The sequence below is a fragment of the Triticum urartu genome, chromosome 3 (genome assembly GCF_003073215.2).
Source record: "Triticum urartu cultivar G1812 chromosome 3, Tu2.1, whole genome shotgun sequence".
Taxonomy (NCBI): Eukaryota; Viridiplantae; Streptophyta; class Magnoliopsida; order Poales; family Poaceae; genus Triticum; species Triticum urartu.
Window position 1 is genome coordinate 159,902,155 of NC_053024.1, and position 144,179 is coordinate 160,046,333.

The window sequence follows — 144,179 nt, forward strand, 5'->3', positions numbered from 1 at the left end:
GATTAATTCGCAACCTCATGGTGCATAAAGATGTACTGGCAAGGCTCTGAATGACCAAGTTATGCTATTTATGCATAGATGAACACTATCAAGTTAACAAGGGTGTAAACTGGTAAATGATAATATGTACTCCCTCCGTCCGCGAACAAGTGTACTTCTACCTTTTGTCTTAAGTCGAAGTTTTCAAATTTTGACCAACTTTATACAAAAGAGTACTAGCATATATAACATCAAATTGGTATATTATGAAAGTACATTTCACAACGAATCTAGTGATACTAATTTAGTGCCACAAATGCTGCTTGAGATAAGAAGCATCCTAATGTTACCGTCCTAATGATATCTTGCCACTTGATGGTATTAAAAACAAGCAGAATGCATCTAACAAACAGTTTTGACAACTCACAAATACCTCATTTGCCGGGCGACCATAGTCAACAGGATCCCTCCCTGTAATTGCCTCTAGAATAACAACTCCAAAGCTGTAAATGTCACTTTTCTCATTCAACAGTCCAGTGTTCGCATATTCTGGTGCCACATAGCTGCAATGAGTAAATGCAGCACATTATTAACTATCACTAACATAGTGTAACTGTACTCTAGCTCATTAGTTGCCCAACATACCCAAAGGTTCCCATAACCCGAGTAGTTACATGACTCTTGCCGGCACCAAGAAGCTTGGCTAAACCAAAATCTGATACTTTAGCGTCAAAATCATCATCAATCAAAATATTGCTAGATTTGATATCACGGTGCACGACTTTCGGTTCAATTGCCTCATGCAAGTAAGCAAGCCTGCAATGAATTGAATGAAAGTATTTACATGGTTAATTCGGAGGAGAAAAATATTGAATTAAATTGTTACACAAGATAGACATGGTATTAGGAATTCATTCAGCTTAAGCCTCACTTCCATCGTGAATGACAATATGTTATAGAGCAATTACTATTTAATGTAGAATTAGCTCCAGGTAGAAATATGATGCAATTTCGGGACCTTTATGATTGCATTATCCAATTGGCAAGATAAAGAATAAATGACATGGCATTAGCAGAAAGAAAGGACATTTCAGGGAGAACTCACGCTTTAGCTGTCCCTAGAAGAATCTTTATGCGGGCCTCCCATGTAAGGGAGCCCCGGTGACTCATAGCTCCATGAAGCCATTGCTCTAGGTTTCCATTGTTCACATATTCATAGACAAGTATCCTGAAAAGGTCACTTGAAGTAAGGAATGATGCAACAGAATTCCATACAATCATTGCAGTTAAACGAGTTTTATTTTTCTGCAGAGCATTGAAGGTCAAGAATAAAATGATTTGCTTGGTAATACATGTACCAAGGATATGTTTTTCTCTTGTAAATGCGATATGTGACCAATGATAATAGAGATATAACAGGAATATGACAGTGAAAGACAGTACAAAGTACCTCTGAGTACCCTCCACACAGTAACCAAGAAGACGGACTAAGTTCTTGTGGCGAACATGACCAATAGCCTCAACTTCTACTCTGAATTCCTTCTCAGCTTGCCCTCTACAAGATCAAATAACATCATTTGATAAAAATAAATTCAATATAAAGCAGGATGTTCTGTTACGGAGGAACATATATGGGCAGTGTAAACAGGCAGGCCTAATTGTGATAAGGCAATTCTTACAGGTTATTGAGAAGCTTTTTGACAGCAACAGGAGTGCCATTGACGATCTCACCACGATAAACTACACCATATCCACCCTCACCAATAATGTTATCCTTGGAAAAACGGTTAGTGGCAAGTTCCAAATCCCTCAAAGTAAACCAATGACCCCAGCCAAGGTAGGAGAACTCTGGCAAGCCAACCAAAGGTGAAGGGGCGGTTATTCCATGAGTTGAAGCTTGACGAAAAGTTCCCGACCCTCCTTCTTCAGCTGATTGAAAGCCTGCATCCTTGTCCATGTAACGGAATGACCCTGAGTGGCTCTCATCCCCACGTCTCGATTTGCTTACACCCAAATGGACCATGACCTTGTCTGATTCCCGGTCACCAGGCTTGTCTTGGATCGTTAGCAGGACTCCGTCATGCGCCCCAAAGTCAGTTGCAGGGACTTGCTCCACCCTCACTTCCTTGATTTCCTTGGAAATGGCAGGGATTTGGGTGACTGGGATATTTGCAGATGCTCGTCTGGTCCTCTTCCTACTCCGCATAGTGAGCCAGACAGTTAAAAAGAAGATGACCGCCATGAACACTCCCAAGGCAATGCATACAACCTCCCATACTTTGAGATGCAAGGGGCCAGTTGGCCGGGAGAGATGATCTTGCAGAGTAGGGGATGACGAAGGCGCCTCCATAGTGGACTACCAGTGTCCTGATCCTACATACAAGCAAAACTGTTAGGTACCCATGTTGCACAGCTCCACAGATCAGACATTGCAGCTAATTAAACGCAACTGTGAGCATCTACGTCCACGGTACAAGCCCATAAAGAATGACGGATTCCCGAATTAAATTGCGGTAATTAAGACATGATCTTGGGTTGGAAGGGAATCAAGGACAAGGTGTTACTCTGAGGCTGAACAAGGGGAATAAATTCCCACGATGGCGACCGATCGCAGCACCGACACATACACGTACAGGGATCGACAGCTAGCGCATTTAATTTCCCTCAGGCTTTGTTTGGTTGCAAGGGAAGGAAAACCCAGGGTAGCAAACCCATGTGGGGAATTTTCACGGGCACAAGGGACCCCCTTCTCCCGTGGGGATGATCTCCCCCTTTCCCTTTGGTTGTTTGGCAATAGGCAACAGGGGGTTTGCTCCAGGCACACAAACAAGTCCGAATTCAGTATGAAAACAATAATTTTGCAAATATTGCAGCTAGTAACGATCTATCACTGCAATCAAGTTGTTTTCTGGACTATTTTCATATGCCACTAGTAATATTGCAGCCAGGTATATGTACTAGAACAAGAGCAACCATTGTAAATAAGAGCATCACTGCTCAACAAGTTCTGAATTTTAGAACTGCAAGGTGAACACAAATTGGAATGAATCAATATTGTCTATCAGAAATGCTGATGCAAATGCAAGAACTGCAGGGTTGTCCTGGACCTATGTCTTAGAACAAAAAAACTAAAATATAACATCATCATGTCCGGGGTGGTGAGACTTCTGAACAGGCAAGCTGAAAGGCAATGGTCACTCCTGGCTTTTCTCCACTGCACATCGGTTGGGAACCGCAGCTCGACGTTTCCCAAATTACAAGAAACAATTAGGAAGTCAACGGCAGTTTCAGAATACAACAATTTGGTAAACTGCTTCATACTACAACAGTTTTGGAACATTGTTTTCAAGCATAAATAGGTTTGCATAAAGAGATGATGGTAAGACTAGTGAAAAGGCTCACCATTCTAGTTAGTCATGTACTCAAGCAACAAGTTGATGCTATTTGGGATAAACTGGAGCAATACAACTAAAGTAATATTACAAAAGAAAATGGTTTCTTCAAGCGTCGTTGTGATTTACAAACAAATGATTCTGTTGGGATGCATTTGGTATATGGTTTCTCATGAATTTAAACGGGAAACTCTTCATTACTTCTGATCATCAGAGTGGAATTTCATTATTGCACCATGAACTGTGCAAGTACAGATTCAACTTGTCCCTAAATCGTACCAAATTTTTTTGACCAAGATAAGCTATCAGATTGTGATTTTTCGGAGCAAGTTTACTAGCAGAAGCAAAATATATCAAATGCTATTTTCATCATGCAAGGCTGACCAGTACAAGAAAACCAAAACTCCTAGCAGATGATAAGAAACTGTAAGTACAGAACGAGCAATGAAGAACTCTCACACCTTATGAGTTTTTCACAAGCGATTAACATGCAAACGGCAAAACCCTCATGTGTGTATATGTGATTCACACTGACAAAGGAGCTTCACAAAAGCAACTACCAACCTGTTATAATTCTATCACCACCAGAACAAGTGAACAACTGACATGAGAACTTCACCGTTTTTTTGTAGAATTGGATAACCATAATCCATAATCCCAGTGAAATAGTCTGAGGAATGAACACTGATTGTCGATGGATCACTGAGCTGAATTATGACCAATTAAATGGCCAAAGTTGACCAGATACTTCTGAAAAGGTACTAGATACCCTTTTGCATAAATTACAGAAAAGTCATCCTCATTTTTTATAATAGCATTTAACAAGAGTTAGCGCATTTCCTCTTTTAAATGAGTTTATAAATTGATACTATAATGGAACATTTAGAAGTTTGCTCAAGAAAATGATGTCAGGGCTTGAAAAACAATGTGGCCTTTAACAAAAAAAGAACCTTCCTGTACACAATTCTGCACCAAGTCCAGCACAAGCTGCATCTAGACATCTAGTGCTAGCAAAATTTCAAGAACTTGCTAAAATAGAGAAGATTAAGAAAGAAGCGTCTTGGGCCATATCCAACATAACAGAGCTATGGAGCAGATTCAGGCTGAAATTTTTGGCCAGCATACTGTTGTCTTGCAAACTGAAAATGACGTTAGTGTATATGTTCCATTTGTTTCGAAGACACCATTTAGTTTAAACTAGGTTGATATCATAACAGTGGAAAATGCTTACTAGGTAAATCCCTTGTAAAGAAAATGACAAAGTGCTGACATTTTAGATTCGATCTTCCATTTATCATCTATACCAGTTTTGGTCTAGAAGTCAAAAAGTACTTGAGCAACAAAAATAGGAAAATCTATATCAGAAATGTGAACAGATACGAAGCTCATATTCTTAGCAGGCATCGAACAATAACTACCTATGCGTCTGTGTCATGAATTGTAATCAAGAAGCAACCTACAATTGCTCAACTTAATCAAATAATAGTGATTGGTACAACCTTCATGAGACATTATTTGTAAACTGAGCAGAAGAGGGGCATGCTCACTTCATCCTCGGTGATCAATGATTCGGCTAAAGCACGCGGAAGACGTCAACATCAAACAAATGGGGAATGTAGTTCACTGGCTAATTTAATTTGCAAAGAATAAACTAGTGAGTTGCTGCTGATGCCTTGCAAACTGTTGTTACAACTATAGTCTACACTCATTCAACCCAACACTAATTTTCAAATAAAATCGCTCAATAATCCTGGGCATGAATAAACCAACGAATCAATTGACTTCCCAGAAAATTCAACAAGCAATAGATCTGAATACATTGTAATATGGAGGGATGGAACCAATTACTTGGAGAGAAGCTACCGGATCTGCTCGGGAAAGGCCGGAAGAGGAGCAGATCCGGAGGGAGGTGGAGGTCGCAGGATGGAGATGACCACCCGAGGCGTCGCTACTGGTGCGAGAGAGAAGAAGATGCGAGCGTGATGAGGCTGAGCCCGCCGCTGCTCACGAGGGAGGTTGCAGGAAGGAGAGGACGTGCTCGCGCCGGAGGGAGGCGGAGGACGTGCTCCCGACGTCGGGAGGTGTGGATTTGACGCCCAGGGAAGTGAGGGGGTAGGGCTGAAAACCCCCGCCGGCGGGGACAACCAAATGCGTCGGCGGCCTGACCGGGGGCCTCAATGCTTTCAGCAGTGGAGAAAGTGTAGCTGGATCATGGCGTGCGGGCGTTTAACACGTGAAGCAACCTACACCAAACTAGCACCGAGTAGAGTACTAGTGGTAGTGGAGTAGTGGTAATCAAGCAGCTAGGCAAGGTTGGAGAAACATTCACATCCTGTCGCTATGGAGGAAAGGAGGTTGCTTTGTTTTTCAGTTCTTTTCTAGCTCGATTTCTATATTTTACAAAGAATGGTGATAGTTTATCAAGACTTCTCCCAAATAATTGTAGCATTTTTTCCGTTCTTCCGAAAACTTAACCAACTAGAAAAAGTATTTGGCCAGAAAACTCAAAAGGGCGAGAAGAGCCCTCGAGAGCAGCCTGAGATCCAAAATAAGAAACGCAAAAAAGGCGCACCAAACAGAGGCGCATTGTAGCAGCGGGCAAGCAGAGGAACAAGATGAGAGTCCACCTGAGAGATCTCCAGATTTCCTCCTCCACCTGCCTCTTGGGCAAATTAAACCACAAGGCACGAGCGAAACAGTAGGAGACGGATCGGCCACAGTAGCAGCAGCAGCAGCTACATCACCCGGCCGAGGAAGAAGCAAGGGACTGACCCTGCCCACAGATGAATCCCGACAAAGCTTAAGACTAAGAGTGGCTTTATTCCTTTAGATTTTGGGGAGGGGCGGGGAAAGAGGGAGGACTGGAGAGAAGGTTGGTAAGTGGTATGTGTGGAACATTTCGCATGCTTGCTTTGCTCTTGCGCTTTTCTTTTGTTTTGTGTATCTCCGAAGAAACTCAAATGGTGGCGAGGTGAGGTGAGTTGCCTGGCTGCAGGCCGCCGCTGGCAGGTGGTGGTAGAAGTAGTGGTTGCCCCATTGTCTTTTTCACTCGATTTGTCCCTTGTTTTACCCAAAAACAATAGCGTTTACCTCTCGAAAGTGCTCCGCTGTTAAATTAGAGGCGTTAGGGCAACTCCATGCCGACGCAAATGCACATGGAATTTGTCCTTTTTTATTCGTTTGGATTGGTTGTAGGGGACGAAGCCCTTTGTCCGTGCTTTCCTAGACAGTGCACCCAACCGGCCGACCCATTTGGAATGCCTCGCCGGTTTTTTTCAGCAAATATATTTTCATCATCAAATATAGCAAGTAGATTGCAAAATGAAGCTAGAATTCATGTCGGCATTCACGCCAACATACAAAACAATCGCATCTCGGCCAACCATAAGATAATCACTCGCCGAGCATTAACTTTTGTGCCTTCTCAAACTAAACCATTTTTCTCGTGGACATCTTGCTCAAGTCAGTCGCCATGATCTCCATTTCATTCGTGATTACCATGAGCTCCACCTCCTCGGCTCTTGACCGGGCATTGGTCTCATCGATCTCGAGCTTCTTCTTTTGAATGTCAAAGACGGGCTTCATTGCCTCCTCTTTCTCGGCGCTTCCTCTCTTCCCTCTTCTTAATTTACATCTCCTTTTGGGTCATGAACCCCTTCAGAGTTTCTTGCAAGGTGAGTGTCGAAGCATCACGCTTTTCATCCATCTTGGAATTTTGGTCTTCCCCCTCGGTCGTTTCTCAATTTCACTTGGGACGACGGCCAATGAGGCCCCTACCTTTCTTCTGGGCCGCATAGTGCTCCTTAAACTTTGGGCACTCGTTGATTTTTGTCCAACAATGGGTCAAGGTGAATGGTTTGCCCCCATATTGAACCTCGAAGGTATATGAAGCTTGAAACACCTACATATGGCGATGAAACCAATAGTATACATTCATACGCATAGGAGGACGACATATGCTCATATGAACATGGGAAGGAATTGTCACTGGTACAGCGAGGTGCTACACACCGGTTTTCTACCCCTTTCCGCGATGGTGTTTTGAACCGTCGCCAAATGAGTGACCGCGATAGGGGGGGTCCTTCCCACACGACCCAGAAATCGTCGGGGATAGGGAGCCTTGATGCATACAGTTGTCCCTATAAAACTGTTTCTGATATCTCGAGTATCCAAAACGCTTCATCCTTACAATTCGTTTGTGATCGCATTGCCATCGCAGTCGGTATTCTGTGGTACTACGTTTACGATGCGCGATCCATCACAAACAGTTCATAATTATAGAACGTGTACGATAAGCAAACAATCACACACATTTACTTTTCCTCGACTGTATGCGATTCGATGTAAGAGTGCGTACAGTTGTTCCTATAAAACTGTATGCGAAGCTTGAATACATCCAACACGATTCATCCGCCGTATCCGCATTGAATGAAGACCTATCGCACGCGTTCTTCAATGACCAAACGAATTTGCGATGCCCACAACATCATAAACAGCCCATAATTGCCAAGCATGTGTGATAAGGTGGCATTCGCAAACATTTAATAAGAAGGAACTATGTGCGATGTTGTTGTTAATTGCACATGTTTTTTCTTGGATGGTCGTGTGTGCAGTAGAGATTAATCGCACACGTAGTGGATCCGAGAAACGTGTCCGATCTTCACGTCTATCGCAGACGTTTCGCTTTCACAAACCGTGTGCAGTGTAATCCCTAATTTATCCCTAATTCAATCCCTACATTTAAAAATCACATATTTTGAATTTGTGTGACATCCGGATAATTAAGCTACAGTAAGCCTCCGTTAATGATGCCACGTCACCACGGTTACTGTTGCTAATCTAGCGTTAGTTCGAAACCGATTCAAATTCAAAATCAAGTCAAACGGTAAAAGTTTTCAAACACTAAAACTAAAATGTTTGGTTTGTGCCAAATAATGCCTAGGTATTTATGGTGGAGAAATCACACTTTTATAAAATGTTAGAATACTCTAAAATGATTAAAACAGTAGTGAAAACTATTATTTAAATACTTTTAAATAATAATTAATTACAAAACTATTTTACTTTGGGTAGCAAATTAATGTGGCAGTGGCATAATTGGTAACAACAATTTAGGTGCCACTTTGATATATTGTTAACACTAGAATAAATAGCAACTAAAAGAAACAGAAAAGAAACAAAATAAATAAAAAGAGAAAAGAAAAGTAAAACAAAAATAAAGGAAAGGAAATCCCCCTGCCCCACTGGGCCTTGGCCCATCAGAACCACCAGCCGGCCAGCCCAACTGGCCCAGCCGCCCCCACTCATTCCCTTAACCCCCTGGCGATCGAACCCTAGCCAACCATCGCCACACTTCCCCCTCCCTCTATCGCTCCCCACGTTCCCCTTCCCCTCGATCCAGATCTGGATCGGGGACAAACCACCCCCGCCGCTCGACGCCGTGCGCCGCACCACTGCCGCTCGAGGACCTCGCTAGAGGCCACCTTGCCGAACCTTCACCGCCGGAATGCCTCCCCGTCGTCGCTTGCCGTCGTCCCCGTCCACCTCCCCGCGCCCCACTACTTGTGCCCTACAATCGTCATGAGCATCGCACCGCTCCTCCCTCCTCTTCCTCGCACCGTTGCTGCATCATCGACGTTGCTCCGGTACGGCCTCCGCACTCCGCCCCGACCGCGACCGCCTCCACCGCACCGCGCTCGCCCATCCGGCCACGCCTCCCGCCGCGGCGCCCCTCACCGCAGAACCTGGCCGCGCTTGCGCGCGCCACCGCGTCGGCCTGCGCCCTCCTTGCCTCGCGTCTGCCTCGCCGCGCGACGCGCAGGCTCCGCCTACTGCTTGCCGCTGCTGCCCTCACGCCTCGCCGGGGCACGTGCCATCCCGCGCGCGCCCGTCTGCCTGCGCCCGTGGCTGCGCCGCGCCTGGCTGCGTTCGCGCGCAGATGCGCCCCTGCCGCTGCTCTGCATCGCCCCGTCACCGCGCGCGTATGCCAACCCCGCTCGCCGATGCGCCCTGGCCCTGGCCGCACGCGCCCGTCGAGCCCAGCCGCCCACCCTCACCGTCCCGCCTGTCCTCGTCGCGCCGCCCTGCTCCGGCAGCCACCGCAGCCGCCCCTTCCCTAGTCGCCTCGGGCGTGCGGGCACCCCTTCGCCCGCACTGGACGCCCGCTAACCCGCATCGCCCCCCTGGGAGAATGACAGGTGGGGCCCAGCCCCTAGAACGTTAAAAAAAAGAAAACAAAAAGAATAAAATAAATAAATAAAAGTAATAATTAATTAATTAACTTAATTAATTAGGTTTAATTAAACTAATTAAAATTTATTACCCTAATAACCTAGTTAGACTAAATTAACTAGTTAGTTAATGTAACAGTCAATGACAGGGGGCCCCACCCCTGTTGACCAGTCAAACGTTGACTGGTCAACTGGGACCCCCTGGTCCACCTGTCAGCCTCTGGTACACTTCTGTGTACGCAGAGCTGGGTGCACCTAGCATTTAGCATTTAATTTCGAATTAATTTAATAATAATAAAATTAGAAAATGATTTTAAAACTTTAAAAATTAATAGTAAATAAACCGTAGCTCGGATGGAAAAACTTTGTACATGAAAGTTGCTCAGAATGACAAGACGATTCCGGGCACGCAGCCCGTTCGTCCGCCACACATTCCTAGCATAGCAAACATGCAACTTTCCCCCTCCGGTTTGAAAGTGTGTTATATCGACTAGAGGGGGGGTGAATAGGCGATTTTTATGAAAGTTCTTCAAAACATGGAAGTTATGAAGACAAACAAGTAGAGATATGCCTATTACTATGCACGGGAAGTTAGACTACACTAGGCAAGCCATGGTCAAGTATCAACAGAGTGAAAGCACAGTGACAAATAGCTGTAGTGTAATTAGGATCAGGTAGGAAGATACTATGAAGCCAAACAGATCATACACTCACGTTGTGAAGACAAAAGATAGAACAGACACGCAATGACTTCACAATGAGTGATCAGTAAGTAAAAGGAAGTGAAGATGAAACCAGTGACTCGTTGAAGACAATGATGTGTTGGACCAGTTCCAGTTGCTGTGACAACTGTACGTCTGGTTGGAGCGGCTAGGTATTTAAACCTTAGGACACACAGTCCCGGACACCCAGTCCTGAACACGCAGCTCAGGACACCAAGTCCTCACCGTATTCTCCTTGAGCTAAGGTCACATAGTCCTCGCCCAATCACTCTGGTAAGTCTTCAAGGTAGACTCCCAAACCTTCACAGACTTCGTTCACTGGCAATCCACAATGTCTCTTGGATGCTCTGAACGCGACGCCTAACCGTCTGGGGATGCACAGTCCTCAAGTGTAATAAGTCTTCAGATCACACAGACAAGAAGACTTAAGTGATGCCCAATGTTCTCTGGCTCTGGGTGGTTAGGGCTTTATCCTCGCAAGGAATTCTCTCTCAAAGGCTTCGAGGTGGGTTGCTCTCAAACGACAAAAGCCGTACTCTCAATCTGAGCAGCCCAACCGTTTATGGTTGTAGGGGGTGGGCTATTTATAGCCACTTGGCAACCCGACCTGATTTGTCCAAAATGACCCTAGGTCACTAAGGAACTGACACGTGTCTCAATGGTCAGATTTCAAACTCTCATGGAAACTTTACTTGGGCTACAAGCAAAGCTGACTTGTCCGGCTCTGGACAAGATTCGTTCTCATTGTCTTCACTCGAAGACATAGGTTTTTGGTTTAGGCATCACTTCAGTCATTCTGACTGGTTCTCCTGGACCCCACTTAACAGTACGGTGGTTCCTATGACTCAACACAAAAGAAAAAGAACTACGAAAGATCTAAGTCTTCGAGCTCCATAGGCTTCATATCGTGTCTTCTTTTGTCATAGTCTTCAATGTGAATATCTTCATATACCACCTTTGACTTCAATGTCTTCATACATTTTTAGGGGTCATCTCTGGTAGTAAAACCGAATCAATGAGGGACTTCTACCTGTGTTATCCTGCAATTCTCACAAACACATTAGTCCCTCAACTAGGTTTGTCGTCAATACTCCAAAACCAACTAGGGGTGACACTAGATGCACTTACAATCTCCCCCTTTTTGGTGATTGATGACAAACTAGTTGAAGTTTTCAACGGGGAATATAATCTGTGAATTTGTAAAGGTTAAGGAATTGTCTTCATAAGTTGCAAGGGCTCCCCCTGAAGATGTGCATATAAGTTAGTTTGCTTTTGGAATGCAAATGCACATCGTAGGTTGTACTTGTGGAGATCCACTTCAGCTTATGATGACAATCCACTATGCATGTGAAAGTATATGAAGATAATGACATGCATAATGGAAAATGGACGTCTGCAGAATGAGATAAGTGTGGAATTTATCGTCGCACATGCGGAATTTATCTTCGCAAAACAGGGTGGCAAACAAGTAGCAGACGACCATCTAGTTTAAGTGTTACAACTCATAAGAACCAAATGTAGCAAAAACGAGAGTTGTAAGCACGAAGCAAAATATAAGGCACCCGCCCATATGAACCCGCTTGAAGACTATCAATCTCATATGCTTCTCCCCCTTTTGTCAGTAATGACCAAAAAGGTTTGAAGACATAGAGCCTCTACTCATTCCCATGAGGAGTAGATGAAGTAGCAAGGTTGTTGATATTGTTTGGCGGTGCAGAAGAGCTTGGAGGTGCTGAAGCAGATGGTGGTGAAGTAGCATCGTCTTCTTCCTCAATGATTCTGGCAGTGACTGTGGCAGCAGAGGAAGAAAACTCAGAGTCTTCAAGAGATGGAGTCCCCAGCAGCACAGCTCTTCGAGGAGGTGTGGAGTCAAATTTTAATCTCTCAGTGAAGCCATCCTCTTGAAGATCAGCTTCAGAAAGCATCATCGTTAGCCCTTTCCATGTGCGGCGACAGGTTTCATGGGCAACGAAAGCGTTCTTGGTGGCAAGATTTCGAGTGCGATTAACATCCACCAAGAGGGTTTTCATCTGACGCTTCAGCCAGTCATGATGCCTATCTTGTTTCTGATGAAGGGCCACAAGAAGCTCTCGGTCGTTGAGAACGCGAGTGCGCTTCTTGGGTCTTGAAGCAGTGGCACTGTCAGTGGCTTCAGTTGAAGCAGGGTGTGCTGCACGTGTAGTGCCAGCCAAAGGATACACCCGAGAAACTGCTTCAACGCCTTCAACATTCTGAGTGAAGCTCTGATATTCTGCATTCTGAAGACTTAGAGGTTGCTTGCCAGGCTCAGAATATATGGCTTCAGTTGACATGTCCACGTCAGGCAGGAAGATCCGATGGTTGCGGGCTGAGGGCTGATACTTGATGGCGGAGTGTAGCTTGATCAGCCGCATGACCCAAGGGGCGTAGAATTTCAAACCAAACAGATCCATGCCTGATGCAGCAAGTTGGCGTATGAAGAAGTCCTGTGCATTGAAGCATTTGCCATGAAGTATGTTGAAGACTAAAGTCTTCATTGCACCCTGAAGCTTGGCATTTGGAGAGTGCCCTTTGATAGGCCAGAGAGTCCGCCGGATGATGTGATAGATGGTTCTGGCAGGTACTCAAGGTCTTCAACGAAGAACTCTGTGGGATACGCAACATCTGGGGGCAATGGCTTCATCATGCTGAGCATTTGGCTCATATTAGGTTCTGACCTCTGAAAGATGCTCTCAATAGTTTCAGCATGCAGTTGACAGCCTTGCTCAAAAAGATCGCCTGGAGTGGGCAAGCCAGTGAGCTCAATGATGTCAAATGCATTGGCTTCATGATGGACGTTGCCAGTCATCCACTCCAGGATCCAGGTCTTTGGATCTCTGTTGTATCCTTTGATGTGAAGGGTGGCATAGAATTGTAGCAGGAGCTCTTCGTTCCAATGCTCTTCATCAGTAACAAACTGTAGCAGACCCACTTGTTTGAAGCAATCCAACGCTTCCTCTAGACAGGGCAGACCAGCAATAGCTTCAACATCAAGGCGCTTGTGCGGGAAAATGCGACCTTGGTTGTACAGTATGCAAGAGTAGTAGCTGCGCTGAGGATAGCTCCAGAACCTATCTGATGAAATCCTTTCCCTTGAATAGGGGTTCTTGGAGCTATTGAAGAAAGTATTATCTGCCCTGAAGCTATTGATGTTGAAGGAACCAGGTGCTGATGCAGGACCTGGGAACCTTGGCATTCTTGGGATTGGCTTCTGAACCTGAGGCCTGTGCTGAACATGGTAGTTGAATTGTGGACCGGCAGCAGACTCAGGAACAGAAGTGTCAGGATCAGTAGCTTCGCTGTCTTCTGAAGCTTTTGGTGGGGAGGGCTCCACATTAGCTTCAATGTTAGTTGTGACAGCCTCACGATTTCCATCCTCCGCTTGACTAGTTGGAGGGTCTGTCACAAGCACGTTCTCCTGGAGAACTGCTTCTTGGTGGAGCAGGGGAGTGGGATCTTGTGGTACTTCATCTGTGGCTGATGCAGCCGGAATGTCTTCAGCAGAGACTTGAGGCCTTGGACCTTTGCGAAGCCTGCGGAACGCAGACGACGCCTGTGGAGTTGGAGTGGGCTGGGCCTCAAAGTCTTCTTCCTCTTGTGGGCGATCCGCCCATGAAGCACCCTGTGCAATTGGCGTCAGTGGACGACCAACACTGATGAGTTCGCTGTGTTCTAACTGAGGAAGGGCTGCATCATCTTCTACATTGTCACGATGACCAATGTCTTCAGCAGCGATGGGATCCACTGCTGGAATGTCTTCAGCTTCAGGAGCCCCTGTGGAAGCAGGCTCATGAACCGTCAGTTGACGTTCTGCGTCAGGGTGAACCATAGAAATGGGTTCAACTATCAAGGGCTCTGTGGGAGCAGCCCGAGCTTCCTTGGTCTTTCACTTTTTCTGAGTGGGGGCAGAAGGAGAGGCTTCAGAGTGTTTCCTCTTCCGGGCTTCAGCCTCTGCAGTTCTCGTCTTCTTGAGCTCTGAAGCGGTTGACCGGCTCTTTGGCTTCGAGCCAGTCGTTGCAGTTGGGAAGACAAGCGGAACTGCTTCCTGCCTTGGTGCCTCTGGTTCAGCTGGAACAGTCTTCTTTTTCTTTGCGGCCATCTTGGGGTCGATGCCAGGACGCCCAAGTGCCTTGCGCTTCTCAGCCTCATTGTAGGCTTGCACACATCTGTCAGCCAGAGTCTTCATCCGCTCACGTGAACCCTAAGCTTCTGCACGCTTCTTCATAAAGTTTTCCTTTAGCTCACGCAACATGATCTTGAAGCTCTTCACTTCTTGAACGCTGAGCTTGGCCATATGCTTCTTGAACTGAGCCTTTTCATGATCAATTTTTTGCTTCAGTTCAACAATGTGCTGGGCAATAGCAAGTTCTGAAGCAATAGCGCCTTGGAAGGCGACGCTGAGGCCAACGGGCAGCTGTAGATCTTCAAAGCTGATGTTTGGTGTGGCAAACCACTCGTCAATGAAGTTGTGGATGATGGCGACATCAAAGAGAGGCAGATTGTTGAAGATTTCTGCTTCTTCTTTGCTCTTGATGAGTTGCTCAAGAGCGTCATCTCCAAGATCTTCATCACTTGACAGATCAATGGTTTCACTGCGCAGAATGGCAGCAGCTGCGAGCTCTTTGCCGGTGTGTGGCTGAGGCATCTTGGCCTTCTGGGGCTTGGAGACGCGGGATACTTCTTCAGACTGCACACTGTCTTCAGGAGGTGCAGTTGCCAATGGCTTCGCCCTTGAGATTTTTGGTGAAGGGGCCGGCTTTGAAGCTTTTGACTTCTTCGACAGCTTTGGCTTTGGTACTGCAGGCACTGCAGGCGCTTCATCAGACTCAGTATCAGCTGCAGGCTCATTCACTTCAGTCCCTTGAACCAAGATGTAGGTGATGAGGCCTTCAAGGTTTGCATACAGACCGATGACATTGGGTTCTGCTTCTCGTGTGCCATCTGCCCTTGGTGCTGAGGGACCAGGGTTGAAGTCTAACCCAAATTTCTTCTTGTTCTGCTTCGCTGAGTTTTGGGCAAACTGGAAGTTGCGCTTGAACAGATTGTCGTCACGACACCAGAGTAGTGACGACGGATGTGCATCATCAGGCTGTGGCCCACGGACCATGCATGGATAGAAGCTTTGGGCAATAGCTTCATCTCTGGACCTGGGTACAAGATTCTTGTATAAGATGTCTCCCCACGGTCTTTTTATGGCACTTTTCTCAGCATACTCTTGGGTTGTGAAGCGGTATTTGAACCATTGTTCTGCCCAATAGCGTCAAATCCATTGGATTCGGGTCTTGCGCTGACCATAATTCTCTTCAGGATCTGTTTTATACATTTCTGCCAGTTCATCAGGCAGATCTTTGGATGTTCCTCCACATCGCTGTCTGCCCCCTTCCTTGCTACTGTTTCTGAAGCCATAAACCTTAACTTGGAAGGCTTCAAGACATTCAAAGGCTTCAAAGGCTTTCTTTTGCTGGACCAACAGGAACTGGCTTCAGGAGAATTTATGTGATGCTGTAAGAATTCACACTGAGAACTGCTAGACGGAGTGGGAGATGAGGCCGAGCAGTTCACTCGTCCGTGCCCTAACTTGGCGATGGAGGAGACCTACGGCGACGGCGGAGAGGACGATGTCCGCAGTCGGCGTGAAGACGGCGTCGGAGAGGTTGCGGCAGCGAAGCGCTTCGTCGCCGGCGTCATCGAGAGCTAGCGGTGGCGCTAGGGTTCGTGCGAGGGTGGAAGAAGAGATAGTTACCGCTGTGAGTGTGTATTTATAGGCACAAGGGTGGCACTGTGCTATTAGACAGGTGCCCCTGGCGATTCGCATCTGAGGAACGCGTGGCCAGTTTGCGGAAGTTTGGTGTTTGTTCCACGTCCCACGCACGCCTGGATTGTCGGGTGGTCGTTCCTGCTTCTCCGGATTTTATGTGGAGGAATGAGCATTGAAAACGGACTTTATGGTTGTCTCTATATCTTCTGCTGACAAGGACGCAGTGAAGACATTCGACAGTTTCAATAGAATGCATATGACTTAGAGAGATAGAGTTTGAGATAGAAAGCATAGAGAAGTTTGGGGTCCGATCACATTCACTTAGTTCAAAAGATTCAACACGAAGACATAGCTATAAGTGAATGTTGTAGAGGACAGAACACTAGCATATATATATATATATATATATATATATATATATATATATATATCTATAGTCAACATAGTGAAGATAATCATGAAAATGTGTTGAGTTCGAAGCCAAACCAAATGTGAAGACATTGCAAGGTAACACCATGAGAGAAACACTTCAAAATAGAACGTTTGGTGGTGGCGTTACCCACCGTATAGGAAGTATTAGACCCAGACACGGCGCACAATTATCATGGCGCTCCGAAGTCAAATTCCACATTAATGTATTCACACTTAGAATGTATGTCTTCATTGATTGAAGATATACTTCACTTCGTGTGTTGCACATCTAAGTCATCAATGTGCATAAGGGTTAGGATGTGTGCCTGATCATAGGACATTTGAGGATTCCAGGATATTTAGCTCACACCGTAACTTGCAAAACCTCTTCTCATCCAAGGGCTTGGTGAAGATATCTGCCAATTGCTCTTCAGTGTTGACGTGTATGATATCAATGTCTTCCTTCACAACATGATCTCTGAGAAAGTGATGACAAATTTCAATGTGCTTTGTCTTCGAGTGCTGAACTGGGTTGTTGGCAATCTTGATGGCGCTTTCATTGTCGCAGTAAAGTGGCACTTGCTTCAGATGAATGCCATAGTCCTTGAGTGTTTGCTTCATCCACAGAAGCTGAGCGCAGCAAGATCCAGCAGCAATGTATTCAGATTCAGCAGCGGAGAGAGATACACAGTTCTGCTTCTTTGAAGACCAACATACAAGTGATCGTCCCAGAAAGTGACATGTGCCTGATGTAGACTTGCGATCAACTTTGTCACCAGCATAATCAGCATCCGAGAATCCAACCAAATCAAACTCTGAGCCCTTTGGATACCATAATCCTAGAGTTGGGGTGTGAGCCAAATATCGAAGAATTCGCTTCACAGCTAAGTGATGCGACTCCTTTGGTGCCGCTTGAAATCGAGCACACATGCAAACACTAAGCATAATATCTGGCCTAGATGCACATAGATAAAGTAAAGAACCAATCATGGAGCGGTATACCTTTTGATCGAACTCTTTACCATTGTCGTCAGGACCCAGATGATGTTTGGCTGGCATTGGTGTTGTGAAGCCTTTGCAGTCTTGCATACCGAACTTCTTCAGGCAATCTTTGAGATACTTCTCTTGAGATATGAAGATGCCATTGCGTTGTTGTCGTATTTGAAGACCAAGGAAGAATTTCAGCTCCCCCATCATGGACATCTGATATTGCTCTTGCATCATATATCCAAACTCTTCACTGTACTTCTGATTGGTGCAGCCGAAGATAATGTCATCCACATATATTTGGCACACAAACAGTTCACCATCATATGTCTTCGTGAAAAGAGTGGGATCTAGGGAACCAGGTATGAAGCCTTTGCTCTTCAGGAAGTATTTGAGTGTGTCATACCAGGCCCTAGGGGCTTGTTTGAGGCCATACAGTGCCTTGTTGAGCTTGTATACCATGTCAGGATGTTTTGGATTTTCAAAGCCAAACGGTTGTGCAACATACACTTCTTCTTCAATCTTGCCATTGAGAAAGGCACTCTTCACATCCATTTGATATAGAAGTATGTTATGATGATTTGCATAGGCCAGCAGTATGCGTATGGCTTCAAGCCTAGCCACAGGAGCAAATATTTCATCAAAGTCAATGCCTTCCACTTGAGTATATCCTTGAGCAACGAGACGAGCTTTGTTTCTGACAACTTGACCATGCTCATCTTGCTTGTTGCGGTATATCCATTTGGTGCCTATTATGTTGTGCTTCCGTGGATCAGGATGCTTAACCAGTTCCCATACATTATTCAGCTCAAACTGTTGAAGCTCTTTTTGCATAGCTTGAATCCATTCAGGTTCCATGAAGGCTTCTTCAACTTTCTTGGGTTCTGATATTGAGACGAATGCGAAGTGCCCACAGAAATTTGCTAGATGAGTTGCCCTTGAACGAGTGAGTGGACCAAGTGCATTGATGCTATCAATTATTCTTTGAATCTGCACTTCATTGGCAACGCGAGGATGTACAGAGCGAAGACTTTGCTCTTGCCACTGTCGTTGTTGGAAGGAATGTCTTCAGGCTGAGCAATGTCTTCATGTTGATCAGGTGCTAAAATGATAAGTTCTTCTTCAGGATGAGCTTCAGAAGGTATAATCTCTCCAGTTCCCATTAGCTTGATTGATTCACTGGACGGAACTTCATCTAGCACACTTGGCAGCTGCTCTCTTTGTGATCCGTTGGTCTCATCGAACCGCACATCCACTGTTTCAACCACTTTGTAATGAAAGAGATTGAAGACTCTGTAGGAGTGCGAATCCTTTCCATATCCAAGCATAAAACCCTCATGTGCTTTTGGTGCAAATTTTGAGGTGTGATGTGGGTCCTTGATCCAGCACCTTGTGCCAAATACTCTGAAGTAACTGACATTTGGCTTTTTGCCAGTAAGGAGCTCATAAGATGTCTTGTTCAGTAGCTTGTGAAGATAAACACGATTGATTGTATGACATGCAGTATCAATGGCTTCGGGCCAGAATTTTCTTGGAGTCTTGTATTCATTGAGCATCGTTCTGGCCATCTCAATTAGTGTTCTGTTCTTGCGTTCGATGACGCCATTCTGCTGTGGCGTGTACGGGGCTGAGAATTCATGTGTGATGCCCAAGGTATCAAGATATGTATCAAGGCCAGTGTTCTTGAATTCAGTGCCATTGTCACTTCTGATGTGCTTTATCTTGGCGCCAAAATTGTTCATAGCACGATTGGCGAAGCGTCTGAAGACACCTTGCACTTCAGTCTTGTAAAGGATTATGTGCACCCAAGTATATCTAGAATAATCATCAACAATAACGAAGCCATAGAGGCAAGCAGTAGTAGTTAGAGTTGAGTAATGAGTGGGACCGAAAAGATCCATGTGGAGCAGTTCGAAGGGTTGAGTAGTAGTCATGATTGTCTTCGAGGGATGTTTGGCCCTCGTCATTTTCCCTGCTTCACAGGCACCGCATAAATGGTTTTTCTTGAACTTGACGCCCTCGATGCCTATGACATGCTTCTTCTTCGCGAGGGTGTGGAGGTTCCTCATGCCAGCATGTCCAAGCCTCCGATGCCATAGCCAGCATTCTGAAGCCTTTGCTAGAAGACATACTGCAAGTTGTGGCCCTGCTGAGAAATCTACCACGTACAGATCATCTTTTCGATACCCTTCAAACACTAGAGACTTGTCAGATTCCTTTAGTACAAGGCAACGATATTTTCCAAACATTACGATCATGTTCAAATCGCAAAGCATTGAGACAGACATTAAGTTGAAGCCAAGGGATTCAACAAGCATGACTTTATCCATGTGTTGATCCCTTGAGATTGCAACTCTACCTAGACCCAATACCTTACTTTTACCAGTGTCAGCAAATGTGATGTGACTCTTGTCGGATGGACGTAAGGTTGAGTCCATAAGAAGACTTCTTTTGCCAGTCATGTGATTTGTACACCCACTGTCAATAATCCATTCTGAAGACGCTGGTGTCGTACCCTACAGTGCAGTTAGGGGGATAGGCTTCACCAAGAGCATTGTGAAGCAAAAACATTTGACGAACCAGTGGGTTATGAAAGCTTAGATCCAGGTTAGGACTAATAGGGAGAGTAGCAAGCGATTCAGGTACGAAGTACATAGTAAGACCATTTGGGCATTTGATCTTGCGCCCTACAAGATGTTTAAGGTCCCCAGCAATAGCGTCAGACGATTTTGGTTTTCTGCTGGAGACCATTCCCTGCAAAAGAGAGTTAAGCCTTCTTAACCACCCACATCTTCAAGGGTGGCTTAGAAGCAATAAGTCTAAGTGCAGCATCTGAGAATTTTGGCTTTGAAGCCTTAGCAAACAGTCTTGCAGGTGGACAATAGTACTCATAAGAATAAGCAGAATAGTTCTTGGTCTTATGAACATAGCGGTTTGATGAACCGCTCTCATATTCATATGACTGAGTATGGTCTCCCTGCAAAACATTTGCGTTAGTGCGACTCAGGTGAGTCCTCTGTTTGTATGAAGCCTTTGGACCGTATGAAGCCTTTGGTCTGAGGTTTGTCTTCTTCAAGTGAGGTGTCATGAAGACATTCACAGGAAGATTTTCCAGACACTTCTTCGGAACCCAGATCTTCTTCATAGGCGGTCCATCCCTGCAGTTAGTACCAATGTACCTGGCAAACACTTCACCATTCTGATTCTTAAACAGTATATAGTTTGCATCAAAGGATTCATCAATGATAATGGGGTTAGCACAAGTGAAGCCAGTTAGATTGGATGGATCTGCTAAAGGTTCCTTTGCAGCAACCCACATGGTTTTGGGGTACTGCTCAGGTTTCCAGTAAGAGCCATCTGCATTCATTTTCCTTACGAACCCAACACCCTCTTTCCTAGGGTTTCGGTTCAGAATCTGCTTTTTGAGGACATCACATAGTGTCTGATGCCCTTGAAGACTTCTGTACATCCCTGTTTCAAGCAATGTCTTCAACCTAGCATTCTCATCAGCAATAGCGGTGGTATCCTCAACAGAGGGGTTAGTTACCGCATCAACAGTTGAAGATATTGCAACAGCAGTAGCAGTAGAACATTCAGCAACAGAATTAGCATTATCACGCTCAATGCATTTAAGGCATGGTGGTTCAAATCCTTCCTGAGCGGGACTGATCTGTTTGGCGCAAAGTGACTCGTTTTCCGTTTGAAGATCTTCATGAACCACTCTCAATTTCTCAAGATCTTGCTTCCTTTGAAGATAATCATAGGAAAGCTTTTCATGAGTTGTTGAGAGAGTTTCATGACAATTTTCAAGTTCCTGATATTTAATGTGAAGATTTTTTATGTCTTCAATTAAGGATTCAGATCGAGTCATTTCAGCACCCAACAGATCATCGCTTCTGTCTAACAGTTTTTGAATATGTTCCATAGCTTTCTGTTGTTCAGTTGCAATTTTAGCAAGTGTTTTGTAGCTAGGTTTTGAAACACAATCAGATTCATCGTCACTAGATGTTTGATAGTGAGTAGTGCGTGTGTTTACCTTAGCACCACGTGCCATGAAGCAGTAGGTTGAAGCGGAGCAGTCCTTGTCATTTGCATCGGTGTCGGTGATGAAGTCATTGTCTTCAGTGTTGAAGATGGACTTGGCAACATATGTTGTAGCCAGACTTGTGACGCTTGAGTCGGATTCCTCTTCAGACTCCACCTCCGCCTCCTCAGAAATAGACTCCTCCTCTGAATCCATTTCCTTGCCAACAAACGCACGTGCCTTGCCAGATGAGCTCTTCTTGTGTGATGAAGACTTTGAGGAAGACTTGGAAGAAGACTTTGAGTATTTCTTCCTCTTCTTGTCGTCAGAGTCATATTCCTTGCTCTTCTTCTTCTTTTTGTTCTCATTGTCCCACTATGGACACTCAGAGATGAAGTGGCCAAGTTTCTTACACTTGTGACATGTTTTCTTCTTGTAGTCATGAGCAGGAGCTTCATCATTCCTTGAACTTGATCGGGAAGACTTTCTGAAACCTTTCTTCTTCGTGAATTTTTGGAACTTCTTGACAAGCATAGCAAGTTCCCTTCCAATGTCTTCAGGATCATCAGAACTGCTATCAGATTCTTCTTCAGATGAGGAGACAGCTTTTGCCTTCAAGGCACGAGTTCGCCCATAGTTTGGACCGTAGATATCTCTTTTCTCCGAAAGCTGAAACTCATGTGTATTGAGCCTCTCAAGTATGTCAGACGGATCGAGTGTCTTGAAATCAGGACGTTCTTGGATCATCAGGGCTAGGATGTCAAACAAACTATCAAGTGATCTCAGCAGCGTCTTGACGACTTCGTGTTTGGTAATCTCAGTGGCGCCGAGGGCTTGAAGCTCATTTGTGATGTCAGTGAGTCGGTCAAATGTGTGCTGGACATTCTCACTGTCATTTTGCTTGAAGCGGTTGAAGAGATTGCGAAGGACACTGATTCTTTGATCTCTCTGGGTTGAGATGCCTTCATTGACCTTGGAGAGCCAGTCCCAGACCAGCTTGGATGTCTTCAAGGCACTCACACGGCCATACTGTCCTTTGGTCAGATGACCACAGATGATGTTCTTGGTAGTAGAGTCCAGTTGAACGAATTTCTTGACATCAGCAGCAGTGACACCTTCTCCAACCTTGGGAACGCCATTCTCGACGACATACCATAGGTCGACGTCAATGGCTTCAAGATGCATACGCATCTTATTCTTCCAGTAGGGATATTCAGTTCCATCAAAGACGGGGCATGCAGCGGAGACTTTAATTATCCCTGCAGTCGACATAGCTAAAACTCCAGGTGGTTAAACCGAATCACACAGAACAAGGGAGCACCTTGCTCTGATACCAATTGAAAGTGCGTTATATCGACTAGAGGGGGGGGGTGAATAGGCGATTTTTATGAAAGTCTTCAAAACGTGGAAGTTATGAAGACAAACAGTAGAGATATGCCTATTACTATGCAGCGGAAGTTAGACTACACTAGGCAAGCCATGTTCAAGTATCAACTGAGTGAAAGCACAGTGACAAATAGCTGTAGTGTAATAAGGATCAGGTAGGAAGATACTATGAAGCCAAACAGATCATACACTCACGTTGTGAAGACAAAAGATAGAACAGACACGCAATGACTTCACAATGAGTGATCAGTAAGTAAAAGGAAGTGAAGATGAAACTAGTGACTCGTTGAAGACAATGATGTGTTGGACCAGTTCCAGTTGCTGTGACAACTATACGTCTGGTTGGAGCGGCTAGGTATTTAAACCTTAGGACACACAGTCCCGGACACCCAGTCCTGAACACGCAGCTCAGGACACCAAGTCCTCACCGTATTCTCCTTGAGCTAAGGTCACATAGTCCTCGCCCAATCACTCTAGTAAGTCTTCAAGGTAGACTCCCAAACCTTCACAGACTTCGTTCACTGGCAATCCACAATGTCTCTTGGATGCTCTGAACGCGACGCCTAACCGTCTGGGGATGCACAGTCCTCAAGTGTAATAAGTCTTCAGATCACACAGCCAAGAAGACTTAAGTGATGCCCAATTCTCTCTGGCTCTGGTGGTTAGGGCTTTATCCTCGCAAGGAATTCTCTCTCAAAGGCTTCGAGGTGGGTTGCTCTCAAACGACAAAAGCCGTACTCTCAATCTGAGCAGCCAACCGTTTATGGTTGTAGGGGGTGGGCTATTTATAGCCACTTGGCAACCCGACCTGATTTGTCCGAAATGACCCTGGGTCACTAAGGAACTGACACGTGTCTCAATGGTCAGATTTCAAACTCTCATGGCAACTTTACTTGGGCTACAAGCAAAGCTGACTTGTCCGGCTCTGGACAAGATTCGTTCTCATTGTCTTCACTCGAAGACATAGGTTTTTGGTTTAGGCATCACTTCAGTCATTCTGACTGGTTCTCCTGGACCCCACTTAACAGTACGGTGGTTCCTATGACTCAACACAAAAGAAAAAGAACTACGAAAGATCTAAGTCTTCGAGCTCCATAGGCTTCATATCGTGTCTTCTTTTGTCATAGTCTTCAATGTGAATATCTTCATATACCACCTTTGACTTCAATGTCTTCATACATTTTTAGGGGTCATCTCTGGTAGTAAAACCGAATCAATGAGGGACTTCTACCTGTGTTATCCTGCAATTCTCACAAACACATTAGTCCCTCAACTAGGTTTGTCGTCAATACTCCAAAACCAACTAGGGGTGGCACTAGATGCACTTACACGGTTCATCTGTTCGAAAACGCGAAACACCGGGGATACTTTCCCAGATGTTTTCCCCCTTCGCCGGTATCACCTCCTACCGTGTTAGGGCACACCCGACACCGTTACTTATCATGTCATGCATCGATATGCATCTGTTTGCATTGTATTCATTGTTTCTTCCCCCTCTTCTCTTCGGTAGACTACGAGACCGACGATGCTGCTGCCCCGGTCAACTACGGTGTTGACGACCCCTCCTTCTTGCCAGAGCAACCAGGCAAGCCCCCCCCTTGATCACGAGATATCGCATATTCCTTCTCTCTACTTCTTGCATTAGAGTAGTGTAGCATGTTACTGCTTTCGGTTAATCCTATTCTGCTGCATAGCCTGTCCTTGCTACTACTGTTGTTACCTTTACCTGCAATCCTACATGCTTAGTATAGGATGCTAGTATTCCATCTGTGGCCCTACGTTCTTGTCCGTCTGCTGTGCTATACTATCGGGCCGTGATCACTTGGGAGGTGATCACGGGTTTATACTTTATACTTTATACATGATACATGTGGTGACTAAAGTCGGGTCGGCTCGTGGAGTACCCGCGAGTGATTCACAGATTGGGGGTTGAAAGGACCTTTGTCCCGACGGCCCTCTGGTTGGATCTTTGTGGCGGAGCGACATGGCAGGTTGAGATTACCTAGGTGAGAGGTGGGCCTGGCCCTATCGGCGTTCGCGGTTACTTCAAAATAACACGCTTAAAGAGATCTTGGTATTTGATCTGAGTCTGGCCACTGGCCTATACGCACTAACCAACTATGTGGGAACAGTTATGGGCACTCAACGTCGTGGTATAAGCCGAAGCCTTCTTGACGTCAGCGACTAAGCGGCGCGCGCCGGGTTGGACCGCATAACGCAACTTCCTTTGTAATGGAGGTTGCTAGGTCTGCTCACCGGCCGCGTTCGCAACATGTAGGAATAGCCCAACGCAACGCTCAGGTGACATTGGAGTATCTAGGTGATATTAGGGTTTTGGTTGATTTGTGTCTTAAGGTGTTATTCTAGTACGAACTCTAGGGTTGTTTGTGGCACTTATAGGAATGGCCCAACGGATTGATTGGAAAGAATAACTTTGAGGTGGTTTCGTACCCTACCATAATCTCTTTGTTTGTTCTCCGCTATTAGTGACTTTGGAGTGAATCTTTGTTGCATGTTGAGGGATAGTTATATGATCCAATTATGTTATTATTGTTGAGAGAACTTGCACTAGTGAAAGTATGAACCCTAGGCCTTGTTTCCTATCATTGCAATACCGTTTATGCTCACTTTTACCACTTGCCACCTTGCTGTTTTTATATTTTAAGTTTACAAAAACCTATATCTACCATCCATATTGCACTTGTATCACCATCTCTTCGCCGAACTAGTGCACCTATACAATTTACCATTAAATTGGGTGTGTTGGGGACACAAGAGACTCTTTGTTATTTGGTTGCAGGGTTGCTTGAGAGAGACCATCTTCATCCTACGCCTCCCACGGATTGATAAACCTTAGGTCATCTACTTGAGGGAAATTTGCTACTTCCTACAAACCTCTGCACTTGGAGGCCCAACAACGTCTACAAGAAGAAGGTTGTGTAGTAGACGATCACGGGTTTATACTATATACTTTATACATGATACATGTGATGACTAAAGTCGGGTCGGCTCGTGGAGTACCCGCGAGTGATTCACGGATTGGGGGCTGAAAGGACCTTTGTCCCGACGGCCCTCTGGCTGGATCTTTGTGGTGGAGCGACATGGCAGGTTGAGACTACCTAGGTGAGTGGTGGGCCTGGCCCTGTCGGCGTTCGCGGTTACTTCAAAATAACACACTTAATGAGATCTTGGTATTTGATCCGAGTCTGGCCACTGGCCTATACGCACTAACCAACTACGCGGGAACAGTTATGGGCACTCGACGTCGTGGTATCAGCCGAAGCCTTCTTGACGTCAGCGACTGAGCGGCGCGCGCCGGGTTGGACCACGTAATGCAACTTCCTTTGTAATGGAGGTTGCTAGGTCTGCTCACCGGCCGCGTTCGCAACGTGCAGGTGTGCAATGGGCGATGGGCCCAGACCCCTGCGCCATAGGATTTAGACCGGCGTGCTGACCTCTCTGTTGTGCCTAGGTAGGGCTACGACGTGTTGATCTTCCGAGGCTGGGCATGACCCAGAAAAGTGTGTCTGGCCAAATGGGATCGAGCGTGTTGGGTTATGTGGTGCACCCCTGCACGGAAGTTTATCTATTCGAATAGCCGTGATCTTCGGTAACAGGACGAACCGGAGTTGTACCTTGACCTTATGACAACTAGAACCGGATACTTAATAAAACACGCCCTTCCAAGTGACAGATATAACCCGGTGATCGCTCTCACACAGGGCGACGAGGGGAGGATCGCCGGGTAGGTTATGCTATGCGATGCTACTTGGTGAACTTACCATCTACTCTCTTCTACATGCTGCGAGATGGAGGCTGCCAGAAGCGTAGTCTTCGACATGACTAGCTATCCCCCTCTTATTCTGGCATTCTGCAGTTCAGTCCACCGATATTGCCCCTTTACACAGATACACTTGCATATGTAGTGTAGATCCTTGCTTGCGAGTACTTTGGATGAGTACTCACGGTTGCTTTTCTCCCTCTTTTCCCCTTTCCCTTCTACCTGGTTGTCGCAACCAGATGCTGGAGCCCAGGAGCCAGACGCCACCGTCGATGACGACTCCTACTACACTGGAGGTGCCTACTACTACGTGCATGCCGCTGACGACGGTCAGGAGTAGTTTAGGAGGATCCCAGGCAGGAGGCGTGCGCCTCTTTCGATCTGTATCCCAGTTTGTGCTAGCCATCTTATGGCAACTTGTTTAACTTATGTCTGTACTCAGATATTGTTGCTTCCGCTGACTCGTCTATGATCGAGCACTTGTATTCGAGCCCTCAAGGCCCCTGACTTGTATTATGATGCTTGTATGACTTATTTTATTTTAGAGTTGTGTTGTGATATCTTCCCGTGAGTCCCTGATCTTGATCGTACACGTTTGCGTGTATGATTAGTATACGATTGAATCGGGGGCGTCACAAGTTGGTATCAGAGCCGACTGCCTGTAGGAATCCCCCTTTCCAACTCCTTGGCCGAAGTCGAGTCTAGACATTGCAAAACTTTTACTAACATGGTTGTGTGTCTTACGGGCACACATCGCCATTGGGTGGTAGTAGGATCTTTTATTCCTCGACCTATACTCTGGGACTCTGACATATCTTCTATTCGGGTTAAACGATTTTACTAACTCCGACTCTAGGTTCTTGGTAATACTTTCTCCCGGAGAGCCCCTTATTACAGATGATCGTCTGCTGCACCAGAAGAATCCAAAGATACTCTTCGATGTTCTCTTGAGACTTTATGGCATCGCTTTTGCAATTCCCTTCCATCGATAAACCCCTATGGATAACCACGTATACTCGCCATTCATACAATGCTTCCCAGTTGATCTTGTTATTACAAGATACCCCGAAATTCTCTCTGTTGTTCCGAAAATCCTTTGAGCTTACTGCCTTGCTGTTCTTTGCCACATGAATACCACCATGGATAATTTCTAGCTCCGGATATTTGCTCATCCCCAGTTGATTCATGTATTTCACAAAAGTCTTCAAAATACTATTTGAACTTCCGAAAATCCTGAGTAGCCTATTGCTCTTGAAATTCTTACTTGCTTGCATTATGGTTAATCCCATAAGTCTATAATCTTATTGGCATCCCTTGTCATTATCATTTTGAGTTCATTGATTCAAAATGTTGCGAATGCTCGCCATCCTCAATCAGATCCTAGAAGTCATCCTTCCGGCTCAGACGTCGTTTTAAACATGAGCTGGTTATCGACCAATCAAATTGTCGTTGATTGTACCCCTAAGTCTATTCGACTGATCCATTCTTAATGAGAGCGTTGGCTCCTGATCCCCTGATTTGGAAATGATAATTCCCTTGCATTTGAGCTTTGGATTAGTCAGTTGTTTTGATAATCCGATGCCCTTTCGTTCCTTCTTCCTTTGATAGAGTACCAATACTCGCATCAGCTCTGTTGTAGACCATAAGACCCATTGTTGGATTATTATCCGACAACGTCCTTCATATTCAATAAGCTTGAGAGCCTTTCCTCGGATACATAATGCCTTTGGTAAATTGTATCCCCTGCTTTCTCAAGCATGCTATACTATTGAGCTTGTGTTAATTATTCTTGAGATTTGTGGTATAAGCTCCTAAGATGCCCCGATGGGTTGAACCTATTCCTTCCCCAAACCGTATGGACCTGAAAGTTTTCGCGAGTCATACTCTTCTGTTGCTTCACCAAATAAAATTTCAACACTACAACCTTTTCGAAAACGAGAAGTGAATGAAAGGTTATGCATTGCAGAAGTGGGAGTCGACCTTGAACTTTGTGTTCATGCCCATGGACACGATGTAGATCTTATCATGGAAGCTTCTCTTAAATTGATTATTCCCTTGATATAAGTTCTAATTATATCTGGGATCTGGTCTCTTGCAATCATGGTTCCGGCCATATTGATATTCTTTGATTCCTTCTCTCAGGCAAGTTAAAGTACTTGTCTTCTGCAGACCAATACATCTCTGCGACCTCTGTTTTGATCTTCCTTCGAGTATTACCCTCCGTTATCTCGAGAATATTAAAGAACTGTGTTGCTTCCTATGAGTCTTCATCTAATGCCGCTTCTCATCGATTTCAGATTTTCCCTGGGTTCTGAGTTATTAGCCACTCGAGAACACCGATAAGTGAATCAATTCCGCACTCCGATTCAATAACTCTAAGTAATTTTCATTGCTTATGAGTTTAATAATCTTTCAACTCATCCTAGCCTAATCGGCTACATCATTATTGTGCCAATTTTAACTGTACTACCTGGTCCTTCCCGGAGCACAACTTTCGACGATGAGCTAAACTTACGTCGATCTTCCTTGTCATATCATTTCGCCTTGAACATCAAGCTTGATTTCAAGTTCGTGTCGTACCCTTGGTTCCAATAACTTTTGCTTCACCAGTCCTTTGACTTGATGTCATCGATGTTCGATTACATCTTCATGAAACCTCTCGACAAATGTGTCGTGATCATCATCTACATTCTGAGCGTTTCCAGGATATCAATCGAATTCATGATGAGAGATATCATCCTTACCCCTTGATAATTTGGGTTATCATCGACAACATTATTGCATTCCCTCCAACACGAAACTTGTTCTTGTTTTGTGTTGTATCTTGATTCCCTTGCTATCTAGCTTAGGTTATGTTCTACCTTCTAGTATTACTGTCTTCTATATCAAGAATGTTGTGAGGATTGCTCCACCTCTTAAGAATTCTTGGTATAGTGATACTTCTCCCCATCATCATTCTTTCTTGGTCCCCGTGTTGGTTCTAATTGGGGTACCAACAAGTGAACGGTGATGTTCGGATTCTGCACTTCTAGCAACCCTAGTGCTTTGAAGTTAATAATCGACAATTCATTCTTAGCCTATCGGTTATTGGATCACCATTCTGACAATTGATCAGGCTACCTATGCCCATATTTCGGGCGCACCTTTCAACCAAAGTTTAATTATGTATGTTTTTCCTCTAGCATACATCATTATATCATTTGATATGACAAATGTTATCTCCTTGTTCACATAATTGTGGAAATCCATCTTTTTGGAAATCTCGATGATATGTCGCTGAGTCCATCAGCCACCTCCTCATCCTCTCCTTGGTTTAAAGTTGAACTCTGGTTTCGGGACCTGCTTCCATAGTCCGTTTCCCGAGAATCTTACAATGTCATTTCGTCAATTTGTGTTGCACCTTTTCTTTTTAGGAATCCCATGTCTGAGTTATCTTGACACCAATCAGATCTGAATCTCGGTCAGATATGATGGTTGGAACATATTTTCAAGAGTTATAACATTGCTCCTCATATGACCCGGTAAGGTGATGTTATGCACACCTGACCGGAGGACCAAGTGTCATAGTTTCTTTTTTAACAAGGTTAACCATTTTTCCGTGAGGAAACTGAATGCCTTGTTTAATAAGTTTATCCTGATGGATCCTTCGTGTATCCAAGTCCGACCTTTGCTTGAAGACCATGTCAATGCTATCTCGAAGCATGTATGTGGTACTCCTATCATCAATAAGAACACTTGAAGCACAATGCTAAATTTTCTTAATGTAATTATCCAAACATCATTGTATGGGTAATGTCATGAAATTTCTCTCCCCTTTCCTAAAGGGTTTTCTATAATTATATCATGTCATGGGTATGATGCTCTGCTTGTCCTTTGGGAAGGATATACCCCTGAATTATGTGTTTAAACACATTTTCCTTTCCATTGTTCTGTTTAATCTGATAATCACATTTTCCTTTCCATTGTTTTGTTTAACCTTCTTGAGGTTTATATGATCTAAGCAGTAATAAGTCACTGCTTTTGTAAGCACCTCGGTGTACAACTCTGTCAGTAAGAACCTGTTACTATTGTTGATGACATTCCGGTAACCACCGATGGACGAGAACTTTGCCTATTGGCCCGCCTCGTTCAACGAGCAGGAAAGTGGTTCTCTTTGTCCCTCGCCCTTGGTACCAACGTTGTTGCCAACATAAATGGCAGGCTACCCTCTGACATACCTTACTATCGTGATCGTGCAAGTTGTCAGCACCCCTTTCTACTTTTAACCCACATGGTAGGCCCTTAACCCACAGTTCCACATGATCGAAACCTGACTCTCCTGTACCCCTGTTCCCAAGGTTGTTCCTCACGCGTGGCCTCATATTTATTTCATGAGCCACCTTACGAGAGATCCTCAATTCTGGTATCAGACACAATACTTATTCCGGTTGCTACGAACCCCTTTCACACCCTGTTTCAGGCACCGAACGATTGCCTGCCCGCTCGAAACATCTCATGATACCTTCTTACGTTACTCTCGATATTTTCTAAGGTTTCAATTCGAGAGTTACTTTCCGCCACCTTCCCCGATGTTATCTACCAGATAGTCAACCTTGCAAGGGTCCGTTCTCCCGGAATACCCCTCTTATTTTTCCGTAAGTACGATGAAGATCCTGAAGGAAAAATGACAACTTTGTCACGATGCCATGAAACAGAGAACTAAAGACATCAACGAAAAGGATCGACTACTTCGGGAAGAGCAATCAAGACCGAGAAGATTTGTTAGAATTTCGTAACCAGATCTTTCCCCCTTACTTTACCTCTTAAATCTCGGGACGAGATTTCTTGTAGTGGAGGAGAATTGCGACGCCCGGATAATTAAGCTACAGTAAACCTCTGTTAATGATGCCACGTCACCACGGTTACTGTTGCTAATCTCGCATTAGTTCGAAACCGATTCAAATTCAAATTCAAAATCAAGTCAAACGGTAAAAGTTTTCAAACACTAAAACTAAAATGTTTGGTTTGTGCCAAATAATGCATAGGTATTTATGGTGGAGAAATTGCACTTTTATAAAACGTTAGAATACTCTAAAATGATTAAAATAGTATTCAAAACTATTATTTAAATACTTTTAAATAATAATTAATTACAAAACTATTTTACTTTGGGTAGCAAATTAATGTGGCAGTGGCATAATTGGTAACAACAATTTAGGTGTCACTTTGGTATATTGTTAACACTAGAATAAATAGAAACTAAAAGAAACAAAAATAAAATAAAAATAAAAGTAAAACAAAAATAAAGGAAAGGAAATTCCCCTGCCCCACTGGGCCTTGGCCCACCAGAACCACCAGCCGACCAGCCCAATTGGCCCAGCCGCCCCCACTCATTCCCTTAACCCCCTGGCGCCCGAACCCTAGCCAACCATCGCCACACTTCCCCCTCCCCCTGTCACTCCCCATGTTCCCCCTCCCCTCGATCCAGATCTGGATCGGGGACAAACCACCCCCGCCGCTCGATGCCGTGCGCCGCACCACCGCCGCCCGAGGACGTCGCTAGAGGCCACCTTGCCGAACCTTCCCCGCCGGACTGCCTCCCCGTCGCCGCTCGCCGTCATCCCCGTCCGCCTCCCCATGCCCCACTGCCTGTGCCCTACAATCGTCGTGAGCACCACACCGCTACTCCCTCCTCTTCCCCGCACTGCTACTGCATCATCGACATTGCTCCGTTGCGGCCGCCGCACTCCGCCCCGACCGAGTCCGCCTCCACCGCACCGCGCTCGCCCATCCGGCCATGCCTCTCGCCGCGGCGCCCCTCACCGCAGAACCGCGCCCTGGCCTGCGCCCTCCTTGCCTCGCGTATGCCTCGCGTCTGCCTCGCCGCGCGACGCGCACGCTTCGCCTGCTGCTTGCCGCTGCTGCCCTCACGCCTCGCGGGGCACGTGCCATCCCGCGCGCGCCCGTCCGCCTGCGCCCGTGGCTGCGCCGCGCCTGGCTGCGTCCACGTGCAGACGCGCCCTGCCGCTGCTCTACATCACCCCGTCACCGCGCACGTATGCCAACCCCGGTCGCCGGTGCGCCCTGGCCCTGGCCACACGCGCCCGTCGAGCCCAGCCGCAGCCGCCCACGCTCGTGGTCTTGCCTGGCCTCGTCGCGCCGCCCTGCTCTGGCAGCCACCGCGGCCGCCCCTTCCCTAGTCGCCTCGAGCGTGTGGGCACCCCTTCGCCCGCACCGGACGCCTGCTAACCCGCATCGGCCCCCCTGCGTGAATGACACATGGGGCCCAGCCCCAGAACGTTAAAAAAGAAAAAAAGAATTAAAAATAAATAAATAAAAGTAATAATTAATTAATTAACTTAACTAATTAGGTTTAATTAAAATATATTACCCTAATAACCTAGTTAGACTAAATTAACTAGTTAGTTAATGTAACAGTCAATGACACGGGGGGCCCCACCCCGTGTTGACCAGTCAAACGTTGACTGGTTAACTGGGACCCCCTGGTCCACCTGTCAACCTGTGGTACACTTTTGTGTACGCAGAGCTGGGTGCACCTAGCATTTAGCTATTTAATTTGGAATTAGTTTAATAATAATAAAATTAAAAAATGATTTTAAAACTTTAAAAATCAATAGTAAATAAACTGTAGCTCGGACGGAAAAACTTTGTACATGGAAGTTGCTCAAAACGACGAGACGATTCCGGACACATAGCCGTTCGTCCGCCACATATTCCTAGCATAGCAAACAAGCAACTTTCCCCCTCCGGTTCATCTGTCCGAAAACATGAAACACCGGGGATACTTTCCCGGATGTTTTCCCCCTTCGTCGGTATCACCCGCTACCGTGTTAGGGCACACCTGGCACCGTTACTTATGATGTCATGCATCGATATGCATTTGTTTGCATTGTATTTATTGTTTCTTCCCCCTCTTCTCTCCAGTAGACTACGAGACCGATGCTGCTGCTGCCCCGGTCGACTACGGTGTTGACGACCCCTCCTTCTTGCCAGAGCAACCAGGAAAGCCCCCCCTTGATCACCAGATATCGCCTATTCCTTCTCTCTACTGCTTGCATTAGAGTAGTGTAGCATGTTACTACTTTCGGTTAATCCTATTCTGCTGCATAGCCTGTCCTTGCTACTACTGTTGTTACCTTTACCTGCAATCCTACATGCTTAGTATAGGATGCTAGTATTCCATCTGTGGCCCTACATTCTTGTCCGTCTATTGTGCTATACTATCAGGCCGTGATCACTTGGGAGGTTGATACGTCTCCAACTTATCTATAATTTTTGATTGCTCCATGCTATATTATCTACTGTTTTGGACCATATTGGCTTTATTATCCACTTTTATATTATTTTTGGGACTAACCTATTAACCGGAGGCCCAGCCCAGAATTGCTGTTTTTTTTGCCAATTTCAGTGTTTCGAAAAAAAGGAATATCAAACGGAGTCGAAACGGAACGAAATCAACTGGAGAAGTTATTTTTGGAAGGAAAGCTACCGGAAAAGCTTGGAGTGCACGTCAGGAAAGAAGGGAGGTGCCCACAAGGGTGGGGGGCGCGCCCACCCCCCTAGGGCGCACCTCCCTGCCTCGTGCCCCCCCTTTGGTCCACCGACGTACTTCTTTCACCCATATATATCTACGTACCCTAAAACTTCCAGAACAGAGAATAGATCAGGAGTTCCGCCGCTGCAAGCCTCTGTAACCACCAAAAACCAATCGGGACCATGTTCTGGCACCCTACTGGAGGGGGGAACCCTCACCGGTGGCCATCTTCATCATCCCGATGCTCTCCATGACGAGGAGGGAGTAGTTCACCCTCGAGGCTGAGGGTATGTACCAGTAGCTATGTGTTTGATCTGTCTCTCTCTCGTGTTCTTGATTTGGCATGATCTTGATGTATCGCGAGCTTTGCTATTATAGTTGGATCTTATGTTGCTTTTCCCCCTCTACTCTCTTGTAATGGATTGAGTTTTCCCTTTGAAGTAATCTTATCGGATTGAGTCTTGAAAGATTTGAGAACACTTGATGTATGTGTTGCCGTGTGTATGTGTGGTGACAATGGGATATCACGTGATTCACTTGATGTATGTTTTGGTGATCAACTTGCGGGTTCCGCCCATGAACCTATGCATAGGGGTTGGCACACCGTTTTCATCGTGATTCTCCGGTAGAAACTTTGGGGCACTCTTTGAGGTTCTATGTGTTGGTTGGATAGATGAATCTGAGATTGTGTGATGCATATCGTATAATCATACCCACGGATACTTGAGGTGACATTGGAGTATCTAGGTGACATTAGGGTTTTGGTTGATTTGTGTCTTAAGGTGTTATTCTAGTACGAACTCTAGGGCTGTTTGTGACACTTATAGGAATAGCCCAACGGATCGATTGGAAAGAATAACTTTGAGGTGGTTTCGTACCCTACCATAATCTCTTCGTTTGTGAAAGTGCGTTATATCGACTAGAGGGGGGGGGAATAGGCGATTTTTATGAAATTCTTCACTGAGGAATTTGCTAGTGAGGAAATTCCTTAGCGAAGAACTACTAGCAGCGGAATAAGTACTCAGAAGTAAACATAGCAGAATACATGCATGGTCATCATGATGAAATGAAGACAAACACAGAGTATAGAAAGCGTAAACACATGATAGCACAAGATGAAGACAAACAGACTGAAGAAATTGAACTGAGGAAATTGAGAAAGTCTTCAGTCAAAGTCTTCAAACACAGATATGAACAAACACACAACACAGTAATGAGGAAATGAAAGTGTTGAGGAAATAGAACCAGTTGGCTTGGTGAAGACAATGATTTGGTAGACCAGTTCCAACTGCTGTCTCAGTTGTACATCTGGTTGGGGCGGCTAAGTATTTAAACTCGAGGACACACAGTCCCGGACACCCAGTCCTGAACACGCAGCTCAGGACACCAAGTTCTCACCGTATTCTCCTTGAACTAAGGTCACACAGACCTTGATACGTCCATTTTGCATCATGCTTTTATATCGATATTTATCGCATTATGGGCTGTTATTTCACGTTATGTCACAATACTTATGGCTATTCTCTCTTATTTTACAAGGTTTACCATGAAGAGGGGGAATGCCGGCAGCTAGAATTCTGGCTAGAAAAGGAGCAAATATTGAAGACCTATTCTGCGCAACTCCAAAAGTCCTGAAACTCCACGGAATATCTTAAAATAAATAAAGAAAAATCGTCGCCAAAGATGAAGGCCAGGGGGCCCACACCCTGCTCACGAGGGTGGGGGGCGCGCCCCTCCCCCTGGGCGCGCCCCCTACCTCGTGGGCCCCCTGGTGGCTCTCCGACGCCCATCTTCTCCTATATGAAGTCTTTTGATGAGAAAAAAATCATAAGAAACCTTTCGGGACGAGACTCTGCCGCCACGAGGCGGAACCTTGGCGGAACCAATCTAGGGCTCCGGCAGAGCTGTTCTGCCGGGGACACTTCCCTCCAGGAGGGGGAAATCATCACCATCGTCATCACCAACGCTCCTCTCATCGGGAGAGGGCAATTTCCATCAACATCTTCACCAGCACCATCTCATCTCCAAACCCTAGTTCATCTCTTGTATCCAATTCTTGTCTCTAAGTCCAGGATTGGTGCTAGTAGGTTGCTAGTAGTGTTGATTACTCCTTGTAGTTGATGCTAGTTGGTTTACTTGGTGGAAGATCATATGTTCAGATCCTTTATGCATACTATTACCCCTCCGATTATGAACATGAATATGCTTTGTGAGTAGTTACGTTTGTTCCCGAGGACACGGGAGAAGTCTTGCTATTAGTAGTCATGTGAATTTGGTATTCGTTCGATATTTTGATGAGTTGTATGTTGTCTAACCTCTAGTGGTGTTATGTGAACGTCGACTACATAACACTTCACCATTATTTGGGCCTAGAGGAAGGCATTGGGAAGTAATAAGTAGATGATGGGTTGCTAGAGTGACAGAAGCTTAAACCCTAGTTTATGCGTTGCTTCGTAAGGGGCTGATTTGGATCCATATGTTTCATGCTATGGTTAGGTTTACCTTAATACTTTTGTTGTAGTTGAGGATGCTTGCAATAGAGTTTAATCATAAGTGGGATGCTTGTTCAAGTAAGAACAGCACCCAAGCACCGGTCCACCCACATATCAAATTATCAAAGTACCGAACGCGAATCATATGAGCGTGATGAAAACTAGCTTGACGATATTCCCATGTGTCCTCGGGAGCTCTTTTCCTTATATAAGAATTTGTCCGGCTTGTCCTTTGCTACAAAAAGGATTGGGCCACCTTGCTGCACCTTATTTACTTTTGTTACTTGTTGCTCGTTACAATTTACCTTATCACAAAACTATCTGTTACCACTTATTTCAGTACTTGCAGAGAATACCTTGCTGAAAACCGCTTATCATTTCCTTCTGCTCCTCGTTGGGTTTGACACTCTTACTTATCAAAAGGACTACGATAGATCCCCTATACTTGTGGGTCATCAAGACTCTTTTCTGGCGCCGTTGCCGGGGAATGTAGCGCCTTTGGTAGGTGGAATTTGGTAAGGAAAAATTTATATAGTGTGCTGAAATTTTCTGTCACTTGTTACTATGGAAACTGAATCTCTGAGGGGCTTGTTCGGGGTATCTTCACCCCGTCCAGTAGAGCAAAGAGTTGCTCCTCAACCTACTGAACCTATTGAAAATGAAACTCCTTTTGCATTTCCTTCGGGTATTATGGAAAAACTGCTGGCTAATACTTTTACAGGAGATGGGACAAAGCATCCCGACGAGCATCTACGCTATTTGGATGATATTTGTGGATTATTTAAGCTTGCAGGTATACCCGATGATGTTGTTAAGAAGAAGGCTTTCCCTTTATCTTTGGAGGGAGACGCATCGACATGGTATAGGCTATGTGATGATACGAGATCATGGAACTATAAAAGAATGAAATTGGAATTTCATCAAAAGTATTATCCTATGCATCTTGTTCATCGTGATCGCAATTATATATATAATTTTTGGCCTCGCGAAGGAGAAAGCATCGCTCAAGCTTGGGGGAGGCTTAAATCAATGTTATATTCATGCCCCAATCATGAGCTCTCAAAATTGACAATTCTCCAGAATTTTTATGCTCGGCTTTCTGATAACAATCGCACCATGCTCGATACTTCTTGTGCTGGCTCTTTTATGATGAAGACTATTGAATTCAGATGGAATTTATTGGATATAATTAAACGCAACTCTGAAGATTGGGACCTCGAGGAAGGTAAGGAGTCAGGTATGACACCTAAGTTTGATTGTGTTAAATCTTTTATGGATACCGATATTTTCCGTAAGTTTAGCACTAAATATGGACTTGACTCTGAGATAGTAGCTTCTTTCTGTGAATCTTTTGCTACTTATGTTGATCTCCCCAAGGAGAAGTGGTTTAAATATCATCCCCCCATAGAAGTAAAAGTAGCTGCACCTATTAAAGTTGAAGAAAAGACCATCACTTATAATGATCCTATTGTTCCCACCTCTTATGTTGAGAAACCACCTTTCCCTGCTAGAGTAAAGGATCATGCTAAAGCTTCAACTGTTGTTCGTAAAAGCAATACTAGAACTTATACACCTCCTGAGCAAGTCAAAGTAGAACCTAATATTGCTATTGTTAAAGATCTCTTGTCTGATAATATTGATGGGCATGTCATTGAATTCTCTGGTGAAACTGCTAGAATTGCTAAACCCTGTGATAGAGATAAACATAGACCTGTGGTAGGCGTGCCTGTTATTTCTGTTAAAATAGGAGATCATTGTTATCATGGCTTATGTGATATGGGTGCTAGTGCTAGTGTTATACCCGTTGACTTATATAAAGAAATTATGCATGATATCGCACCTGCTGAGTTAGAAGATATTGATGTTACAATTAAACTTGCCAATAGAGATACTATATCTGCAATGGGAATTGTTAGAGATGTTGAAGTCTTGTGTGGGAAAACCAAATATCCCGCTGACTTTCTTGTTCTTGGTTCTCCACAAGATAGCTTTTGTCCCATTATTTTTGGTAGACCCTTCTTGAATACTGTTAATGCTACGATAGACTGCAAAAAGAATGTTGTTACTGTTGGCTTGGATGATATGGTTCATGAGTTTAATTTCTCTAAATTCAGTAAACAACATCGTGAGGAAGAATTGCCTAGTAAGGATGAAATTATTGGTCTTGCTTCTATTGCTGTACCTCCTAGTGATCCTTTAGAACACTATTTGCTAGACCATGAAAATGATATGTTTATGAATGAAAGAAAGGAAATAGATGAAATATTCTTTAAACAGGAACCTATTCTGAAACACAATTTGCCTGTTGAAATCCTAGGGGATCCTCCTCCACCCAAGGGTGATCCCGTTTTTGAGCTTAAACCGTTGCCTGATAATCTTAAGTATGCTTATCTTGATGAAAAGAAAATATATCCTGTTATTATTAGTGCTAACCTTTGAGAGCATGAAGAAGAAAGATTATTGAAAACTCTGAAGAAACACCGTGCCACTATTGGATATCCTCTTGATGATCTTAAGGGCATTAGTCCCACTCTATGTCAGCATAAAATAAATTTGGAAGCGGATGCTAAACCAGTATGTGATCCTCAACGACGTTTGAATCCTAAAATGAAAGAAGTGGTAAGGAAGGAAATACTCAAGCTTCTGGAGGCAGGTATAATTTATCCCGTTGCTGATAGTCAGTGGGTAAGTCCTGTCCATTGTGTCCCTAAGAAGGGAGGTATTACTATTGTCCCTAATGATAAAGATGAATTGATTCCTCAAAGAATTATTACATGTTATAGGATGGTAATTGATTTCTGCAAATTAAATAAAGCCACTAAGAAAGATAATTACCCCTTACCTTTTATTGATCAAATGCTAGAATGATTATGCAAACATACACATTATTGCTTTCTAGATGGTTATTCTGGTTTCTCTCAAATACCTGTGTCGGCTAAAGATCAATCAAAGACTACTTTTACATGCCCTTTTGGTACTTTTGCTTATATACGTATGCCTTTTGGTTTATGTAATGCACCTGCTACCTTTCAAAGATGCATGATGGCTATATTCTCTGATTTTTGTGAAAAGATTTGTGAGGTTTTCATGGACGACTTTTCCGTCTATGGTTCCTCTTTTGAGCAATCTTGATCGAGTTTTGCAGAGATGTGAAGAAACTAATCTTGTCTTGAATTGGGAAAAGTGCCACTTTATGGTTAATGAAGGTATTGTCTTGGGGCACAAAGTTTCTGAAAGAGGTATTGAAGTTGATAAAGCCAAGGTTGACGCTATTGAAGATGCCATGTCCCAAGGACATCAAAGGTATAAGAAGTTTCCTTGGTCACACCGGATTTTATAGGAGGTTCATTAAGGACTTCTCAAAAATTTCTCGGCCTCTGACTAATTTATTACAAAAAGATGTACCATTTGTCTTTGATGATGATTGTGTAGAAGCATTTGAAATACTTAAGAAAGCATTAGTCTCTGCACCTATTGTTCAGCCCACCTGAATTGGAATTACCCTTTGAAATTATGTGTGATGCTAAGTGATTATGCTGTAGGTGCTGTTCTAGCAAAGAGTTTGATAAGAAATTAAATGTTATCCATTATGCTAGTAAGACTCTAGACAATGCTCAAAGAAATTATGCTACTACCTGAAGGAAACTCTTAGCAGTTGTGTTTGCTTGTGATAAATTCAGACCCTATATTTGTTGAATTCCTAGTAACTATCACCACTGATCATGCTGCTATTAAATATCCTTATGGAAAAGAAAGCTAAACTAACTTTATTAGATGGTTCTCTTGCTAGCAAGAATTTGATTTGCATATTGTTGATAGAAAAGGAAGCTGAGAACCCAGTTGCAGACAACTTATCTAGGTTAGAGAATGTCTTGATGACCCACTACCTATTGATGATAAGCTTTCTGATGAAACAATTAAATGTCATAGCACTTCTCGTAGCACTCCATGGTATGCTGATTATGCTAAATTATATTGTTGCTAAATTTATACCACCTAGCTCACATACCAACAAAAGAAAAAGTTCTTTTTGATTTTGAGACATTACTTTTGGGATGACCCACATCTTTATAAAGAAGGAGTAGATGGTGTTATTAGACGTTGTGTACCTGAGCATGAACAGGAACAGATCCTACGCAAGTGTCACTCCGAAGCTTATGGAGGACACCACGCTGGAAGATAGAACTGGCACATAAGGTATTGCAATCTGGTTTTATTGGCCTACTCTCTCAAAAGGATGCCCGTAAGTTTGTCTTGATCTGTGATGAATGTCAAGAATTGTAATATTAGTAGACGTCAAGAAATGCCTATGAATTTCAACTCGTTATTGAAACCATTTGATGTTTGGGCTTGGATTATAGGGACCTTTTCCTGCCTCTAATGGATACACACATATTCTAGTGGCTGTTGATTACGTTACTAAGTGGGTAGAAGCTATTCCAACTAGTAGTGCTGATCATAACACTTCTATTAAAATGCTTAAAGAAGTTATTTTTCCAAGGATTGGAGTCCCTAGATATTTAATGGCTGATGGTGGTTCACACTTTATTCATGGTGCTTTCCGTAAAATGCTTGCCAAATATGTTGTAACATCCCAAATTTGCAATTTGGAATGTTATACACTAGATCATCATGCATATCATATTTTCTTGCATTTTGGTTGATCCTAGAAATTTCACGCAACTCAAGGACCTTCGGAGAGAGTTGGGGATTTTGTTATTTTCATATTTGAGAGTTTTCTCGAATTTGAAAAGAGGATCATTTGATTTATTTATTTCATCTTCAATTATTTTCCTATATCAAAAATGAGAGAGGGAATAATATGACTTTCCCAAATTTAGGAAAAATGAAGATTTAATAAATAGATCAATTTTGTTTGCCGGAGTTGTTTGCTTTTTATTTGGATAGGGAAAAATGCGTGTTTTAAAAATTGCATTTTAGGTCCGTAGAAAAGTTCTTTTTGTTCGGCTCATTTTTAGGAGTCGGGGAAAATTTACTTTAGAAATTTTGGAGCCCGTTTAGATTTTCTTTTCTGTGTTTTTCTGCGCGCAGAACCGTTTAAAAAAAATCCAGCAGGCCAGCCGGGCCAAGGCCCAGGCCAGCCACCGCCTCCCCAGCGCAGGCAGCCGGCCGCGCCAGGCCATCGCGCGCGCCAGGCGCCAGAGGCAGGAGCTGCCGCCGCCCCTTTTTGATTCCTAGTAGGACTTTAGTCCTACTCTGTTTCCTCTTTTTCTTTCCTATTCCTACTCTATTTCTTGTCCCCTACCCCAAGAAACCCCCTCCCCTCACCAATATAAATACCCCAACACCCCCCTCCAAATCATCAAACCAAACCCCAAGCCCTCCACCGCACCCCACCCCGCGCCCTACACCGCGCCACCCCACACCCGCGCCGCCGCCCTTGTGCCCTAGCGCCGCCGCCGCACCTTGCCCACGCCGCCGCCGCCCTACGCCACGCCGCCGGAGCCTTTCACCGGAGACCTCACCGGAGGTTGCCCGCGTCTCTTTTCCTCGGATCGTTTTCTTCTAATCATTCCGATTCTTTTCTTCTCCTCTGATTCGTTTTCTAGATCGGTTTTCCGTTTCGGTTTTCTTCTCCGAAACCCTAGATCGGATTTGTTTTCTTTTTCCGATTTAGTTGCCTTTGGACCGTTCGCCGGACCGTTCGTCCTAACGAACGTGATCACCGGATTCTTCTAGGTTAACGAATGTCCGTTCGTATAACCGTTCTTCTTTTTCTTCTCGTCGGATTTATTCCGCGATCGCGATCTCAGATCCGATCTTCGTTCTACTTTATCTTCTCGCTCGTTTATCGGAATCAGGTGATTCAAGCGCCTGGAGTTTCGTTTCGAAACCGCCGTTCCGTCTAATCAACTTAAACAAGTTTTGCCCCGGTAAAATTTGACCTAGTTTCAACTTGCTAGAACCGAGTTGTTTTCTTCCGCCGTTTGTTTTCTGTTTCTTTGTTCGGTTCGTTCTTTCTTTGCAACTTGAGTTCTTAAGTTGAACTTTCTGGTTCAATCTCTTGTTCGAGTTTTACCTGTGCATTAGATGAGTACTTATTGTGTGCTTGTTGTTTGTCTGCGATAGATCACCCAGATTGCGCCGCCTGTTACTTCGAAACCCTAGGACTCGCGGATCATCAGCAAGGCAAGTAACACTTTGATCATACCTTTTCTACAACCCATGTTTTATTGCATTAGATCAATCCTCTCACATTGCATGATTAGGATCTAATTAAATTGTGGGATGGGAAGTAGATGAGGTAGTACCTATCACCTGTATTATTATTATGAAACCTTTGGGAGTTACTTCTACGTTTGCTTATTATGCCATGCTATGCTAGTAGACGTGGATTGGGTGAGTGATATCCATGACAGATGTGAGTTGATAATTTTAATGGTTTATCTAAGGTGGCAACTTAAACACACATCTGGGTGGATTGAGGCACCTGATGTCTATCAGGACTTGCCTGTTTTTTTTGGACCGCCACCCAGGCTCAAAGGGATCATAAGATCTTTCATGCTAGAAACTTCCGTGTGCAGCCACAAGCCATTATGGGCTCTGGCATAGTTGACTAAGTTGTGCGAACTCTTACGGGGTGGACTAGCAGATGTAGGGGTTGTAGGTGGTACGGTCTACCCCACATGTAAGGTGCTAGCGCTTCTGAAAGACTGTGTCTCGGTCATCCGTCTTCTCAAACACCATGTAGTGCGAGAAACCAAACGGAGGCGATCGAGTCTTGTGGGGAAAAGTGCGCAAACCTCTGCAGAGTGTACAAACTAATCATGATTAGTCGTGTCCCCGGTTATGGACAACTTGAGTATCTAGTACTTGAATATCATGTGAATCTCAACATGTTACTTCTAATTAATATTGTTGGGTTTTAATTGTTCACCTAATTGGGATCGGAATGCTGTCAACCATTCTCGATGTTTAACAACTACCATGATAGTTAAATAAATTTATTCCTTTGCAGTAGGGAAAAACTGGCTTTACGCAAAACTGTAACCATAGAGCTTTCCACCAGCCACATATGCATATAGTATAGCTGTTTCATTCCATTACTCTCTATGTGTTACTTTGCCAGCATATTCCATGTGCTGACCCGTTTTCGGGCTGCAACTTCTCATGTTGCAGACTTTTCAGACGACGAGTAAGGTGTTTTAGGTCGTGGTTCTATACTCAGTGATGCCGTTGGAGTTGATGGACCCATTTATCTTCCGAGTCTTCCGCTGTTATCGACACTAGATGGCCTTAAGCCATGTTTATTGTAATAAGTTCTCTTTTGAGACAACGATGTAATAAGTGTGTGATTGCCACTCTGCTATAAATCCTTCGATGTACTATGTGGTGTCAGCATTACTGATCCAGGGATGACACCTGAGCACAGAGCACTTGATCCATTCGGGTCGGGTCGCTACAGAGAATGGTATCAGAGCACACGCTGACTGTAGGACACGACCACTAAGTTAAAGCCATAGATCACCATTCTCTTCTCATTTTCTAACTCCTCATCTTTTCTACTCTTCTAGGATGACGCATGTGAAGATTAAGTACGCCCAACCGGATGAAGGCACACCTTTTGGATTTCACCTGAAGGAAGTCACCAAGTACCTGAACATTGGATTACCAAGCTTCACGGGAACCTTCAACGCCACTCTGCCTGAAGAGGAGCGCTGGAAGATTCAAGCTCACGTTCCGGGGAGAACATTCACGCCAATCACGAAACCCATAGATAGTGTTTTCAATGCACCAACCTGGAGTCTGGGAAGGAGCATGGCAGCTCATATCACCATAGGACGCATTGGAGAAGTTTATCAAGAAGACCTCAAGGACACTATCTACCAGATTTGCGGACGCCGAGATAAACAATGGGAGTTAGTCAGCACCAAGAAGGATAGATCCATTGCATCATTCATCCAGGAGTTAAACCAGCACATTCGACGCCACGAGAACCAGATGTGCAATGATATGATAGAGCTGAAGAATGCGAAGGCAAGGATCATCGAGCTAGAAGGAGAACTGAAGTCTACACGCAAGGACTACATGGATGAGATCGTAGCTCTAGCAAGGCACAATGGCGATCTTAAGCAGGAGATTGAAGAACTCAAGAGGAAGTTAGCATCCCAGGAGGAAGACGAGTACGTCGCATGTCCGGACAACTACATCATCATCGACGACACCGATTCGGATCCAAGTGAACCCGACTTTGAAGACAAAGCTGGAGTAGATATCATGGAGTCTTCCACCGGTTCAAATTTCTAGATGACCACCAGATAGTAGTAGTATTTCCCCATGTAAACACAGTAGTTCGAGCACTTTTGCGATAGTTAGACCGTTTGTAAGCCCTTGTTTGATTGATTGAAGTGATTTTGTGTGCATTTGCTCATGTGCATATGGGTAGTGTTTTCCCTTTAGACCCCCTCTATTCTTAATTCTCGTCTTTTATAAACCCTCAGATGCCTCCGAGACGTGACAATGGATTCCCACCGGAGCTCACTCAATTGATCCAGCAACAGAATCAATTGATGCAGATGTTAGTCCAGAACCAGCAGAACAACAACCCACCACCACCACCACCTGTTGACCACTTAGCCCGTTTTCTTAGGCTGAATCCGCCGGTGTTTTCTAGTAGCACCGAGCCGATAGTAGCAGACGATTGGCTCCGCAAGATAGGAAGGGAGTTGACCACTGCAGGATGCACGGATGGTGAGAAAGTGAAGTTTGCCGCTCACCAGCTTGACGGACCCGCGGCAGCATGGTGGGAGAATTTCACAGCCACTTACCCAGTTGACACTGTCACATGGGATCAGTTTCAGCAAGCTTTCCGCACTGCCCATGTTTTAGCATGAGCTATGGCCATAAAGAAGCATGAGTTTCGTAACTTACGCCAAGGAGGAAGGATAGTTGGCCAGTACGTTGACGACTTCAGCAAGTTAGCACGTTATGCTCCAGATGACGTTGCTACGGATGCAGCTAAGCAGGAGAAGTTTCTGGAAGGATTGAATGATGAGCTAAGCATGCATTTGATGGTAGCAAGTTTCAACAACTACCAGGAGTTGGTAGATCGTGCCATCATGATTGAAGGGAAGCAACAGCAGATTGAGAACCTCAAGAGGAAGTATGGACAGGGGAAGTATAACTCTGGAGCCCAGCAGAAGCCCCGCTTTACCCCTAAACCGGGATTTCAGTTTCAGCACACCCATGGAGGAGGTAGCTCGCACAACCATAATGGCCACAAGAATGGTAATGGGAATGGAGGAAGCAACGGCCAGAACCGTACCATCCCATCAACCCCAACCAAGAGAGACCTAAGTCAAGTCACCTGTTTCAAGTGTTCCAAGACCGGACATTATGCCAATGAATGTCCTGAAGGCCAGAATGGAAATGGCAATGGAAGCTCTGGGAAGAAGCCGGACCCTTTCAATAGGGGACAGGTGAATCACGTTAATGTGGAGGAGGTTGAAGATCAACTCGATGCAGTAATCGGTAAGTTTTTGGTTAAGTCATTTACCGCACTTGTTCTTTTTGACACTGGTGCATCGCATTCATACATATCAAGGGGATTTGTGGATAAGTATAACCTGCCAACCCAAGCCCTTAGGTCACCCATGTTAGTAAGCTCACCAGGAGCGGAGTTTATGGCTAGACGATGGTGTGATCGGTTACCATTAAGGATCGGTAACTATGTGTTTCCCCTAGACCTAATAGTATTGGAATCTCAAGGATTGGATGTGATATTAGGCATGGATTGGTTATCAAAGTATGAAGGGAATATTGAGTGTGCTAGTAAGTCAATTTTTCTTACCACACCCGAAGGGAGAAGGATCAAGTATGTATCTCGGCATGTACCAAACTGGACACAAGTAAACTGCCTAATAGGAGTTGTGCAAGAAGAAGTACCAGTGGTAAAGGATTTTCCTGATGTATTTCCTGAGGAATTACCAGGCATGCCACCGGATAGAGACATTGAGTTTTTGATTGAGTTATTACCAGGTATAGGCCCAATATCGAAGCGACCGTACCGGATGCCAGCAAAGGATTTGGTGGAAATTAAGAATCAGATTAAGGAATTATTGGATAAAGGTTACATTCGCCCAAGTTCTTCACCTTGGGGATCACCCGTACTTCTAGTGGAAAAGAAGGATGGATCATTAAGGATGGTTGTAGATTATCGGGGATTGAATGAAGTAACCATCAAGAATAAGTACCCACTGCCAATGATCAATGATCTGTTTGATCGTTTGCAAGGAGCTAAATTGTTTTCCAAGATCGATTTGCGATCAGGGTACCACCAATTGAAGATTCGGGAGCAGGACATACCTAAGACAGCATTGACCACAAGATATGGACTGTATGAGTATACCATTATGTCATTTGGATTGACTAACGCACCTGCCTATTTTATGAACCTGATGAACAAAGTGTTTATGGAGTTTTGGATAAGTTTGTCGTAGTGTTCATTGATGACATTCTGGTTTATTCAAAGAATGAAGAGGAGCATAAGGAACATTTGCGTTTGGTTTTGGAGAAACTAAGGGAACATCAGTTATACGCCAAATTCAGCAAATGTGAGTTTTGGTTGAAGGAAGTTGGATTCCTCGGACACGTTATATCCGGAGAAGGTATAGCAGTTGACCCCACAAAGGTTGAGACCGTAACCGAATGGGAAGCACCAACAATAGTTGGAGAGATCCGGAGTTTTCTTGGACTCGCAGGATACTACCGGAGATTCATTGAGAACTTTTCAAAGATTGCAAAGCCTATGACGGAGTTGTTGAAGAAGGATACTAAGTTCAAATGGACTGAGGAGTGTGAGGCTAGTTTCCAGGAGTTGAAGAAACGTTTGGTTACCTCACCAGTATTGATTTTGCCCGATCAGACCAAGGATTATGAGGTGTATTGCGACGCTTCATGTCGAGGACTTGGAGCAGTGCTTATGCAGGAAGGAAGAGTTGTTTCGTATGCTTCACGGAAACTGAAGCCTCATGAGTTGAATTATGCCACGCATGATTTGGAGTTAGCAGCCGTAGTGCACGCATTGAAGACGTGGAGACATTTCCTCATTGGAAATCATTGTGAGGTGTACACGGATCACAAGAGTTTGAAGTACATTTTCACGCAGAAGGAGTTGAACCTCAGACAGAGGAGATGGTTGGAGCTCATCAAGGATTATGACATGAGATTGCATTACCATCCTGGAAAAGCTAATGTAGTAGCTGACGCATTGAGCCGTAAGAGCCATGTCAATACCCTAATGACGGGGAAAATACCCAAGGAGTTAGCAGAAAACCTTCGTGAGCTATGTTTGGAAATAGTTCCGAGAGGCTATGTAGCAGCATTGGAGATTCAGTCAACATTGATGGATAAGATCAAAGAAGCTCAGAAATCTGACAAAGAGATTGCTGCTATAAAGGAGAAACTTAGCAAAGGAAAAGCTAAGGGATTTCGTGAGGATGAGCACGATACCTTATGGTTTGAGGACCGTGTTTAAGTGCCAAATGACCCGGAGATCAGGAAGTTGATTTTGCAAGAGGCACATGATTCACCATATTCGATTCACCCAGGGAATACCAAGATGTATTTGGATTTGAAGGAAACATTCTGGTGGACCGGAATGAAGAAGGATATTGCAGCATATGTAGCAGTTTGTGACGTATGTCAGGGAGTAAAGGCAGAGCATCAAAAGCCAGCAGGATTGTTACAACCATTGCCGATACCCGAATGGAAGTGGGATAAGATAGGCATGGATTTTATCACAGGACTACCCAGGACAAAATCAGGCTATGACTCGATATGGGTAGTAGTTGATCGTTTGACAAAGGTAGCACATTTTATTCCAGTTAAGACCACTTACACCAGTGCTAAGTTGGCAAAGATATACATGACTAGGATCATTTGTTTGCATGGAGTTCCGAAGAGTATCGTATCAGATAGAGGAACCTAATTTACCTCAAAGTTTTGGAATCAGTTGCAAGAAACTTTAGGAACCAGACTAGAGTTCAGCACAGCTTTTCATCCGCAGACAGATGGACAGACCGAGAGAGTCAATCAGATTTTGGAAGATATGCTGAGAGCTTGTGCACTAGATTATGGATCTAGTTGGGACGATAACTTGCCGTATGCGGAGTTTTCTTATAACAACAGTTACCAAACCAGTTTAAAGATGGCACCTTTCGAAGCTTTATACGGAAGGAGGTGCAGGACACCGTTGTCATGGGACGAAGTTGGAGACCGTCAATTCTTTGGACCAGATTTGATTAAGGAGTCTGAACGGAAGGTTAAGTTGATTCGCGATAGGCTCAAGGTAGCCCAGTCCAGGTAGAAGAGCTACGCAGATTCTAAACGCAAGGAGACAGTTTACGAAACCGGAGACAGAGTTTATCTCTGAGTATCCCCACTTCGAGGAGTTAAGCGCTTTGGAGTTAAGGGAAAGTTAGCACCGCGTTTTCGTTGGATCGTACAAGATTTTGCCAACGTATGGGAGAAGTCGCTTATAAGTTGGAATTACCAGAGGGACTGTCAGGAGTTCATGATGTATTCCATGTTTCTCAGCTGAAGAAATGTCATGCCGAAATGGCGGAGGTACCGCTAAGAGATACCGTGCCGCTTGAAGCAATTCAGTTGAAGGATGACTTAACATATGAGGAGAAACCAGTCAAGATTCTCTTATGCCAGTAGAGTTACTCGCATCAAGGTTATCAAGTTTTGCAAAGTTCAGTGGAACCACCACTCAGAGGATGAAGCCACCTGGGAGAGAGAAGAAGATTTGCTCAAGGACCACCCTCACCTATTTTCTAGCCAACCCGAATCTCGAGGGCGAGATTTATCTTAAGGGGGGTAGGTTGTAACATCCCAAATTTGCAATTTGGAATGTTATACACTAGATCATCATGCATATCATATTTTCTTGCATTTTGGTTGATCCTAGAAATTTCACGCAACTCAAGGACCTTCGGAGAGAGTTGGGGATTTTGTTATTTTCATATTTGAGAGTTTTCTCGAATTTGAAAAGAGGATCATTTGATTTATTTATTTCATCTTCAATAATTTTCCTATATCAAAAATAAGAGAGGGAATAATATGACTTTCCGAAATTTAGGAAAAATGAAGATTTAATAAATAGATCAATTTTGTTTGCCGGAGTTTGTTTGCTTTTATTTGGATAGGGAAAAATGCGTGTTTTAAAAATTGCATTTTAGGTCCGTAGAAAAGTTCATTTTGTTCGGCTCATTTTTAGGAGTCGGGGAAAATTTACTTTAGAAATTTTGGAGCCCGTTTAGATTTTCTTTTCTGTGTTTTTCTGCGCGCAGAACCGTTTAAAAAAAATCCAGCAGGCCAGCCGGGCCAAGGCCCAGTCCAGCCACCGCCTCCCCAGCGCAGGCAACCGGCCGCGCCAGGCCATCGCGCGCGTCAGGCGCCAGAGGCAGGAGCCGCCGCCGCCCCTTTTTGATTCCTAGTAGGAATTTAGTCCTACTCCGTTTCCTCTTTTTCTTTCCTATTCCTACTCCATTTCTTGTCCCCTACCCCAAGAAACCCCCTCCCCTCACCTCACCAATATAAATACCCCAACACCCCCCCTCCAAATCATCAAACCAAACCCCAAGCCCTCCACCGCACCCCACCCCGCGCCCTACACCGCGCCACCCCACACCAGCGCCGCCGCCGCACCTTGCCCACGCCGCCGCCCCTACGCCACGCCGCCGGAGCCTTCGCGGAGACCTCGCCGGAGGTTGCCCCGCGTCTCTTTTCCTCGGATCGTTTTCTTCTAATCGTTCCGATTCTTTTCTTCTCTTCTGATTCGTTTTCTAGATCGGTTTTTCGTTTCGGTTTTCTTCTCCGAAACCCTAGATCGGATTCGTTTTCTTTTCCGATTTAGTTGCCTTTGGACCGTTCGCCGGACCGTTCGTCCTAACGAACGTGATCACCGGATTCTTCTAGGTTAACGAACGTCCGTTCGTTTAACCGTTCTTCTTTTTCTTCTCGTCGGATTTATTCCGCGATCGCGATCTCAGATCCGATCTTCGTTCTAGTTTATCTTCTCGCTCGTTTATCGGAATGAGGTGATTCAAGCGCCTAGAGTTTCGTCTCGAAACCGCCGTTCCGTCTAATCAACTTAAACAAGTTTTTGCCCCGGTAAAATTTGACCTAGTTTCAACTTGCTAGAACCGAGTTGTTTTCTTCCGTCGTTTGTTTTCCGTTTCTTTGTTCGGTTCGTTCTTTCTTTGCAACCGGAGTTCTTAAGTTGAACTCTCTGGTTCGTTCTCTTGTTCGAGTTTTACCTGTGCATTAGATGAGTACTTATTGTATGCTTGTTGTTTGTCTGCGATAGATTACCCGGATTGCGCCGCCTGTTACTTCGAAACCCTAGGACTCGCGGATCATCAGCAAGGCAAGTAACACTTTGATCATACCTTTTCTACAACCCATGTTTTATTGCATTAGATCAATCCTCTCACATTGCATGATTAGGATCTAATTAAATTGTGGGATGGGAAGTAGATGAGGTAGTACCTATCACCTGTATTATTATTATGAAACCTTTGGGAGTTACTTCTACGTTTGCTTATTATGCCATGCTATGCTAGTAGACGTGGATTGGGTGAGTGATATCCATGACAGATGTGAGATTGATAATTTTAATGGTTTATCTAAGGTGGCAACTACACACATCTGGGTGGATTGAGGCACCTGATGTCTATCAGGACTTGCCTGTTTTTTTTGACTCCCGTATCACGTAAATATCTTCTGTTTTCATTTTGAGCTGTTTCCGTTGCAGATTTGAGGATTCCGGAGACTCGATCATCCTTCTATGAGGGTGAGCCTATGCCATGGAAGGTGGACGGCAAGCTTGCATCATCAACAACACCTCCACCGCCAACAACAAAGAAGGAGACATAATCACATGGGTATGGGCACTCCCCTTGGCAACTGCCAAGCTTGGGGGAGGTGCCCCGGTATCTTATCATCATCACAACTCCTATCTTTACCCTTTTTCTTAGTTCGATCCTATTAGTAGTATCTTGATTTAGTAGAATAAAGTCATGACATGATCTAGTTTTGAAGTTTTGCTTTATGATCCCTCTATGCAATCGAGTCCGTGAGCTATATTTATATAATAAAGATTAGTGTTGAGTCAAGGGCTTGATTACTTTGCCATGATCTTGAGTGAATAAAAGAAAAGAAACAAAGAGTTCATATTGGTCTTATTGAGAGTAATGACTTCACATAGAAAGAGTATGACGATTAAAAAGTTGTTGGGAGTTGGCAAATATAGCTTTGTTCATTGTTGCAATTAATAGGAAGTAATAAGGAGAGAGAGGTTTCACATATAGATATATTATCATTGACATCTTTTATGATTGGGAACACTCATTCAAATATGACATGCTAAAGGGTTGAGGTTGGACAAAGAAGACAACATAATGAGTTATGTTTTCTTGTATCTAAGATAAAGTATATTGTCATGGATCTCCTAACATGCTGAGCTTGCCTTTCCCCCTCATGCTAGCCAAATTCTCAGCACCAAGTAGAGATACTACTTGTGCTTCCAAATACCCCTAAACCAGTTTAGCCATGAGAGTCCACCATATCTACCTATGGATTGAGTAAGATCCTTCAAGTAAGTTGTCATCGGTGCAAAGCAATAAAAATTGCTCTAAATATGTATGATTGATTGGTGTGGGAGAAATAAGCTTTATACGATCTTGTGATGTGGAAGTAATAAAAGCGACGGACTGCATAATAAAGGTTCACATACAAGGGGCAATATAAAGTGACGTTCTTTTGCATTAAGATTTTGTGCATCAAACCATAAAAGCGCATGGCAACCTCTGCTTCCCTCTGCGAAGGGCCTATCTTTTATTATTATCTTCTATCTTATGCAAGAGTCACGGTGATCTTCACCTTTCATTTTTCATTTTATCCTTTGGCAAGCCCAGCATGTTGGAAAGAACATGATATATATCTAATTGGATGTAGGGGAGCATGAACCATTTATTGTTGACATTACCCTTGAGGTAAAAGGTTGTGGGGCAAAACTATAAGCCCCTATCTTTCTCTGTGTCCGTTAAAACTCCGTAACCACAAGTATTGCGATGAGTGTTAGCAATTATGAAGGACTAAATGATAGTTGAGTATGTGGACTTGCTTTTAAGCTCTGACATAGACTCTTTCCGATGTTATGATAAATTGCAATTGCTTCAATGACTGAGGTTATATTTGTTAGTGCCTCAATAAGGTTTCTGATTCATACTTTTGCATTGTGAAAAGATCATCACTTGAACATAAGTAATCATATGACAATCTATATATGTTGCTTCTATATACATCATGATGCCCTTCATGTCCGTATTTTATTTTTATCGACACCTCTATCTCTAAACATGTGGACATATTTTTCGATTTCGGCTTTTCGCTTGAGGACAAGCGAGGTCTAAGCTTGGGGGAGTTGATACGTCCATTTTGCATCATGCTTTTATATCGATATTTATTGCATTATGGGCTGTTATTACACTTATGTCACAATACTTATGGCTATTCTCTCTTATTTTACAAGGTTTACATGAAGAGGGGGAATGCCGGCAGCTGGAATTCTGCTGGAAAAGGAGCAAATATTGAGACCTATTCTGTGCAACTCCAAAAGTCCTGAAACTCCACGGAATATCTTAAAATAAATAAAGAAAAATCGTCGCCAAAGATGAAGGCCAGGGGGCTCACACCCTGCTCACGAGGGTGGGGGCGCGCCCCTCCCCCCTGGGCGCGCCCCCCTACCTCGTGGGCCCCCTGGTGGACCTATTCTCCTATATGAAGTCTTTCGATGAGAAAAAAATCATAAGCAACCTTTCGGGATGAGACTCCGCCGCCACGAGGCGGAACCTTGGCGGAACCAATCTAGGGCTCCGGCAGAGCTGTTCTGCGGGGGACACTTCCCTCCGGGAGGGGGAAATCATCACCATCGTCATCACCAACGCTCGTCTCATCGGGAGAGGGCAATCTCCATCAACATCTTCACCAGCACCATCTCATCTCCAAACCCTAGTTCATCTCTTGTATCCAATTCTTGTCTCTAAGTCCGGGATTGGTGCTAGTAGGTTGCTAGTAGTGTTGATTACTCCTTGTAGTTGATGCTAGTTGGTTTACTTGGTGGAAGATCATATGTTCAGATCCTTTATGCATACTATTACCCCTCTGATTATGAACATGAATATGATTTGTGAGTAGTTACGTTTTTTCCTGAGGACACGGGAGAAGTCTTGCTATTAGTAGTCATGTGAATTTGGTATTCGTTCGATATTTTGATGAGATGTATGTTGTCTAACCTCTAGTGGTGTTATGTGAACGTCGACTACATGAACACTTCACCATTATTTGGGCCTAGAGGAAGGCATTGGGAAGTAATAAGTAGATGATGGGTTGCTAGAGTGATAGAAGCTTAAACCCTAGTTTATGCGTTGCTTCGTAAGGGGCTGCTTTGGATCCCATATGTTTCATGCTATGGTTAGGTTTACCTTAATACTTTTGTTGTAGTTGCGGATGCTTGCAATAGAGGTTAATCATAAGTGGGATGCTTGTTCAAGTAAGAACAGCACCCAAGCACCGGTCCACCCACATATCAAATTATCAAAGTACCGAACGCGAATCATATGAACGTGATGAAAACTAGCTTGACGATATTCCCATGTGTCCTCGGGAGCGCTTTTCCTATTATAAAGAGTTTGTTGCTTGTCCTTTGCTACAAAAGGATTGGGCCACCTTGCTGCACTTATTTACTTTTGTTACTTGTTGCTCGTTACAATTTACCTTATCACAAAACTATCTGTTACCACTTATTTCAGTACTTGCAGAGAATACCTTGCTGAAAACCGCTTATCATTTCCTTCTGCTCCTCGTTGGGTTCGACACTCTTACTTATCGAAAGGACTACGATAGATCCCCTATACTTGTGGGTCATCAGAACCTCGTCCAATCACTCGTGGTAAGTCTTCGGTGACTTCCGAACCTTCACAAACTCGGTCACTCGATGATCCACAATTCCTCTTGGATGCTCTAGACCATGACGCCTAACCGTCTGGAAGAAGCACAGTCTTCAAAGGTAATAAGCGTCGGATCCACGCAGGATCAATCTCTTCAGTGATGCTCAATCACTTGTTGGTGTAGGTGTTTGGGTTTGGGTTGGATTTCCTCACTTGATGATTTTCACTCAAAGTCCTCGGAGGATGGGATGCTCTCAAATGACAAGTGTCAGTTTCTTGCGGAGCAGCCAACCAGCTAGTGGTTGTAGGGGGCAGCTATTTATAGCCTAGGGAGCAGCCCGACATGATAAGACATAAATGCCCTTCAATGATATGACCGTTGGATGGATAAGATATTTTGGGACAGCTGGCGCGTAGCACAGCAACGGTCGGAAATTTGAGGTACAAATTCCTCAGGGCTATCATGTTCCTCACTGTGTAGGCAATCCGCACTGGCGAATTCCTAACTCCTCAGTCAGAACAAATTCCTCAGTGACCAGAAGAACTGCGTCTCTGTCACTGAAGAAATTGACTGATCTGTATGAGATTTCCAATGGCTTCACTCGAAGGGATTGGTAGGTGTAGGATTTTGAGTTGAGCATCACATGGAAATTTTCTCCTTAGTATTTCCTCGACCCCCTTTAACAGTACGGTGTTTCCTATGACTCAAGAAAGAGAAAATTAAACAACGAAAACAAAAGTCTTCACGCCTCATGTTCCTCGAATGAATACCAAGTCTTCAAGGTCACACCAATTTCTTCACTTCCAAAGTCTTCAGAAAGTCTTCAGAATATCAAAGTCTTCAGTCGAAGAACTTCATTTTTAGGGGTCGACTTTCTCTGTAAATAACAAACTCCTCATAGACTTATAGACCTGTGTACACTCATAAACACATTAGATCCTTAACCTATAAGTCTTCAATACACCAAAATCACTGAGGGGCACTAGATGCACTTACAGTTTGTTCTCCGCTATTAGTGACTTTGGAGTGACTCTTCGTTGCATGTTGAGGGATAGTTATATGATCCAATTATGTTATTTTTGCTGAGAGAACTTGCTAGTGAAAGTATGAAACCTAGGCCTTGTTTACTATCATTGCAATACCGTTTATGCTCACTTTTACCACTTGCTACCTTGCTGTTTTTATATTTTCAGTTTACAAAAACCTATATCTACCATCCATATTGCACTTGTATCACCATCTCTTCGCCGAACTAGTGCACCTATACAATTTACCATTGGATTGGGTGTGTTGGGGACACACGATACTCTTTGTTATTTGGTTGCAGGGTTGCTCGAGGGAGACCATCTTCATCCTATGCCTCCCACGGATTGATAAACCTTAGATCATCCACTTGAGGGAAATTTGCTACTATCCTACAAACCTCTGCACTTGGAGGCCCAACAACGTCTACAAGAAGAAGGTTGTGTAGTAGACATCAAGCTCTTTTCTGGCGCCGTTGCCGGGGAGGTGAGTGCTTGAAGGTATATCTTTAGATCTTGCAATCGAATCTTTTTGTTTCTTGTTTTAGCACTAGTTTAGTTTATAAAAGAAAACTACAAAAAAATGGAACTAAGGTTGCCTCATATGCTTCATCTTTTTAATATCTTTCGTGAGTATGATGGAAAGGAAAATTGTGCCAAAGTGTTAGAAGAAGAATGCATTAGAATGTTTGACACTAAATCTTTGAGTGATGAGCATGATTGCAATGTTGTTAGTATGAATTCCTTGAATATCCAGGTGCGGTTGAGGGTTTCATGGAGGTAGTAGTGGTTTTTCTTCACTGCATTGTGTGTTGAAGTCATGTTGTGAAGAATTGAACCAAACTGATGCTTGACCCATTTGTGATTGCAATCAACCTTCTGATGAAGACTGAGGAGTAACTCACGATCAGTTATCACCCTGGGTGCTGTGGCTTGAGGATTTTGCTTGGCATTGTTGGCGGCAGAGTCATGTGTGGCAGAGTCATCATTGGTGGAGTAAGATGCAGCCTTGCGAAATTGACCATCCAATGGACGAATGCCTTCATCGATCACAGTAGTTGCCTTGCCCTTTTCATCAGCTGAGGAAAATGTCCTTTTGAGGACTTCAATAGGAGGCAAGTAGCTGCAGTGGTTCAGAGTGTCAGCTTTGTAGTTGAGTGAAGACCTTGTCCTGATGAATCTCATAATCCATGGCGCATAAGGCTTCAGCTCAAATGGTGACATAGCAATATTGGCTAGAGTCCTCATGAAGAAATCATGGAAGTTGACAGGAACGCCATGACAGATGTTAAAAAGCATATTCTTCATGATGCCAACGACTTCTTCATCATTTGAGTCATGGCCTTTGATAGGACTCATTGTCTTCGACAGAATGCGATAGACGGTCCGAGGAACATACAGTAATTCCTTGACGAGGAATTTGGTTCGAGGGGCCTGCCCTGGCTTCAAAGGCTTCATCAGCACTTGCATATAGTGATTTGAAAGCTCAGGTTCGTTGTAAACACAACGTGCATCTTCAAGGGGAGGACTTAGAGGAAGGGCACGAAGCAATTCAGACGCTGGTGCCTTGTAATGAGTGTTTTCCGTCATCTAGTCCAGGACCCATGAATTCACATCTTCAGAATCGCCTGTGATGTGCAACGTTGCATAGAACTGAAGAATGAGTTCTTCATTCCAATCACAGATGTCAGTGCAGAAGTTGAGCAGCCCAGCATCGTGAAGAACACTGAGGACTGGCGTGAAGCACGGCAGATACTCCATGTCTACATGAGGAATATGTGCATGGTCGAAGACTTTGTCTTTGTTTAACAACACTGAGGAATAGAAGTTGGCTTGACTAGCAGTCCAGAAACTCCTCTTCCTCATGCGAGCAGAGTCATAGGGGTTGTAATCTGTGAAGAATACATGCTCACCAAAGAAGTCTTCAGCCTTGAACTTTTGCTTCCTTGAGAATGTATCCTTTGGCTTGGGTAGAGGAGTGTCAGTGAGTTGCATCACTACCTCAGGAATCATGAGCTCAGGTTCTTCAGGCTGAGGAATTTCTGGTTCCTCCTCAGGTACAGTCACATTGTCAGCAGCAACAGTTTCTTCAGCACTAGTGGCTGGAATGTCTTCACGGACAAATGAGGTGGGATGAGTTTCTTCAGAGCCCAATTGAACTGTTGGTGCAGGGGAGTGAGGGATTTGCTGTAGTGGGGTGAAGAGTGGAGAATTTGGATGCTGACTTTCCCAAAAGTCATCATTCATCACTGGAGTTGTGCTTCCGATGTCCACATCTTCATCATCAATTTCTTCAACACCAGCCTCTTCAGCAGTAAACTGAGGCATTGGTGATGATACCACTAGGGTTGAAGGGATCGCATCCACTTTAATTTCCTCATCAATCTGCTCTGACGAAGCAGCAGATTGAGTTTCTTCATCAGATCCGCTTGGGATCTCATATTCTTCATCAAAAGGAACAAGGTCCTTTGATGGCATGGTGGAAATCGGAACAACATCGATAGGATTTTCATATGAGCTGGTCATAGGCTTCATCTTCTTTGGAGCTGAAGATTCTGAAGCACTTGATGCTTTCCTTTTCTTCACTGCAGCTCGCTCTGCAGCCTTGGTCTTCTTCACATCTGATGCAGATGGAAGGATAGGAGTTGGTGTAGGCGCAGGTGGAGCTGAGGAACTTGCTGAGACACCAGAGGCAATTGAGATGCCTGCAGTCCTTTGGCACGAGGCCAGATGCACAGGTGCTGAGGACTTTGGAGGAGGTGCTGAGGATTTTGAAGGAGCAGGAGCAGCTTGAGGAATTGGTCATGAAGATTTTGATGTTCCTGGCCGTGAGGGCGCAGCTGAGGAACTTGGCCGTGAGGGCAATGTTGGTGAAGCACTTGGCTTACGAGCAGGCTTCTTTGCCATTGATTTCCTCGGCTTGACAGAGGCCTCAGTGGCGGCAGCAGCAGCAGAATCTTTGTTGAATTTCCTCACTGCTTCTCTGGCTTGTCTTGCCAATTTGGCTTGACGCCTGGCCCATTCTTCAAGAAAGTCCTCACCGCGTTTGACGCTAGTGGGATCAGCCACTTGGCCAGGTGCCAATGGAAGTCTTGGGCATGGAGGGTTGAGAGCGAATTTCTTCATGTACTTTGGAGTAACGTATCTGTACTCCCTCCATTCACGTGCCCATCTCTGTTCAATCCTCTGAATGCGCACCTTGTGCTGATTTTTGTTTTCTTTGCCAAACTTGGCTTCATCAGGTGTGCAGTACACAGCATATATATCCTCAGGGATTTCAAATGCAGTCATAACCTCAGGTTTCTTTCCTCCTTTCTGTGGCTTCTTACCATCTGCCATATTCTTCAGCTGAGGAATTTGAACAATCGAATTCTCTGAAGAAGTATGCAGTTTTTCTTCGAGGAACGCTGCAAATGAGTTAAGTTGATGAGAACCTAGTGATTCAGCAGCGGACATGAGTACCTGTGAACAGAGTATAGTTGCGAGGAATTTGGAGAGGTCATATGCGTTCTCAGAAGGTTTTTCAAAAAGAACAAGTTTGAGGAATTTGACCAGATGCGTCTTGAAGAATTTCACTAAGCATGCTTTGTCTTAGATTCCAGAGTTGTATAGATCGGAGATCCACACAATTGAGGAATCTTGAAGAAAATAAAGCTTAGAGAAATGAATCAAGAACAGAAGATTTGTGAGGTGTTTTGTGTGTGAGGATTTGGGAAATAAAACACCTTTTGAAGATTTTGTAGAAAAGTTTCGAATCAAAGAGGGCAGTAAAAGTAACTTTTAATTACCCTGAATGAAGAACACGATGAACAGTGAGGTGAAACAGTGAAGTTCGTCGGTGTAGATCTTCCACGCCCTAACTCGGCGGAGGAAGACGTCTACAGCGGCGGCGGAGGTGAAGATTTCCGTGGTCGGCGCGAGTACGACGGCGATGAGGTCGAGGCAGTGAAGCTCTTCCTCACCGGCGACGATGGAGTAGTGGCGGTGCTAGGGTTTAGGAAGCTCGAGCGGGAGAGAGAGATCGAGCGGAGTAAAAGAAGTGAGGAAGGGGCGAGGGGTATTTATAGAGGCAATGAAAAACTGTTCGCCCAAAGATTTGGGACGAACGTGCCCCTGACCTTTCTCCTTCGTACGACATGTGTCACCCACGTACTGTGTAGTGGAGATCGTGTAAGATCGTGGGTGAATAGAATAATGCATCGTGGGATGCGGAACGGTTTGAGCGGCAAAATCAAAAATTTGGATAAGATTAGTTTTAACGTTCCGTTCGCAATTTCTTCAGCTGACAAGGACACAGTGAAGATTTTGAACGAGTTTCAAATAGAACGCACATGAAGAATTTGTGAATAGATTGGATTGAGTATAGCATAGAGGGGAAGGGTCCGATCACATTCACTTAGCAGAAAAACCAACTTGAAGAAATAGCTATAAGTGAATGCTGTAGAGGACATAAACCCATATATATATATATATATATATAGCCAATGAAGAAAAAACGACGGAACATGTGAAGATTTTGCAAATTTGAAGAATTTGAACAACTGAGGAATTTCGAAGCTGAGGAAAAACTCAAATTGAAGATTTTCAACTTTTGTGGTGGCGTGACCCATCGTATAAGAATGCTGATTTCAGACACCGCGTACAATTGTCGTAGGGGTTCTGAGAATCAAATTCTTCATTAATTTCTTCACACTTAGAGTGTTATTCTTCATTGATTGAAGAAAAACGTTTCTTCATGTGTTGCACATCTAAGTCATCAATTTTGCATAAGTGTTAGGATGAGTGCCTTTTCAAAGTACATTCGAAGACTCTAAGATGTTTAGCTCACACCGCAACTTGATAAATCTCTTCTCATCCAAGGGTTTAGTGAAGATATCGGCTAGCTGTTCTTCAGTCTTCACATGCTCAATAGAAATGTCGCCCTTCAACACATGATCGCGAAGAAAATGATGACGAATCTGAATTGGCTTTGTCTTCGAGTGCTGAACTGGGTTGTGAGCAATCTTGATGGCACTCTCATTGTCACAGAGGAGATGCACATTCTTCACGTTGACGCCATAGTCCTTGAGTGTTTGCTTCATCCATAGCAGTTGAGCACAGCAAGAACCAGTAGCAATGTACTCAGCTTCAGCAGTAGACAGTGATACGCAGTTCTGTTTCTTCGAGGACCAACAGACCAAGGATCGTCCGAGGAAATGACATGTACCAGATGTTGACTTGCGGTCCACACGATCACCAGCATAGTCAGAGTAAGAATATCCAATGAGATCAAAATCCGAGCCCTTGGGATACCATAATCCTAGTGTTGGTGTGTGAGCTAGATATCGAAGAATATGCTTCACAGCCTTATGGTGTGATTCCTTTGGTGCAGCTTGAAATCGGGCACACATGCAAACACTAAGCATTATATCTGGCCTAGATGCACATAAGTACAATAAAGAGCCAATCATGGAGCGGTATACCTTATGATCGAAGTCAATACCATTTTCATCGGTGCATAGATGACCATTTGTGGGCATAGGAATTTTGATGCCTTTGCAATCTTGCATGCCGAATTTCTTCAGGACATCTTTAAGGTATTTCTCCTGAGATATGAATATGCCATTGCGCTGTTGACGAATTTGAAGACCTAAGAAGAATTTCAACTCTCCCATCATAGACATTTGATATTCTTCACTCATCATATAGGCAAATTCATCACTATAACGTTGGTCAGTACAGCCAAAGATGATATCATCAACATATATTTGGCACACAAACAGTTCACCATCATAAGATTTAGTAAAGAGAGTGGGATCGAGTGAACCGGGTGTGAAGCCTTTCTTCATGAAGAATTCCTTCAAAGTATCATACCACGCCCGTGGGGCCTGCTTGAGTCCATAGAGGGCCTTGTTAAGTCTGAAGACTTTGTCAGGATGTTTTGGATCTTCAAAACCTGGGGGTTGAGCAACATATACTTCTTCCTCAAGCTTACCATTGAGGAATGCACTTTTCACATCCATTTGATATAAGATGATATCATGATGGTTAGCATAAGCAAGCAATATGCGAATAGCCTCAAGTCTAGAAACAGGTGCAAAAGTTTCATCGAAATCAACTCCTTCAACCTGTGTGTAGCCTTGAGCTACTAGTCGTGCCTTATTCCTCACCACAACACCATTTTCATCTTGCTTGTTGCGGTAGATCCACTTTGTGCCAATGATGTTATGCTTGCGTGGATCGGGACGATTGACCAATTCCCAGACGTTGTTGAGCTTGAACTGATGTAATTCTTCTTGCATGGCCTGAATCCACTCAGGCTCCAGAAATGCATCATCTACCTTAGTGGGCTCTGTGATAGAGACAAAAGCAAAGTGCCCACAAAAGTTAGATAGATGTGAAGCTTTTGAGCGTGTCAGAGGACCTGGTGCTCTAATGTCATCGATGATCTTCTCCACTTGCACTTCTTTTGCAACACGAGGATGAGTTGGTTGTCGTTGAGGAATTTGATCAGCATTTTCTTCAGCATCAATTTCCTCAGCATTTTCTTCAGGTACATCAGCTCGACATTCTTCATGTTCTGGAATGAATTCTTCAGCAGATTCTTCAGTAGGAATGACATCTTCGGTAGCCTTGTGTTTGATAGAGTCCTTAGGTGCTGGTTCATCTAACACAGAAGGTAGGTGCTCTCTTTGCGATCCATTAGTTTCATCGAACCGCACATCTACAGTTTCAACAATCTTGTGAAGAACATTGTTGAAGACTCTGTAGGTGTGCGAGTCCTTTCCGTAACCAAGCATAAAACCTTCATGTGCTTTCGGTGCAAATTCAGAGTTGTGATGAGGATCTCTAATCCAACATTTAGCACTGAAGACTTTGAAATAACTCACATTGGGTTTCTTGTTAGTGAGGAGTTCATAGGCAGTCTTCTTGAAGAATTTGTGAAGATATACTCTGTTGATGATATGGCACGCAGTATCAAGTGCATCGACCCAGAAACGATGAGGGGTTCTGTATTCGTCAAGCATAGTGCGAGCCATCTCAGCAAGAGTCCTGTTCTTGCGCTCCACGACGCCATTCTGTTGAGGAGTATAGGGAGCAGATAACTCATGAGTAATACCAAGTTCATCAAGATAGTCATCGAGACCCGAATTCTTGAACTCAGTGCCATTGTCACTTCTGATGTGCTTCATCTTCACACCAAAGTTGGTTGAAGCCCTCGAGGAAAATCATTTGAAGACTTCCTGCACTTCATGTTTGTAAGAAACAAGGTGTACCCATGTGTAACGAGAGTAATCATCAACAATAACAAAGCCATATTGAGATGCTTCATTTGAAACATAGGAATAGTGATTAGGACCGAAGAGATCCATGCGAAGCAATTCGAATGGACGAGTAGTGGTCATGATGGTCTTCACTGGATGCTTGGCCTTAGTCATCTTTCCAGCTTCACAGGCGCCGCATAAGTGATCCTTGAGGAATTTGACATTCTCAATGCCAATAACATGCTTCTTCTTCGCAAGCGTGTGCAAATTCCTCATGCCTGCATGACCAAGTCGTCGATGCCATAGCCATCTTTCTGAAGATTTTGCAAGTAGGCACACGGCTGGTTGTGAATCTGCAGAGAAATCAACAATATACAAGTCTCCTCTCCTAAAGCCTTCGAAGACTTTGGATTTGTCAGCTTCCATAATCACAACACAACGATACTTGCCAAAGACAACAACCATATCAAGATCACAAAGCATTGAGACAGACATAAGGTTGTATCCTAAGGACTCAACAAGCATGACTTTGTCCATGTGTCGATCCTTTGTGATAGCAACCTTACCTAGACCCAATACCTAACTTTTGCTTTTGTCAGCGAAGATGATATGCTTCAGATGTGATGACGATAAGGGAGCATCCATCAATAGATTTCTGTCACCAGTCATGTGATTTGTACATCCACTATCAAGGACCCACCCAGTGGCTTTGGGTTGATCATCCTGCAGATGAATTAGTGCAACTTACGAACCTCATATACTTCAACAGTGAAGAATATGATATCACAATTCATCAGATCAATTTCATCAAGCAGTTATACAGATAAAACAATGTGAGGACGTGAGAAATGAAGATTCATTTCTTCATGATTAGCCTGCGTCCTTTCAGGCAATTTGTCAGGTCCCCAGCAAATTCTTCAGACGTTACAGTACGTCTGGAGACCTAACCCTGCATAAGAGATTAGTTCTTTTTCTTCACCACCCACATCTGAAGGGGTGGCAAAGAGTTCATCACTCTGTGAGCTCCATATGAGAATGGTGGCATAGAGGCCAAACCATTTCGTTTCACATAAGAGGGGTTAGGGTAAGCATATGAATAAGCAGAGAAATTCTTCGAGGACTTATGAACATAATGATTAGAAGAATAATGCTCATATTCATAGCCCTTGGCTCTTCCCTGCGAAACAGAGTTGTTAGCACGATGATGTTCATATGAGGACTTTGATCCTTTTGAGGAATTTGATCCACGTGAGGAATTTGGTCCGTATGAGGACTTGGATCCATATGAAGAATTTGGTCCATATGAAGAATTTGATCTGGGGTTCCTATTCTTCACAGGTGGTGTCATGAGGACATTCACCCGAAGACTTTCAAGGCACCTTTTGGGAACCCAGATTTTCTTCATAGGGGAACCATTCCTACAGTTAGTGCCAACATATCTAGCAAATACTTCACCATTCTGATTTTTAAACAGTTTATAGTTGGAGTCAAATGACTCATCAGAAGAATGAGAAGATTCACATGTATAGCTAGATAAATTAGATGGACCAACTGGAGGTCCTTTTGCAGCAACCCATGAGGTTTTGGGGTACTGCTCAGGCTTCCAATATGTACCATCAGCATTGAGTTTCCTCTCAAAGGCAATACCCTCTTTCCTAGGGTTCCTGTTGAGGATCTGATTTTTAAGCACATCACAAAGAGTCTGATGCCCTTTGAGGCTTTTGTACATGCCTGTCATGTACAATTCCTTCAGCCCTGCATCGTTAGTGATACTAGCAATGTCCTCAGATGAGGAATTAGTGATAGCAGAGGCAGGTGAAGAATTTGTAACATTAGAAGCATTTGAACATTCAGGTGAAGAATTAGCAGATTCTCGTTCAATGCATTTCAAACATGGAGGAACAAATTCTTCCTGAGTAGCGCTGATTTGTTGAGCAAGTAATGAATCGCGCTCCTTCTGAAGATCTTCATAACTCATTCTTAGCTTCTCATGATCAGATAAGAGAGAGTTAAGCTGATCTTGAAGGGAGTCATACTTAGAATGAAGTCCCTGAAGACTTTCAGCCAAAGCTTTTGACTGATCCATTTCTTCACCCAACATATCATCGCTCTTACTAAGCATTTCGTGAGCCTTTTCCAAAGCTCTTTGTTGTTTAGCAGCAAGGGAAGCAAGTTTGACATAACTGGGTCCAAATTCATCACCAGATTCATCATCACTAGATTCAGACAGATAGCATTCAGTTACCTTTTCACCATCTGCCATAAGGCATGATGAGGATGATGATGATTCTGGTTCAAATGTCATTGACTTGAGAGATTCCTTGAAGTCCTCAAACCAAGGGTCATGACAGGTTCGATGGCCTTCATAGACGTCGGAGAGACGGTCCCAGATAAGCTTTGCCTGATCGAGATGCATGATGTTCCTGAACTGATTTTGAGACAGATAGGAGCAGATGACATCCTTCGCCGTGAGGTTGAGAAGAGTGTACTTGCGAATGTCATCAGCTTCCGCCATCTTGCACAGGTCGGTCAGACCAATCTCAGTGACGGTCCACAGCTCGCTGTTCATCGCCATGAGACGCTTCTTCATCATGGCCTTCCATTTGGGATACTCATGACCGTCAAAGATGGGGATGTCACTTTCTTCATATCTGCGGTCGACAAAACTAAAACTCCAGGCGGTTAAACCAAAATCACACAGAATAAGGGAGTACCTCGCTCTGATACCAATTGAAAGTGCGTTATATCGACTAGAGGGGGGGTGAATAGGCGATTTTTATGAAATTCTTCACTGAGGAATTTGCTAGTGAGGAAATTCCTTAGCGAAGAACTACTAGCAGTGGAATAAGTACTCAGAAGTAAACATAGCAGAATACATGCATGGTCATCATGATGAAATGAAGATAAACACAGAGTACAGAAAGCGTAAACACAGGATAGCTAGCACAAGATGAAGATAAACAGACTAAAGAAATTGAACTGAGGAAATTGAGAAAGTCTTCAGTTAAAGTCTTCAAACACATATATGAACAAACACACAACACAGTAATGAGGAAATGAAAGTGTTGAGGAAATAGAACCAGTTGGTTTGGTGAAGACAATGATTTGGTAGACTAGTTCCAACTGCTGTCTCAGTTGTACATCTGGTTGGAGCGGCTGAGTATTTAAACTCGAGGACACATAGTCCCGGACACCCAGTCCTGAACACGCAGCTCAGGACACCAAGTCCTCGCCGTATTCTCCTTGAACTAAGGTCACACAGACCTCGTCCAATCACTCGTGGTAAGTCTACAGGTGACTTCCGAACCTTCACAAACTCGGTCACTTGGCAATCCACAATTCCTCTTGGATGCTCTAGACCATGACGCCTAACCGTCTGGAAGAAGCACAGTCTTCAAAGGTAACAAGCGTCAGATCCACGCAGGATCAATCTCTTTAGTGATGCTCAATCATTTTGGGTTTGTAGGTGTTTGGGTTTGGGTTTGGATTTTCCTCACTTGATGATGATTTTCACTCAAAGTCCTCGGAGGATGGGATGCTCTCAAATGACAAGTGTCAGTTTCTTCGGAGCAGCCAACCAGCTAGTGGTTGTAGGGGGCGGCTATTTATAGCCTAGGGAGCAGCCCGACATGATAAGACATAAATGCCCTTCAATGATATGACCGTTGGATGGATAAGATATTTTGGGACAGCTGGCGCGTAGCACAGCAACGGTCGGAAATTTGAGGTACAAATTCCTCAGGGCTATCATGTTCCTCACTTGTAGGCAATCGCACTGGCGAATTCCTAACTCCTCAGTCTCAGAACAAATTCCTCAGTGACCAGAAGAACTGCGTCTCTGTCACTGAAGAAATTGACTGATCTGTATGAGATTTCCAATGGCTTCACTCGAAGGGATTGGTAGGTGTAGGATTTTGAGTTGAGCATCACATGGAAATTTTCTCCTTAGTATTTCCTCGACCCCCTTTAACAGTACGGTGTTTCCTATGACTCAAGAAAGAGAAAATTAAACAACGAAAACAAAAGTCTTCACGCCTCATGTTCCTCGAATGAATACCAAGTCTTCAAGGTCACACCAATTTCTTCACTTCCAAAGTCTTCAGAAAGTCTTCAGAATATCAAAGTCTTCAGTCGAAGAACTTCATTTTTAGGGGTCGACTTTCTCTGTAAATAACAAACTCCTCGTAGACTTATAGACCTGTGTACACTCATAAACACATTAGATCCTTAACCTATAAGTCTTCAATACACCAAAATCACTGAGGGGCACTAGATGCACTTACAGTTTGTTCTCCGCTATTAGTGACTTTGGAGTGACTCTTCGTTGCATGTTGAGGGATAGTTATATGATCCAATTATGTTATTATTGTTGAGAGAACTTGCTAGTGAAAGTATGAAACCTAGGCCTTGTTTCCTATCATTGCAATACCGTTTATGCTCACTTTTACCATTTGCTACCTTGCTGTTTTTATATTTTCAGTTTACAAAAACCTATATCTACCAGCCATATTGCACTTGTATCACCATCTCTTTGCCGAACTAGTGCACCTATACAATTTACCATTGTATTGGGTGTGTTGGGGACACAAGATACTCTTTGTTATTTGGTTGCAGGGTTGCTTGAGGGAGACCATCTTCATCCTACGCCTCCCACGGATTGATAAACCTTAGGTCATCCACTTGAGGGAAATTTGCTACTGTCCTACAAACCTCTGCACTTGGAGGCCCAACAACGTCTACAAGAAGAAGTTTGTGTAGTAGACATCAAGCTCTTTTCTGGCGTCGTTGCCGGGGAGGTGAGTGCTTGAAGGTATATCTTTAGATCTTGCAATCGAATCTTTTTGTTTCTTGTTTAATCACTAGTTTAGTTTATAAAATAAAACTACAAAAAATGGAATTAAGGTTGCCTCATATGCTTCATCTTTTTAATATCTTTCGTGAGTATGATGGAAAGGAAAATTGTGCCAAAGTGTTAGAAGAAGAATGCATTAGAATGTTTGGCACTAAATCTTTGAATGATGAGCATGATTGCAATGTTGTTAGTATGAATTCCTTGAATATCCATGATGCTAATGATATGCAAAGCCACAAGCTTGGGGAAGCTATGTTTGATGAAGATGATATTTTTTGTCCCCCAAGCTTTGATGAGCAAATTTACTATGATGAAAGCATGCCTCCTATCTATGATGATTATTGTGATGACACGTATGCTATATAGAATAATGATAACCATGAAACTTGTCATCTTGATCTTAATTTTCAATCACATGATAGCTATTTTGTTGAGTTTGCTCCCACTACTATTGATGAGAATAAATTTGCTTATGTGGGAAGTAATAAAATTTCTACGCAAGTAGATCATGAAAAGAATGTTTTAGGTGCTGGTTATATTGTTGAATTCATTCATGATGCTACTGAAAATTATTATGAGGGAGGAGTATATGCTTGTAGGAATTGCAATAATATCAAGTTTCCTCTCTATGTGCTTAAGGTTTTGAAGTTATGCTTGTTTTGCCTTCCTATGCTAGTTGATTATTGTTCCCATAAGTTGTTTGCTCACAAAATCCCTATGCATAGTAAGTGGGTTAGACTTAAATGTGCTAGTCATATTCTTCATGATGCTCTCTTTATGTTTCAATTCTTATCTCTTATGTGAGCATCATTGAAATCATCATGCCTAGCTAGGGGCGTTAAACGATAGCGCTTGTTGGGAGGCAACCCAATTTTATTTTAGTTTCTTGCTTTTTGGTTCTATTTAGGAATAAATAATCCATCTAGCTTCTGTTTAGATGTGGTTTTGTGTTTTAATTAGTGTTTGTGCCAAGTAGAACCTTTGGGAAGACTTGGGTGAAGTCTTTATGATCATGCTGTAAAAAACAGAAACTTTAGCGCTCACGAGATTACCTAAAACTTTTTACTGGAGAGTGCTATTTAGTTGATTCTTTTTGCATATGATTACTAGACAAATTACTCAGGTCCACCAATTTATTTTAGAATTTTTTGAGTTCCAGAAGTTTGTGTTAGTTACAGATTACTACAGACTATTCTTTTTTTGACAGATTCTGTTTTCATTGTGTCGTTTGCTTATTTTGATGAATCTAAGGCTAGTAAAATAATTTATAAACCATATAGAAGTTTTAATACAGTAGGTTGAACACCAATATAAATAAAGAATGAGTTCATTACAGTAACTTGAAGTGGTGTTTTGTTTTCTTTCGCTAACGGAGCTTACGAGTTTTCTGTTAAGTTTTGTGTTGTGAAGTTTTCAAGTTTTGGGTAAAGATTCGATGGACTATGGAATAAGGAGTGGCAAGAGCCTAAGCTTGGGGATTCCCAAGGCACCCCAAGGTAATATTCAAGGATAACCAAGAGCCTAAGCTTGGGGATGCCCCGGAAGGCATCCCCTCTTTCGTCTTCGTTCATCGGTAACTTTACTTGGAGCTATATTTTTATTCACCACATGATATGTGTTTTGCTTGGAGAGTCATTTTGTTTTCTTTAGATTTGCTTGATGTTTGAATAAAGTATCAAGATCTGAAATTCTTAAAATGGGAGAGTATTCACATAGTTGCATAATTATTCGACTACTCATTGATCTTCACTTATATCTTTTGGAGTAGTTTGTTGTTTGCTCTAGTGCTTCACTTATATCTTTTAGAGCACGGTGGTGGTTTTATTTTTAAAGAAATAGATGAACTCTCATGCTTCACTTATATTATTTTGAGAGTCTTAAATATCATGGTAATTTGCTTAAATAATCCTAATATGCTAAGCATACAAGATTTGTAAGAATTCTTATGAGTGTGTTGAATACTAAGAAAAGTTTGATGCTTGATAATTGTTTTGAGATATGAAGATGGTGATATTAGAGTCATGCTAGTTGAGTAGTTGTGAATTTGAGAAATACTTGTGTTAAAGTTTGTGATTCCCGTAGCATGCACATATGGTGAACCGTTATGTGATGAAGTCGGAGCATAATTTATTTATTGATTGTCTTCCTTATGAGTGGCGGTTGGGGACGAGCGAGGGTATTTTCCTACCAATCTATCCCCCTAGGAGCATGCACGTAATACTTTGCTTTGATAACTTCTAGATTTTTGCAATAAGTATATGAGTTCTTTATGACTAATGTTGAGTCCATGGATTATACGCACTCTTCTTCCTTCCACCATTGCTAGCCTCTCTAATACCGCGCACTTTTCACCGGTATCATACAACCACCATATACCTTCCTCAAAACAGCCACCATACCTACCTATCTTGGCATTTCCATAGCCATTCTGAGATATATTGCCATGCAACTTTCCACCCTTTCGTTTATTATGACACGCTCCATCATTGTCATATTGCTAGCATGATCATGTAGTTGACATCGTATTCGTGGCAAAGCCACCGTTCATAATTCTTTCATACATGTCACTCTTGATTCATTGCACATCCTGGTACACCGCCGGAGGCATTCATATAGAGTCATCTTTTGTTCTAAGTATCGAGTTGTAATTGTTGAGTTGTAAGAAAATAAAAGTGTGATGATCTTCATTTTTAGAGCATTGTCCCAAGTGAGGAAAGGATGATGGAGACTATTAGTCCCTCAGAAGTCGGGATGAGACTCCGGACGAAAAAGAAAAAAAAAGAAAAAAAGAGGCCATAAAAAAAGAGAAAAGGCCCAAATAAAAAAAATAAAAAAATGAGAGAAAAAGAGAGAAGGGACAATGTTACTATCCTTTTACCACACTTGTGCTTCAAAGTAGCACCATGATCTTCATGATAGAGAGTCTCTCATTTTGTCACTTTCATATACTAGTGGGAATTTTTCATTATAGAACTTGGATTGTATATTCCAATGACGGCCTTCCTCAAATTGCCCTAGTTCTTCGTGAGCAAGCGAGTTGGATGCACACCCACTTAGTTTTTTTTGATGAGCTTTCATATACTTATAGCTCTAGTGCATCAATTGCATGGCAATCCCTACTCACTCACATTGATATCTATTGATGGGCATCTCCATAGCCCGTTGATACGCCTAGTTGATGTGAGACTATCTTCTCCTCTTTTTGTCTTCTCCACAACCACCATTCTATTCCACATATAGTGTTATGTCGATGGCTCGCGCTCATGTATTGCATGAAGATTGAAAAAGTTTTGAAAATGTCAAAAGTATGAAACAATTGCTTGGCTTGTCATCGGGGTTGTGCATGATTTAAATACTTTGTGTGGTGAAGATAGAGCATAGCCAGACTATATGATTTTGTAGGGATAACTTCCTTTGGCGATGTTATTTTGAGAAGACATAATTGCTTTGTTAGTATGCTTGAAGTATTGTTATTTTTATGTCGACATTGAACTTTTGTCTTGAATCTTATGGATCTAAATATTCATACCACAATTAAGAAGAATTACATTGAAATTATGCCAAGTAGCACTCCGCATCAAAAATTCTTTTTTATCATTTACCTACTCGAGGACGAGCAGGAATTAAGCTTGGGGATGCCTGATACGTCTCCAACGTATCTATAATTTTTGATTGCTCCATGCTATATTATCTACTGTTTTGGACCATATTGGGCTTTATTATCCACTTTTATATTATTTTTGGGACTAACCTATTAACCGGAGGCCCAACCCAGAATTGCTGTTTTTTTGCCTATTTCAGTGTTTCGAAAAAAAGGAATATCAAACGGAGTCGAAACGGAACGAAATCAACTGGAGAAGTTATTTTTGGAAGGAAAGCTACCGGAAAAGCTTGGAGTGCACATCAGGAAAGAAGGGAGGTGCCCACGAGGGTGGGGGGGCGCGCCCACCCCCCTAGGGCGCGCCCCCTGCCTCGTGGCCCCCCCTTCGGTCCACCAACGTACTTCTTTCACCCATATATACCTACGTACCCTAAAACTTCCAGAATAGAGACTAGATTGGGAGTTCCGCTGCCGCAAGCCTCTGTAGCCACCAAAAACCAATCGGGACCCTGTTCCGGCACCCTGCCGGAGGGGGGAACCCTCACTGGTGGCCATCTTCATCATCCCGGCGCTCTCCATGACGAGGAGGGAGTAGTTCACCCTCGGGGCTGAGGGTATGTACCAGTAGCTATGTGTTTGATCTCTCTCTCTCTCGTGTTCTTGATTTGGCACGATCTTTATGTATCGCGAGCTTTTCTATTATAGTTGGATCTTATGTTGCTTTTCCCCCTCTACTCTCTTGTAATGGATTGAGTTTTCCCTTTGAAGTAATCTTATCGGATTGAGTCTTTAAAGATTTGAGAACACTTGATGTATGTCTTGCCGTGCGTATCTGTGGTGACAATGGGATATCACGTGATTCACTTGATGTATGTTTTGGTGATCAACTTGCGGGTTCTGCCCATGAACCTATGCATAGGGGTTGGCACACGTTTTCATCGTGATTCTCCGGTAGAAACTTTGGGGCACTCTTTGAGGGTCTATGTGTTGGTTGGATAGATGAATCTGAGATTGTGTGATGCATATCGTATAATCATACCCACGGATACTTGAGGTGACATTGGAGTATCTAGGTGACATTAGGGTTTTGGTTGATTTGTGTCTTAAGGTGTTATTCTAGTACGAACTCTAGGGCTGTTTGTGACACTTATAGGAATAGCCCAACGGATTGATTGGAAAGAATAACTTTGAGGTGGTTTCGTACCCTACCATAATCTCTTCATTTGTTCTCCGCTATTAGTGACTTTGGAGTGAATCTTTGTTGCATGTTGAGGGATAGTTATATGATCCAATTATGTTATTATTGTTGAGAGAACTTGCACTAGTGAAAGTATGAACCCTAGGCCTTGTTTCCTATCATTGCAATACCGTTTATGCTCACTTTTACCACTTGCTACCTTGCTGTTTTTATATTTTCAGTTCACAAAAACCTATATCTACCATCCATATTGCACTTGTATCACCATCTCTTCGCCGAACTAGTGCACCTATACAATTTACCATTGTATTGGATGTGTTGGGGACACAAGAGACTGTAACATCCCAAATTTTCAATTTGGAATGTTATACACTTGATCATATGCATATCATATTTTCTTGCATTTTGGTTGATCCTAGAAATTTCACGCAACTCAAGGACCCTCGGAGAGAGTTGGAGATTTCGTTATTTTCATATTTGAGAGTTCCCTCGAATTTTGAAAATAGGATCATTTGATTTATTTATTTTATCTTCAATAATTTTTCCGGTGTCAATATATGAGAGAGGGAATAATATGAGTTTCCCAAATTTAGGAAAAATGAAGATATAATAAATAGATCAATTTTGCTTTCCGGTGTTTATTTGCATTTTATTTGGATAGGGAAAAATGCGCGTTTTCAAAAATTGCATTTTAGGTCCGGAGAAAAGTTCATTTTGTTCGGCTCATTTTTAGGAGTCGGGGAAAATTTACTTTAGATTTTTCGGAGTTCGTTTAGATCCCTTTTTTGTTTTTTTTCTTTTTCTGCGCGAGGAAACTATTTAAATTTTTTTTTTTGAGCAGCGCCTTGGGCCAAAGGCCCAAGCCAAGCCACCTACCGCCGCGCTCCCAGGCGCTAGGCGCCGAGCCAGGAGCCGGTCGGCCGCCGCCGCCTCTTGCTAGGACCGAATCCTTTTAGGATTCTAGGGCGCTCCCTTGTCCCCTTTCCTTATTCCGTTTATTTTCTAGATCTTTCCTACTCCTATTCTAATTCCTTGTCCTCTACCCCAAGTAAACCCCTCCCCTCCCCAATATAAATACCCAAGCACCCCCCCTCTAAACACATCAAATCAAAGCCCCTCTCCTCCACACCGCGCCTTGCACCGCCGCCGCGCCGCATCACACCGCGCCCTGCGTCACCGCCACCGTGCCGCATCACACCGCGCCTCACCGCCGCCGCCGCCACACACCCGCGCCGCCGCCGCACCTTGCCCACGCCGCCGCCCAACGCCGCCCCCGCCGGAGCCCCGTTCGCCGGAGATCCTCGCCAAGGTTGCCCCGCGCTACATCTATTCTTTTTCTCGGATCGTTTTCTTCTAATCGTTCCGATTCTTTTCTTCTCTAAACCGTTCCGGTTTTCTAGATCGGTTTTTCATTCGGTTTTTCTTCTCCGAAACCCTAGATCGGATTCGTTTTCTTTTCCGATTTAGTTGCTTTGGACCGTTCGCCGGACCGTTCGTCCTAACGAACGTGATCACCGGATTCTTCTAGGTTAACGAACGTCCGTTCGTTTAACCGTTCTTCTTTTTCTTTTCGTCGGATTTATTCCGCGATCGCGATCTCAGATCCGATCTTCTTCCTAGTCTATCTTTTCGCTCGTTTATCGGAATCAGGTGATTCAAACGCCTGGAGTTTCGTCTCGAAACCGCCGTTCCGTCTAATCAACTTGAACAAGCTTTTGTTACAGTAAAATTTTGACCTAGTTTCAACTTGCTAGAACCGAGTTGTTTTCTTCCGCCGTTTGTTTTTCGTTCTTTCTTTGCAACCGGAGTTCTTAAGTTGAACTACCTGGTTCGTTCTCTTGTTCGAGTTTTACCTGTGCACTAGATGAGTACTTATTGTATGCTTGTTGTTTGTCTGCGATAGATTACCCGGATTGCGCCGCTTGTTACTTCGAAACCCTAGGACTCGCGGATCATCAGCAAGGCAAGTAACACTTTGATCATACCTTTTCTACAACCCATGTTTTATTGCATTAGATCAATCCTCACACATTGCATGATTAGGATCTAATTAAATTATGGGATGGGAAGTAGATGAGGTAGTACCTATTACCTGTATTATTATGAAACCTTTGGGAGTTACTTCTACGTTTACTTATTATGCCATGCTATGCTAGTAGACGTGGATTGGGTGAGTGATATCCATGACAGATGTGAGATTGATAATTTTAATGGTTTATCTAAGGTGGCAACTTAAACACACATCTGGGTGGATTGAGGCACCTGATGTCTATCAGGACTTGCCTGTTTTTTTTAGACCGCCACCCAGGCTCAAAGGGATCATAAGATAATTCATGCTAGAAACTTCCGTGTGCAGCCACATGCCACTATGGGCTCTGGCATAGTTGACTAAGTTGTGCGAACTCTTACGGGGTGGACTTAGCAGATGTAGGGGATGTAGGTGTACCGGTCTACCCCACATGTAAGGTGCTAGTGCTTCTGAAAGACTATGTCTCGGTCATCCGTTTCTCAAACACCATGTAGTGCGAGAAAACAAACGGAGGCGATCGAGTCATGTGGGGAAAAGTGCGCAAACCTCTGCAGAGTAACAAACTAATCATGATTAGCCGTGTCCCCGGTTATGGACAACTTGAGTATCTAGTACTTGAATATCATTGTGAATCTCAACATGTTACTTCTAATTAATGTTATTGGGTTTTAATTATTTTTAATTGGGATTGAGAATGCTGTCAACCATTCTCAATGTTTCACAACCACCATGATAGTTAAATAAAATTTATTCCTTTGCAGTAGGGAAAAACTGGCTTTACGCAAAACTGTAACCATAGAGCTTTCCACCAGCCATATATGCATATAGTATAGCTGTTTCATTCCATTACTCTCTATGTGTTACTTTGCCAGCATATTCCATGTGCTGACCCGTTTTCGGGCTGCAACGTTAATGTTGCAGACTTTTCAGATGACGATTGAGGTGTTTTAGGTCGTGGTTCTATACTCAGTGATGCCGCTGGAGTTGATGGACCCATTTATCTTCCAAGTCTTCCGCTGTTATCTTTAAAATATGGCCTTAAGCCATATTTATTGTAATAAGTTCTTTTTTGAGCCATCGATGTAATAAGTGTGTGATTGCAACTCTGCTATAAAACCGCGATGTACTGTGTGGTGTCAGCATTACTGATCCAGGGATGACACCGTAGCACAGTAGACGTGATCCATTCGGGTCAGGTCACTACAGAGATGGTATCAGAGCACACGCTGACTGTAGGACACGACCACTAAGTTAAAGCCATAGATCACCCTTCTCTTCTCATTTTCTAACTCCTCATCTTTTCTACTCTATTAGGATGACGCACGCGAAGATTAAGTACGCTCAACCGGATGAAGGCACACCATTTGGATTTCACCTGAAGGAAGTCACCAAGTACCTGAACATTGGATTACCAAGCTTCACGGGAACCTTCAACGCCACTCTGCCTGAAGAGGAGCGCTGGAAGATTCAAGCTCACGTTCCGGGAAGAACATTCGCGCCAATCACGAAGTCCATAGATAGTGTTTTCAATGCACCAACCTGGAGTCTAGGAAGGAGCATGGCAGCTCATATCACCATAGGACGCATTGGAGAAGTTTATCAGGAAGACCTCAAGGATACTATCTACCAGATTTGCAGACGCTGTGATGAACAATGGGAGTTAGTCAGGACCAAGAAAGATAGATCCATTGCATCTTTCATCCAGGAGTTAAACCAGCACATTCGACGCCACGAGAACCAGATGTGCAATGATATGGTAGAGTTGAAGAATGCGAAGGCAAGGATCATCGAGCTAGAAGGAGAACTGAAGTCTACACGCAAGGACTACATGGACGAGATCGTAGCTCTAGCAAGGCACAATTGCGATCTTAAGCAGGAGATTGAAGAACTCAAGAGCAAGTTAGCATCCCAGGAGGACGACAAGTATGTCGCATGTCCAGAAAACTACATCATCATCGACGACACCGATTCGGATCCAAGTGAACCCGACTTTGAAGACGAAGCTGGAGTAGATATCATGGAGTCTTCCACCGGTTCAAATTTCTAGATGACCACCAGATAGTAATAGTATTCCCCCATGTAAACACATTATAGTCGAGCACTTTTGCGATAGTTAGACCGTTTGTAAGCCCTTGTTTGATTGATTGAAGTGAATTGTGTGCTTTTGCCTCATGTGCATATGGGTAGTGTTTTCCCTTTAGACCCCCTCTATTCTTAATTCTCGTCTTTTCTAAACCCTCTGATGCCTCCGAGACGTGACAATGGATTTCCACCAGAGCTCACTCAGTTGATCCAGCAGCAGAATCAATTGATGCAGATGTTAGTTCAGAACCAGCAGAACAACAACAACAACCCACCACCACCACCTGTTGACCACTTAGCCCGTTTCCTTAGGCTGAATCCGCCAGTGTTTTCTAGTAGCACCGAGCCGATAGTAGCAGACGATTGGCTCCGCAAGATAGGAAGGGAGTTGACCACTGCAGGATGCACGGATGGTGAGAAAGTGAAGTTTGCCGCACACCAGCTTGACGGACCCGCGGCAGCATGGTGGGAGAATTTCACAGCCACTTACCCAGTTGACACTGTCACATGGGATCAGTTTCAGCAAGCTTTCCGCACTGCCCATGTTTCAGCAGGAGCTATGGCCATAAAGAAGCGTGAGTTTCGCAACTTACGCCAAGGAGGAAGGACTGTTGGCCAGTATGTGGAAGAGTTTAGTAAGCTAGCCCGTTATGCCCCAGATGACGTTGCTACGGATGCAGCCAAGCAGGAGAAGTTTCTGGAAGGATTGAATGATGAACTAAGCATGCAGTTGATGGTAGAAAATTTCAACAACTACCAGGAGTTGGTAGATCGTGCCATCATGATTGAAGGGAAGCAACAGCAGATTGAGAACCGTAAGAGGAAGTATGGACAGGGGAAGTATAACTCTGGAGCCCAGCAGAAGCCCCGTTTTACCCCTAAACCGGGATTTAAGTTTCAGCACACCCATGGAGGAGGTAGCTCGCACAACCATAATGGGCACAAGAATGGTAATGGGAATGGAGGAAGCAACGGCCAGAACCGAACAACCCCATCAACCCCAACCAAGAGAGACCTGAGTCAAGTCACCTGTTTCAAGTGTTCGAAGACCGGACATTATGCCAATGAATGTCCTGAAGGCCAGAATGGAAATGGCAATGGAAGCTCTGGGAAGAAGCCGAACCCTTTCAATAGGGGACAGGTGAACCACGTTAATGTGGAGGAGATTGAAGATCAGCCCGATGCAGTAATCGGTAAGTTTTTGGTTAAGTCATTTACTGCACTCGTTCTTTTTGATACTGGTGCATCGCATTCATACATATCAAGGGGATTTGTGGAAAAGTATAGCCTGCCCACTAGGATTCTTAAAACACCTATGCTAGTAAGCTCGACAGGAGCAGAATACATGGCCAGACAAGGATGTTTTCAAGTACCATTGAGTATAGGAAGGCATGTATTCCCAACGGATTTAATTATTCTGGAATCCCAAGGTCTGGATGTGATTCTTGGTATGGATTGGCTGTCGATGTATGGAGGAAACATCGATTGCACCAGTAAGACAATTTTGCTTACCACACCAGAAGGAAGAAGGATCAAGTATGTATCCCGGCATGTGCCAAACAGGACACAAGTGAATTGCTTATCAGGAGTTGTGCAGGAGGAAGTACCAGTGGTAAAGGATTTTCCTGATATATTTCCTGAGGAATTACCAGGCATGCCACCGGATAGAGACATTGAGTTTTTGATTGAGTTATTGCCAGGTACAGGCCCAATATCGAAGCGACCGTACCGGATGCCAGCAAAGGATTTGGTGGAAATTAAGAATCAGATTAAGGAGTTATTGGATAAAGGTTACATTCGCCCAAGTTCGTCACCTTGGGGATCACCCGTACTTCTAGTGGAAAAGAAGGATGGATCATTAAGGATGGTTGTAGATTATCGGGGATTGAATGAAGTAACCATCAAGAACAAGTACCCACTGCCAATGATCAACGATCTGTTTGATCGATTGCAAGGAGCTAAAGTGTTTTCCAAGATCGATTTGCGATCAGGGTACCATCAGTTGAAGATTCGAGAGCAGGACATACCTAAGACAGCATTCACCACAAGATATGGACTGTATGAGTATACCGTTATGTCATTTGGATTGACTAACGCACCTGCCTATTTTATGAACCTGATGAACAAAGTGTTTATGGAGTTTTTGGATAAGTTCGTCGTAGTGTTCATTGATGACATCCTAGTTTATTCAAAGAATGAAGAGGAGCATAAGGAACATTTGCGTTTGGTTTTGGAGAAATTAAGGGAACATCAGTTATATGCCAAATTCAGCAAATGTGAGTTTTGGTTGAAGGAAGTTGGATTCCTCGGACACGTTATATCCAGAGAAGGTATAGCAGTTGACCCCAAAAAGGTTGAGACCGTAACCGAATGGGAAGCACCAACAACAGTTGGAGAGATCCGGAGTTTTCTTGGACTCGCAGGATACTAACGGAGATTTATTGAGAATTTCTCAAAAATTGCGAAGCCTATGACGGAGTTGTTGAAGAAGGAAACTAAGGTCAAATGGACTGAGGAGTGTGAGGCTAGTTTCCAGGAGTTGAAGAAACGTTTGGTTACCTCACCGGTATTGATTTTGCCAGATCAGACCAAGGATTATGAGGTGTATTGCGACGCTTCACGTCGAGGACTTGGAGCAGTGCTTATGCAGGAAGGGAGAGTTGTTTCGTATGCATCACGACAACTGAAGCCTCATGAGTTGAATTATGCCAAGCATGATTTGGAGTTAGCAGCCGTAGTGCATGCATTGAAGACGTGGAGACATTTCCTCATTGGAAATCATTGTGAGGTGTACACGGATCATAAGAGTTTGAAGTACATTTTCACTCAGAAGGAGTTGAACCTCCGACAGAGGAGATGGTTGGAGCTCATGAAGGATTATGACATGAGATTGCATTACCATCCCGGAAAGGCTAATGTAGTAGCTGACGCATTGAGCCGTAAGAGCCATGTCAAAACGATAATGACGGGGAAAATACCAAAGGAGTTAGCAGAAAACCTTCGTGAACTAAGCTTAGAAATAGTTCCGAAAGGCTATGTAGCAGCATTGGAGATTCAGTCAACATTGATGGATAAGATCAGAGAAGCTCAGAAATCTGACAAGGAGATTGCTGCTATAAAGGAGAGACTTAGCAAAGGAAAAGCAAAGGGATTTCGTGAGGATGAGCACGACACCTTATGGTTTGAGGACCGTGTTTATGTGCCCAATGACCCGGAGATCAGGAAGTTGATTTTGCAGGAGGCACATGATTCACCATATTCGATTCACCCAGGGAATACCAAGATGTATTTGGATTTGAGGGAAACATTCTGGTGGACCGGAATGAAGAAGGATATTGCAGCGTATGTAGCAGTTTGTGACATATGTCAAAGAGTAAAAGCAGAACATCAAAAGCCAGCAGGATTGTTACAACCACTGCCGATACCCGAATGGAAGTGGGATAAGATAGGCATGGATTTTATCACAGGGCTACCCAGGACAAAAGCCGGATATGACTCGATATGGGTAGTAGTTGATCGTTTAACGAAGGTAGCACATTTCATTCCAGTTAAGACCACTTACACCAGTGCTAAGTTGGCAAAGATATACATGACTAGAATTGTTGTTTGCATGGAGTTCCGAGGAGTATCGTATCAGATAGAGGAACCCAATTTACCTCAAAGTTTTGGAATCAGTTGCATGAAACTTTAGGAACCAGACTAGAGTTCAGCACAACTTTTCATCCGCAGACAGATGGACAGACCGAGAGAGTCAATCAGATTTTGGAAGATATGCTGAGAGCTTGTGCACTAGATTATGGATCAAGTTGGGATGAAAACTTACCGTATGCGGAGTTGTCTTATAACAACAGTTACCAAACCAGTTTGAAGATGGCCCCTTTCGAAGCTTTATACGGAAGGAGGTGCAGGACACCGTTATCATGGAACGAAGTTGGAGACCGTCAATTCTTTGGACCAGATTTGATTAAGGAGTCAGAACGGAAGGTTAAGTTGATTCGCGATAGGCTCAAGGTAGCCCAGTCCAGGCAGAAGAGCTATGCAGATTCTAAACGCAAGGAGACAGTTTACGAAACCGGAGACAGAGTTTACCTTCGAGTATCCCCACTTCGACGAGTTAAGCGTTTTGGAGTTAAGGGAAAGTTAGCACCGCGTTTCGTTGGACCATTTAAGATCGTGAAACGTATGGGAGAAGTCGCTTATAAGTTGGAATTACCAGAAGGACTGTCAGGAGTTCATGATGTATTCCATGTTTCTCAGCTGAAGAAATGTCACACCGAGATGGCGGAGGTACCGCTAAGAGATACAGTGCCATTAGAAGCAATTCAGTTAAAGGATGACCTAACATATGAGGAGAAGCCAGTCAAGATTCTCGATGTTGCTAGTAGAGTTACTCGCAGCAAGGTTATCAAGTTTTGCAAAGTTCAGTGGAACCACCACTCAGAAGATGAAGCCACCTGGGAGAGAGAAGAAGATTTGCTCAAAGACCACCCTCACCTATTTTCTAGCCAACCCGAATCTCGAGGGCGAGATTCATCTTAAGGGGGGTAGGTTTGTAACATCCCAAATTTTCAATTTGGAATGTTATACACTAGATCATATGCATATCATATTTTCTTGCATTTTGGTTGATCCTAGAAATTTCACGCAACTCAAGGACCCTCGGAGAGAGTTGGAGATTTCGTTATTTTCATATTTGAGAGTTCTCTCGAATTTTGAAAATAGGATCATTTGATTTATTTATTTTATCTTCAATAATTTGGATAGGGAAAAATGCGCGTTTTCAAAAATTGCATTTTAGGTCCGGAGAAAAGTTCATTTTGTTCGGCTCATTTTTAGGAGTCGGGGAAAATTTACTTTAGATTTTTTGGAGTTCGTTTAGATCCCTTTTTTGTTTTTTTTCTTTTTCTGCGCGAGGAAACTATTAAATTTTTTTTTTTGAGCAGCGCCTTGGGCCAAAGGCCCAAGCCAAGCCACCTAGCGCCGCGCTCCCAGGCGCCAGGCGCCGAGCCAGGAGCCGGTCGGCCGCCGCCGCCTCTTGCTAGGACCGAATCCTTTTAGGATTCTAGGGCGCTCCCTTGTCCCCTTTCCTTATTCCGTTTATTTTCTAGATCTTTCCTACTCCTATTCTAATTCCTTGTCCTCTACCCCAAGTAAACCCCTCCCCTCCCCAATATAAATACCCAAGCACCCCCCCTCTAAACACATCAAATCAAAGCCCCTCTCCTCCACACCGCGCCTTGCACCGCCGCCGCGCCGCATCACACCGCGCCCTGCGTCACCGCCACCGTGCCGCATCACACCGCGCCTCACCGCCGCCGCCGCCACACACCCGCGCCGCCGCCGCACCTTGCCCACGCCGCCGCCCAACGCCGCCCCCGCCGGAGCCCCGTTCGCCGGAGATCCTCGCCAAGGTTGCCCCGCGCTACATCTATTCTTTTTCTCGGATCGTTTTCTTCTAATCGTTCCGATTCTTTTCTTCTCTAAACCGTTCCGGTTTTCTAGATCGGTTTTTCATTCGGTTTTTCTTCTCCGAAACCCTAGATCGGATTCGTTTTCTTTTCCGATTTAGTTGCTTTGGACCGTTCGCCGGACCGTTCGTCCTAACGAACGTGATCACCGGATTCTTCTAGGTTAACGAACGTCCGTTCGTTTAACCGTTCTTCTTTTTCTTTTCGTCGGATTTATTCCGCGATCGCGATCTCAGATCCGATCTTCTTCCTAGTCTATCTTTTCGCTCGTTTATCGGAATCAGGTGATTCAAACGCCTGGAGTTTCGTCTCGAAACCGCCGTTCCGTCTAATCAACTTGAACAAGCTTTTGTTACAGTAAAATTTTGACCTAGTTTCAACTTGCTAGAACCGAGTTGTTTTCTTCCGCCGTTTGTTTTTCGTTCTTTCTTTGCAACCGGAGTTCTTAAGTTGAACTACCTGGTTCGTTCTCTTGTTCAAGTTTTACCTGTGCATTAGATGAGTACTTATTTTATGCTTGTTGTTTGTCTGCGATAGATTACCCGGATTGCGCCGCTTGTTACTTCGAAACCCTAGGACTCGCGGATCATCAGCAAGGCAAGTAACACTTTGATCATACCTTTTCTACAACCCATGTTTTATTGAATTAGATCAATCCTCTCACATTGCATGATTAGGATCTAATTAAATTGTGGGATGGGAAGTAGATGAGGTAGTACCTATTACCTGTATTATTATGAAACCTTTGGGAGTTACTTCTACGTTTGCTTATTATGCCATGCTATGCTAGTAGACGTGGATTGGGTGAGTGATATCCATGACAGATGTGAGTTGATAATTTTAATGGTTTATCTAAGGTGGCAACTTAAACACACATCTGGGTGGATTGAGGCACCTGATGTCTATCAGGACTTGCCTGTTTTTTTTGGACCGCCACCCAGGCTCAAAGGGATCATAAGATAATTCATGCTAGAAACTTCCGTGTGCAGCCACATGCTACTATGGGCTCTAGCATAGTTGACTAAGTTGTGCGAACTCTTACGGGGTGGACTAGCAGATGTAGGGGATGTAGGTGTACCGGTCTACCCCACATGTAAGGTGCTAGCGCTTCCGAAAGACTATGTCTCGGTCATCCGTCTTCTCAAACACCATGTAGTGCGAGAAACCAAACGGAGGCGATCGAGTCTTGTGGGGAAAAGTGCGCAAACCTCTGCAGAGTAACAAACTAATCATGATTAGCCGTGTCCCCGGTTATGGACAACTTGAGTATCTAGTACTTGAATATCATTGTGAATCTCAACATGTTACTTCTAATTAATGTTATTGGGTTTTAATTACTTTTAATTGGGATTGAGAATGCTGTCAACCATTCTCAATGTTTCACAACCACCATGATAGTTAAATAAAATTTATTCCTTTGCAGTAGGGAAAAACTGGCTTTACGCAAAACTGTAACCATAGAGCTTTCCACCAGCCATATATGCATATAGTATAGCTGTTTCATTCCATTACTCTCTATGTGTTACTTTGCCAGCATATTCCATGTGCGGACCCGTTTTCGGGCTGCAACGTTAATGTTGCAGACTTTTCAGACGACGATTGAGGTGTTTTAGGTCGTGGTTCTATACTCAGTGATGCCGCTGGAGTTGATGGACCCATTTATCTTCCAAGTCTTCCGCTGTTATCTTTAAAATATGGCCTTAAGCCATATTTATTGTAATAAGTTCTTTTTGAGCCATCGATGTAATAAGTGTGTGATTGCAACTCTGCTATAAAACCTCGATGTACTGTGTGGTGTCAGCATTACTGATCCAGGGATGACACCGTAGCACAGTAGACGTGATCCATTCGGGTCAGGTCGCTACAGAGACTCTTTGTTATTTGGTTGCAGGGTTGCTTGAGAGAGACCATCTTCATCCTACGCCTCCCACGGATTGATAAACCTTAGGTCATCCACTTGAGGGAAATTTGCTACTGTCCTACAAACCTCTGCACTTGGAGGCCCAACAACGTCTACAAGAAGAAGGTTGTGTAGTAGACGATCACAGGTTTATACTATATACTTTATACATGATACATGTGATGACTAAAGTCGGGTCGGCTCGTGGAGTACCCGCGAGTGATTCACGGATTGGGGGCTGAAAGGACCTTTGTCCCGACGGCCCTCTGGCTGGATCTTTGTGGCGGAGCGACAGGGCAGGTTGAGACTACCTAGGTGAGAGGTGGGCCTGGCCCTGTCGGCATTCGCGGTTACTACAAAATAACACGCTTAACGAGATCTTGGTATTGGATCCGAGTCTGGCCACTGGCCTATACGCACTAACCAACTACGCGGGAACAGTTATGGGCACTCGATGTCGTGGTATCAGCCGAAGCCTTCTTGACGTCAGCGACTGAGCGGCGCGCGCCGGGTTGGACCACGTAACGCAACTTCCTTTGTAATGGAGGTTGCTAGGTCTGCTCACTGGCCGCGTTCACAACGTGCAAGTGTGCAATGGGCGATGGGCCCAGACCCCTGCGCCATAGGATTTAGACCGGCGTGCTGACCTCTCTGTTGTGCCTAGGTAGGGCCGTGACGTGTTGATCTTCCGAGGCCGTGCATGACCCAGAAAAGTGTGTCCGGCTAAATGGGATCGAGCGTGTTGGGTTATGTGGTGCACCCCTGCACGAAAGTTTATCTATTCGAATAGCCGTGATCTTCAGTAACAGGACGACCCGAGTTGTACCTTGACCTTATGACAACTAGAACTGGATACTTAATAAAACACACCCTTCCAAGTGACAGATATAACCCGGTGATCGCTCTCACACAGGGTGACGAGGGGAGGATCGCCGGGTAGGTTATGCTATGCGATGCTACTTGGTGAACTTACCATCTACTCTCTTCTACATGCTGCGAGATGGAGGTTGCCAGAAGCGTAGTCTTCGACAAGACTAGCTATTCCCTCTGTAGTTCAGTCCATCGATATTGCCCCTTTACACAGATACCCTTGCATATGTAGTGTAGATCCTTGCTTGCGAGTACTTTGGATGAGTACTCACGGTTGCTTTTCTCCCTCTTTTCCCCCTTTCCCTTCTACCTGGTTGTCGCAACCAGATGCTGGAGCCCAGGATCCAGACGCCACCATCGACGATGACTCCTACTACACTGGAGGTGCCTACTACTACGTGCAGGCCACTGACGACGGTCATGAGTAGTTTAGGAGGATCCCAGGCAGGAGGCCCGCGCCTCTTTCGATCTGTGTCCCAGTTTGTGCTAGCCATCTTATGGCAACTTGTTTAACTTATGTTTGTACTCAGATATTGTTGCTTCCGCTGACTCGTCTATGATCGAGCAGTTGTATTCGAGCCCTCGAGGCCCCTGGCTTGCATTATGATACTTGTATGACTTATTTTATTTTAGAGTTGTGTTGTGATATCTTCCTGTGAGTCCCTGATCTTGATCGTACACGTTTGCGTGTATGATTAGTGTATGATTGAATCGGGGGCGTCACAAGTTGGTATCAGAGCTGACTACATGTAGGAATCCCCCTTTCCAACTCCTTGGCCGAAGTTGAGTATAGACATTGCAAAACTTTTACTAACATGGCTGTGTGTCTTACGGGCACACGTCACCATTGGGTGGTAGTAGGATCTTTTATTCCTTGACCTATACTCTGGGACTCTGACATCTCTTCTATTCGGGTTAAATGATTTTACTAACTCTGACTCTAGGTTCTCGATAATACTTTCTCCCGGAGAGCCCCTTATTACAGATGGTCGTCTGCTGCACTAGAAGAATCCAAAGATACTCTCTGATGTTCTCTGGAGACTTTATGGCATCGCTTTTGCAATTCCCTTCCATCGATAAACCCCTATGGATAACCACGTATACTCGCCATTCATAGCTTCCAAGTTGATCTTGTTATTACAAGATACCCCGAAATTGTCTTTGTTGTTCCGAGAATCCTTTGAGCTTACTGCCTTGCTGTTCTTTGCCACATGAATACCACTATGGATAATTTCTAGCTCTGGATATTTGCTCATCCCTAGTTGATTCATGTATTTCAAAAAAGTCTTTAAAATACTATTTGAACTTCCAAAAATCTTGAGTAGCCTATTGCTCTTGAAATTCTTACTTGCTTGCATTATGGTTAATCCCATAAGTCTATAATCTTATTGGCATCCCTTGTCATTATCATTTTGAGTCCGTTGATTCAAAATGTTGTGAGTGCTCGCCATCCTCAATCATATCCTAGAATTCATCCTTCCGGCTCAGACGTCATTTTAAACATGAGCTGGTTATCGACCAATCAAATTGTCGTCGGTTGTACCCCTAAGACTATTCGACTTATCCATTCTTAATGAGAGCGTTGGCTTCTGATCCCCTGATTTGGAAATGATAATTCCCTTGCATTTGAGCTTTAGATTAGTCAGTTGTTTCGATAATCCGATGTCCTCTCGTTCCTTCTTCCTTTGATAGAGTACCAATACTCGCATCAGCTCTGTTGTAGAACATAAGACCCCTTGTTGGATTATTATCCGACAACGTCCTTCATATTCAATAAGCTTGAGAGCCTTTCCTTGGATACATAATGCCTTTGGTAAATTGTATCCTCTGCTTTCTCAAGCATGCTATACTATTGAGCTTGTGTTAATTATTCTTGAGATTTGTGGTATAAGCTCCTAAGATGCCCTGATGGGTTGAACCTATTCCTTCCCCAAACCGTATGGACCCGAAAGTTTTCGCGTGTCATACTCTTCTGTTGCTTCACCAAATAAAATTTCAACACTATGACCTTTTCGAAAACGAGAAGTGAATGAAAGGTTATGCATTGCAGAAGTGGGATTCGACCTTGAACTTTGTGTTCATGCCCATGGACACGATGTAGATCTTATCATGGAAGCTTCTCTTAAATTGATTATTCCCTTGATATAAGTTCTAATTATATCTGGGATCTGGTCTCTTGCAATCATGGTTCTGGCCATATTGATATTCTTTGATTCCTTCTCTCGGGCATATCAATACATCTCCGCGACCTCTGTTTTGATCTTCCTTCGAGTATTACCCTCCGTTATCTCGAGAATATTAAAGTGTTGGGGAACATAGCAAAAATTCAAAATTTTCTACGCAACACGAAGATCAATCTATGGAGTAATCTAGCAACGAGGGAAGGAGAGTGCATCTACATACCCTTGTAGATCGCTAAGCGGAAGCGTTCAAGTGAACGGGGTTGATGGAGTCGTACTCGTCGTGATCCAAATCACCGATGATCCTAGTGCCGAACGGACGGCACCTCCGCGTTCAACACACGTACAACCTGGGGACGTCTCCTCCTTCTTGATCCAGCAAGGGGAGAGGAGAAGTTGAGGGAAAACTCCGACAGCACGACGGCATGGTGGTGATGGAGCTCGTGGTTCTCCGGCAGGGCTTCACCAAGCACTACGGAGGAGGACAAGGTGTTGGAGGAGGGAGAGGGATGCGCCAGGGGAAGGGTGCGGCTGCCCTCTCTCTCCCTCACTATATATAGGGGGATGGGAGGAGGGGGAGGCGCCCTAGGGTTCCCTAGGGGAGGGGCGGCGGCCACAGGGGAAACCCTAGATGGGTTTGGGCGCCCCACCCCCTAGGAAACTTGCCCCCCAAGCCGGGAGGGGCGGCTGCCGTAGGGGTGGCGCCCCCACCTCTCCTGGTTGCGTGAGATGGGGTGGGAGGGGCGCTCATCCCCTTAGTGGGCTGATGTGCCCTCTCCCCTTGGCCCATAAGGCCCCCCAACGCTTGCCGGGGCCTCCGAAACCCCTTTCGGACACGCTGGTCATCACCTGGTACCCCCGGAACAATTCCGGACTCCAATACCCTTCGTCCAATATACCGATCTTCACCTCCGGACCATTCCGGAGCTCCTCGTCATGTCCGGGATCTCATCCGGGACTCCGAACAACCTACGGTAACCACATACTATTTCCCATAACAACTCTAGCGTCACCGAACCTTAAGTGTGTAGACCCTACGGGTTCGGGAACCATGCAGACATGACCGAGACAACTCTCCGGCCAATAACCAACAGCGGGATCTGGATACCCATGTTGGCTCCCACATGCTCCACGATGATCTCATCGGATGAACCACGATGTCGAGGATTTAATCAATCCCGTATTCAATTCCCTTTGTCCAGCGGTATTGTACTTGCCCGAGATTCGATCGTCGGCATCCGATACCTTGTTCAATCTCGTTACCGGCAAGTCTCTTTACTCGTTCCGTAACACATCATCCCGTGATCAACTCCTTGGTCACATTGCGCATATGATGATGTCCTACCGAGTGGGCCCAGAGATACCTCTCCGTCACACGGAGTGACAAATCCCAGTCTCGATTCGTGCCAACCCAACAGACACTATCGGAGATACCCGTAGTGTACCTTTATAGCCACCCAGTTACGTTGTGACGTTTGGCACACCCAAAGCATTCCTACGGTCATTCCTACGGTATCCGGGAGTTGCACAATCTCATGGTCTAAGGAAATGATACTTGACATTAGAAAAGCTTTAGCATACGAACTACACGAATCTTTGTGCTAGGCTTAGGATTGGGTCTTGTCCATCACATCATTCTCCTAATGATGTGATCCCGTTATCAACGACATCCAATGTCCATGGTCAGGAAACTGTAACCATCTATTGATCAACGAGCTAGTCAACTAGAGGCTTACTAGGGACATGGTGTTGTCTATGTATCCACACATGTATCTGAGTTTCCTATCAATACAATTAGCATGGATAATAAACGATTATCATGAACAAGGAAATATAATAATAAATTTATTGCCTCTAGAGCATATTTCCAACATAAAGAACTGTGTTGCTTCCTATGAGTCTTCATCTAATGCTGCTTCTCATCGATTTCAGATTTTCCCCGGGTTCTGAGTTATTAGTCACTCGAGAACACCGATAAGTGAATTGATTCCGCACTCCAATTCACAATTCAATAACTCTAAGTAATTTTCATTGCTTATGAGTTTAATAATCTTTCAACTCATCCTAGCCTGATCGGCTACATCATTATTGTGCCAATTTTAACTGTACTACCTGGTCCTTCCCGGAGCACAACTTTCGACGATGAGCTAAACTTACGTCGATCATACTGAAGAACTACAGAAGCATCAAGTAAAGAATGATGAACCACAGTTGTACTAAAGACTGTAAAGAGAGAGGCGAAAGACATTCTGGTTGCTAGAGAAGGTGAAGCGTAATGCCCATATTGTGCCCTCCTCCATGCGTAATGCGCGCACGACTCTAGGCCAACCCCTTGTGATGGCTGCCCAGCCATCCTTCACTGTCTTCATTAGGACTTTTTGATGGTCATTGTAGTCTGGATGAAGCACTTTAACCTTAATTGCATGTCCACCAATCATGTACTTTGTGAGGTAATCTTGAGTAAACTGCTTCGGGAACCACTGCGAACGAAAAAGATTCCGACATTGTTGTCTAACAACTCATTATGGGCAGTAAAAAGAGAAGGCTGCAGAGTTTGTAGTTATCATCCTACAGCTCACTGTTGTGTTGGATAGAGCATAAACAAATAATTTGCTTGCCGCCGTTCGTATCTTTTTGCTAATAATCCTTATCAGTTTCCTCACTTGATGCTTGTTCATGAATATCTGATTGCCCCATATGTAAAAAGGGTCAATGCGTGGATCCTTTCCAAGGGCATATGTACCTACAAGCAACAAGTCAATATTAGAAGCTAACAAGTGTCCAGGCATGGATATATATGCACTACATTATAGAACGACGGGGGATACAAGCCGAGGATGAAACTAACCTCGGCGGAAAATGGTGGTCACTCCCATTGTTGTCCTGCATAAGTAGTGGAAAGGCATGATAAGTACAACAATCTTAACATCAAACAAATATAGCAAAGGTAAACAACATCATCTCCAAATTATAGCTTGAATGTGTTGGTTTCAGCATGCTATTAAAGCAGATATACAATGGAAGGGAATGTTAGCTACAACAAGCTTAACAACCATCAAATATTGCAATTCAAATTGGTATCATTGAAAATGAATAGAACGTAGGTCATGCTTAAACATCTCACTAGATAAATGTGTAAAAGTGAAATAAAGGGCATGTGTTAACTACACCAGGCATAACTGGAACCAAATATAGCCGTTCAAACTGGTATTGATGCAATCGAGCGGCACAGTTCCAACTTGCACATAATGAACAACACATTGTCACTGGTACGCGTCGGTCCTAAACAAACGGTTTTTAACCCCTTTCCGCGACGACATTTGGAACCGTCGCCAAGTGAGTGTGGGCGATAGGGGGGTCCTTCCCACACGACCCAGAAACCGTCGGGGATATGCCCTCCTGGCACACACGCTCGGCAAAATGAGATTGTGTGCGACCGACAAGCACTTAAATACGGAAATACGTATGGTAGAGCTAAAAAAATACAATTATACGGCGAAATTGTTTCCGGTCGCAAGTACATCCCACATAGTCAGTCCCCTCTAAACCTTTCCGTTCGTATGTACATCCCACACAGTCGCTCCAAGGAAAACGTTTCCGTTCACAGGTACATCACACACATTTTTTCCCGTTAAATCATTTGCGTTATTGAATGTATCACACACGGTCCATAGAAGAAACTGTGTGGCAAAGGTTGTCCATCACACACAGTTTTTATGTGGTAAACGTTTGTGCAAGGTGGCCTAATGCAAACAATTTTCAAGAGAAAGTCGCGTGTGATTGTTCATTGATTCAACACGGTTTATTCCTAAAAACTGTGTGCGTTGCCTGAGTTCATCGCCCACGGTATTTTTTCAATAACCGTTTGCAATATCGAAACCCAATTAGCAGGCTGATTCGCCATTAGCAGGCTAATTGCCCTATTATTAATAATCCATTTATTATTCTAATTGACATTCATATTAAGCACACAATATATTTCATTTCCATATTAAGGAAGCAGAATTTCATAATCAAAATACATCATAGTACAACATGATATAGCTTCCGCACTCAGCTACCCCATTACACAACTGCAGCAACACCAAGTTCCACATGCAACATGTAGAACCTTTCGAAATTAGCATCATAGATGGTATATAGACAGATGCATCTCATCTGGAAAACTGCTGAAGCGGAAGGCGAATATTGAGCCTTCATTCATGTTGAAGGTCTTTGCAACTTTAGGCCAGTGCATGTGGATGATTGACCGTCTGTCCTTGGTCCTCTTCAGGAACACTTCAATATTGAACCGTGGGTGTTGTATGAAAACCTTCCTCGCCTCCTGACCATAGAGATGGTTTGAGAGGTAATCATCAGTGAACTGCTTTGGAAAGGCCTGAAAACAAGGATGTTCGTAAATATCTTCTCTATATTGGAAATGGGGCATAGGAATAAAAAAAAGCAAGGTATAATAGTTAGTAAAATCTTATAGTAAACTGATGTCTTCTTCATTGTGCAGACAAAGATCTTGTTGTTTTTTGTCGCTAATTTCTTTATCCTAACAATCTTTCTGAGTTTCTTGATTTGATTGATATTCATGGACAACTCATTTCCCAATATGCAAAAAGGGTCAAACAGTGGGTCAAAACCTCTGAGAGTAGGACCTACATGTGCAAGACCAAATTGTTAAAAACCAAAATATTAGAATGGTTCCTGCAATTACACAATAATGTGCTATTAGAGAATGAACCATGCACGTGCTAACCTCGATTGTAAACCTCAGTTCTTCCCATTGTTTCCCTGCAACACATATAAGGTAGTTAGTCATCAGATTAAGTAAGGGTGCACATGCTACCAGTAAAATATGTTGATGAAAAATAAGCACATTGCAGATTCATCAGATTAATTCAAGTCACACAGAAAACCCATTTATCCAAACCAAGCATAATTAAGAACTAGGAAATATAGCACTTGTATATGTTTCTCAACCAAATTCGATTTATTCTTACATGCACAACAATACAAAATTCTACCCATGACAATTGGACATCGCATTGCAGAATTGAACCAAGCAGATAACTAAACACCACAACAAATGAATCAAACATTAACTAAGCACCACATTGCACAATATAACATACTCCAAATAGAAGATCAGACAGTTAACCAAACAGTTAACTATAGCCAATTGTAGCAATCATATTTGTTTCTCATGTATTTACTATAGCCAAATTCAATTTATTCCTCACATGGTATACAATAACAGAATGCACCCACACTTATTGAACATCGCATTGCAGAATTGAACCAAACAGTTAACTAAACACCACAACACAAATGAACTAAACGTTAAACTGAGCACCACATTGCACAATGTATAACCAAACCAAGCGTGCTTGACAACTTGGAAATATAGCATTTGTATTCGTTTCTCATGTATTTTGTAAAGATAAATTCAATTTATTTCTCACATGGAAGACAATAAAAAATTGCAGCCTGAAGAATTGAACATCACATTTGTAGAATTGAACCAAACAGTTAACTGAAGACGACAACTAATTAACAAAACAGTTAATAAGTGAGCACCACACTGCACGACATATAGAACATATACACTAGAGGAACATATTGCATGGTAAAATTAGATAGCACAATTCACTAGAATTTGTGAAGGAAAGGCTGGAGCAGCACACGCAATGGGTAAACCGAGCATGCTTAACCGGCATAGCTAGCAAATGACAAGGTTCTCCTCCAAGATCTGGGGGTCGGCACAAATGGCAGCCATCGCGACCTCATCCACGCATGCAGCCATGATTTGCTTCTCCACTGCCAAATGCTCCTTGAGATCCTGGCTATACTGCGTGCACCATGGCTTAGACCGGTGCTTATTTGGTGGAGGGGTCGGTGATTTGGGTGGAAGGTGTCGCGCTCACGCCGGCGGTCGGGGCATGTGGGATGTGGAAGGAGGAAGAGGATGCGGGTCGGGTGTGGATTACCTGCCTGGATAGACGAGGCCGAGCAGCGTGAAGGTGGGTCACCGACGAGGAGGTGGCGCTGCAAGCAAGGAGTGAAGGTTCCAACTTGGAAAGGAAGGCTGAAAGAGGGGAAATGTGGCTTTTGTTAAGGGGGAGGGGCGGGGAGGTAGATATTTCCGCGGAAGTCGAAAATTTGGAATCGCTTCAGACAAAAAACTGGCATGCAAAGTGTCATCAGACACAGCCCCTTATTCAGAACTGTGTACGATATGTGGACATCACAAACGATTCACATAGCTTCACCCGTGTGTGATGAGTTTGAACGTCAAAAGTTTTTGTTCAAATTTCCATGGTTACAGTGGTCATCCACGTCATTGCATAATTTGGGTACACAAAGGATACTACAGCACACCCACACTTCTTAATCGAGCAAGTTCAGCAATTAAACAAAGCTAGCTGACCTAAACATTACTCTAACAAATTAAAGACCGACGCTCTTAATTAAACAAAACAAAGAGTACTACTACGGCTGGTGCTCGTCGATCTCCTCCGCTGCCTCCATGTCCAGCTCGTGCCCGACTATCTCCTGGGGAAGGGGCTCCATGACGTCCATCGCACCATACACGACAAGCATCTCGCCATCTGCGTCCGCCATCTCGTTGGAAAAGGCCGCCACGAGTTGGGCGTGGGCGGACGCGATCTGGGCTTGGACGGACTCCATCGTCGCAAGATATGCCAGCTCTTTGGCCGTGGGAGGACGCAGAGGAACGGGCGGCTGCTCGAACGCTCCCAGCAATTGCCAGCTCTTCGGCCGTGGGTTGCTGACCGTTGTCGGAGAAGCTTCGTTCGATTTGTGCGGTGACCGCCAGGAGCTGGGCGTGGGCGGCCTCCATCAGGGCTAAGGCCACCGTTGCGGAATGGACAGCTACTGCGCCGCTCTCGCCACTTGCTATCCTCGAGGCAGATGTTGCTGCCGCCACCTGAAAAGCAACAATGGCCGTTTGGGCTGCGTTTGCCGCCCGGTCGCAGATTGCGGCCGCGCTCCTGCACCTTGTTAGCACGCGCATGGCGGCTGCTGTCGCGGTCTCACCGGAGTGGGCCATCGAAGTTGCTCTCACGACATGGGTCCACGTGCCCATCTTTCACCGGCGATGATTGAACAGTGAAATGATGTTTGGGGAGCAAGCTGGCGTGCTTGAGACGCCGGCTGTGGACTATAGCCGACGCACCTTCTCGCGTAAGCCATAGGCGTACTATACACCGACGGTGCTCCGGGATATTTTGTGCTGCATCTCACACGGTTGGTGATAATAAATTGTGTGCGATCTAATTGATTTTTCATCTTGATTTGAATTACATAATGGGGTCACAACGGCAATGGACGGTGTTGTCACATCCCTAGAATTGTTTGCAATAGTTGCATAAGAGAGCATCCATGCATCATGTCTAAATTCTGAAAGTTGAATTGAGGTTAGTTGAAACCCTCAGAAATCACTTCAGAAATAATCAACATTAAAAATCTTTTCAAACGAGTCCAAGGAAATGTTCCCGTTATTCTGTAAAAATATTGGCAAGAGGTAAAATTCAAACCAATATTTTTGGAGTTTCAGAAATATTATTTTGGGCATTTGAAATTAATTCAATAACTATTTAAATTGGATCTATATTTATTATATAATAAATATATATTCAATAATTCTAGAAATTGTTGTGTAGCTTTGGATAAGTCCATTTAGTTCACACAATTATTTTCATGAATTTTTAAAATGGTTTGGTCTTTGAACTAAATCAAAACATATTAGCAAAAATAGAAAAACAGAACAATTAATAAAAGAGAGAGAGAGAGAGAAGGACTCACCTAGGCTTCTCACCTGCAGCAGAGCCGGCCCAGCTCCTGATCCAGCCCAGCCCACCAGGGGCTCCCCGGTCTTCTTCCTCCTTTGACAGAAGGACAGACGCGCGTGGCCACCGCGCGCCGGCGCACGCCCGACCACCTCCTGCTTCCACCGCGACGCCTCGGCCCTTCTAGCATCGCCACGCGACCCTCCTCGGTCCCCTGTCACTTTCCCCTCTCTCCCTGGAGCTCCTCCCCTCCTCTATCTCTCAGCCCCAAGCGAGACCGAGAACCGCCGTCACCGCCGTCCACCGCTCGCATAGCCACCGGCCTCCCCTACGCCCCTAGATGTGCCCCTGAGATCCGTGACGATGTCCTCATTCTCTCCACCGAGTCACGCAACGCCAGGTGCCCGGGAATGCCGCCACCACCGTCGTCTTCAACTCCGGCCTCCGAGATCACCGGCAATGCCCCGACGTCGTCCGACCTCCCCCGAGCCCACTGAGACGCGTTCCGCAACCACAGTGAGCTCATGGACCGACTCCCCCTCCTCTCCTGCTCGCGTTTTTGCTCCAGCTCCATTCCCCACCTCTGCTGAAGCTCGCTGCCGCCACGGCCGACGAGCTCCATGCTCCTGAGCTCGTCCGCTCACCCGAGCATCACCAGCGTGCTCGCCGCGCTCCTGTGAACCTGCAGCACCCACGGGTTCGCCCTGTTGTGCACCGTAGTGCCGTTTCCGCCAACGTCCGAGGTCCGGCAGCCGCTGAGCTCGACGCCGGCAAGGATTACGGCCACCCCAGCTCGCCCCGTTTGCACCGTTGGATGTGCGGGATCGCCAGCAGCTCGTAGATGCTCTCCGTCATCAATTTGGGGGCCAGAGGAGCGAACTCAAGCCCATCCGCCGCACCTCTCGTCGCCGGCGTTGATCTGCCGGCGCGTTAGCCCCAGTTGACTAGGGGTTTGACCTCCCCTGGCTTAATGATAGGTGGGGCCGCCCCGCTAACTAATGTAGATTAGGCTTAACTAAACCTAGTTTAGCTACTAACACACGGGACCCACTGGTCAGTTTGACGTGGGCTGCCCCGTTGACTCGCTTACGTCATGCTGACGTAGTGCTGATGTACTAATGCATTTTCTGGAATTACTTTATTTCTAAATAATCCAGGAAATTCCAGAAAACAGTTTAAACTTCTAAAAATCATAGAAATTCAACCGTAACTCCAAATGAAATAATTTATATATGAAAAATTATCAGAAAAATTCAAGGAATCCATCTGTACCATTTTCATGCATGTTTGAGCAAGTTAACCTCACTGTTTAGGATGAAACATGATTAGGGAAAATTTCATAATAGGTTTGGAGTTGGAATTTGATATAGTTTTGAATTCCACTTCAATTAAAATGACTTTCTGTTGCATTAGCCCAAATCACAACATATTGCCATGTCATGATCATGCATCATATTGTTGCATTGCATTGATTGTATTATTCCTTGTTTGCCGGTAATTGCCCCCTCTCAGTAGACGTTGTTTCCAACGACATGATCGATGACACCGATGAAGAGCTATTCTATCTTCAAAAGTGCCAGGCAAGCAAAACCCCCTTGTTCATTCCGATACAATCCCACTCTCTCGCTCCTGCTCTCTTTTACTGCATTAGGACAACACCGATTCAACTATTACATGCTGCGGTAGTTGAACCTTTCCTCTGCACGACCTGTCATTGCCACAGTAAATAGATGAAACCCACTAGCATGAGTAGGAGTTGTTTGAGCCCTATTGTGCCTACTCATTCATGCTTGTTTGTCATGCCTGCTACTGCTTAGAGTTGAGTCAGGTCTGATTCATCGGGGATGAATTGGAATTTGGTGAACATGTCCTACCGTTGAGAGCTAAGTGTGTGAACACGATTTGGTAAAGGTAGCGGTGAGAGGCCATGTAGGAGTACATGGTGGGTTGTCTCATTGCAGCCGTCCTTAGGAACTGAGTTCTGTGTTTGTGATCCATGAACAGTTACTACTACACATTGGGCTCCGGGCGCTCCAAGCTCTCTCGACTTATTAATCAACTCGATCTCTGTCCAGGAGTTGCAACTAGTTTCTGGTGTTTGTAGGTAGTGCTAGTAGTCTACCAAGTGGGACTCGGTACAGGTGAGCTTGGGACAGACTAGGCACAGTGGCCCGGTGTACCAAGTGGCACCCGGATGGTGGGCTTGGGAACCCTGTACACATCGTTTGGGGCCGTGAGCGACACCCCGGCCGGATCTCCTTGCGGATGGAACCCGAATAGGCGATAAACCTGGACTAGAGACTTGTGTGGTTAGTCAGGTCGTGGCCGACTCCCTCACCAGGCTTCCGCTTGAAGGTTGCCGAGATACATGACGTGTACATGGTGGTAAGTGGCGAGAGCGTGTGTGAAGAAGTACACCCCTGCAGGGTTATCATTATCTATTCGAATAGCCGGATTCCTTGGATATGGAAACTTGGACCCCTTGCATAGTTCATAGACAAGTGAAAGGGGATACTCTAAAACTCGCAAGATAAGCGTGAGTGCTATGGATGGCGTTCTCGCAGGGAGGCGGGAGCGGATCCATAGTGGTGTATTGGTATGGTGAATTTGTGGACTCGTGTGCGCCACCTCAAAAGAGTTACTTGCAGTCGTAGTTCAGGTTAGCCACCGAGTCAAAGATGGCTTGCTGCAGTTAACTCCACCACCCCTTTGTTGATACCGATGCATATGTAGATAGTTCTGATGTAAGTCTTGCTGGGTACATTTGTACTCACGTTTGCTTAATTTATGTTTTGCAGAGAGACTTCAGACTCGCTAGTAGTTCCATGTGGACTTCGACGTTTAGCTTGTTACCTCAGCTACGATCGTGTACCCTTGGGAGGGTCTTGTAGATAGTCAGGCTTCTGAGCCTTCTTCATTTGTAGTTGTCTGTACTCAGACAAGTTAAGCTTCCGCATGTTCTTGTTGCTTGTATGCTCTGTATGGTGGGTCATGAGACCCATGTTTGTATTTCTGGCTCCTCGCAGCCTAATGAATAAACACTTTGAGTTGTAGAGTTATGTTGTGATGCCATGTTGTATTTACACATATCGAGCATATTATGTGTATATTATTTAAATGCTTGGTATGTTTGGGATCCGACAATCTAGTTGTTTATCCTTGGCAGTCTCTCTTATGGGGAAATGTAGTCTAGTGCTTCCATGAGCCATAGTAGTCCTCTACGGCCTGGTTCACCGGAGTCCTGTTAGCCCAGCACTACTGCTGGACACTTGACTGGCCGGCATGTGTTTCACTTCGTTCCTGTGTCTGTCCCTTCGGGGAAATGTCACGCGGTGACATCCGGAGTCCTGCCTAGCCTGCTATAGCCCGGGTTCCCGGAGTCCTGTTAGCCCAGTGCTACAGCCCGGATTCACACGCTGCTGACCGACACGCTCGATGTGATTCATGTATGCCTGTCCCCATAGGTTAGTGCCGCTTTGGGTTCACGACTAGCCATGTCGGCCCGGGTTCTCTGTCATATGGATGCTAGCGACACTATCATATACGTGAGCCAAAAGGCGCAAACGGTCCCGGACCATGGTAAGGCAACACCCGTGGGAATACCGTGCGTGAGGCCGCAAAGTGATATGAGGTGTTACCGGCTAGATGGATGTGACTTGGAATTGGGGTCCTGACAGCGTTAGTATCAGAGCCTGACTGCCTGTAGGATTACCAAGCCAAACTGGTCAAAGTTGTGTCTAGAAATGCTTTAGTTATATAAGGGAATTGATTGTGGAAGGGAACGTAAGGCTCTTTTTACTCCTTATACCTCATGGCCTTCTGATCTGAGTCAACCTCTTCTCTTCTACGGGGATTAAGAACTAGGCCTTCTCATTTATCTATCAGGATGACGTGTTACTAATCCATAGACTTATAGGATTGTTGGTTTCAAGCCCAGTTCAGTTCCTACTACTTCTGTGTGTTGTTAGTTGATCTCAGAACCTTGATATGGTGATGTTGAGTGGTTATGCCACTATCTTGCAAGATGTCTCAAATCTTTTTGAGCATTTACAGCCGTTATGCTGTCCGAGTCATCCCAGGTTTCTAAATAGTCTGATGCATTTGCAAACCCTTTCTTTCCGTTCCCGATGTCCTTTTGGGTCAGATTAAGCACATTACACGGTCTGTGAGGTACTCCGTTGCCTCGGCGTATATGTTGGATCTATTATTGTGACCCTAGGTGTTTTAGGGAGTCACCTAGTAATCTAGCCATGTTTTGTGTCCTGGTGTGATGATTCTGGCCACCATTCTCGAAAGCATCCCGTGATGCCATTTAGTAGTAGGCATTCTACTCCTGGGTTTTGAACCCGAGATTCACCCTACTTACCTCATGTTGATAGTGTTGCTAGTTCCTTTAGGATATTAGTAACCTTTGCATTAGTCCTCGAGGTCCGTGGTAGTTCCTTCTTCCAAACACTACGAACCGCTTATGGCAGAAGTTCTTTGAACCAAAAGATCACAACCAGAGTGCTCTTGATGAGTTCTCCATTCTGCATTGTGAATCTGCCAGTCCTACCTTTCTGCATGGGTTGTCTGGAAGAAATGTTGAGCTTTGCTCGACATACTAATCTATGCATCCACAACTCAAAAAATTATATGTTCCTCGAGTTGTTCCTCTTTAGTTGTATCCCGACCATCTTCTATCAGTTGATAGCCAAGAGTATGTGTGCATTTGTGTTCATCGATGCCTATTATTCTTGTGGTCTGTCAAGCCATTCTATTCCAGAATGAATAGGAGAAACAAACTCCAGTACCTCATCCATATCTAGGATTGGGTCAAAACAATTGTATTCCGCAGATCAAAATGCCAATCCAGCTTTTGCTTTGCTCTACCTTGGAGTGTTACCATCTTTATGTCAGGAGTGTCATGAGAATTGCGCCACCTCTTATGAATTCTTGATGCAGTAATACTTCTTGCCATCATTGTTCATTCCTTGGTTCCGTGTTATTGTAATCGGAGTGCCGACAAGTGTACTGTGATGTGCGAAATCAATACTCCTAGCAACTCCGTTGCTTGGTGGTTAATGGACGATAATCTCATTCTTGGTGTGTTGATTATGGAATCATCATTCTAAGATTGATCGTGCTACCTAGTCCATTTTCTTGGTGCACTTTTTGATCAATGAGTTAGGATAGTGTCAACCCTTTGCTTATTTGATCATATGGTCTCGCTCTGTAAAGCAAGATTGTTCTCGATCTTAGTAACATATCGGTGGTTCGTGATTTTCCGAATATCTTCTCGGAAGTATTTCCAGGTTGTCCCCTGACCGCTATGTTGAGCTCATGATCAAGTTGGTTTCAACCCTTCTCCAGGAATCTGTGTTGCATACCCTCGAGCTAGTTGGTTAAGCTAGACAACAACTTGGAGAGTTGGAAGATAAAAGCTTGTCCGACCTAGCTCATCCCTAAGGGATATCTTGTATCTGTGTTGAAGAAAGATGGTATTTTCATCGATTGATCCTCGTGGTCAGTTAATGGACCTATCATCTTATCCAAACTTTGATTTGAGTGTGGGCTATCGTCAGATCAAATCAGAACCAACGATATTCGTAATGTTGTCTTACTCATGGTTATTTCCTCGAGCATACACCATTATATCTTTTGGGTCTGACCAATGCTATCGTTTTGTTCACATAGTTGTGGAATTCCATCTTCATGGAAATCTGGATGACCTGTTGCTGAGCCCATCAGCAATATTTCCATCTTATCCATGATTCATGTTGGACAACTATGTTAGTGTTGAAAACTTTTATAAGCATTATTTTCATGTCCCGTTCATGAAGCATATGTTGGATGAAAGAAGTGACTTTCTCTAATTCATGTGCATTTGATGCAAGTTGCCGCCATGAACTCGAGAAAGTTTGTTTTTGCCTCCTCTGGAACCATCCCAAGTTAGTCATGCACGTGCAAAGTGCTCTATAGTTTGATAGGTTGGCCACCTCGATTCCATATGTGTTCCTAGCACACCAAGCCACCGACTGGTTTGTTCGAGGAAAAGGAGTTGCTGTGCGACTACTAGTTCATGCACAAGATTCCAATATCCTCGAAGATGGTTCCCCACCTGAACTCGGTAGTGTTCTATTATAAGACTACTATGAGATCATGCTTGTCTGGGACAGTGTGTTCACATGTATGTAGCAGAACTAGCTCATGTTTTGGAGCTTGCTATCGTAGTTCATTTCCCGAGAATCTCGCAACGTCATCTCGTCGGTTTGTGTTGCAAACTTTCCTCTCCAGACATGCTGTTTGAAATATCCCATTACCAACCAGATCTGAATCTCATGCAGATATGATGGTTGGGTCATTCCCAGTATTTGCATTTTGTTCCCAGCTTGCACCTCAGTAGTTGTTGTTCAGGATCATCTTCAAAAGTGGACTTACCATGGGTCCCTTCCATTTCCGATGATAAGCAGAAATCATCCATCGGGTTGTCTTCAACAAGGTAGTCCACATCATCCATTCGAACTCCGCCAAACGATCGATTGTGATTGCCTTAGGCTGGTATAAAGAGTTTCAATGATCTATGTACCAAAAGTAATTCTTTTTGCCACTTAAGGGAATAATTTCACGAGTCACCTTTCCTGGGGTGCTCTGTTATGGAATCATGGAAATTTTCCCCTGCTACTTTGAAACCCTCGTCAAATTGTTTCTTCCGTCCCTCCTGATGCATATCTTGCCTCTCAGCTCCAGAGATGTTTCTATGTCTCATTCCATGAGTTGATCTTGTGATCATTAAGATCATCCTAAGTTTCTCGAACCTCAGGAAGATCGATTCTTCTTAAGTTCTCCCTTTCTACTCTTTTGTCATGTTGGATGTAGTTCTCAAAGCAAGATGTCGAGATCAAGGTGATGCAATGAGTCAACATCCTTGAGAAAGACATCTGGATCGTGAAGATTGTGTTAGCTTGTGTCACTCTGTCTTCCTACCTCACGACTTGAATCTCGAGAGAGATTCTTGTTTGGAGAGGGTGAGTTGTCACAGCCCTAGAATTGTTTGCAATAGTTGCATAAGAGTGCATCCATGCATCATGTCTAAATTCTGAAAATTGAATTGAGGTTAGTTGAAACCCTCAGAAATCACTTCAGAAATAATCAACATTAAAAATCTTTTCAAATGAGTCCAAGGAAATGTTCCTGTTATTCCGTAAAAATATTGGCAAGAGGTAAAATTCAAACCAATATTTTTGGAGTTTCAGAAATGTTATTTTGGGCATTTGAAATTAATTCAATAACTATTTGAATTGGATCTATATTTATTATATAATAAATATATGTTCAATAATTCTAGAAATTGTTGTGTAGCTTTGGATAAGTCCATTTAGTTCACACAATTATTTTCATGAATTTTGAAAATGGTTTGGTCTTTGAACTGAATCAAAACATATTAGCAAAAATAGAAAAACAGAACAATTAATAAAAGAGAGGGAGAGAGAGAGAAGGACTCACCTGGGCTTCTCACCTGCAGCAGAGCCAGTCCAGCTCCTGATCCGGCCCAGCCCACCAGGGGCTCCCCGGTGTTCTTCCTCCTTTGACAGAAGGACAGAGGCGCGTGGCCACCGCGCGCCGGCGCATGCCCGACCACCTCCTGCTTCCACCGTGACGCCTCGGCCCTTCTAGCATTGCCACGCGACCCTCCTCGGTCCCCTGCCACTTTCCCCTCTCTCCTTGGAGCTCCTCCCCTCCTCTATCTCTCGGCCCCAAGCGAGACCGAGAACCGCCGTCGCCGCCGTCCACCGCTCGCATAGCCACCGGCCTCCCCTACGCCCCCTAGACGTGCCCCTGAGATCCGCGACGATGTCCTCGTTCTCTCCATCGAGTCACGCAACGCCAGGTGCCTGGTAATGCCGCCAACACCGTCGTCTTCAACTCCGGCCTCCGAGATCGTCAGCAATGCCCCGATGTCGTCCGACCTCCCCCGAGCCCACTGAGACACGTTCTGCAACCACAGTGAGCTCATGGACCGACTCCCCCTCCTCTCCTGCTCGCGTTTTTGCTCTAGCTCCGTTCCCCACCTCCGTCGAAGCTCGCCGCCACCACGGCCGACGAGCTCCATGCTCCTGAGCTCGTCCGCTCGCCCGAGCATCACCAGCGTGCTCGCCGCGCTCCTGTGAACCTGCAGCACCCACGGGTTTGCCCTGTTGTGCACCGTAACGCCGTTTTCGCCAACGTCCGAGGTCCGGCAGCCGCTGAGCTCGACGCCGACGAGGATTACGGCCACCCCAGCTCGCCCCGTTTGCACCGTTGGATGCGCGGGATTGCCAGCAGCTCGTAGATGCTCTCCGTCATCAATTTGGGCGCCAGAGGAGCGAACCCGAGCCCATCCGCCGCACCTGTCATCGCCGGCGTCGAGCTGCCGGCGCATTAGCCCCAGTTGACCAGGGGTTTGACCTCCCCTGGCTCAATGACAGGTGGGACCGCCCCGCTAACTAATGTAGATTAGGCTTAACTAAACCTAGTTTAGCTACTAACACACGGGACCCACTGGTCAGTTTGACCTGGGCTGCCCCGTTGACTCGCTTATGTCATGCTGACGTAGTGCTGATGCAGTAATGCATTTTCTGGAATTACTTTATTTCTAAATAATCCAGGAAATTCTAGAAAACAGTTTAAACTTCTAAAAATCATAGAAATTCAACCGTAACTCCAAATGAAATAATTTATATATGAAAAATTATCAGAAAAATTCAAGGAATCCATTTGTACCATTTTCATGCATGTTTGAGCAAGTTAACCTCACTGTTTAGGATGAAACATGATTAGGGAAAATTTCATAATAGGTTTGGAGTTGGAATTTGATATAGTTTTGAATTCCACTTCAATTAAAATGACTTTCTGTTGCATTAGCCCAAATCACAACATATTGCCATGTCATGATCATGCATCATATTGTTGCATTGCATTGATTGTATTATTCCTTGTTTGCCGGTAATTGCCCCCTCTCAGTAGACGTTGTTTCCAACGACATGATCGATGACACCGATGAAGAGCTATTCTATCTTCAGAAGTGCCAGGCAAGCAAAACCCCCTTGTTCATTCCGATACAATCCCACTCTCTCGCTCCTGCTCTCTTTTACTGCATTAGGACAACACCGATTCAACTATTACATGCTGCGGTAGTTGAACCTTTCCTCTGCACGACCTGTCATTGCCACAGTAAATAGATGAAACCCACTAGCATGAGTAGGAGTTGTTTGAGCCCTGTTGTGCCTACTCATTCATGCTTGTTTGTCATGCCTGCTACTGCTTAGAGTTGAGTCAGGTCTGATTCATCGGGGATGAATTGGAATTTGGTGAACATGTCCTACCGTTGAGAGCTAAGTGTGTGAACACGATTTGGTAAAGGTAGCGGTGAGAGGCCATGTAGGAGTACATGGTGGGTTGTCTCATTGCAGCCGTCCTTAGGAACTGAGTTCTGTGTTTGTGATCCATGAACAGTTACTACTACACATTGGGCTCCGGGCGCTCCAAGCTCTCTCGACTTATTAATCAACTCGATCTCTGTCCAGGAGTTGCAACTAGTTTCTGGTGTTTGTAGGTAGTGCTAGTAGTCTACCAAGTGGGACTCGGTACAGGTGAGCTTGGGACAGACTAGGCACAGTGGCCCGGTGTACCAAGTGGCACCCGGATGGTGGGCTTGGGAACCCTGTACACATCGTTTGGGGCCGTGAGCGACACCCCGGCCGGATCTCCTTGCGGATGGAACCCGAATAGGCGATAAACCTGGACTAGAGACTTGTGTGGTTAGTCAGGTCGTGGCCGACTCCCTCACCAGGCTTCCGCTTGAAGGTTGCCGAGATACATGACGTGTACATGGTGGTAAGTGGCGAGAGCGTGTGTGAAGAAGTACACCCCTGCAGGGTTATCATTATCTATTCGAATAGCCGGATTCCTTGGATATGGAAACTTGGACCCCTTGCATAGTTCATAGACAAGTGAAAGGGGATACTCTAAAACTCGCAAGATAAGCGTGAGTGCTATGGATGGCGTTCTCGCAGGGAGGCGGGAGCGGATCCATAGTGGTGTATTGGTATGGTGAATTTGTGGACTCGTGTGCGCCACCTCAAAAGAGTTACTTGCAGTCGTAGTTCAGGTTAGCCACCGAGTCAAAGATGGCTTGCTGCAGTTAACTCCACCACCCCTTTGTTGATACCGATGCATATGTAGATAGTTCTGATGTAAGTCTTGCTGGGTACATTTGTACTCACGTTTGCTTAATTTATGTTTTGCAGAGAGACTTCAGACTCGCTAGTAGTTCCACGTGGACTTCGATGTTTAGCTTGTTACCTCAGCTACGATCGTGTACCCTTGGGAGGGTCTTGTAGATAGTCAAGCTTCTGAGCCTTCTTCATTTGTAGTTGTCTGTACTCAGACAAGTTAAGCTTCCGCATGTGCTTGTTGCTTGTATGCTCTGTATGTTGGGTCATGAGACCCATGATTGTATTTCTGGCTCCTCGCAGCCTAATGAATAAATACTTTGAGTTGTAGAGTTATGTTGTGATGCCATGTTGTATTTACACATATCGAGCATATTGTGTGTATGATTGAAATGCTTGGTATGTGTGGGATCCGACAATCTAGTTGTTTATCCTTGGCAGTCTCTCTTATGGGGAAATGTAGTCTAGTGCTTCCATGAGCCATAGTAGTCCGCTACGGCCCGGTTCACCGGTGTCCTGTTAGCCCAGCACTACTGCTCAGGACACTTGACTGGCCGACATGTGTTTCACTTCGTTCCTGTGTCTGTCCCTTCGGGGAAATGTCACGCGGTGACATCCGAAGTCCTGCCTAGTCTGCTATAGCCCGGGTTCCCGGAGTCTTGTTAGCCAGTGCTACAGCCCGGATTCACACGCTGCTGACCGACACGCTCGATGTGATTCATGTATGCCTGTCCCCATAGGTTAGTGCCACTTTGGGTTCACGACTAGCCATGTCGGCCCGGGTTCTCTGTCATATGGATGCTAGCGACACTATCATATACGTGAGCCAAAAGGCGCAAACGGTCCCGGACCATGGTAAGGCGACACCCATGGGAATACCGTGCGTGAGGCCGCAAAGTGATATGAGGTGTTACCGGCTAGATCGATGTGACTTGGAATCGGGGTCCTGACAGGTGTTTTGAATTGTTATACCTTTTATCTGGAGTGAACATGCAACTATATGTGTTCATAAAAGAATCAGAATTATTCAGGGTTCGATTGAACATTTTATACATTAAATTGGTCTTCTAGCCATTTCAGGTGCACAATTCAAAATTAAACTACATGCACATGCTCCGGTGCACCAACATGGGTTGTAAAATCATATATGTGTCCATGGGTTTATGCTTATCTCCCATGCAAGAAATGGGGATGAAATTCGAACACCACAGCACCGTGGCTCTCCGGCAAACGTCGACATACTTGCTTTTGTAATTCTAGTAAATCCAAAATTCGTCCAAAATTCATGAAACTTGGCATGCTATCATGGAGCGGCATCAACATGTCGTGGTAAAAATTTGTCCCATTTGGGGCAGGTTTGGGGATATGCTTCTCACAAACCAGAACTTCTCTCAACAAGCCTGATGGTTTCGGTAGGGAACATCCCACCTTTGGAGAAGAAACGATATCCATTGCCGTTTATTGCTTTCAAAAAATTTCTCATGTCAACATAGAACAACAGGAGTGTTGTGTCAATTTTTGGGATTTTTCGAGGTTCATTCGGACATTTTTATGCATTAATTGAGTTTTCAATGCATTTATGTGCATAATTCAAATTTCAACTACACGCACATGCTCTAATGCATATAAATTAGTTGAAAATTCAAATATGTGTCCTTGGTTGCCTGCTTAGGTCACATGCAAGAAATGGGAATGAATGTCAAACACCCTGCCACCGTCACCCGGCCGCAAACGTTGAGATACCTAGTTTTTAAATTCTAGTAAATCCAAAACTTGTCTAAAATTCATGAAACTTGGCATTCTATCATGAAGCAGCATCAACATCCCATGGTAAATTTTTTGTCCCATTTGGGGCAGGTTTGGGTATATGCTTCTCACAAACCAGGGCTTCTCACAACAATCATGATGGTTTCGGTAGGGAACGTCCCACCTTTGGGGACGAAACGATATCCATTGCCTCTTATTGCTTCCAAATTTTTTCTCATGTCAACATAGAACAACAGGAGTGTTGTGTCAATTTTTGTGATTTTTCGGGGTTCGTTTGGACATTTTTATGCATTAACTAAGTTTTCAATGCATTTATGTGCATAATTCAAATTTGAACTACATGCACATGCTCCAGTGCATATAAATTGGTTGAAAAATCAAACATGCGTCCTTGGGTGCATGCTTAGGTCCCATTCAAGAAATGGGAATGAATTTCAAACACCAGGGCACCGTTGATTGCGGCAAAACATTGACATGCCTGGTTTTTAAATTCTAGTAAATCCAAAACTCGTCTGAAATTCATGAAACTTGGCATGCTATCATGGAGCGGCATCAACATGTCGTGGTAAAATTTTTGTCCCATTTGGGGCAGGTTTGGGTATATGCTTCTCACAAACTAGAGCTTCTCACAACAAGCATGATGGTTTCGCTAGGGAACGTCCCACCTTTGGGGACGAAACGATATTCATTGCCTCTTATTGCTTTAAAAAATTTTCTCGTGTCAACATACAACAACAGGAGTGTTGTGTCAATTTTTGTGATTTTTCGGTGTTCGTTTGGACATTTTTATGCATTAACTGAGTTTTCAATGCATTTATGTGCATAATTCAAATTTGAACTACATGCACATGCTCCAGTGCATATAAATTGGTTGAAAATTCAAATCTGTGTCCTTGGGTGCATGCTTAGGTCCCATTCAAGAAATGGGAATGAATTTCAAACACCAGGGCACCGTTGATTGCGGCAAAACATTGACATGCCTGGTTTTTAAATTCTAGTAAATCCAAAACTCATCTGAAATTCATGAAACTTGGCATGCTATCATGGAGCAGCATCAACATGCCGTGGTAATTTTTTTGTCCCATTTGGGGCAGGTTTCGGTATATGCTTCTCACAAACTAGAGCTTCTCACAACAGGCATGATTGTTTCGGTAGGGAACATCCCACCTTTTGGGACGAAACGATATCCATTGCCTCTTATTGATTTCAAATTTTTCTCGTGTCAACATACAACAACAGGAGTGTTGTGTCAATTTTTGTGATTTTTCGGTGTTCGTTTGGACATTTTTATGCATTAACTGAGTTTTCAATGCATTTATGTGCATAATTCAAATTTGAACTACATGCACATGCTCCAGTGCATATAAATTGGTTGAAAAATCAAATCTGTGTCCTTGGGTGCATGCTTAGGTCACATGCAAGAAATGGGAATGAATTTCAAACACCAGGGCACTGTTGATTGCCGGCAAAACATTGAGTACTTTATTTTTATATTCTAGTAAATCCAAAAGTCGTCTAAAATTCATGAAACTTGGCATTCTATCATGGAATGGCACCTGACATGCTGTGGTATTTTTTGTGTCCATTTTGAGAGAAGGCGCACTCGAATAATGACAGCCAACGAAGGCATTTTGAAAAAATGGCTGCCACTTTAATATCTCAAATGATTGTATAATTCAAACCATGTGTGTTCTGTTAACCATTCACGTGACGCCACGTGTCTTGGTTTTAATGGCTGTAGGAGGTGCCATGCGGACAACTGCTTGACCTTGACTGAACGGGAGGCGTGCGAGCACCGTCCGGTGCGCAGGTTGATCGAGAGGCGTGCAAGCTGTCCTCGAATGCGCAGGCTCACCGGGAAGCATGCGAGCTTTACGCTGCGCAGGCTCACGGGGAAGCGAGCCCTTTGACTTCCATGGCCGCCCGCCTTGCTCGCATCCTCTTCATTAATGGCGCCCAAGCCGCAGTTTAATTCATTTTTTAAATATAAAACACTCAACACAAACATTTTAGTTATAACACCCGTATGCAAACCTACAACTTCCCCAGGAAGCCTAGAGAAAATGTGCCGAGCGGGATTTCTGCAGCTCTTGATCGCAAATGTTTTAGATAGAACACGCGTATGCAAAGTGAGAGTAGCGCAGGATTTGCACATCCCTTCAATGCAAACGGTTGTTTTGGATGACCCGTGTGCAACCACGTACAAACAATTTGGTAAGATTTGTAAATCCTTGTAACACTGTGATCTGTCAAAATATGAAGCTAAAAATCACTACCAGTAACTCATTTTTGCAACTAAAATTCAGTACTTAAGCATAGATTTCATTCATACATTAAGCAGTCATTCTTAATTTATACAAACAGTTCAACTCGACAGCTGAACCGACCAAACTTTTCCCCAATTGTTGCCAACCACGTACTGAAATAGCTAGTTCAACTATATGTACTAGCTAATTTTAAGTACGTTGTACAGTTCCGCCACATCTATAGTCAGATGAACTGAACAAAATAGCCCCTAAATAGTTCCGGCTGCCTCTCCTCTGTCGAGCGCGCTCAGTAAGAGGCGGAGGAGGAGGAGCCTATCGACGAGCTGGGCAACCGCAATACGGTGCCTGCCGCTGTTGCAGCTTCAGTGACGCTCACCTCAAACGCCCTCTGCCGCTCCAGACGACCCCTCCCGAAGCGGTGGTTCTGATTCCTCGCCTTTGAGGCGGCATGTGCCGCAGCCACGGCGGCGATAAGGCTCTTTGCGTGCTGGACGAGCCGCTCCTCCTCCTCCCACAGGAACTCGGTGTAGCACACAAGGTCGCTGACGCACATGTGGGCATCCACCTCCGCCTCCCGCCTTCGGGCGGCAGTGGCGGAGCGGGTGATGACTCCGGCGATGACAGTGGGCTGGCGGCCACGGCGGCCGACGACGGGGTGGCGGTCACCACCTCCCGCCTTCGGGCCGCGGTGGCGGAGCGGGTGATGGCCATAGTGGCCGGCAGTGGGGTGGGGGCTACGATGGCCACCTCCCGCCTTCGGGCCACGGCGGTGGAGCGGGCGATGGCCCTAGCTTTCGACGGTTGTGTGGCGGCAACAGCGGCCTACAACAGCTGCCGACGGGCAGCGGCGACGGAGCGTATGGTGGGTGTTCCACGAACACCCAACAGGGGCGCCACGCGCACTACACTACGCCGAGGACTACGCCGCCACCGCGGTGTAGCCTCCCAGCTGGAGCTGTCCTCTGATGGCGGCAGAGTGGCTGAGCGACGGTGACGGACCGGTGCCATTGGCGATTGTGGGAGAAGCAGACGAGATAAGCTACAGGGAGGGAGGGGAAAATGCGATGCAGGATTCGCCGGCCGTGAGGGTTTTTATAGCAGGCCGGTAAGCATTGGGATTTTGGGGGATTTCACCGAGTCGGCCAGGAAGCTTGCGCGGGAACCTGCTAGGTTGCGCTAGAACGGGCTCACCGATGATTCATTGGCGCCACCGTTTGGCCAAAAGAACGCCCCCGCACGCTGCGCAAGCTTGCGCTATAAGCCGTCTGCGACAGCGGGGTGACAAGACGTGCGAGAGGAGGACGAAAGGCCACGTACACATACGGTTAATACAAAAAACGTTTGCGATTTAATTACCTACTATACCACCATCCTGGTTTATAAGTATGATTTAACTAATAAAATACGAATGCATGTCGCCAAAGATTATATAGTTGGATTTGTATTTGAACATAGTTTCCAATCATATAATTTTTAAAACATGCATTAACATTTTGTTGGTTAAATTTGAGGGCAAAGTATGGCACAGAATATAAAGGAGACTATAGACTAGATGTAGGTGGTAGCACACGGCCGCTCTCTACACAGTGACGCAACTGTCGGCCGACTTGTAGGCGACCATTTCCTGCATGTTCAACTGCTCTATGCATGTGGTTGCTTGCGGTTCAGGCGGCCGCGGTGCGCTCTACTCTCGCGTCCCTCCGGGTGCTCTGCCCTCGTCCCTCCACGCGCGCTGCCAGTGTTTGGGGCCGGCGCACGATCATGCACGTTCGTGTGCAAGCGGTTGCGCCGGGCGCGGCGGGGCGATGCAGTTACCCGCTGCAAAAACTTCCATGCGGACGCGCCGAGAATCCACGCCGCCCAGCCCCCTTTTATTCCTGTGGCCATTTACCTTCACCTCTCGTCTCACATGACACAATAAGCACACCCACGAGGACACATACAGAGAGGACATCCAGCGGCTCCAATGGCGCTCCCAGCGGCCGACGACGACAACGACGGGCAGTTCACCACGCATCACGTAGTGGACACCCACGTGAGGGGGAAGGCCCTCTCGGTGGTATACACGAATGATCCGGTCTCGGTGGAGAGCTCCATCCAAACTATGGAGCAGTTCCTTGTCGAGGACAAGTACCGAGTGGTCGGCTTCGACCTCGAGTACATCATCGGTCGTGCCGAGCACGATCAGAAGTTGCCGTCGCCCTGTTGTGCATGCGACATGACGTCCTCGTCTACCACTACCACCTTGCCACAAGGCCTTGCGAGCGTTTCTCCAAGTTTATCAACAACTCTGACTACAGTGTCGCTACGGTGGACACCACCAACGATCTAAAAGTGCTCAAGGTTTCGGACTTGAAATGCCCGAATCTTGTCAATATCCAGCACCACTACAAGGTCCGGGGCAGCAACAAAAACAAACTAAACTCCCTGGTTAACCTCGCCTCGGCCATCATTGACCCCTACTACGCGAACATGAAGGAAGATAGCAATAAGGACAAGAACGCCTGGCACAGTGTGTGGCATGAGAGACTGGATGAACAACATGTTAAGTACGCAGCCATGGACGTGTACACAAGCTACGAGATGTACAGGTGGATCATTGACATGAGGAACTGTCTTCTTCCTGACCCAGACGAGGGATCGAGCCACATAGAAGTGGCGGGAGTGTCACAAGAAGTAGATGACTAGACGATTGTTTCTCCTACTTTAGAATGCATGCAATTGTTTATTGAGGTGTGTGCGAATGATCTTATAGTCACTTATGTAATTGGATGTTTATTTCAGTTATATACATGCTATTCTACTGTAGACAGAGCAATTCACACAGCTTATTAGCAGCAATCGTCTGTGTTATTATTAGTCTTTGCACACATTTTTGATTACGGGCCTGTTTACTGCGTATCACACACATCTTGTTCAGTTGAACCGTTTCCATTGTGTTGCCTAATCACACACAGTTCATCCCAGTGAACCGTATGCTGTATATTGCACATGCCTTCATCTGGCTGCCCGTTTCTTTTGTTCCTCCTCATCCCAAACAGTTAATTGAGCTGAACCGTATGCCCTGCATCGCACACGGAACTAAATTCTGAACCGTGTTTGATGCATCCGTCATCGCAAACGTTCTGCACCTTTTTTGACGGTTTTTTACACCACCGTTTGCGATTATGGCATCGCACACAGTTTTGTCGAAGGGTCTCTGATCGTAGTGTCGCGTTTGGGCCATCCTGCAGTAGTGTGTGAATGACTGAAATAAACAAGGCATAAATGACCAGTATAACAACCAAATATAGCCATTGAAAACTAGACAGAGTCTCACTGCAACCAACCTAACAAGCAAATACAGATAAACAGGACATATGCTTGAAAACTGGACAAATGCTCACTGCAACCAACCTAACAAGCAGATAAAGATAAACAAGGCATCTTCTTGATAACTGGACAAATGCTAAAAAAAGCAACCTAACAACCAAATACAGATAAACAAGGCATAAATGATCAGTATAACAACCAAATATAGCCATTGAAAACTGGACAGAGTCTCACTGCAACCAACCTAACAAGCTAATACAGATAAATAGGGCATATGCTTGAAAACTGGACAAATGCTCACTGCAACCAACCTAACAAGCAAATACAGATAAACAAGGCATGTGCTGAAAACTAGACAAATGCTCACTGCAACCAACCTAACAACCAAATACAGATAAACAAGGCATCTTCTTGATAATTGGACAAATGCTCACTACAACCAACCTAACAACCAAATACATATAAACAAGACATCTGCTCGATAACTGGACAAATGCTCACCGCAACCAACCTAACAACCAAATACAGATAAACAAGGCATCTGCTTGACAAGTAGACAACTGGACAAATGCTCACTGCAACCAACCTAACAACCAAATACAGATAAACAAGACATCTACTCACTATAAACAACCAAATATAGCCATTCGTGAAACTGAAGTGGACAATTCATACTTAAACAACACATAGCTCTATTAAACATTACATTTTTGCATAACTGAAATAATTAAACATGGCACAGTTAAAACACCACATGGCAAAAGCTACTTCAACAAATGGTACGGGTTGGCAAGCTAGAAAAGGTAAGATTTGCTGATAGGATGTTGCCTCACATGTCATGGACGGGATCCTTCCAGTTGGAAGAGCACAGACCCATGGTGCGCTCTCTGATGTCACAGATGGGTTGTTTCACCTTGGAAGAACCATTTTGGGTGCCCTCCTCGTGGTCGTGGTCGATGAGATCTGACTTGGCAATTGAGGATCCCAAGCCGCCACCATAGAACATGTCCTTCAGAAATGACAAATGGGCTCGATGGCGTACAAGGACTGCAGATCCTTGATCGCGTGGCGGAGGAGATCAACGGTAGGGCCGTCAAAGAGATCGACGGTGGTTGAACCAAAGGGGTTGGGGATGGACCACTTAACCTATGACATGGCCCGCGTGATGTCAGGACCCCGATTCCAAGTCACATCGACCCAGCCGGTAACACCTCATATCACTTTGCGGTCTCATGCACGGTAATCCCACGGGTGTCGCCTTACCATGGCCCGGGACCGTTTGCGCCTTTTGGCTCACGTATATGATAGTGTCGCTAGCATCCATATGACAGAGAACCCAGGCCGACATGGCTAGTCGTGAACCCAAAGCGGCACTAACCCATGGGGACAGGCATACATGAATCACATCGAGCATGTCGGTCATCAACGTGTGAATCCGGGCTGTAGCACTAGGCTAACAGGACACCGGTAACCCAGGCTGTAGAAAGCTAGGCAGGACTCCGGATGTCACCGCATGACATTTCCCCGAAGGGACAGACACATGAACGAAGTGCAACACACGCCGGCCAGTCAAGTGTCCAGAGCAGTAGTGCTGGGCTAGCAGGACTCCGGTGAATCGGGTTGTAGCGGACTACTATCGCTCAGGAAGCACTAGACTACATTTCCCCATATGAGAGGCTGCCAAGGATAAACAACTAGATTGTCGGATCCCACTCATACCAAGCATTTCAATCATACACACAATATGCCCGATATGAGTACATACAACATGGCATCACAACAAAACTCTACAACTCAAGTACTTTATTAAAGGCTCCAGAGAGCCATACATAACATGTCCATACAGATAGGGGTCACATGACCCGACACTCAAGTCATACAATCATACAAGCACGTGCAGAAGCAACTAGTCTGAGTACAGACTCTAGAAAGAAAGAAGGCTTCTCGAAGCCTGTCTATCTACATAGGGCCCTCCATGGCCTGGATCACCACCTGGGTGGCTAGTCACTCGTCGACGTCAAGGTCTATGTAGAACCCATCGGAGGGGCGATGTTGTTGTCTGAAAACAGTAATTAAGAAAACATGAGTACAAAGGTACAAAAGTACTTTATTTAGAAAGACTCCGAGGAGCCATACATAACATGTTCATACATATAGGGGTCACATGACCCGACACTCAAGTCATACAATCATATAAGCACATGCGGAAGCAACTCAGTCTGAGTACAGACACTAGAAAGAAAGAAGGCTTGGCGAAGCCCTTCTATCTACATCGGCCCTTCACAAGTCTTGGACCACCACCTGGGTGGCTAGTCACTCGTCAATGTCGAGGTCTACATAGAACCCATCGGAGGGGGCGGTGTTGTTGTCTGAAAACATTAATTTAAGCAACATGAGTACGGAGGTACTCACCAAGTCTTACAACAGAATCCTACTATACATGCACATTCTCAAGAAGGTAGTGGAGTTATTGCAGCAAGCCAGCTTTGAATCTTGGCTAAGCTATCCTAATCATTTGGAAAGCATTTGTCGCACATGAGTCCACTAATCACCAACACAATACTCCACCATGGATCCTCTCCCGTCAACCTACGAGAGGGCCATCCGCGGTACTAACACTTATCTTGAGGCTTTTAGTAGTATCCATTTACTTGTCTATGAACTGCATAGGTGACCAAGTAGTCCTTTACCACGGACGCGGCTATTCGAATAGTTTCATACCCTGCAGGGGTGTACTTCTTCACACACGCTCTCACCACTTATCACCGCTACACGACGTGTACTCGGCAACCTTCAAGCGGAAGCCCGGCGAGGGTGTCGGCCACGACCTGACTAAACACACGAGTCCCTAGTCCAGGTTTATTGCCTATTCGGGTTCCATCCGCAGGGAGTCCGGCCGAGGTTTCCACTAACGGCCCCGAACGATGTGTGCAGGGTTCCCGAGACACCAAATGGGCGAATCGGTACACCGGGCCACGTGCCTACCGCAACACAGCCCACCCCTAAGGTCAGCGCTGCGTGCGGCCCCCAGCATGCTACACACACCAGAAACTACTTTGCAACTCCCGGACAGAGGACAAGAGTGGTTAATAAGTCGAGAAGGTCCATTCATTTCGGGCCCAATGTGTGGTAGTAGCTGAATCTTAAATCACACACACAGATCTCAGTTCTTAAGGACGGCCTCAATGAAACAACCCACCATGTACTCCTACATGGCCTCTCATCGATACCTTTACCAAATCATGTTCAACACTTCACTCTCATTACCGACACAACCTTTCACTCTAGTTCATCACCCCAATGAGCCAGACCTGACACAACTCTAAGCATAGCAAGCATAGCACGGTAGGAAACACAATTATGGCTCAATCAACTCCTACACATGCTAGTGGGTTTCATCTAGTTATTGTGGCAATGACAGGTCATGCAAAGGAAGTGGGTTCAACTACCGCAACACACAACAGTTTGAATCGCGTTGTCTTAATGCAGTAAACAAGAGCAGAACGGAGAACATGGGTTTGTATTGGAATGATCAATGGGTTGCTTGCCTGATGTAGTGGTAGTAGGGTACTTCCCTTCAGACGGATATTCGGGGTTATCCTCGGAGGCAGAACCTACCACGAAAGACACACCGAACATAATCAACACATGACAATATGCAACAATATGATGCATGCTATGACATGGCAATATGAATGTGTCTTGGCCTAATGCAAGCTAAAACAGAAAGGAATGAACTCATTTGAATCAAAGATTCAAATGTTAGTTCATTTAACACAGCCATATTAGTGCATTATCTTATTTTTCTTAAACAGCAAGGTTAACTTGTTCTGTCATGCATGAAACCATTACCAATGGATAGATTGAATTTTTCTGATCAAAATTCATATATAAATCTTTGCATTTGGAGTTACAGATTAATTTCTATGAATTTTTGAAGTTTGCAACAATTTCTGGAATTTTCTATATAAAAATAAATCCAGAAATTAGTTATTGCGTCAGCAGTGCGTCAGGGTGACATCAGTGGTCAAAGGGGACGTCCAGGTCAACCTGACCAGTGGGTCCCGCGTGTCAGCAGTTATTTAAACTAACTAAATTTAGTTAAAACTAATCTGGGTTAATTAGCAGAGGGGGGCTTCGGAGCAAGCGAGCGCTCGAGGCTCGGCTTGCTCGAAGGAGAGGACGGCGGCGGAGCTTCTGGACACGATGGCACGGCGCGGGGACGACGGAGAGCGCGACTACGGCGGCGGTGCGGCTGCGGTGGCGTCGGCCATGGTGCGGGAAAGCGAGGGAGAGGAGCTAGGGAGGAAAGGGCGTGTCTGCGAGCTCGGGGGAGGAGTGGGTGACCGACCCAGGGTAGCAGAACGGCGAGGGGAGGAAGCAGGGCGGCGGGTAGCTGCGTGGCGCGCGCTGGTGCCGGCGTCGAGCACCTGGCTACCTGCCTGGCCGAGCCAAGCAGCTCGCTGGAGCGGTGGCTGGGCTGGGCCGGCAGGTGGGCTTGCCAGGTGGGCGCCAGGTAAGCCTCTGCTTTGCTCTGTTTTTCTTTTTCTATTTTTCTGTAAGTTTGTGGCTTTATTAAAAATAGTTAGGCACTTCTAAAAATCCTGAAAATAATCAGAGGCTCTGTTTAGAATATCTCCAATAGCCCACACTTATTTCCAGAATTATTTGAGCATTCAAAATATTTACTAGCATTTAAATGACCAAATGCAATTTACATATGATTTAATTCAATGACCTTCTGTTGACCTAGAAAATTGTGCACCAATTTTGCCAGAGGTTCTAACCCAAGACAAAGAGGGTGAACTTTTCAGAAGGGCATTTCAGGTTCATTGAAAATATTTTTAGTAAGCCTTAGTTGAATGCGCAGGGGTTCTGGGGGTTCTGTCTACCCCAATTCAAGTTTTTGATGAAAGGTAGACATGATGCAACACTCTAATGCATGGACTAGCTAGGATGTGACAACTCACCCCCACTCAAAAGAATCTCGTCCCGAGATTTAGGATCCGTCGGGAAGAAGGTGGGGTACTCAAGCCGAAGACGATCCTCCCTTTCCCAAGTAGCTTCTTGCTTGGAATGGTGTGACCATTGAACCTTGAGAAACTTGATATTCTGGCGTCGAGTGGTACGCTCGGCTTGATCAAGGATACGGACGGGATATTCTCGATATGTGAGATTATCTTGAAGATCAAGCGTTTCGTGGTCCACTCTACGGATAGGATCCGAGAAGCAACGCCTGAGTTGAGAAACGTGGAAAACATCATGAACTCTGGAAAGATGCGGAGGTAGTTCCAACTGGTAGGCAACTTCTCCCTGTTTGGCAAGAATGCGAAAGGGTCCAATCTAACGAGGAGCCAATTTTCCCTTGATACCGAATCGATGGGTTCCCTTCAAAGGAGTAACCCGAAGGTAAGCCTTCTCGCCAACCTCATAAGTCATAGGCTTATGTTTGCGGTCATATTGGCTCTTTTGACGAGATTGGCCTGTTTTCAATTTCTCACGAATAATGCGAACCTGCTCTTCTGCTTCCTGGATCATATCCGGGCCAAAGAGTTGTCTTTCCCCGGTTTCTGACCAGTTAAGAGGCGTTCGACATTTTCGTCCATAGAGAACTTCGAAAGGAGCTTTGCCCAAGCTAGCTTGATAACTATTGTTATAAGCGAACTCGGCGAATGGAAGACACTTCTCCCAATTCAAACCAAGAGAGATGACAGAAGCTCGAAGCATATCCTCCAGAATTTGATTGACTCGTTCCACTTGACCACTTGATTGAGGATGGAAGGCGGTGCTAAAGGAGAGACGAGTTCCCATAGCATTTTGGAAACTTTCCCAAAATCGAGAGGTGAAGAGACTTCCACGGTCTGAGTTAATCTCCAATGGAACACCATGAAGAGACACTATTCGGGAGATGTACAAATCAGCTAGCTGGCTAGCGGTTATACTCTCACGAACGGGTAGGAAGTGGGCTACTTTGGAAAGACGATCGACAACGACGAAGATAGCATTATTCCCTCTCTTGGTCCTGGGAAACCCGGTAATGAAATCCATACCGATTTTATCCCATTTCCATTCAGGAATGGCCAAAGGTTGCAGGGTGCCAGCAGGCCATTGATGCTCTGCTTTAACACGACGACAAACGTCGCAATTAGCAATGTATTGAGCGATTTCTCTCTTCATCCTAGTCCAGCAAAACCTCTAGCGTAGGTCTTGATACATCTTAGTACTACCGGGATGAATGGTGAGAGGGGATTCATGAGCTTCCTTAAGGATCAATCGCCTCAGGTTGCGTTCCTTGGGAACCACTAGACGGTCTCCAAAGAACACGACACCTTGATCATCAATGGAGAAACAATCTATGACTCCTTTCTTGATGTTTCTCTTGATACGGGAGATTCTCGGATCTACCTTCTGTGCCTTGATGATCTGATCCGTAAGGGTAGGTTTCGCCACCAGGGTGGAAAGAAATCCCCGAGGAACAATGTGAAGGTTGAGCTTACGAAATTCCTCATGGAGAAGTGGTTGACTTTGTTGTAACATCAGGTTGTTACAATAAGATTTACGACTTAGTGCATCAGCCATGACATTGGCTTTGCCTGGGGTGTAAGTTATTCCTAAGTCGTAATCCGTAATCAACTCGACCCAACGTCTTTGCCTGAGATTCAAATCCGGTTGGGTGAAGATGGATTTCAGACTTTGGTGATCGGTGTAAATCTCGCAACGAATACCAAGAAGGTAATGTCACCATGTTTTGAGTGCATTGACCACAGCTGCAAGCTCTAGATCATGTGTGGGATAGTTATCCTCATGTGGACGCAACTGTCGAGAGGCGTAGGCAATCACATGACGATCTTGCATGAGTATGCAACCTAGTCCTTGTCGCGAGGCGTCGCAATAGATAACAAAGTCCTTAGAAAAATTTGGTGGTACAAGTATGGGAGCAGATGTCAGGCGTCTTTTCAGTTCCTGAAAGTTGAACTCGCAGTGTGGGGTCCACTCAAACTTTTTATCTTTCTTGAGGAGTTCAGTTAGAGGTTTAGCAACCTTGGAGAAATTCTCGACGAAGCGGCGACAGTAGCTCGCTAAACCAAGGAAACTCCGAACTCGCTTAACCGTTTCAGGTGGAGTCCAGTCAAGGACGGCTTGAACTCGCTCGGGATTGACAGCAATGCCCTTACCAGAGATTACATGGCCCAGATAGGTCACTTTTGGCAACCAAAATCCGCACTTAGATAATTTGGCATAAAGGCGGTGCTCTCGAAGTTTCATCAATACTAGCCTTAGATGTTCGGCATGTTCTTCCTCATTCTTGGAGTAGATGAGTATATCATCGAGGTATACCACGACGAATTTATCCAAATACTCCATGAAGATCGAGTTCATTAACCGAGAGAAGGTGGCTAGAGCATTGGTTAAACCGAAGGACATGACGGTGTACTCGTATTGGCCATAACGAGTAACAAAGGCCGTTTTAGGTATGTCCCCGTTCTTGATTTTGATTTGATGGTAGCCCAACCTCAAATCCATTTTGGAAAAGCCTCAGGATCCAGCGAGCTGATCATACAGGTCGTTGATCGTGGGGAGCGGATACTTGTTCTTGATGGTGACCAAGTTGACAGGTCGGTAATCTACAACCATCCGATCCGTTCCATCCTTCTTCTTGACGAAGAGGACGAGGCAAGCCCATGGAGAAGAACTAGGATGGATGAAACCCTTTTGCAAGGACTCATCGAGTTGTTTATTAAGCTCGGCTAGTTCTAGGGGTGCCATCTTATAAGGTCTTCTAGAGTTTGGGACGGTTCCTGGAACAAGGTCTATCACGAACTCGACATCTCTGTCAGGTGGAACACCTGGCAGTTCTTCTGGAAAGACATCTAGGAAGTCACGGACTACCGGAATATCTTCAAGGTCTGGAAGGGGGTTGGCATTTAAGGAGTAGAGCTGACGCTTAGACACTCGGGTCAAAACATTGATTGTCTTGCCCGATGGATGGGTGAGTTGAACAGTTCTAGTGGAGCAATCAATCTTAGCATAATGGGCTGACATCCAGTCCATAACCAAGATGATGTTTATGTCCGAGGACTTGAGAGCTATTAGTGATGCAAGGAAGACCAATCTGTCGACAAGGATTTCATTCCCATGACTTATTCTAGAGGTTTGCCATCTAGAACCGGGGGTCTGAATTTCCATGGAGGTGGGCATGTCACTAAATGTGGTGTTGTGCAATCGAGCATAGCTCTCAGAAATAAATGAATGAGATGCTCCAGTATCAAAGAGAACAGTTGCCGGATGGCAATTAACAAGGAGCGTACCGAGAACGACGTTGGGCTCCTCATGAGTCTCCTCAGCTGAGACGTAGTTGACATGGCCATGTGAAGTGGTGGCTGGCTTGGCGTAGAGCACCTTTTCTGCTGGCTTGCCACAGCCAACAGACTTTCCGAATGGGTTGGGGTTGTTGTTCTGGGGACACTCGCGGATGTAGTGACCCGTCTCCCCACACTTGAAACAAGTTATCACATTGGGGCGTGGTGCAGCATTAGCAGCGGGCCACCATAGGTCTTGGGCGGTGCATACTGCTGGTTGGGGCAAGGCGCCTCAAAGGATGGTCTCGGAGTGAACCTGGGTGGCAGAGTGGTGTTTGGAATCCAGACTCGGCGCTTCTAGGATCCAGAGCCGGATGAAGATCCAAAGTCACAGGAGTGCTTGCGTGAAGCTTCGAAGTCGGTATGACCTGTCTCAGCACTGATGGCCTTGTTGACTAACTTCTAGAAGGAGGTGCACTCGTGCAGACGAAGGTCACGGCGAAGCTCGGGGCTAAGTCCCTTGCGGAACCTTGCCTGCTTCTTGGCGTCGGTGGATACCTCTTCAGGAGCATAACGTGCTAGATTTCCAAACTCACGACTGTATGCATCCATAGTCAGTCTACCCTGGGTGAAATTGCAGAACGCTTCTCTCTTACGATCCATGAGACCTTCCGGGATGTGATGCTCACGGAAAGCCACACTGAATTCAGCCCAGGTAGTGAGTTGGCCGACCGGGCGCATAGCCTCAAAATTTTCCCACCAAAGGCTAGCAGGGCCTTCGAGGTGATAGGCAGCAAAGGTAACCTTATCAGCTTCGGCTACGTTGGCAGAACGTAGCTTGTGGGTGATGCTGCGAAGCCAGTCATCCGCATCCAGAGGCTCGACGGAATGATTAAACTTCGGTGGATACAACTTGACAAAGTCATTGATTGACAACAGATCGTTCCTCGGTTGGCGTGCAATATTCTGCTCAATCCGCTCCAGCAAGCGGTTGGTCTCACGCTTGTTTCGTTCTGCCTCCAGCATAACTTCGGCCAGAGAAGGCGGTTGAGGCAGATTTTCATTCCTAGTTGCGCTGGCTTCACCCGACTCCGGGGCAGCAGGGTTGTTGCAGGTGTTGACCATCCTAGGGAAACAAGACAACGGTTTAGACAAGGATGGCAAAATCCTGGCAAGGAAGTGCGGAATGTAAGGGATAACACGGAATGTAGAGATGTTCATCCGTATGACATGGTAATATAGAAACTGCCATATATATACCAACGGTCATACACACCATTCATATTTTAGTACAAGCCCATGCTATAGTACAACTACGATGAAAGACGTTACATCTCATCGAAGGCATTCCAAGCTCCTATACATTATTTTTTCTACACCTCCGGAATTGATACACACTAAGTCATATTCCACAAGTCACGCAGGACGGTGGAAATACAACTATTACAATACTAGTGATACTACTACTAACTCAGACAGCTCCGTAGTAGTCCTCATAGAAGTCACCACCATAGCCTGGAAGTTCAATGTGATCATCTGGGAACAGACGGTCCTGAGGAGCTTGTGGACCATAGGGGCTAGGATGAGGTCTTGGACCAACAAACGGTGGTCTGCGGGGACCACGGGGTGGGGTGATGCCTCCCACATCACGCCAATCCACCATGTCTGGCAGAGCAGATCTCACAGGATACAGATCCCTCGTATCCATACATCTAGCTTGCACAGCCGGTGCAAACCGAGTCAAAGTGGCCCAATGATCAGCACGGGTGTTGAAAAGCTCCAGTCTCAAGGCCCGATTCTCTCGGTCCTTATCCTCGAGCATCTCGGCAGTGGTGCGAGTTAGTGAGTCCTCCTGTGTGGAGTCAGCATAGATAGCCTGGAGATACCCCTGCGCTCCCGGGAGTGAAGCTGGCATATAATGGAAGTCGGTGTTCCGAAGCAAGCCAGTCCTGACTCGCATGATGGTCATCATAGAATATGCAGCATCCTGCACAGCCATCTCAATAGTAACCCCGAGTCCATAAGAACAATGGAGGGGCTCGGTAGACCCAGGATAAGAAGGAAATATCCTGACAGTGCAGAAATATTGGCTTTGATTAAAGTCTCGGAATTGCTCTTCGACAGTGTATTCGGGATACCAACGGTAACCCGTCTCGATCATTACCCGGACTAACATAGCTGTATGACCGGGCACATCGAGGCACCGGGTCAGGCGAACCACTTGGTTTTGAGCACGAGTGGCCATCTGAAAGCACAACCACAATGCGAAGACATTAGAATTTCTAGGGAAAATCAGACAACATAATAGCTGTAGATGCTCAGGCAGATTTGAGACATTCACAACAGATTGCAAAACCACTCAACAACATCATATCAAGGTTCTGGTTCAACTGATAACATACTAAAGTGCTAGAAACTGAACTGAGGCTGGTAACCAACAATCCTATAAGTTACTACAGATTAGTAATACGTGAACCTGATAGAGAGAAGAGAGCCTAGTCCTTAACCCACGTAGAATAAGAAGAGGGCCGACATGGCTAGTCGTGAACCCAAAGTGGCACTAACCCATGGGGACATGCATACATGAATCACATCGAGCATGTCGGTCATTAACGTGTGAATCTGGGCTGTAGCACTGGGCTAACAGGACTCCGGTAACCCGGGCTGTAGCAGGCTAGGCAGGGACAGACACATGAACGAAGTGAAACACACGCTGGCCAGTCAAGTGTCCAGAGCAGTAGTGCTGGGCTAGCAGGACTCCGGTGAACCGGGCTGTAGCGGACTACTATCGCTCAGGAAGCACTAGACTACATTTCCCCATATGAGAGGCTGCCAAGGATAAACAACTAGATTGTCGGATCCCACTCATACCAAGCATTTCAATCATACACACAATATGCCCGATATGAGTACATACAACATAGCATCACAACAAAACTCTACAACTCAAAGTACTTTATTTAGAAAGGCTCCGAGGAGCCATACATAACATGTTCATACAGATAGGGGTCACATGACCCGACACTCAAGTCATACAATCATATAAGCACATGCGGAAGCAACTCAGTCTGAGTATAGACACTAGAAAGAAAGAAGGCTTGACGAAGCCCTTCTATGTACATCGGCCCTTCACAAGTCTTGGACCACCACCTGGGTGGCTAGTCACTCGTCAACGTCGAGGTCTACATAGAACCCATCGGAGGGGGCGGTGTTGTCGTCTGAAAACATTAATTTAAGCAACATGAGTACGGAGGTACTCAGCAAGTCTTACAACAGAATCCTACTATACATGCACATTCTCAAGAAGGTTGTGGAGTTATTGCAGCAAGCCAGCTTTGACTCTTGGCTAAGCTATCCTACGAGACACCACTTGGAAAACATTTGTCACACACGAGTCCACTAATCACCAACACAATACTCCACCATGGATCCTCTCCCGTCAACCTACGAGAGGGCCATCCGCGGTACTCACACTTATCTTGAGGCTTTTAGTAGTATCCATTTACTTGTCTATGAACTGCATAGGTGACCAAGTAGTCCTTTACCGCGGACGCGGCTATTCGAATAGTTTCATACCCTGCAGGGGTGTGCTTCTTCACACACGCTCTCACCACTTATCGCCGCTACACGACGTGTACTCGGCAACCTTCAAGCGAAGCCCAACGAGGGTGTCGGCCACGACCTGACTAAACACATGAGTGCCTAGTCCAGGTTTATCATCTATTCAGGTTTCATTCGTTTGGAGTCCGGCCGAGGTTTCCACTAACGGCCCCAAACGATGTCTGCAGGGTTCCCGAGACACCAAACGGGTGAATTGGTACACCGGGCCACGTGCCTACCGCAACACAGCCCACCCGTAAGGTCAGCGCTGCGTGCGGCCCCCAGCATGCTACAAACACCAGAAACTACTTTGCAACTCCCGGACAGAGGACAAGAGTGGTTAATAAGTCGAGAGGGTCCATTGGTTTTGGGCCCAATGCGTGGTAGTAGCTGAATCTTAAATCACACACACAGATCTCAGTTTTTAAGGACGGCCTCAATGAAACAACCCACCATGTACTCCTACATGGCCTCTCATCGATACCTTTACCAAATCATGTTCAACACTTCACTCTCATTACCGACACAACCTTTCACTCTAGTTCATCATCCCGATGAGCCAGACCTGACACAACTCTAAGCATAGCAAGCATAGCATGGTAGGAAACACAATTATGGCTCAATCAACTCCTACACATGCTAGTGGGTTTCATCTAGTTACTATGGCAATGACAGGTCATGTAAAGGAAGTGGGTTCAACTACCACAACACACAGCAGTTTGAATCACGTTATCTTAATGCAGTAAACAAGAGCAGAAGCGAGAACATGGGTTTGTATCGGAATGATCAATGGGTTGCTTGCCTGATGTAGTGGTAATAGGGTACTGCCCTTCAGACGGATATTCGGGGTTATCCTCGGAGGCAGAACCTACCACGAAAGACACACCGAACATAATCAACACATGACAATATGCAACAATATGATGCATGCTATGACATGGCAATATGAATGTGTCTTGGCCTAATGCAAGATAAAACAGAAAGGAATGAACTCATTTGAATCAAAGATTCAAATGTTAGTTCATTTAACACAGCCATATTAGTGCATTATCTTATTTTGCTTAAACAGCAAGGTTAACTTGTTCTATCATGCATGAAACCATTACCAATGGATAGATTGAATTTTTCTGATCAAAATTCATATATAAATCTTTGCATTTGGAGTTACAGATTAATTTGTATGAATTTTTGAAGTTTGCAACAATTTCTAGAATTTTCTATATAAAAATAAATCCAGAAATTAGTTATTGCGTCAGCAGTGCGTCAGGGTGACATCAGTGGTCAAAGGGGACGTCCAGGTCAACCTGACCAGTGGGTCCCGCGTGTCAGCAGTTATTTAAACTAACTAAATTTAGTTAAAACTAATCTGGGTTAATTAGCAGAGGGGGGCCCCACTTGTCATAGACTCAGGGGAGTCAACCTGGGCCCACCCAATCAAAGTCAAAGGTCAAACACGCCGGTGTTTAGCCGCCGGCGAGGCCAGACGCGGCGAGTGGAGTGCATTAGCGCGTTCTGGCGACCAAATGAGCGGCGGAGGGAATCTACGCGTAGCTGGGAGCAAGCCGCAGCGTTTGGTGGCGGTGGTTGGGCTCGGGGTTGCTGGAAACGTCGCCGGCGACGAGCTTGGCGGTCGCCGGAGTCGGGTGAAGATGAGCCCGAGGCTACGGGGCACGACGAGGCGCGTGGGGTGGTGCGTTGGACTCCTCGCGATGCGGTGAGTGTGTTGGACACGGTGGTGAGGCCTGTGGGTGGCTGGAGTCACGTTGGCGACGAGCTCCGCGGCGGTGCGTGCGAGTGAGCTTCATGCAGTCGATGCAGGGCTCAAGAGCGAGAACGAGAAGGGGGAGGAGGTAGCTGGGCTCATGGTGGTCACGTAGGAGCAGACGGCGTGGCCGGGGATGAACTGTTGCGGCGGTGATGGCAAAGGGGATCTTCGGTGGTGGCGGAGCCGGGCGAGGTTGGTGCAGAGGCTTCGAGGCAAGCGAGCGCTCGGGGCTCGGCTTGCTCGAAGGAGAGGAGGGCGGCGGAGCTTCTAGACACGATGGCACGGTGCGGGGACGACGGAGAGCGCGACTACGGCGGCGGTGCGGCTGCGGTGGCGTCGGCCATGGTGCGGGAGAGCGAGGGAGAGGAGCTAGGGAGGAAAGGGTGTGTCTGCGAGCTCGGGGGAGGAGTGGGTGACCGACCCAGGGCGGCAGAACGGCGAGGGGAGGAAGCAGGGCAGCGGGTAGCTGCGTGGCGCACGCTAGTGCCGGCGTCGAGCACCTGGCTGCCTGCCTGGCCGAGCCAAGCAGCTCGCTGGAGCGGTGGCTGGGCTGGGCCGGCAGGTGGGCTTGCCAGGTGGGCGCCAGGTGAGCCTCTTCTTTGCTTTGTTTTTCTTTTTCTATTTTTCTGTAAGTTTAAAATCCTAAAAATAATCAGAGGCTCTGTTTAGAATATCTCCAACAGCCCACACTTATTTCCAGAATTATTTGAGCATTCAAAATATTTACTAGCATTTAAATGCCCAAATGCAATTTACATATGATTTAATTCAATGACCTTCTGTTGACCTAGAAAATTGTGCACCAATTTTGCCAGAGGTTCTAACCCAAGAAAAAGAGGGTGAACTTTTTAGAAGGGCATTTCAAGTTCATTGAAAATATTTTTAGTAAGCCTTAGTTGAATTCAGAGGGGTTCTAGGGGTTCTGTCTTCCCCAATTCAAGTTTCTGATGAAAGGTAGACATGACGCAACACTCTAATGCATGGACTAGCTAGGATGTGACACGTGAAGCCGTCACTGTCGACGAGCTTGATGTCGTAGCCAGCTTTCCCGAGATATAGTAATATGCTAGCCTGCTGATGTGAAGCCTTCGGCATGGCAATGCAGTCAACGTCTTCGTCGGCTTCCCGACGAGGTGTTGCTCTGGGATCGATAGGTCAGGGCGAACAATGACCACCTCGCCAACGTCTGCCGGAGAGGCCATGATAAACCTCTTCTTGGCCGAACGCTCATCGGGCTCCCCGGGATACGCGGTCGGGCTTAGGCTGCGACATTCTAGAGTAGGGGATGTGGATCAGGCGGAAGGGACACCACAGACCTCATCTAAAAACTCAGGGGATGGGGCGATGGTATGGGAATCGCTAGGTAACCTAAACTTTATTATCTAAGTTAGGAGGAATAGGCAGACCGGCAGGGGTTGGTGGCGGCAAGCTAGTGTTCGGGGGGGGGGGGGGGGGGGGGGGGCGGGGGGGGGGGGGGGGGGTGGCTGGGGTGGTGTTTGAGGATACGCCGCGGCTACTAAATTTTTTGTAATGGTGGGTAGAGATGGTGGTGGACGAGGGAGGGCGACGGTTCATATGCCTCGGCTACTGCAATTTTACTATAAGGTCGGTGCTGGAGGAGTGCGGGCAACGGTTTAATTACGGTGGATAAATTTGGGTAAAGGAATTGATGCGGGGCGGGAGTACCCAAGACCGCACACGGTCCAATAAGAATATGCATGTATGATAATAAGAAAAAGCAGCGGAACCGCTGATTTTTGCAACGCTCAAGGCGGGTAGTTTGTTTTTAAATTTCTAGCTAGCTGGTCTATCTCACACGGTTTGTCCTAATTTTCAGATGCAGACATGGAATTCAATCTAAATAAACTGCCTGTCTTTAGCTTGCGCAGGTGGTGATTTTACAGTGCACTAGCATCGCACACAGTTAAGCTAGTACCTCCACCTTTGCTCGCGCTTGCGCACTCATGGGGATTCACAGCGCACTTGCATCGCACACGGTTAAGCCAGTACACCCGTGTCCATTGAGCGTCTTCTAAGTCTTTGCAGCAAAAAAACGTTAGAGAGGGACAGAAGGCAGCCACACCAGCATGTGGCCCAAATATATATGAGTGAAAAGGGTGGTCTATGATGTTCAAAATTCCAATGCACAACTTTGACCATGCGGGCCCATGGTTGGGCGCGTCATAGAAGATCGATGAGAGGGGCCAGAAGTCAAGAACCACCTGGAAGTGGCCAAATATGTAGGAATATAGGGTGTGATGTTTAAAACTTTAAATACAAAATGCAAAACTTTGGTGGCACCTGCCTCGCAAACCCGAAAGCACCATTGGATATATCTATAATGACATAATGTCGTAGCTACCTAGCTAGGGTGCTTGACTCACCTCCCACTTCATGTCAGCGGGGCGGATGCACGTAATGATACTTTGGTCATACATGCATGTCGCCATGACCTACCATAAGACGGACCAGTGAATCTATCGCTTGGCCAACCGACAACTGTTGTTGTCAATAAAAAATGGATAGAATATATATAAACCTCTTGGGCCAATAGATTGAACCATCATAAAAAATCGCACGAAAGGGACCACAAAACCAGCACTGCCTGCATGCAGCCCAAAATGATGTACTTTGGAAGGGGTGATGTGTGGTTTCAATATCAAATAATGTACAATTTAGATGTGGCGCTTGCCTCTCGATACATACAACAACCATGAAAGATAGCTAGTTAAGGACGGGATACGCAAGGTACGGTGTTGGTCGAACCCAGCAATCCGGCGTGTGGGAGGGAATCCTGACAAAAAATGAGCTCGAGCTTTTGGTTGAACGACATGTGATAGTGACCGGCCCTAACACGAACTAGGAGCAATCCATTCATGGCCAACACATACCCCTCGTTATCGGTCAAAGAGATGATATATATATATACACCCGGGGAGCCCACAGATATGCGTGTCGTTACAAAAAACCGCACAAGGGAGACGTTGTCGATCAGAAGACCCCATATACACTGCATGCGGTACAAAAAAATGTATGGGTATGGTGGTGTGTGATGTGTTCAAATCCCAAATGCACAACTTCGACGGGGCACCAACTACATTACAAACTGAACACCGTACCCATACATATCGGGTAGGGGGTCCCAGGTAGGGGGTCCCGAACTATGCGTCTGAGGGGCGAAGGTAACAGGAGACAAAGGGGACACGATGTTCACCTAGGTTCGGGCCCTCTTAATGGAGGTAAAACCCTACTTCCTACTTGATTGTCTTTGATGAGTATAAGGGTTACAAGACTTGATCTACCTCGAGATCGTAATGGCTAAACCCTAGCTGTCTAGCCTATGTGAATTCTGATAGCCTCTACGGACTAAACCCTCCAGTTTATATATACACCGGAGGGGCCTAGGGTTGCACAAAGTCGGCTTGCAGAAGAAGGAAATTACATATTCGGACGCCAATCTTGCCATCCACGCATAGGAGAGTCCTATCCGGACATGGGGGAAGGCCTTCTACCTTGTATCTTCACGGCCCATCAGTCCGGCCCATATCACACAGCCCAGACACCCAAGGACCCCCTAATCCAGGACTCCCTCAGTAGCCCCTGAACCAGTCTTCAATGATGATATGTCCGGCATGCAGATTGTCTTCGACATTGCAAGGCGGGTTCCTCCTCCCGAATACTTCAAAGCAATCTTCTGAATAAAAGAACTGTATCCGGCTCTGCATGACAGTCACAACCCTCAACCATGAAGGAAAAATATTTAATCAAAATAATGTCTGTCAACTGACAACTTTTTCGGCAAAATGCCACGTCTGACCTCTTTAACATTTTGAACCTTTTTTGGCCTCCCACTTCGCGTTTCGAGGCGCGACCTCTATTGACACGTCTTGTCAGAGATCATGTCCGCTTATCGCGGGATCCTCATCAATACGGGTTTGGGTAATCCAACCGTGTCATTCGCATGACCCCTTGGGAATAGGCAAGTTTTAAGGCTTGAGGGGGGTGCTTGATATTCATTGCCTATATAAGTGGATAAAGATCCCGCTTTTCTCCCCACGCCTTCTTCCTTCTCTTGTTTCCCCACCCTCAAGCTCCAGCGCCCAAGCTTGAATCTTTCCCATCGCCACCAACCTCTCCAGCCATGTTCGGATCTGGCTCGAAGGGCAAGTGGGAGGCCTCCTCCGTCACGGAGAAGGACGTAAAGGAGCTCCGGGAGGTGGGATATCTGTCTGCGGACATCGCACACATGCTCCTTGCCAAGGAGCAAGTTATCCCCACCCCGGAGCCCGACGAAAGGGTTGTGTTCATCCCTCACTTCCTCTGCGGGCTATGGTTTCCCCTTCACCCCTTTGTCCGCGGCCTCATGTTCTACTACGCGATAGATTTCCATGATCTAGCCCCAAATTCTTTCCTCCATATCTCGGCGTGTGTGAGGTGCTACTCCGCATCCCCCCACACTTCGGCCTATGGCTAAAAGTCTTCAATGTGAAGCCGAAGGTGGTCGATGGGCAGCATGCGGACTGCGGCGACGTCATGGTGAGCAAGATCCCCAACACCACTTGGCCTAAAGGGGCCTTCATGGAGATCGTCAAGGTGGTGGCAACAGGAGTGGTTATATATCACTGAACCCCGCGGTGCCAGGTGGGTGGCCACTCCTGAGTTCAGATCCGGGCCCCCTATGCGGCTCGCGTCAGGACCAATAAGGGTCTGGACTGGGGATCGACCACGGAAGTGCTGATGCTGCAAAAGCGCATCACAAACATGATAAGCAAAAATAATAGTCTCACTAATGTGATTCAGGTGATGCTCTTCCGCCGGATCCTCCCCTGCCAACTTCGTCCCCTTCACATGTGGGTGTTCAATCCAGAAGGTCCACGGACCCTGCAGCGCTTCTTCGGCACAACACACGAAGAGATCTGGAAGCTGCTCTTCAAGGCCCAGAAAACGTGGCCGAAGAAGATCGAAGACATCGGCCTCGACAGCGAAAATCCGGCCACCCCGGTAAGTGTGTTATTTCTGAACATACACTTGGTCCATAAATTCTTAGGCATAACGAGTTTTTCGTCCCTCTCACAGGGCTGGATAGCGAAGGCGGAGCGGATCAAGTGTCCGACACCACTGCCTGAAGATCCGGCCACACCCTAGCTCACGAAGATGTTGGGTCCGGCGCCCTATCAAGTGCTGGAGAAGAAGGCCAAGAAGAAGAGCAGGGAGGCCAAGGGCGGCCTCCGCCGTAAGGGTACTTCGGATGTAGTGTCCAGAGAGACCAAAGCCCCCTCCTCCCATGAGGGAGATGAAGACGAGGAGGAGGAGGAGGCTGAAAGTGACTCTCCCCTCAAGGGGAGAAAAAAGAAAAGGGCAACCTACATAGACTAGGAGGAGGGGGTGTCCAAGAGGGGGAAGATAACCCTCTCGGATGGTTTGGATTCGGATGCCGAACCCATCCCCAAGAGGCTCCCCAGGGTGAAGCCCCTGGCCACATCGTAAGTACCAAAGGGTACTTTACAAATATTCAGTCCTTTATGTTTTCAATATAACATGTTATGTTGTGTGTATTTCAGTCCTGCCCGCGACCTCCCCCATCCATCGCTATCTGAGAGGAGCTCTCTGGCACCAGAGATGGTGGAGAGCGAGACGCCTTCGCCAGCCTCTTCGCCAACCATCGTGGATGACACCGAGGTGTTGTCCCGAAGGGCCTCTCCGGGCCACGGAGAGGTGAAGGAGGCTGCCAATACGGCGCCTGAGGGTGAGGCCTTGGCTGCCGAGAACATGGGGGGTGCAACCCCCATGGAGACCGACGACGGGGGCCCTGACCAGTCCGGCCCCCAGCCGAACACTATTCTGGAGACCCATATGGCTCTGGGATCGAGCGAGCAACCCCCTTCGAAGGAGGGGGAGCGTCAACTCCAGCGGCGACCTCCACTAATCCAGAGGCACCAAACGCTCTGGTGGAGGCACTACGACGTGCTTCCATCATGGAGGAGCACCTCACCCTGATGGGTGTGGTGGTTGAGAAGGTTCAGCCCGCCAATAGGGGGTTAAACGAAGCCTTCACCAGCCCGCTAACAGGCTTCGAGGTATGCGACGTAATACTCGCAGACGCTTTTCATATGAAGGAAATGTGCATGTATATAGATAGTAGCCCCTGAGACTGTGTTTGGTTTGAAAAAAGCCGAACAGAGGATCACATAGTATTCAGAAGAGGTGACATACTTTTCTATTTTATAACAGGCTTCCCTATTGGTGGCAACCGCCTAGGCCACTGAAGTTTCCGAACTCAATCGGAAGCTGAAGCTGGCCGATGATGAGATCGACCGCATTAACAAGCGGTCCGATGAGGCGCAAGGTATGTTTAAAAGAGCTTTCTTATATATATACAGCCCGTCTATTCTGATAATATTATCATAATAACTATTCTGATAACACTTCCGCACTGCATGCTCAACGCGAGGGCACTGAACTTTCTTTAGCTAGAGCACTGCATTACAGAGACTAGTGAACTTCATGTCATAAAAAACTGTACGCAGTGTTTTCTTGGTACTGTTTTTGCTCTAGTTTTTCAACCGTTTATCGGAACAAGGCGTATGATATGCCGTTGGAAAGCTATGGATTAGAAGCAACTTCGCCATGTTGAACACTTTTCGAGATTCCTCTCGGTTTAAGAGCCGTTTCAAAAATGGTGCGGCGGATGACGAGTGGCAGCGATCGTATTTTCGTGATTTTTTCAAAACCGCTGATCGGAATAAAGCAAATGATACGCCGTTGGAAAGATATCGTCGAGGCGCATCTTTTTCATAACTGTTATTTTCTCTAATTCGTTACGGTTTAAGAGCAGTTTCAAATTTACTAAATCGCGGAATTCTGTTTTTTTGATTTTTTTTCAATTTTTCGGTACTGTTTTTGCTCTAGTTTTTGATCCGTTTGTCGAAATGAGGCGTGTAATACGTCGTTGGAAAGACATGGACAAGGCGCAACTTTCATATGTAGAAATGGTTTTGAGATTCCTTACAGTTTTAAGTTAATTTTGAAAATCGTGCGGCGGACGACGAGAGGCAGCGGCCGTTTTTCGCGAAATTTTTACAAACCATTTGTTGAAATGATTAAAATGATATGCCGTTGGAAAGATATCACCGAGGCGCAACTTTTTCATGTAGAACACTCTCTCTAATTCCTTATGGTTTAAGAGCAGTTTTAAAAATACGAAAACGCGGACACTCTATTTTTCGCGACACTAATATTGACGAGTGAACCGCATCGGACAGAAAAACACACTGCTTTGGACAGGAAACCGCACCCCATCAGATGGGCAAGTGAACTGCTTGATTTCTTCAATTTACACGTAAATTTTCTCATGCAAGGAAGTGGACGGGACTTCACATCGGGCGTAAGTGAACCCCAAAAATATGGAGAAGTGAACCGCATTACTTTATTTGTCGTTTCGGTAACATTTTTTCTTTGCAATTACAAGATGAACAACATCAGATACCCGACCGCACTACTTTAGTTGGAAAACCGCACTGCATCAAATGCTCACTTAGAAGATGAACAACATCAGACACATGACCACGCTGCTTCAGTTAGAAAACCGCATAGCATCAAATGGTCAAGTGTACGGAATTACTTTTTTTGTTGTTTCTCTACAATTTTTCATTTAACACATGTTTGCACTTTGTTTCCTTCTTTCTTTTTTCTGTTTGGAGTTTTGGGTTTCCACATTGGCGAGCTGTACATGTGCAAAGAAGTGAACCGCATGGTCGAGGGAAATGAGATGCAACACAATTTGAAATGAACTTCTTTGGTAAACAATTTTCAAACGAGTCCATATAACTTTTATACATAAAATCATCAAACACGGAAAACACCATTTTTGCACTGCATGTCCACATGGTCGAAACCGCATGCTCATGCCTGAACATCACCATGTTTCGCTGCAATCAAATGAGTCCCTATAATCTTTACAAAAAAATCCACACCACACTGCAAGCATCGGACTAAGTATAAAGTGGTGAGGATGACGGGGGAGGACGAGTATAATTTCACGACACTACACTGCAAGCAAAAAATCAGTGGACTGCGCCAGAACATCATCTGCGCTGGAACCGCATGGCAGATGCTCATCCAAAATCTGCAACAAAAAAGAACTTTTCTCAAACATGATGCTGGCGTTGTGGACTGCTTTTGTGAGCTGTCAAACTGCATCAGGAGCACCGCACTGATTGCCAGGAGCACAATACACTTTTTTCTCTCTCTTTTTTGATGTTTTTCCTCTCCTGCAAAAAGTTGGCAAACTGAACCGAAGAATATGAATAGTAAACTGTTGTGGGTTTGATTTTCCCTATCAAAAATCAAAAAAGTGAACTATAGAAGCAACAAAAACGGAGTGAGGTTTGGGCCTTTTCTCAGATAACATACTGCACTGCATTGGGGCTTGTCGTGGACCGCACATCGCCTCCCCGATGGGCTGCATCCCACGCTGGACGATGAAGAATTTTTTGCTGGTCGGAGTCTTTTTGCTGGTGAAGAGCAGCTCGTGGTGGTCGAACCAGGCAAACCACACTGCAGATGGGCAAACGAACTGCATGCCTGCTCTCTCCGAGCTGCAAGCTGCACACACCGCATCACACCACCAATCGAACTGCATCGGGAGCCTTGACCGCCTTCAAGGCAGCTCACATGGGGGGAGGGGATGCAGGAGAGCTCGTCGGAGGGGAGGGGAGGCAGGGGAACTTGTTGGAGGGGATCCAGTAGAGGAAGACCATCGGCGACCCGAGCTCCCTGCATCGTGTGATGGCGATGCCATCCAGCAGCGACCAGGCTGGAGCGGATCCCGGAGGCGATGGCGCGCGGGAAGGCGGCGGCACGAGGGTAGGAGGCGGCGGTGCTGGGGAGTGGCCGGTGCGGCGGCAGGGGTGGCCGGAAGGAGAAGGTGGAAGCAGCAGAAGGGGAATCGCGGTGGGGATCTGGGGTGGCTATGGTTTTCTTTGGAAGGGGAGGATTTGGATGGGATCTGGCCATGCTGGAGAGTGGGAGGGGCGTGGCGGCGTGGTTGGTAGTTGGTCGGGGTGGCGCCGTGACCATGGATCTGGGACGGGAGGTGGTTGTGTGGTGGGGAAGGATATGGGGCAGCAAGGAGCCGGGGTGGCGTAGCGGCCGGGGAAGGTGGGGAAGGTGGCACGGCGTCTTGGTGGATGCACTATGCCGGAGAAGGTGGGGAGGGTGTGGCGGCAGCTCGGGTGGGGCATCACGCCGGAGAAGGTGGGAGGGTGGGTTGGGGGCTCGGGTGTGCTGGGTGCATGCCGGAAGAATGTGGGGAGGGTGGGGCGGCTCGTGGGTGGAGGGCGAGGAGGTTGGGCACGAGCGTGGGAAGGAAGTGGGGTAGTGGTGGTGTTATCAGAATAATAGATTTTGTTAGCAGAATAAGGGTCTTAAGGGTGTTATTAGAATAGACCCACCCTATATATATAAAAAATATATCTGAAGTGATATGCAAATTCAGAGTTTTAGCTCATGCCCTGCGATGATTATGATTGTCGGTAGCGCGGCCGTGGTTGAGACCCTCAAGAGCACCCTTGCCCAAGCCAAGGCGCAGGCGAAAGCAAGCAAAGCGGCCGCTGACAAAGCGGCTGCAGATTTAAAGACCAAACAGGTCGCCCGCCGCCAGCACGAGGAGAGGGTGGCCGAGGTGGAGCAAGAGCTGAAGGATGCCATAGGCAAGTGTGAGGCCTTGGAGGAGAAGAGTATGACCCAAGCGGCCGATCTCGCCAAGGCCCTCAATGAGGCCAAGGAGGCACGGACTGCGTCCCGGAGTGCTCGTGAAGAGATCTGGCAGGCCGAACAGATAGCGACTGGTAAGCCCTTTCTCTTGCAGAGTATATTTGGGGGTCAAAGATATGCCTTGCTTACTCGACTCTGGAGTTCTCCAGACGCCTTTGTGGATCTTCCGAGGAGTGCTGCCGACGCCGCGCAGTTCTTCCGAGCCTAGGAGGGGAACACGACAGAGAAGCTATTCTAGTCACAGTTCATAGCGCCGGAGCGTCCGACGCTGTTGAACAACAAGATGATGCAACTCTAGGCGCTGCATAGGATGTCCGGTCTGGCCATGAAGGACATCATAGTCTGGCTTTGGCCAGCCGAACCCATTCCTAGCAGCTTCTTCAGCCTGGTGAGGCGACTAGCCGATGCACTGCCCCAAGTTGAAGCTATGAAGCGCTTGGCGTGCATAGAGGGTGCGCGGATGGCCTTTGCCTATGTCAAGGTGCACTGGGCGAAGATGAAGGCCACCGCCGTGGCAACTGAAGGCCCTCCCGAAGGCAAGTACCATCGCAAGCCGGAGCAGTACTTTGACGATGTCCTCGCGGGTGCCCGAATAGTAGAGGGCCAATGCTCCAAGGATATCATGTTTGAATGAATGTATGATGGTTATCCGGACTTTGTTTTTATGAACTAGGGCTTGTAATATATTCATGCCTTTATCTGAAACTCTATTCCTCCTGTGCGACTGTTTTAATTCTGAAAGTTTTCCAATCATCGGCTTCAGCCCCCAGTAGATGCTACGGGGGTGTTCGGCATAGCGTGCGACCACACTTGACCCAACGTCTTGGTCCGTAAAGGAGGTGTCTGCGCAGCGAACCAGGCAATCAGACTATCACTACAAAAAAGACACATCTATGACATTTTGGTCCGAACTAAAAAAATTATGTCATGCTTAAGACACTTCTATGACGATAATTGTGACAAAACCCGGTATCATCATAGATGTGGTCGGCTCCTACTTCTATGACAAAAAATCATGACAGAAAATGAGCTTTTCGTCCTGGGCGGGCCGGAGACGCAGCTGCATGACATTCTTTGGGCCGTCCATGATGGAAAAAACCATAGTAGAAGCAAGGGCGAGGAAAATATCAGGGAGTGCACGTAGTTCTAGGTCATCCATTTGACTAACTAAATATGAGTTACTATGTCACAAAAAGTATATCATTGGATTCCTAAGCGGATGTAGTTTCTAAACATATTTTGTTCATCACATTTATAGTCAGTTAAATTCTCAACCTAGAACGACGTGCATGCCCTGTAAACCGATACTGAGGAAGTAGTAAAAATGAGGTGATTTTACCGAGCGATGGGCGAGGGAGCATGGCCTGTCATGCGGTCCCACGTGTCATGATGTACCAAGGCGATGCACGTGTCCCTCTTGAGGCAGAAGCAATACTACATGGTTTTGTTGAAGGAGATGATGGCGAAGCGAAGTGTGAAATAATGGTTGCTTCGTCCGTTTGGGAAGGTGTGGCATTGTGATTTGATGTCTCATTGCTCATTACTACTACTGGGGCGATACGACTGGGGTGCGTCCCCCTGCTTTTCTGCACTGTTATTTGGTGCATGAGACGTTGACCCGGTTGCTATATGTCCCACATGTAGGCGAGAGGAAGTACAAAAGTCATGAAAGCGAGCATTGATGGAGGAGTACAAGACATGGCTTGGTTTTTGCTGCTTCGCACGATCCATCGATACAAACCCGGACTAAAAAAGGGTGCGGGCGGGTCTTTTCCCACGCGGCAGGCAGGGGAGTCTGGCATAGTCTGTTTGAGGCAACGAGGCAGGAAGGGAAAGAAGCAAATAAAGGTTGAGCGACTTAGTTTTGGGAAAATCTGATTTTACGGAGTACGTACCCACTATGCAGGTAGTACTACTTACTACTCCCTCCTTTTTGGTTTATAGGGCTCATCTAAAAAATTTGTTTTTCCGTTTTATAAGTCTCAATTCTACTAGTAGTAGTAGTACCATCACATGTTTGGATTTAAGGTGCATTAAATCACCCGATGCAAGCAGTGTCAAGAGAAAACTCACCAATGCATGTAGAAGTTCATGGAAATTTAGTGGTCATGCATGCATTCATTCTAATTAATGCCCCGGTAAACATAACTTCTTGAGAAAATCAAGCGTACTAATTACTTGTGCAAACTACGAAATTAATTCCACCACTCACCGTCTACCTTGGTTGGAGAGATTTTGAAATTGAGTCATAAACCGGAAAGAAGGGAGTAGTAACATAGCCTAGGGTAGCTTGCTGCACCACGGACTCCAAGGAAATTGTTGTAGTAGTACTACTCCTATATACCACTCTACTACTCCTACTATTAAAAGACACATATTTCAAACAATATGATAATCTCTCTAACCAAGGTAGGGACGAGGAGTAAACGAAGGGAGTACTAGTAATCAAGCTTCACCTCGTCCTGCGAGCCACCGCGCCCGCGGGCGGGGGAGACGGCGTACTAAGCAAGCTTCTCCTCGTTCTGTGAGTTCACGGGGCACATCAAAAGTACTCCAGTGTATAGAGCCTTGCCTCTAAGGTAGGCCCCACATGGTCTGCCTCTTTTTTAACATAACGCGTCAAGTTGCAATTTGTTTGTTCACCCATGGTAGACGATCCTCCATCAAGTGGACAACTAGTACACGTATCAAATTACCACGTGGGCTGCCTTTTCGTATAGAAATGAGCTCCACCATGTACCCGCGTGGGTGTGGTTGGGAAAGAGACGGGAGTATGTGTGCCGTGCATGCACCTCTTCTCTTCGTGCACGTCCCCCACCTACGTGGTTGTGTGTGTGAGAGATACAAACCTAGACATAATGCGCCGTCCATCCCCATGCCTCCGCCCAGTCCGACCACCAGTCACCACCACGCCCCACTCCTCCTCACCTTATCTCTCATCTTTCCCGAGATATCATTTTTTCGATCAAATTCTCGAGATACCTTTTTTTTGATAAAATTCTCGAGATATCATTAGTTTTTACACATGGGATTACTCCTGCATGGGTCAATCACAATAGGTGTTTGTAAAATAATGCATCTTGATGTTTCGTGTAATGCACGGGCATCTTGCTAGTCCATGAAAACAGCGCATGGCAAAATTTCACGGTGAACGAGGGATTTGAATGTGCTGGGAGGGGCTATTTGGATCTTGCCCGGGGTAGCCAAAATATTGGCGACCCTTTTGTCCACCGGTGCCATTGCCACCGATGAACGAGGAATGGCTCGGGTGCTCATGCATCCTCCAGCGCGCACGTTGGAGACGAGCTCGCACAAGCTGAGCTTTTTTTGTCCCACCACGCCGCCCAAGCCGGCCGCAGACCGACCGACGACCCACAAATTACACCATCCAACCGTAGCTGCACACATTCTGACAACAACTCAACCAACTGGACGAAATTCATGCAAACACGATGATATTACATATAAACAATTACGGAATTCATATAAAATACCGGATTTTCATACAAACATGACGGATTTCATTACATTCAAATCTACAAAGTGGTGCTAGTTCTGGACAGCACAGGTATATAATACCTGGCCTAAATGGTCGCCCGCTGATCCATTTGTGTTCCTCATGTCCAGCAGCATGATCACCAGACGGCTGGGAGCCCCGGAGGTATATGCTTCAGCGCAAAGGGAGGCTCGCTTCCCCACTGCCCAACTGATATCGTTGGCTGATGCACAAGATGATGGTGGAAGGGGGCTTCTCCATTCCGTGGAGCCCATGTGGGTCGACGAAGGTCCTTGCAACAAAAGGATCCGGTAAGATACCTGCTGTGTACGCCGGCGTCGCCTCCGCGGTGGCCTTCATGAGACCCAAGCGGCGGCAGCCTTCCGTGTTCTACTTCTCCTCGATGATGGCAGCGGACATGGAGGCGCTGGCTGCTGACTCGTCGCTCTTTGCGCACTCAGCTTCTGTCTTTGCTTGCATGGCGCGACCGCCGACATGGGAGTCTCGACCATAGAAACGGGAGAAGCGGTCGCAGACACGGGAGGCGTGGTATGAGGCGGCGGCGTGGACGGCAGCGACGACGCTCGTGCACCGCTCCTCGTCGAGCTAGCCTGGAGTGGCGAGTTGCTGAACCGCGCGCCGGATTGGGGCGGCAACTGGCTCCGTCGGGTGAGGGGAGGGAGGTGAATCAGCGAGCTGCATAGCTCGTATCCGCCGGGCTCGGCGGGCCACCCAGCTGGCTTGGATGCGGGATAACTACTCTTCGTAAGCCATTCTAAGAGTGGACAAAATGGTGAAGGAGGAGATAGGGGAGCGGCGGAGGTGTGCGATTCTTGGCCGGCGTCTGGTCTCGTTTAAATAGGAGATTAAATAGACGGCGGACGGGAGGAGCTCGGCTGGCGTTGCATTTAATGCCGGCCCGGTCATGAACGGATGTGTGTCCAGAGTGGGTTTCTCGGCTTGCACACGAGTTTCATGGAGGCATTTGAATGCGGCAAGGAGGTGTATTCAGCCGGGCGTGCAGTGAGTGGCGCCCTCGACTCTGACGTACGACACCGCGCCGTTCTTCCACTAACGTGTGGGCTCTTTGGGTACATGGCCTGCATGTAGGTGACGCAACGCAGGCAGCGCACGGCAGAGGAACTTTTGGTGGGCCAGGGCGGTCAGAAGCGGGCATTTCATAAACCGATGTTTGTTCATTGAGTGTGACGTCATCTATTTCATGTAGATAAGCCTACTATATAATGTAAGAGAATTTTAAAATTTTCATATATACGTTGATAGCCCGTTCGATACGTTGTGATTCATAAAGAGCGCTGCAAACATCAATGTTCTGCTTATCACAGATAAGATTGATTAATACCCGTAACAATTCATGTCCTTAACAAAGGGTGCATGGACGTATAGGTTGAGCGCGTGTCTTGTGTCGTGTGATGTGTGCATGCAGGCGTGCGAGTTGCGTGCGTGAATGTGTATGTTAAGTGTAGCATGTATGTGTGCGTACGTGCATGTGTTCGTGAGTGCATGTGTACGTGTCAGTGTTGCACGCCTGTATGCGTGCGTGTGTTCATTATGTGTACAAGTCAGTGTTGCATGCCTGCATGCGTGTGTTCGTGCGAGTGTTGCATGCGTGCATGTGTATGTGCGGGGTGAGGCCACACGTCAGTCGACTGACTTTTTCATCTCTGGTCAGTAGATTTTCTAGCCGTTGGATACGAAATCAAGGGCCTACAGTTTATCTTCAACCTCCACCCCCCTGAGCTGTCAGCCACCACCGGCCGAACCGCCGGCCCCCGCCGCTCGCGGCCAGCCTGCGCCGCCACGCCGCCCCGCCCGCCCCGAAACCACTCCCCACCGCCGGTCTGTCGCCGCCCCGGCCATCCCTCTAGGCCCCCCCGCGGTGAGCTTTTTCTCCGGCGATCCCCACGCCACCGCCCAATCACCGCACCCCCACCGTCGGCGACTGCCAACCAGAGGTCTCACGACTTCGAATCCCCACCGACCACTAATTTATTACCATTTCTGTCCTTCATATACGCGCTGCTGGATGTGGATCGTCTGACTGGTCAATTGATCGTGTCATCAACAAATTACGGAGCTGTATGGTGAGCCAGTGACCGTATGATCACCCTAAAATGTATTTTATTAACACAGTACAGACTCAAACTACCATTTCTTTCTTTCATATACGCGCTGACAGGTGGGCCCCATGGTTACGTGCCCCGATGGAGCAACACTAGTTGCGCCACGTGGAACGTTTGACTGGTCAATTGATTGTGTCATCATCAAAATACGGAGTTGTACGTGTGAGCCAATGACCGTATAGACGCAAGCGCTCATATATACGTGCAAGCACTAACCGCTATAAGCGCACACATGCAGACCCTACCCCTATGAGCACCTTTGAGAGAGTGAGCCAGCATATGATCTTGAGATTTTATGAAGTCACCATAGGTGCATCGTAGTCAAGTGGAACGTCTCCTCCCACTAAACGCACATCGTCGGAAAATACTGAAATTAACCCAGGATAAATGCGAGCACCAGGACTTTAGCCCTGGTGGGCTCGGGAAACCAGTGTCCTCCTAACCATCCAACCACAGGTTGGTTAGCACCACAAAATGTATGTGGTGACTGTGATGAGCTTATTCTGAAGTCCAGTGACCATATCATGCTTTCGCTTCAAATACAATGATCGTAAGTGTCGTCAGCAAAATACGGAGCACGCATCAAATACAATGCCCGTTAGTGTCATCAACAAAATACGGAGACGTATCGTGAGCTAGATACCGTATGATCACCACGAGAATGTATACGGTGAACGTAATGAGCATATTCTGAAGTCCAGTGACCATATAGTGCTTTCGCTTGAAATACAGTGACCGTCACGCGTGAATGTGTCAGGGGCATGCATACTTTTAGAGGGCCGACAGATAGTTTGTGTGCGTACGTGAAAGTGATGTAGAAAGAGGGGGTGTCCGGTGGAGGCAAGGAGAGATATGCCCTTCGTTTCTCTTTCCCATGACTAATATTTTAGGAGAAAATATAAACATTCACAATGTAGAACAATTTTTTTTGGATGCACCATGCAATTAACTTTCATGTATAAGATTGTACTATTGTATGTGCTTATTTTCTTAGTGGCCGATTGCGTGTGTGGTGTGGTGGGCACATCATTTCTAGTTGGGGTGGGCACATCATTTCTAGTTGTGGTGGGTCGACATGAGGACTCATGGGTTGGTTCCATCCTGCGCCACATAGGTTGGACCGAGACGCATTATACGAAGACCCATGTGGATGACTCTATCCCCACTAGTGATAAGCCAACTATATATGATTTGTAACTCTAGGCCCTGAGTATGTTATACAAGCCTGGGGGCTAGTTCGTCGATAGTATACACACACGCACAATGCCTGGTATTCACATGTACTTTGTACACAGCCCTATCACTAATATATAGTACCAGGAGTAGGCTTTTTCCTCAACTGCAAGGGTCCGGACTTGAGACACCCGACACCCCGGGAGAGATTGTGAGCATGTGTGAAAGAGAAATACCGATGTATATAAAGTTTGTGTACTTATGCATTAGATAGAGAGATATATAGCGCGTTCGTGAGAACGGGCCGAGGCATAGTGCATCTATGTGTAAAAGGCGGTTCTATGCATTAAATTAAAATATAAATGGCATTATTATTTTTGGATGAGACCATGAATTTTGCAATTTGCGTATGAACGAAAATCGGTTTATCAGACACCCATACTCTACTGAATTCTAGCATGTGCATGTGTTTATTTCATATTATCGATCCATAGAGGAGAGCGGTTTGAAATACAAGCAATGCATTGCTTTTGCAATTCATATATAAACATTAATTAGTGCACTCCATGTTGTTAGTGTGAAGCACTTTATACATTTGTCACTTACATGGATACATTCCAAATTGCTAGCTACGAAATAGAATACATGTTGAATTCAACATAAAGGGGGTTTCGAAGATTCGAATTCATAGGAAGTGCATTCATCTATTTGAATCTAAGATAATGGCATTTGTAAATCAGATCTAAAAGGGGGCATCAATCTTTGTTTTGCTTTTGAACATGCTATATATTCATACGCATGTCTAACTATTTTTTTGCAACCAACACTACAGAAAAATACACTTCCGTGATGATACGTGTTTGTCACAGTAGGTCGCGTTTTCTGTCATGCATGTACATCCATGACAAATTTATGACAGAATCAAGATAGTCATACCTGTGCTGTCGTAGAAGTGTTCCATGACATTGCCAAAATTATCATCACAGAAGTGTCCACTTCCATGAAGATAAATCGCGCGTCACAGAAGTGCTTTCCTCAAGGGTGACCGACACGTGGAATCCACCGTAACGGAATGTCGTTAAGCTATCGGGTCAGATTTTGGATCCGATAACCCGTTAACAGCCACGACCAATGCCGATTTTCCACGTGTAAAATACTCATTGGCTGACGGATCCACGCGTCAGCTCCGCGTTGGCACAGGTGTCACTCATCCAACGGTCGAGATGGGCCTATGATATGTTGACATGTGGAATGGCCCAAAAGTGGCCCACAAAGTTTAAATGGGCCAGCCCAACCAAAGGCCCATAAGATTTAGCTGACCATAATGGGCCGGCCCAGCTAAAGGCCCACAAAATTTAGCGGACCATAATGGGCCGGCCCAGCTAAAGGCCCGCATGATTTTGCAGACCATAATGGGTCGGCCCAGCTAAAGGCCCACAAGATTTTGCGG

The 144,179-nt window shown here is 45.4% G+C and overlaps 2 protein-coding genes across 2 annotated transcripts in view; both read right to left on the reverse strand.

The window, feature by feature from the left end:
• LOC125543404 (probable receptor-like protein kinase At5g18500) overlaps positions 1-5,662 on the reverse strand; it is a 7,023-nt gene extending 1,361 nt beyond the window's left edge. Inside the window, exons 1-6 of the mRNA XM_048706734.1 lie at positions 5,220-5,662; positions 1,659-2,352; positions 1,430-1,534; positions 1,085-1,207; positions 625-795; positions 413-542 (exon numbers count right to left, since the gene is read on the reverse strand). Of these exons, the coding sequence (XP_048562691.1) occupies positions 413-542; positions 625-795; positions 1,085-1,207; positions 1,430-1,534; positions 1,659-2,329 (1,200 nt within the window). The 5' untranslated portion in view covers positions 2,330-2,352; positions 5,220-5,662. The remainder of the gene's footprint in view (positions 1-412; positions 543-624; positions 796-1,084; positions 1,208-1,429; positions 1,535-1,658; positions 2,353-5,219) is intronic.
• A 51,643-nt stretch (positions 5,663-57,305) lies between these two features.
• On the reverse strand, positions 57,306-102,549 carry LOC125546749. Its single transcript, XM_048710895.1, has 7 exons — positions 102,437-102,549; positions 65,457-65,625; positions 65,213-65,330; positions 63,942-64,978; positions 58,914-59,063; positions 57,717-58,100; positions 57,306-57,368 (listed from the first exon to the last, which is right to left on the reverse strand). Exons 1-7 carry the CDS (start codon positions 102,547-102,549, stop codon positions 57,306-57,308), a joined length of 2,034 nt encoding a protein of 677 aa, XP_048566852.1.
• Between the last annotated feature and the right edge of the window lie 41,630 nt (positions 102,550-144,179).

Coding starts and splice junctions, on each gene's coding strand:
- LOC125546749 (XM_048710895.1), bottom strand. CDS start 102,549: ATGCGCCGGCGCGCGGTGGCCACGCGCCTCTGTCCTTCTGTCAAAGGA. Junction 59,064..63,941: donor TGCCACCCCTTCAGATGTGG/GTGGTGAAGAAA, acceptor CAAATTCCTCAG/CTGAAGAATATGGCAGATGG. Junction 58,101..58,913: donor AAAACAAAAATCAGCACAAG/GTGCGCATTCAG, acceptor TCGTCAGAGCAG/ATTGATGAGGAAATTAAAGT.